At 38.3% G+C, this 144,179-nt stretch overlaps 1 protein-coding gene and 1 long non-coding RNA gene across 8 annotated transcripts; both read right to left on the bottom strand.

Annotated features, from left to right (window-relative positions):
• Positions 1 to 65,512: 65,512 nt before the first annotated feature.
• Positions 65,513 to 114,088, bottom strand: HNMT (histamine N-methyltransferase). Of its 7 annotated transcripts, none has more exons than XM_015431912.4 (8): positions 113,926 to 114,088; positions 110,964 to 111,418; positions 109,658 to 109,744; positions 108,292 to 108,344; positions 78,728 to 78,835; positions 77,572 to 77,702; positions 74,834 to 74,927; positions 65,513 to 66,391 (listed from the first exon to the last, which is right to left on the bottom strand). In XM_015431912.4, exons 3-8 carry the CDS (start codon positions 109,672 to 109,674, stop codon positions 66,036 to 66,038), a joined length of 759 nt encoding a protein of 252 aa, XP_015287398.3. In that variant the 5' UTR covers positions 109,675 to 109,744; positions 110,964 to 111,418; positions 113,926 to 114,088; the 3' UTR covers positions 65,513 to 66,035. The 7 variants fall into 7 exon arrangements, with proteins under 7 accessions (XP_015287398.3, XP_065381506.1, XP_073864688.1 ...); XM_065525434.2 differs by having other exon boundaries at positions 111,381 to 111,418; XM_074008587.1 differs by lacking the exon at positions 109,658 to 109,744.
• Positions 114,089 to 126,903: 12,815 nt separating this feature from the next.
• On the bottom strand, positions 126,904 to 131,907 carry LOC135966526 (uncharacterized). Its single transcript, XR_010579859.1, has 3 exons — positions 131,756 to 131,907; positions 130,500 to 131,168; positions 126,904 to 128,348 (listed from the first exon to the last, which is right to left on the bottom strand). It is a non-coding gene; the product is annotated as an uncharacterized lncRNA (long non-coding RNA).
• Positions 131,908 to 144,179: the final 12,272 nt, after the last annotated feature.

Genomic DNA, 144,179 nt, shown 5'->3' with positions numbered 1-144,179 from the left:
GACAATTAGGAGACTATTACGACTATATTAACAATGAAGCTAACACTCTTTTGGCATGATTTCTGGGTCACTGAAACAGCCTAGACCTATGGAGCTAAAAGCTGTCCTAGGTGGTGTTTCAAAAAAACCAACAAAAAACAGAACAACAACAACAACAACAAAAAACCCTAATAGTATTTAAGACTACTACCCACCTTAATTCTTTCATATTGCTGAGTTTGAAGACTGCCATATGAATATAAAAGCATAGCCCAACTAAGGATACAGTCTTTTACTTAGAAATTGATATGTTAGACACTGCTAGAGTATCACTGGAAATGGAAAGAGAGAAAATTAAATTTACCAAAATTTCTCTTAGAATGAGTATTATTTGTAGTTAAAAGCAATAATGTTATAGTCTGCTTCTGGGTTAGGATAGAGAAGCCATGGAGAACATAGCTGAGTAACAGTAGATGATCACTAGACCAGATTCTTTAGAAAGTAGAAGTTAAATGCAAAGATTTATTTAAATAAGCACACGTCCAAACTTGACTATTGTCTTCAGCATTCTTTTTTTCTTGTTTTCTCCCCTCAAATGTCTTCATTTCTTCTCTTAAAAAACAAAGAACAAATACTTTTAAAATATGGGTTTAATGATGTGCCAGGTATGAGCACCTCTGGACTGGCCACATTATTATCTCTATTACCACCTCAAATCTTGCCTTACTGAAGGGTATTGATTACTCCGGAAGGGTCCTTTAACCCCATCCAGGATTTTGTCTTCTATACTAATTGTGGTGGACATATTCTAAGGTGAACTCCACCCTCATACACCCTGCCTCCTGGCATGAGTGGGACCTGGGACTTGCTTCTAACCAATAGCATATGGAATATTAATGGATATTACTCCATGATTACTTACTATTAGAGTTGCTCTAGAGATGCACCTTGCTAACTCAAAGTTAGCACCCTTTTTGGAAATATCCATAAGGTGAGGAACTGCAGGCAGCCTAAGGTATCAGTTTGTTACCGTAGTACTAAAATCAGTAGGAGAAAGGATGAAAATTCCAATGTGTAAGCCAGACAAATTCATGTCTTTTGAAGGCAATTTTAGTATAGATTGACCACCTTACAAAAAGAAAGATGCCAGTTGATAAACTCAAAACAGAATACACATATACACACTGATTAATCCCATTTCAATTCTATTATCCTTTACCTATAATAAAGGACCAAGAGAGTCCCTGTATATGCAGTTTTTAAAACGATGTCATTTTGGGTACAGCTGCATTTATTTCTTTTGTAAGAACTTAATTTTTCTAATGGCAGTCAAGAAAATCTTCACAAAATTACTCTCATTTTTTAAAGCTTTTTTGAAACTTTTACAAATTAGGACAGAGTGTGAAAACCCTGCCATTTTTCTGAGTAAAGTATGGGTGTGGAAAAGAGAACTTTCAGAAAACTCCCCAAATGCAAAAAGACATGATTCCTTTACCCCGTATTTGCCAAATAAAGCCCTCTAAGAGCATTAACTTTTCTTCAATTACTGCTTTCTAGGAAAATACAGAGTTGAATGTAGTTTACAGTCAAGGAAGATTGGAGACACTGACTTAAAAGTATGTCTGCAAGAATGATTACATAGTTAACAGTAATAACTTATGTTTGTATGTTGTTTCACAAGGGCATTAATGGTTTTATGAAATTCAAGGCTGAGACTACATTTGACATTTGGAGAAAGGGAGAGAGAGAAGGAGATAGAGTGAGTAAGCGAGGGAAATAGAGAAGGCCAAGACAAAAGTGGAGGTTTTATACTGTCTACTTTAAGGCATTACCATCATCCCACCTCACTTTATTAGCATCTGTTCATATGTGGACACTGGACTTTTATCCATCTACCACTCATTCAAGGACACCAAAGAGAGGGAGGAGATTTATCAACTTGTCCAGAAAATCCTGATTCTTTACATCAGTCCTCCTTCCCAAAGTGTAAGCACTGAGTTCTGAATCTTTGAGCACTAGAACTGATTCTTTGAGAAAGAAATTGGGGCCCAAAGAGGTTGCATACCTTGTCCAATAAGAATAAGAGTAGCACATAAAAGAACGTGCTCACCATTTATTGAGGTCTTACTTTGTATTGGCCACTTCATATACATCACTGTTAATGCTTTCAGGAAGCCTTATATATAAGAGGAAAGTGAGACTCAAACTTTAAGGTACTTGCTTATTAACACAACTAATAAATAACGTATGGGGGATTTAAATCAAGGTCTGTTTAATTCAATAGCCTATGCCCCTTTCATTAACTAGGCACTACTTAAGAATCCAGATCTCTTTATTCCCAGCTATGGCTTCTATTTTAGCAATGAGTCTGACCCAGGTTCTAAGTCCAAGTCAGTCTTGTAAGGATTTACCCAGAGATTGCTTTTCTCATGCAAATAGCTAGAAGTTGAGCTCGTGAGAAGGTAGAAGGGTAGCTATTGGGAAAGGGTCCTTGTGTGTAGGGTGTATGCGTGTTGCACTTAGGCAGGAGCACACATGGCTCTGCTATAAGAAGTGCAGCAAATGATGGATATTGCCTCTAACATTTATGCACAGAGCTATGTTTTTATTTTTATTTTTTGCCATTTATTTGAAGTACAGCTTTTCATTGTCTCCACATGAAGGCTTTTAACAACATGTATCTTCAGATACCTGTTTGAAAGTCCATGGTGACTCAGCCAGTGTAAGCCATTTCAATTCTGGTTAGATCATCATTCCTAAGACCATCAGTTTGATGTCATGGGCCCTAAGTCTCCTTGCTGTTTCCTTTAGGAAAGGCAGTGGAAATTTACAGGCACTGAAGGACCCTGTCAAAGGCACCAGGCTTTGGATGGAGCCCTGAATGCAATGTGGCACAGTGAGTATTTACACACCAAATGGAAGGCTTTTCAAGAACAGAAGGTGTAGACAGACACAATAGTCTCTTACTCATGCTTTAATGAGCCAGGGTTCTTGGCTGAATGGATGCTCAGTAACAGGACGTCTGTGCAATGAGAAAACAAGCAGAGGATGCTTGGGATTGCTTGGGCAGGTGTCTCCAAAGGGAGGGAAACATGACTCATGACACTTGAGCCTTGAGCTAAATCGGCACCACTGCCATCACCCTTGGAATGCAATTTGTGGGCAGAGATCTAGGCTGTTTATAAAAATGACATGAACAGCAGCTTCAGCCTCAGGAGGCTTCATAGGAATAGATAAAGAAGAGGATTACAGAAACTAAAGCTTTTGTTTAAAGAGAGATTACAAAGCATTTATTTTGGATCAAGTCAGCCTGAAGCTTAACAGCTAAAATTTGCCCTTTTTTCTGCTCTGTGATGAGTTTTGCTCTTAAATTGAGTGCTCAAATGGTAAGATGAAGATGAGGCTTTATTCGGAATGACCTCAAATTAGGCCATTGGTTTTTCACTCTTTTGTTAATATGAATTCAGAAAACATGAAGATTAGTAAAGTTTCTAATCAATTGCCCAACATTAGTTTTTCTAGTAACAAGGGCAAATGTGCTTTTTAAGTACTTGAAGGTGAAAAGGAAATCATACAGCAAGAAAGGGGATGCAACAAGGTTAATGCCTGCAGAGCTTTTGATAAATTGTGGTTTCTGTGTTGGAAATTGTTCAAAGTAAAGACTGCCCATGTTGGGAAAGTTAAAAAAAAAAAAAAAGGTTTTAAAACATTCAATCCCTACCCCTTCTGAGACTAAACTGAATTGACTGCATGGCTGATCCAGTGACTGCAAAAACCTACACATTCAGGGGGTGACTTTTACAAAATGAATTGACAGTGTGGCAGGCAGGATGGCAGAACAGGAACAGCTCCAGTCTGCAGCTCCCAGAGAGATCAATGCAGAAGGCAGGTGACTTCTGCATTTCCAACTGAAGTACCCGGTTCATCTCACTGGGACTTGTTAGACAGTGGGTGCAGCCCACGGAGGGTGAGCCAAAGCAGGGTGGGGCGTCGCTTCACCCAGGGAAGTGCAAGGGGTTGGGAACTCCCTGCCTTAGCCAAGGGAAGCCCTGAGGGACTGTGCCGTGAGGAATGGTGCACTCTGGCCCAGATACTACACATTTCCCATGGTCTTCACAACTCACAGACCAGGAGATTCCCTCGGGTGCCTATACCACCAGGGCCCGGGGTTTCAAGCACAAAACTGGGCGGCCATTTGGGCAGACACCCAATTAGCTGCAGGACGTTTTTCTCATACCCTAGTGGCACCTGGAATGGCAGCTAGACAGAACAATTCACTCCCTGGAAAGGGAGCTGAAATCAGCAAGCCAAGTGGTCTTGCCCAGTGGATCCCACCCCCATGGAGCCCAGCAAGCTAAGATCCACTAGCTTGGAATTGTTGTTGCCAGCAGACAGTCTGATGTCTATCTGGGACCATCAAACTTGTTGTGGGGAGGGGCATCAGCCATTACTGAGGCTTGAGTAGGCGGTTTTCCACTCACAGTGTAAACAAAGCCACCAGGAAGTCTGGACAGGGTGAAGGCCACCACAGCACCACAAAGTTGCTATAGCCAGACTGCCTCTCTAGATTCCTTCTCTCTGGGCAGGGCATCTCTGAAAGAAAGGCAGCAGCCCTAGTCAGGAGCTTACAGATAAAACACCCATCTCTCTGAGACACAGCACCTGAGGGAAGAGGAGGCTGTGGGTGCAGCTTCAGCAGACTTACACGTTCCTGCCTACCAGCTCTGAAGAGAGCAGAGGATCTCCCAGCACAGCACTCAAGCTTTGCTAAGGGACAGACTGCCTCCTCAAGTGGGCCCCTGACCCCCATGCCTCCTGACTGGGAGACACCTCCCAGCAGAGGTCAAGACATACCTCATACAGGAGAGGTCTGGCTGGCATCTGGCAGGTGCCCCTCTGGGACGAAGCTTCCAGAGGAAGGAACAGGTAGCAATCTTTGCTGTTCTGCAGCCTCTGCTGGTGACACCCAGGCAAATAGGGTCTAGAGTTGACCTCCAGAAAAATTTCAGCAGACCTGCAGCAGAGGGGCCTGTTAGGAGGGAAACTAGCAAACGGAAAGGAAGAGCATCAACATCAACCAAAATGATGTCCATACCAAAACCTTATTCGAAGGTCACCAAAATCAAAGACCAAAGGTAGATAAATCGAAGAAGACAAGGCAAAAAAATAGCGTCAAAAGGCTGAAAATTCCAAAAACCAGGACACCTATTCTCCTCCAAAGGATCACAACTCCTTGCCAGCAGGGGAACACATCTGGACAGCAAATGAGTTTGACGAATTGACAGAAGTAGGCTTCAGAAGGTGGGTAATAATAACAAACTACTCCAAGCAAAAGGAACATGTTCTAACCCAATGCAAAGAAGCTAAGAACCTTGAGAAAAGGTTAGAGGAATTGTTAACTAGTATAACTACTTTAGAGAAGAACATAGATGACCTGATGGTGCTAAAAAACACAGCATAAAAGCTTCGTAAAGCACACACGGGTATCAGTAGTCAAATCAATCAAGTGGAAGAAAGGATATCAAAGATTGAAGATCAACTTAATGAAATAAAGCATGCAGACAAGAGAAACAAGAATGAAAAGGAAAGAACAAAGCCTCCAAGAAACTTGGGACTGTGTGAAAAGACCAAACCTACGTTTGATTGGTGTACCTAAAAGTGACAGGGAGAATGGAACCAAGTTGGAAAACACTCTTCAGGATATTATCCAGGAGATCTTCCCCAACCTAGCAAGACAGGCCAAGATTGAAATTCAGGAAATACAGAGAACACTAGAGAGATACTCCTTGAGAAGAGCAACCCCAACACACATAATCATCAGATTCACCAAGGTTGAAATGAACGAAAAAATATTAAGGGCAGACAGAAAGAAAGGTCGGGTTACCTACAAAGGGAAACCCATCAGACTAACAGAGGATCTCTCAGCAGAAACCCTACAAGCCAGAAAAGAGTGGGTGCCAATATTCAACCTTCTTAAAGAAAAGAATTTTCAACCAATTTCAACATTCTTAAAGAAAAGAATTTTCAACTAATACCCAACATTCTTAAGAATTTTCAACCTGGAATTCCATATCCAGTCAAATTTAGCTTCATAAGCTAAGAGGAAATGAAATCCTTTACAGACAAGCAAATGCTGAGGGATTTTGTCACCATCAGGCCTGCCTTACAAGAGTTCCTGAAGGAAGCACTAAATATGGAAAGGAAAAACTGGTACCAGCCATGACAAAAACATACCAAATTGTAAAGACAGTCGACACTATGAAGAATCCGCATCAACTAACAGGCAAAATAAACAGCTAGCATCATAATGACAGGACCAAATTCACACATAAGAATATTAACCTTAAATGTAAACAGGCTAAATTTTCCAATTAAAAGACACAGACTGGCAAATTGGATAAAGAGTCAAGACCCATCTGTGTCCTGTATTTAGGAGACCCATCTCACATGCAAAGACACACATAGGCTCAAAATAAAGGGATGGAGGACTATTTACCAAGCAAATGGAAAGAAAAAAAAAAGAGCAGGGGTTGCAATCCTTGTCTCTGATAAAACAGACTTTAAACCAACAAAGATCAAAAAAGACAAAGAAGGGCATTACATAATGGTAAAGGGATTAACACAACAGGAAGAGCTAACTATCATGAATATATATGCACCCAATACAGGAGCACCCAGATTCATAAAGAAAATTATTAGAGACCTACAAAGAGACTTAGACTTCCACAAAATAATAGTGGGAGACTTTAACACTCCACTGGTCACAGGGAGGACAACATCACACACTGGGGCCTGTAGGGGGTAGGGGAATAGGGAAGAGATAGCATTAGGAGAAATACCTAATGTAGATGACGGGTTGACAGGTGCAGCAAACCACCGTGGCACGTGTATACCTATGTAACAAACCTGCACATTCTGCACATGTACCCCAAAACATAAAGTATAATTTAAAAAAAAATGAATTGACCAAAACCCAGACAATTTGTCAACTATTTGTAGACTTGGTTTCTGCTCAGATAGGGATGATTCGTGATCTTTTCTATATCAGAGAGATTTTTTGCTTCATTGAATCTTTCCCTTTCTTTGGGAATTAAAATCTGAAGAAAAATGATACAATTTTAAAAGTACTATATGCAAAGTTAGATGTATGGTTGTAATACAACAGAGAGGCATGGAACACATACTAGATTCCAGGTTCTGTTCAGAGCACTAGAAATCCAGGGACAAACAAAACAACTCCTTATATTTAAATTACTGTAGGGAAGAAAAAAACTGAATAGTTAGGCAAAGAAGGATATGCAAAAATATAATTTGGGACTGGGTATTGTGGCTTATGCCTGTAATCCCAGGACTTTGTGAGGCCAATGCCGGCAGATCACTTGAGGTCAGAGGTTCAAGGGCAGCCTGGCCAACATGGCAAAACTCCATCTCTAATAAAAATACAAAAATTGGCTGGATGTGGTGGCACACACCTGTAATCCTAGCTACTTAGTAGGCTGAGGGATGAGAATCACTTGAACCCAGGAGATGGAGGTTGCAGTGAGTCGAGATTGCACCACTGCACTCAAGCTTGGGCAACAGAGTGAAACTCTGTCTCAAAAAAAACACCAAAATATACTTTCATATTATGATGTTACCAAGAAATTAAAGGAGGTGCAGTGTAGGAAGTGGTAAGACTACTTTAGATGTCAGGAGAGGCTCTGAGAGGCACCTGAGGAGGTGATATTGGAGCAGAGACCTGAAGATATGAAAGACCAAGCTATATAAAGTTCTGACAAAGTAGTATTCAAAAGGGAGGGGATGGCAGATGTAAGGGTCTGGGAGCAGAAAATGAGCTCATGGTATTGCAAAAACTTTAAGGAGCTAGTGTGGTTGAAGTGGAGGGGGTAAGGATAAGCAAAGCAGGAGTTAGGTTGGAGAGCCACAGAGACCAAGGCAGCCCATGGCAATGAGCTGGGCTGTCCTCCCCCGTGTAATGAGAAGCTGTGGTAGAGTGTTGCAGGAGAAGGGATAGAACCCAGCTCTATCTGGTGACTGTGTGGAGAATAGACTATCAAATGGCAAGAGTAGAAGCAACACAGTTTTGAGATAATATCTAAAGTCTGTGAAGGAGATGGTATCTCAGAGAAGTGTGATATTTGAAGAAGTGAACAAAAGTAATGGGACTTGGATATATTTTGAGAGTAAATCCAATAGGGCTTTCTGGCGGCCTGGATGTGGGGCTGTTGAGGTGAGAGAAAGATTTGAGATTATGGGATGAATCATTTCAATATCTAGGCATCTAGAATGGAGCAATGTACTACCTTCCTTTAAGCACAGGCTGTGATTGAACTTCAGCAAGTAGAAGAATGTTGGTAGCTGAGATGAAGAAGACAGTGAGGGAGGGGACCTTTTGGGGATTTGAGGTGGAAAAAAAATGTGGATATGAACAAGTGAGATTTCAAGCACCTGTGAACTACTGCTAGTACTAGTAACAGTAAGTTAGAGATGAGTCTGGAGTCTGGAAGAGGTCTGGATGGGGAATACAAATTGGGACATTATCAACATGTAGATTCTATATAAGATCACGGAAATGGCAGATTGCTGAGGGACTCAGAGAGAGAACAGGGTGAAGGACCAAGAATGGGGGCAGGACAACATTCAAAGAAGGATATAGAAAAAGAAACCAGCAAACAGAACTGAAGAGGAGCCATCTGTGAAAAAAATAAACTTCATTGAGAATAAAGTAAAGAGAGTATTCTGAGCTTCTGAATGTTTGAGTAATACAAGGACATAGAACTGACTGATGAATTTATGGCAATAAAAGCATTGGCAACACTAGTAAGAGTGATGAGTGAGGATAAAAGCGTGATTATAGAGTTAAAAGAAAACGGAAGGTGAGGAAGTGAAGAGTGACTATAGAAAATGCACTCATTGCTTTTTTTTCTAAACATAGCAGAAAAAATTGAAGATAGCTAGAAGGAGATGTAGGATCAAGACTTTTTTTCACAATGTGTTTACATGCTTCAGTGGTCAGGATAGGCTAAATTATGCTGCAGTAACAAATTGGACCCTAAATCTCAGTGATCTACAAAAAACGTTTATTTTTCACTTATGCTATATGTTCAAGGAGGGTTGGCTGAAGGCTATGCTCCCTAGTTTCTCAGGGTCACAGTCTGATTGAGGCTCTGTTGTTTTATACCTGTTGTATATCTGCTCCATATCTGAAATATGGAGCCACCTCATTGCTGCACCAGGAGATAAACACTAGAAAAGAATGAATGGGATTTTCACTCTCAGTCTGCAAGTGATGCGCATCTGATTGGTCAAAACTAATCACATGACCTGCCTACCTGCAAAGGCCCATGGTAAATATAAGATAGCAAAGGAAATCTTTTGTGGCATCACTGCCTCTACTACATAAGTTGATGGGGATTATCCAATAGAAAGTATAAATTTGATGTAAGAGCCAAATTCCAGAGCAGGCAAGAGGAAATGGAAATCAGTACACTTTGGAAGAACAGTTTCCAGCAGCCTTGACTGAATAAAGATGTTTTACCCTACCCACTGTGTCAGGAAACAGAATGGGGTAAATGGACAGAAATTCATGGAACCTGGGAGATGGAAAGATGAATGTGTCCTTTTCTGAATAATTTATTTTCTCAGAGAAATAAAACGGTGGTCATCAATTAAGAATGAAGAAAAGGGAATGATTCTTGTAGGTTTTAAGAGAAAGTATGTGTGTAAATATTGGTCTCTAACAGTGGAGAACCAAGTTTACTAGAAACATGAGAGAAGATGGCAGAGGCAGTATAGTGGGCTGGTTACTAGTCATGGACTGTGGAGTCAGACTGTGATCCAGTCTGGCTGGTTCACTTATGATCATGGCCTCAAGTAACATACTTACCAGCTAAGTGCCTTAGTTTTCTGATCTGTAAAACTGACATAATAATAGTAGTTATGCCACAGAGTTGCTTGGGAGTTCAAAACAGAGCCTGGCACTTTGAAGTGTCAGCTGGTATCATGAGGATAGCCTAACAATGGACAATTTCACATTTACAGTCCTAGAGATGAAATGATGCCAGTTAATACAGCTGTGTGTTTTTCCTCTAGCCATGTTCAACTGCTTAGGAAGTTCTTGCTAAGAAGCAAGAACTTCTTGCTGGGAAGCAGGTGTAGAGTAGGTAGAGATTTCAATGTAACCAGGGTTAGACCAGATGTGCATGAGATAGGGTATTTTGTCCAATGCTCTACTTCTAGGTTTCTCCCTCTCCCAAGTATAAAGATGTTACATTTCTTATCTGAAATCCAAAGTTGTTTTTTTTTTTTTTTTTTTTTTTTTTTTTTTTTTTTTTACTTTTCTGTGAGCTATTTCAGATTTTACAATGTCAAACTTTATAAGAGCCCAAAGGAATATTAAGAGGTTTAGAATTCCATTTCTGATTAAATTAGTCCTCTTCTCCAAGGAAAGCACTATTTATGATTCCATAAAAGTGGCACATTTGGCAGAGACCAACTGACAAGTCTCTCCATGAGAAACCACCACCAAGAGCTACAGAAGTCAGGTAAATTATATTCAAAGCTTTCCTCTTGGAGGTGAAGGAAATGATTTCTATACCAAATAATATTACATTATTGGCATAAAGTTCACATCATATTTGCCATAGGTGCCTGCTTTTTTGTCTGTTTTACATCCCTGAGTATCTGAACCTTGATCTTTAGTAGGAAACAATACACCAGAGTGTCCATTTCAATTTTTTTGCCACCTTATATACTGCTGTCTTGGTTGCTAATGATCTGAGGCAAATGTCACCAAGGAGAAAAGAGGAATGATTCCAATGAGACTAAATGGGCAAGTCAACTCTACCACATCTTTTCACATAGGAATCTGCGAGGTGGCCAACAGAGGAATCTGTTGTTGTATAATGATTATAGGACAATTTTCTCCATGTTTTTCTTTGCCTTTAGAAATTTTTTACTTTGGCTTTTTCTGCCAGAAATTGCATCTAACATCCTTAACAACCCATACTTTATGGAAACCCTTATACTGTTTGGCAGTAGATCTTACTATCAATTCATTGGTATTCCCCATCCTAAAAATAATAGATTTCTGATTTAAAGGGGTGGGTAACCTCTTCCAACTATCATTAAAATACAATTGTTAGTATATGCAAGTGAAAATATGGAAATAGCAAAATATGTAAATTTAGGATAAAGAAAAATTGGAAAATAATGTGATCAAAGAAAAATTATAATATTTATATTGCCAATGGAGCCAGATGGGAAGACACTCCCCATTCCATCACTCTATTCACAGACGCAAAGACCTAACACCTGGACAGCCAAAGCAATAAGCAATTCTTCTATGGCATTATATTTATAATGTTTACTTCATTTGCACAGAGAAATTGTGAGTGATTTTGATACTTTTTCTAATTTTTATTCTTTACTTTGTAATTTTTTAGTCTAAATTTAGCTTTTAAAAGAGAACATATATTTTATATATGTTATATATAGTATATTTTATATTTCCAAATATTTTTACTGTATTCATGTATTACCATATAATTAGGGAACAAGATATAGCCTTTAAAAGACAGTGCTTTAGAGGACTTAGATGAAATTGGTTTTATTACCTCTTATTTTAAGTCAAATTTGCAGTAAAATATTTTCTTCCCTACTTGGTGTGTTTTATCACCGACGTGAAGATTATCCCTTTTTTAATGAAGAAGATTAATTTATATAGTGAAGTTTGTTTGGCAAGCAGAGAAACAAAATAGCTATCTGAGTTCTTGTCCAAAATGGAGGGTATGTTTGGGTCTGTTTTGAACTGTAACCTGGTTAGTATGAAGAACAGCCATGAAATAGCTAGATTGCCTTAATGCCACAACTGTGGATGAGTTTTTAATACAAATAACTCTAATAATGTGGAGAGAATTATTGAGATAGTCTGTGTCATTGGTGAACTTTCTTTGGGTGCAGGAGGAGCTCTGGCATACCCTAGGATATAGGAGTCACCATCAAAAACTACAACTGAAATGTGATAACAGACCCTTGTACTGCCAATTTGGAAGCACCTGTTTTAAAATGTATTTTTTAATATTGTTGACATTATTATTATTACTGTTATTGTTAAACCATCATTTATATACATTGAAACACACAGATCTTAACTGTTTAGATGTAACTGGCATCCATATGAAGATATGGAACATTTTCATCACCCCAGAAAATTCATTCAGGCTTCTTCCCAGCTAATTTGGTTTCTTTCCAGTTTAACACTTATATGCATAAAGAGGCTGTTCTTGTATATTATGGTGAACATAAGCACTCATTTCTGTTGGGCATATGTCTAGGAGTGCAATTGCTAGGTTGCAGGATATGTGTATGTTAAGATTTAGTAAATACTTTAAAATATTTTTTCAATATAATTGGACCAATTTCCACTCCTCCAGCTAGGCAAGAGAGTCACAGTTGCTTCATAAACTTGCCAACACTTTGTATTGTTCGTATCTTTAATTTTACCCAACGTACAACCATGATGAGTTCCTATACATATGTAAAGATGATTCATGATTTGAGTCATTTTTCATGTTCATTGGGTATTTTGCTACCCTCTATAATAAAAAGCCTGTTTATCACTGTGTGTTTTAAATGTTCGTTTTCTTATCTACAATTATGTCCTAAAAATTGGTCTCTGATTTCCTAAAGGTGAGGGATGCTTTGAATATATTTTTCTATTCCTAATGCTTAGCACGTTGCTCTAGCACATTGCATATTCTTAAAAATATTGATTTGAATGAAATGAGAATAATTATTAAATAGTTCCTCCTATGTTCCAGATGCTTTTCATGTATTTCTCAGTAATCCCCATACCAACTTCATTTACAGATGAATAACTTGAGGTTTAGAGAGTTTTAGGTACCTGCCATGGTCACAGAGCTTCTAATTGGCTTGCATTGCTATAGTCTGAAACCAAGACTTTTAGATTCAAAAACTATTTTCTTTGTTCCTCCATTCACCACAATGACTTCAGATTAAAAAGAGCCTTCCATTGTACTCATTCTGCACCCATTTACTCAGCAGAATGGCAGAGGATGCTGTCCCTTCAAATATCCATGTTTCTCTTCTGTTCTCTGGGCACGCAGCTAAACTATATTTCCCAGAATGCTTTAAGTTAGATAGCATCTATTATGGCACTGGAATGTGATATAAAATTGTATGCCATTTCCAGGTCTCACCTATAAAAATCTCCCACATGCAACCTTCCACTTACTGCTCCTGTGGAACATTTGGACTCTACATATTGAACATAGAGTTGTCATAATACATAATAAGCCTGGGTCCCTGAGTGACTTTGTGGAACAGAAAATCTCACCCCACCCCCACACACACCCCCTGCTATCACAATGGTCTTTCACGAGTAAACATTAAGTTCTCATTGTGATAGACAACAGAGGTTTCAGGGTTTGTTAGAGCACCTCAGCCTACTACAATTTTTCTCTAGGTGTTGGTGCAGAGATGAACAGCTATTAGCCTTAGGGAACTTCAGTTTGATAAACAAATGCAGTTGATCCTTGAACGAGAGGCTTTGTGGTGCTGACTCCCTGCACAGTCAAAAATCTGAGTATAACTCTTGACTCCCCAAAAACTTAACTAGCAGCAGCCTAATGTTGGCCAGAACCTTTACCAATAACATAAACAGTCAGTTAATACATAATTTGTATGCTATCTGTAATATATACTATATTGTTACAATAATGTATGCTAGAAAAAAGATAGTTTTATTAAGAAAATTACAAGGAAGATAAAATATTTTTAATATTTTTTTTTTTTTTTTTTTTTTTTGAGACGGAGTCTCGCTGTGTCGCCCAGGCTGGAGTGCAGTGGCGCCATCTCAGCTCACTGCAAGCTCCGCCTCCCGGGTTCACGCCATTCTCCTGCCTCAGCCTCCGAGTAGCTGGGACTACAGGCGCCCGCCACCACGCCCAGCTAGTTTTTTGTATTTTTAGTAGAGACAGGGTTTCACCGTGTTAGCCAGGATGGTCTCGATCTCCTGACCTCGTGATCCACCCGCCTCGGCCTCCCAAAGTGCTGGGATTACAGGCTTGAGCCACCGCTCCCGGCTTTACTATTTATTAAGTGGAAGTAGATCTTCATAAAGATCTTCATACTCATCATCTTCATGTTGAGTGGACTGAGGAGGGAAAGAGGAAGGATTGCTCTTGCTGATTCAGGGGTAGCAGAGGCAGAAGTGATCGAGGAGGTAGAAGGTGAGGCAGAAAAGGCAGGAACACTGAGTGTACATTCTATTGAAAAAAAATCGACATATAAGTGACCTGTGCTGTCCAAATCTGTGCTGTTCAAGGATAAACTGTAACTCTAACACAGTATGACAAATGTTATAAAGCTACAAATGGAGTTCTATGGCAAATGATGGAGGCAGAATAATTCTGTCTTATAAACTTACAGAATACCTCATTGAGAGGACAATATTTTTATGTGGATCCTGAAAGATCAAATCAAATGGATGGGCCTTTCAAGTTATAGAAACACTATGAAGAAATGCATGGAATAATAAAGAGCATGGTGCACTTTCTCTGGAGATTTGTGAAGTTCTAGGTAGCTGCAGTGCAGCTCTCAGAGCATGGTAACAGAGAAGCCCAATAAAATAGACTGGTAGTTGAAATTGAATATGCTATTAAAAGAAATTAGAACTTGGTCTTATGATCAATGGGGAATCATCTCTTATGAACTGTAGGGAGAAGAAATTAGAAGCTGGAAAATCATTTGAAGGTATTACAATTATCCAGGTGAAAAATAATGAAGATCAGAACTAAGACACCGTAAATAGGAATTAAGAGGTGGTAGAATCTTAAAATTAGTACTGTTGTGGATGCAAAAAGAATAACATTTAGACTATTCCTTTTGTTGAATGTCTCCCACTATTAAAAAAGTATGACATAAATCACGTTTGAATGAATCTTTGGTATTTGCAGGTCTCATTCTAGAATCCATGTTTCCAACTTCTCAGAACATCTAGAAGCTTGTCTGTACACAAAATGTGCTTATCAATAACATTTTATCAATGAAAAAGCTGAGCTTTGATTCTGGAATTATTAATTTTTTACATGCCTTTCCGCAATTTATCATTTCTTTATCTACACGGAAGACAAATAGTTTAATTCCACAAACAGTTATTGAGCCACTATTATGTTTTCATACAGCAACAAATGCTAACGATAAAGAGGAGTATAATCTTTTATCTCAGTCTTTATGAAATTCCTGGCCTAGTAAGAGAAAAGTAGGTCAAGAAGGACAAGATCGCAGCACCAAATGCAGTCTAAAGGAACTGTCAAAATCAGGTGGTATGAGGGTTCAAAGTGCTAAGAGGGTTCAAAAGAGTGATGTTAAAGGATTAGGCATGGTTGGTATTAGTCATGGTTCTGTGCAGACCACAGACAACGTGGTATAGGTTTTCATGATGAAGACAGTGATGATGACTGTGATAATGATGATGATGATGACGATGGTGATGGAAAAGGAGGACAAGTTCCTTTTAGCATTTACAGTTTTATCAGCTACTGCTAATGTCTGTGGGCACATGGCCAGGCAGGCCATTCATCCACATTCATGCCTAGTTTCCTGCATTAATGACTCAAACCACTGATTATGCAATAATAATGATAATAACTGTTAGGCAAAGAGTCAATTTCCACTGTTTGTTTTGTATCTTCAGGGGATTAAAGGCAGTTTTACAAAACCTCCCTTAAATTTACAGAATAAAGCAAATACACAGGAGGAACTATACCACCAAGGATTAAAGAAGCTCATGTCAGGACCAGGGCAGGAAATACCCAGAAGCTTAGCAAAATGAATGAATGAGTAGTTTATTTAGTTTTATTCCTGAATATATATGTACAAACAGAATCACAAGTGGAGGAAAAAAGAGTAGACCATTGTATAAGGAGGGAAGGTAGGGAAAAAAAGTAGAAAACAAGATTTTGACTTGTTTTTAGATTAAATAGGGCTGATTCCACACACATCGTAAATTTCCCAAAGGGGGAAAATTTTGGCAGAAAATCAGAATCACAGTTTTAGAATGGAACATTATTCTTCTAACTGTAACCAAAAAACTCTAAATTCTTCAGCTGGAAAATGAATTTTGGAAATAATATTATAGATGCATTCATTTATTCTCTAAGCACATACTGGTAGTCTCTTATAGACCAGATCCCATGCTAGGTATTGGTAGAAAAAATGCTAAGACAATGTTGTCTCCCTCAAGGAGTTTACAGTCACACAGAGTGACTCCCAGGGTAATAAAAACAACCAGTAACCACGGTGGCGAGTATTGTGGAGCTATGTGAGAAGATGCTAAGAAAGTATGGAAAGATGAAATCTTGGTCTGCCTGGGACTGTGTGAAAAGGTTTCTCAGAGAAGAAACAATCTTCAGCTGGGATAAGCCATATAAGGAGTAATTGGATAGAAGAAAAAAAATGGAACTAGGCATTTAAGGCAAAGAGGAAAAAAAAGAGAAACTGATCATGCATCAGTAATAATTATTGCAAGTAAAATTCACTGATGAGTCTTAAATTTATTGGGTAAAAGCTTAAGAAAAAACAAAATTTACATATCCTCAAAGCATCTCCTCCAGAGTATGATTGACTACAAAAGCAAAGATAACTTTACAGAAGTAAAATCTGGCAGAAACAACCTTCTAATGGATAGAAAATAGCTTTGCCAATAATAAGACGTATCAACATTATGAGCTCCGTGATATGATGCACTGAGAAAAACACAATATCATTTTGTGGTGTTCTTGCCAAAAAAAAAATTAAATAAATAAAGTAACGTAACTTTACTCTGATCCCAAGAAAACACATGAGACACACCACACCTGAGGTACATTTAGCAAAACAACTGATCATTGCTCTTCAAGAGTGTCAATGTCAGGGAAGAGAAGGAAAGATTAAGGAACTATTACAGACTGTCAGAGACTAGGAGGAAATAACAACTAAAATGTAAGTTGGGATCCTGAATATGGTATGGACTCAGAAAAAAGTTAGTGGAAAAAAGGGTTGAATTTGAATAAGGTCTTTAGTTAATAGTATTCCCTCATGTCAATTCCTTTTACTTGATAAATGAAGTATTGTTATGCAAGATGGAAGGGGAAGAGGAGTGAGGAATATACAAAAAGTCTCTGTAATATTTTTTGAACTTTTCTGTAAGCTTAAAATTGGTTCAAAATTTAAGAGTTGAAAAAAAAAGGAAATGCAAATTTAAGATACTGAAGTGTACATTTGGCAGATAAGTATATTGATAGAGTCTAAGTGTTGGATATTTCTAGGAAATGGGTAAGCCAAGCCCTTCCCAAGGACTTTGGGCTTAATCTTCTAGATAATAACAGGCTATTGAGGCAATTCAGCAGCAGAGCACCATAATGACATTTGTGGTTTATGAACAACCTTTGTTGACAGGGTGGACAAGAAGATAGAAACAGTGGAGTTGTGAACACTCAAGTAGCTATAGGCTCAGGGAGAGATGTTAAAGGTTTGTACCAGGATAGTCACAAAGTGGGTGACATAGAATGACAGAGTTTCACAACAGTCTTTTGAAAGATTAATCATCATTCCCATGCAATATAATTAAAATTAAATATGAGTGTTTCCTAGGCCTATATTATATGTGAATGTTTCCAAAGCTATTTTTCATATCCACCACCTATATACCCATGTGTGTGGTCTACATTGTTGTCCATTTTACCCTGATTATGAATTTACTCATTCTCTGTCTTTTATGCACTCCTTCCTGACTTTTAGCTTGAAATTTGGTGTTATTACCTGGAGAGCAACTATGCCTCACAAGAACAAGTCAAATTTCTTTCAGTGGATCATACGACTAGACAACACATTTTTTTCCTTCCCCAAAACATGCTCCATGTAGGCATCAAGAAACAGAGACAAAGAATTTTTACTCTTTTTCTGTGCCAAAGTTGTCAATCCATCTAGCTTATCAAGACAGCTAGGGCTGAGAATCAAGTAAGTTTTTAGTCAAGGGTAAAATTGAAAGAGATAAAGAAAGAGAGAGACAGAAAAGGAGAGCAAGAGAAAGAAAGAGAGAGAAGAGGCCGGGTGTAGTGGCTCACTCCTGTAATCCTGTCACTTTGGGAGGCCGAGGTAGGTGGATCACCTGAGGTCAGGAGTTCAAGACCAGCCTGGCCAACATGGTGAAGCCCTGTCTCTATTAAAAATAAAAAAAAAAAAATTAGCCAGGCATGGTGGCACGTGCCTGTAATCCCAGCTAGCTGGGAGGCTGAAGCAGGAGAATCACTGGAACCTGGGAGGCAGAGGCTGCAGCGAGCTGTGATCACACCACTGTACTCCAGCAGGGGCCATAGAGGGTGACATTTTCTCAAAATAAAATAAAGAGAGAAAGAAAAGAAAGGAAGGAGAGAAGAGAAGGGAGAAAGAAAGAGAGAAGGAAGGAAGGAAAGAAACAAAGGAAAAAAGGAAAGAAGAAGAAAGAGAAAGAAAAGAGAGGTAGAGAAGAAAGGAAGAAAGGAAAGGTAGAGAAGGAAGGAAGGAAGGAAAAAGGGACGAGAAGAGAAGGGAAGGAAAGGAAAGGAGAAAGAAAGAAAGAAAGAGAGAGAGAGAGAAAGAGTGAAAGAAAGAAAGAAAAGAAAGAAAGAAAGAAAGAAAGAAAGAAAGAAAGAAAGAAAGAAAGAAAGAAAGAAAGAAAGAAAGAAAGAAAGAAAGAAGGGAGGGAGGGAGGGAGGGAGGGAGGGAGGGAAGGAAGGTAGGAAGGAAGGAAGGAAGGAAAGAAGGAAGGAAGGAAGGAAGGAAGGAAGGAAGGAAGGAAGGAAGGAAGGAAGGAAGGAAGGAAGGAAGGAAGGAAGGAAGGAAAAGAAAGAAAGAAAAGGAAGGAGGGAAGGAAGGAGAAAGAGAAGGAAGGAAGGAAAGATAGAGAAAGAAAGAAAGGGAAGAAAAAAATCGTCAAAAAAATTTCTTGAACCTCAAAAAAGAAAAATATCTCACATCCTCAATCAGTTCACTTCTTTGGATTTGCCACTACTTTGATGTTTTATTACTCACTGCAAAATTCAACAACTTGTGCTTCCACTTGAGGTTGCTTAGTTTTCTTGTGTTGTGATTTACTCTGGAGCTTCTATTTTAAAAGACACAGAAGTGGAAAGGCCTTCAGTTACAATAAGAAGGCTGGCAAATGTATCTTTCTCCATCCTGCACTCTCTACTACTTTCTCAAATGCCTCCCTAAAAACGGAGCCCAGGTGACCATCAGGTGGCTTCATAGTAAATTGTTTTGGTTTTATAAGCAGAGGAAATAAGAAGTTGCCTTCCCCAGTGACTTTCCATCTGGATTTTTATGCTAGGGACTTATGCCATGCCTTTTAATTAAGCATATCTCCCTGTTCTTCCTAAACATTGTTCTTCCTTTTTTTTGGGTGGGGGGAGGGGGACAGAGTCTCCCTCTGTTGCCCAGGTGGAGTGCAATGGTGCAATCTTGGCTCACTGAAATCTCCACCTCCTGGATTCAAGTAATTGCCCTGCTCAGCCTCCCGAGTAGCTGGGATTAGGTGTGCACCACCATGCCCGACTAATTTTTGTATTTTTGGTAGACACAGGGTTTTACCATGTTGGCCGGGCTGGACTCAAACTCCTGACCTCAAGTGATCCTCCTGCCTCAGCCTCCCAAAGTGCTGGAATTACAGGCGTGAGCCACTGTGCCTGGCCCCACAACATCTTTTCTAATAAAGCAAAGACTCCTGATAGGAAGGCTACATTAGGCCACCACCGTGTCTGTGTGTTCAATGTTATTAGATCCATTTTCCTTGAGTAAATAGGTGGAAAGTCTGAATATGTTGGACACCTTCAGTGGAATTGTGGCATAGGAACCAGTGCAAAAAATATATGTAGTGGAGATCCTTGCCTTCCAAGATTCCGGGCCTCCAGGTATTAGCAGAGTACTTGATTCATTCCAATGTTTCCTGCCCTACTTCATCATATCATGCATAAGATTGCCAGACCCATCAGGTACAGCGCTATCCATTGCCTTAAACATTAGAGTAGGTAAGGAGTAATCTTGGTCTTGGGTGACAAAGAGTAGGAAAGGATCCTTGAAAAAGATCTTGAAGGGAGTAAAAAAGAGATTTTTCAACCAAAAAAAAAAAAAAGAAATTTATTTTTTTTTAAATGAAGATATGCCAAAAATAAATAAATAAATAAGTCTAATGCCTAAGTTGAGATGGGGAACGGAAAAAGTGAGGGAGTGGAATTTGTAACCAGAGTACTGGGCATAGCCTGGTGACAGGAAAAGATGCATTGAGGAGAGGGATGTATAGTGCTTGAATCTAGCTACCTGGAATGTAGCTTTGCTCCCATCAACTGGTGTAAAAGAATATGATCAATGTGGTAAATTCTGGCAAGTTTGGTGTTCAGGATGTTGAAACTCTTGGCCTATTGTGTGACCCTGACATGGGAGTGGCGGGATGATGGGAGATAAGTCCAACAACACCACCCCTCCCCGCCGAGAGAACTAGGGCATATGTATTTATTTTAGGGGAGTTATCAAAATATTTTGGAAGATTCACACTCTCTGTCAGAGTTTAAATTTATTCATTCATTTTATAAAACATTGAGGATGATTCAGAAAATTTAAGAGACATTTTAGACAGGTTTTCATCAAAGTCCTTTTATTTCCTACTCAAAATGACATTAATAATCAGACATTACCCACATTGATTTCTCAGTTTGCTCTGAATGAGTCTTTTAGGCCTTACTTATTTATTTTTTTTATTGGAGTATAGATTCAAGATCTGTTCTTTTTTAGAAGAAGGAAACAAAAAAAATTTCTGTTGTTAAACTGTTGCTTATGCTTCTTCCTTCTTGAGGGGACTCATTCTCTGTTATACTCAAGACTATTAGCAGGAATAATAACTATACATCATTTCATTTCTCATTTGAGAGTAACAGGTAGGCTCTCTCCTTTCCGTTACACAGGTTTTACAAAGTAAAAAGCAGGTGAAGTTTACAGGACACACTATAAGATATAAAACCCAAAGAACATGCTACATTTGCGTTCCTGTTCCTTGCTATAAATCGTGCACTGGCATGTGCCATGCTGTTGTAGGGACAGTACTCTCAGTCCCTTATACTGACACAGAGACAGTGGTCAAGTAGAATTGTTCATGGGACATGTGACATGGTTCCCAAGATAAAACCTCATCTATTTCACAGTTTTGCCCTGAGTCAGCCCTGAGTCTAAGGAAAAGTCCTAACGACAGTGTGGTGGTGGCTCTGTTGCCATCACAGCTCCACTAGTCAGCACTATAGAAGCATAGCACCATCATCACCCGATTCATGGACTCACCACCAGCGGAGTGAATGGCTACTGGCAGGACGCAGAGGTTCTCTATGGGCATAAGCAGGATTTCATAACAATGACAAAAAAATTAGTTTTCAGTCAACCTCCATGAAGTATGATGTGCTATATATTAAAAATATTACTTACCACTGAATAATTTATCCATGACCTTTTGAAATATGAAGAATTATCTTGTCATATATTATCATACTAAATCATCTCTCTCTTTTGTTTAATGGCAGACATTTTTAATATGCCTGTGAGGATCTACTTTAAATATTCAACCTAATATAGAATGTCTGTATACACATATCTTTTGCAGATGAAGTGAGCTGCCTTTCTTTTGCCTTGGACGTTCTGGGCTTTAGATTGAGAGATGGCTGGGCAATGTGAAATGTTGAAAGCTTTTTTTATAATTTGACCTCTTCATGTTGAAGAAGAAAGCTAAGGTTAAAAGATGAGTTGGTTGTCTTAAATTCTTGGGCAAATCAGAGGCAAAACTTAGACTCAAACTGAATTTTCTTGATTCTCTGTCCGGTACTCTATGCTGCACATTGACTAAGAGCAGGGTTTAGAAGCAGCTGTTCTTCAGCAAACCAAGATAGGAAAAGGAATTGAGGAAGAAATTCATGACATATATAGTGAATGATGTTGTCTAATACTGTGCTGCCAGGAAATTAATTATTTGATTCTGTGGAGAATAAGGAGTTCTACCTGAAATCCTAACATAGACCAAGTTACATGTGTACTAGCTTTGGGACATTTATTCTTTAGGAAAATATTTATTAAACACTTATCACATGCTAGACATTATCATCAATGTTGTCTAGGAATATAGGAAACTGGGGTGGGGACCTCCCTTCCCTGGCTCACTGTTCCTACAAGAAGGAGAACATCAGCAAATATATCACACTTGGCATCTCTAAACCTCCACACTCACAGTTTCCCAGGCTGGGAGTTGAGGTGAGAGTGACTTACCACGAGGAAGTTTCAAATAGAAATTTGGCATAACTCTTCCCCTTATTCTTTTCCTTCTTTTTGAAACCTGCCTGCACAGCTCTTGGTCATGTGTTAAGCTGAGCAGTAAAGTTTCCATTCTAATGGGAGTTAGTGTGTGGTTTCCCCTCACTGTTTGTGACCAGAACTGTCAATCTGTCTATTATGAAGGCTCCACATCGTGAAACCAAATTTGTCTCACATCTATGTGAAGTTTCCTATCAGTTATATTGGTAATGAAGTGGGCTGAAGTTAGACAAAGGGTTGCTAAGTCTACAAACAACCTATAGGTCATCACAGTGCAGGCCCTTGTCATGGGTGTAGGGGCAGTGCAGTCACACAGGGCCTCTGACTTGAAGGAGCCCACATTTCCATTTTGCACTAATCCCCACAAATTATGTCATGGATCTTGCCAAAGATTTAGCCCAATGGAGGGTACTTACTTATGGTACCAGCTGCATGGCTAAATCTTAAACTACTCAAGTTCAACTAGAACAGGTATTGGAAGATCATTTTAGATATAATATGTGGAATATTTGCCACTTTTAAGCCCTAAGGTGGCTGAGATCTATACACAAAGCTCTGGTAAGGTTCTAGTATTAAAATATGCTGGATTGTATTGGATCTGTTACTCCAAATTCAATTCAATATTGGGAATGTGGAGAAAACTCCACAGCCCTGGGGCTTATTAGGTGCCCCAAGAATCACCCTTCTCTTACACACACACACACACACACACACACACACACACACACACACACACAAATTGACCTCACATTTGTCCTGGATTAATTACTAAACTTTTTTTTGTATTTTATTGTATTTGAAGAGCACATGTTAGAAATTTTGGTCATCAGGGCCCCTCATTACAAGTTTCAGAAGCAGCAAAAACCATTTCAGTTTCCAGATATTGGTTCGACTGAAAGTCAGATACGACAAGGGAGAAACTTCCTCTAGGAGGCAGGTGTTTTAGGCCTCATCAATTCCCTGTCAAGGAGTTTTGTTAATAGACATCGGAGAATAAGAATACCTGCTGGCATGGGAGAGAGCAAATATGCTTCTAGAAAAACCCATGCTCCGTAGGGGACAAGGATGCCAGGGACACAGGGATCAAAGGAAACATGGAAATTAGGGAGGTTTAAATGCACTTAATGGGAAATAATGTTACTTCAAGAAAGGCTTGATGATTGGACCGCCACCACTGCATATTTGTAAACTCTAGAAGACACAATGTGATGTCAAATAGCCCTTTCTGCAATGGGAGACAGAATCCCTGAGTGAAATTCCATCTCAGATAAGATAAATGTACAGTGCCCAAGTTAACTATTGTTCAAAAAGATCTCCTAATTGAGTTTAAATTTACAGTTGATCATCTTCTTAAACAAGAAAGGCCTGATTGGTACATTTGGAGCTGAAATTAGAATTTTCTTTATCTACTCACTTTTTTTCAGATACCATCAAATCCTTGCTATAGTCTTTGGAAGCCCTAAATTCTGGGTTTCTTTATCTAAAATGAGGTCTTGAGGAGTAGGAATTCCCTTTGTTTCTACATGTTTAAGGTTTGCAGCAGTACTGGGATAAACTCTTGTGTTTTAAATTATCTTTGGACTCATTAAAAAATGAGGTACATGACAGACTTGATGTGGAACTAATTCAGTTCCTGAGGTTCAGAGAAATGGCCTGTATTCTAGCGATGGATAACACTGGCTGTGGCTTCTAAAGGAAGCCAGGCATTGAAAATCTCTTGAGCTAAGACCGAGTAGAACACAAAAAGGGCTTCACTTTCTTTGGCTTTACATGGCCAAGGATAATAATACTCGATTTTGGACTTCAATTACTTTGAATTTTGTTGTATCTAAATTTGAATTTTCAAGGGGATCTAATCTATGGACCTTATTTTCTCTCAAGGAATTTGATCCTGGAAAGAAGTTTATATTCAGCTATTTGGAATTTTATTATTGTGTTGATTTTACATTTCCTGTTGATTTATATTTGGCAATGTGCTGAGAAAATAGGTAGGTATTACAGGTACCTACTTTTACAAGATTGTTATAGACTAAATGAATTAATGGAAAATGCTTAGAAAAATACTATATCAGTGTTTTCTATTAATATTTTATCTTATCTATCAATTTGTTCAAAATTTGTGGGGTGGTGATGAGAGAAGCTGTTGAGTCTTCCATGAAGTCCAACAATCAGTACTAGTTACAGACACACAAGAGTATTACGGTTCTGGCTTCAGTCTAATGGTAGAGGCAGATGAATAAACTAATAATTGTAGCAGATTATGTGATACAACCAAGCTGTGATATGCTGTGGAAACTTAGAGATGGGAGCAACTGACAATTAAAATGTTACTACAGTTGTACACAAGGCTAGTCCAAGATAAATTGTGAATCTGAGCCTAATATTTTTCAGCCCTACAGCTAAGCCTTCCTGTTACTGCTCCCCACCATTTTTCTGCCACATAATGACCCATGTCCTTTCACTGGCTGCCCTCCTAGAGTTGCTCCATCCAATAATTAGTTCCAGATTCAATAACAGGTTGGTACAACAGCTACCTGAAGCACCCATCCATATGAGCTGCCAAACCATCAGTTGAGGATTGAAAACATCACTGGATATGGAATAAGGTAGAGAAAATTAAGATTCTCAGAAAAGAAAGGACATTGTGTACTAGATGAGATTTGCAGATCCAGGCAACAGTAGCTAGCTTAGGACAACTAAACAGAAAAGGAATGTATTACATTTATTTAACAAGTCACAGAATTATTAAAAGAAAATTGGAGGCTAAGTTTTCAGGGAAATGCCTTTAAACCACACTGTGAAATGGGTCTGGTAAGACAACTGCACACTCACTAGATAATACAATTTGTACCAACACCGCTTGTGCATCAAGAACTCACTGCTTCTGAAAGCACTATTGATTCCTTCACAATGCCCCTTTGACGTGAGAAAAGCACCTTTGCAACTTCTGCAGCCACTGCAAACTTCAGATGCTGGATACTTCACTAATCTTGGCAACAAAAACAAAATTGATTATGTGCAATTCTTTCTTCCTCACACTGCTTGCTTTCTATCATATTTTGCAAAGTGCATTCACTTGATGTTTTCTAGGTAACATGCCTGAATTCAAGCTGCAATGAAGCTGGCAAAGCCATTTCTATGGCTTCTTTGTTGGAGTGGTGTTGGGAAAGTCTTAGTCAATCAGAAAACATGGCAAATGTCTATATACTAATGATAACTTTGGAGGAGGAGTGAAACTCTTTAAAAAACTTGATTAAATAACGATTGATATCACAAAATATCTTATAAGGCGTTTCTGTTTCAAATTAATGGAGAGGTTTTGCTATAGTCTGAATGCTAGTGTTCCCCCTAAATTCATACACTGAAATCTGATCACCAATATGGTATATTAGGAGGTAAAGCCCTTGGGAGATTAGGTGATGGGCTTAATGCTTTTATAAAAGAGGTTCCAGAGAGCATCCTTGCCCCTTTCACAACGTGAGAATACAGCAAGAAGGTGCCATCTATGAACCAGAAAGCAAACCCTCACCAGACACTGCATCTGCTGTCTCCTTGATCTTGGACTTCCTGGTCTCCAGAACTGTGAAAAATAATATTTTTGTTTTTCATAAGACACCCAGTTTATGGCTTTTTTTAAATAGCATTTCAAATGAACTAAGACATAAAACAGTTTTTCTTTTTTATTTTACATGAAAGTTTGGAGCCAGAACTCAGAAAAAATATATGCAAGTCCAAGTATTTCCACTATAAGCTTCTTTTTTTCAACATTCCCCAAACAGTGCTCTGCTTCTCTTTTCAATGCTGAGTATACATGAAAAGCAATTTGTTTTTTGTTTGTTTGTTTTCTTGAGATGGAGTCTTGCTTTGTCACCCAGAATGGAGTGCAGTGGCACCATCTTGGCTCAACGCAACCTCTGCCTCCTGGGTTCAAGCAATTTCCCTTCCTCAGCCTCCCTAGTAGCTGGGACTATAGGCGCATGCCAACATGCTTGGCTAATTTTTGTATTTTAGTAGAGGTGGAGTTTCACCATGTTGGCCGAGCTGGTCTCCAACTCCTGACCCCAAGTGATCTGCCTGCCTTGGCCTCTCAAAGTGCTGGGATTACAGGTGTGAGCCTCCATGCCCAGCCCAAAAAGTAAATTATTTTGAAGATGCACCTAGTTATTAGCCTACCTGGGGGGCACCTGTGGTATTAACATTTAACTACGTGTCATAGTAAAGGTTCCCTCCTTTCCTGGAATGGACAGTATCAGGGACTCTTGTTCAATAAATGGTGTCAGATATTGTCTGATAGTCAAAGCCTTCTAAAATCTGGACTAAATTACCATTTCATCTTCTGCTACATTTTCTCCCTCACCAGATGCCACAACCACACTGGACACTACAGGCTTTGCACAAATATATTATTCTATTTGTCCTTCTCAGTTTTATAAATTCAGGCCCTGACGCCAAATATGCTTTCAAGTTCTGGCTGTGCAATGTCACAGATAAGATATATTGGTCAAGATTTCCTCCCTAAAATAAAAATCAGTAATATTATCAAGCAATTACGCAGAAAATATTCACCATTATTATTATCTTTGTTTTTTCCTTTACTTCTCTCACTGTTGAAGTTCTACTTAACCTCCAAGTCAAAATGAAATACGAATGCTCCCAACAAATGAATTCCCCACTATCACCTTCCACCCTCAACACCATGATGCTTTGTTTTCCGCTTATTGCACCAATAACAGTTTCACACTGTTGTCATCTCCATTGTAGTCTTCTTTCTCTATAGAAGTCAGATTTGGTTTCATCTTTGTGTTACCCACATAAAAATAAGTTGCTTATATGGAGAAGAATTTCAGCAAATATTTGTTGGCTTGAGCTAAACAGTGATTATTATTTTGTCTCATATTCCTACCCTTTGTTAATTAAGCATAGAGAGTTAAAGGATTTTAATGGAATATGGAGTTATTTCATCATATAACTTATTTATTTTTATAAAGGGTTTCTGGAACCACATTGGAAACTTCTTAGGTGTAGGCTACACTTGAGTTGAATGCAGCACCAAAAAGCACTTTCAATTTCTTCTTCTCTTGAAAGATCACTGATGGATGCTGGTGGTATTAGTCTGTTCTCACACTGCTAATAAAGACATACCTGAGACTGGGTAATTTAAAAAGGAAAGAGGTTTAATTGACTCACAGTTCCTCATGGCTGGCGTGGCCTCACAATCATAGCTGAAGACAAACGAGGAGCAAAGTCACTTGTTACTTGGTGGCAGGCAAGAAGGCTTGTGTAGGGGAACTCCCCTTTATAAAACCATCAGATCTCATGAGACTTACTATCACAAGAACAGCATGAGAAAAACCTGCCCCCATGATTCAATTACCTCCCACCAAGTCCTTCCCAGGACATGTAGGGATTATGGGAATTACAATTCAAGGTGAGATTTGGGTGAGGACAAAGCCAAACCATATTATTGGTCTAGTAAAAAACTGCAGTGCTGGACATTATCAGCCAGATTCTTCAGTGACACTTTTTGCTAATAAAGACCCATTGGCTAAAGAAACTGAAACAGAAGGATTAGAAAGGCAGCTTCTCCATCTTTTACATGGAAATCAAAGAGGAAGAGATGGCTAACACTTTTCTAAACTTCCTGTAAGGGATTGATCTAGTTTTAATTTAATTTGGAGAAATAGAGTATGTTATCAAACTTGCAACTTGAACTTTTACATTTCTGACCATGTTTTTACTGTTAAGGCAGTTATGCGTGTGTACCTATATACACAGATAAGGTCTGGGGAAAACTGTGAAGATGCAATGGGAAAATATATAACAGTATACAATATAAGCATAGTGATTTAACCTGTTTGCAGACAATGTCGGCCTTACTTCAAAGCAAGTTCTAGTTGCTATTTAGTCTTCCATTGTCTTGAAGGATCTTTTGGAGGGAAGAGTAACAGAATGTTTGACTTAGAAGGAACTTGGAAATTGTACAGTACTTTCATATGATGTAGAAGTACCCTAAAGCCAGTGCAGAAGTGAGACATGATAATGGTCACATGGAGTAAATAGCACCAATGAGACTGGAATCGGATGTTTCTATGCCACTTCCTTCTGATCAAAAGCTACCTAAGTAACTACTCAAAGATAGCATTCTTTGCTTTCTCCTAAGCATCAGGCATGCTTTATTTCAAGCCGTTTCCTTTGCAAAATTATTACTTTGCAAATATTAACAGCTATGTTGGAAAACAACACAATTTCAGTGTTCATTATGATATGAAAGAAAGAAAGCTTTGAAATATTTTTCTAAATATAAGTAATCCTAACTATGGGGCTAATCATTTTACTGTTACCTTCATCCTCAATCTTAGTCTAAAAGTATATGCTGTTGAAAAACTTGTTCTGACCAGTCCTGTTTTGTTGTTTTGTTTTGTTTTTGTTTTCGTTTTTGTTTTTGTTTTTTTAAGATAGCAACACTTTTCTTTGCATCTCTTTAACTTTGGGCATCTGCAGGTCCTGCTTTGGCTTTATTCCTAACTACTATTTTATTAGCTGATTTTCATCTGTTCTTGGCCATTTAGACTACGTGGACTTGTTTCTCTGCCCTACTAATTAGGAGTTGAGCAGTGGGGCAGCCAAAACAAGTCTGCCCAGATTCAAGAGATAACCTCATTCAGTATCAATTTTCTCATTTCAACAAACTAGGGCTTCTTACATTTGGATGCCTTCCCTTTCAATCCTAATCCACTATTTAATAAAGTTCCCAAATTAACAACCCTGGGTCCATGCAGCTTATCCAAGAGAGCCCTGTGAGCTCCTGTTAATCCAATCTCAGTGGCAGAGCCTGAGCTTGGGCTGCTTCCTGAGAAGCTATATCTAGTTTTAAGCTGCTGTGTTTGGCAGCTTCACTTGGAGAGAATTTACTAATAACTCAGAATGTAGTTCCCTCTGGGTGCCTCTGAGTGTGTGTAGGTTTTACATACCATAAGAGAATGAAACTATTGATAAAAGTTGAGCTTTACTGAACTAAATAGGAAACTCACACTGGATGGAAAAGAAACTTAGACTCTTTGAATTGTTCCCATTTAATCTGAAAAGTCCTAATTAATTCTCTTCAGTGGTCTGCATTTCCAACCATTTATGGATTACAGTGGAACAGGGAGAACAGGGCCTATGAAGAGCCCCCACATGGTTGAACACTCTTCTGTTGCTGTCTTGAAACTCTAAAAGCTGTAATCTTTGAAGGTATGTTTTGAATGTGCAACCTTGAAGCATGGGGTTGAACAAAGGATGTCTATGGAAAAAAAGTTAAATGTTTTCCCCTATAATGACACTGTTGTCCAGTTTTTTTGAACAATGCTCTCCCTTTTTTATCACTGCCCCGAGTAAGAATGAGGTATATATCACAGAGTCCCTACTTCAGTATGGCCATTTTTACCCACATATGGCCCTGTAACCTTCTGTCCTGGCTTGCATCCTACTCACACATCACAAAACTGCACTTTCATTCACTTTTTATTATTTTAATTTCCTGATCTCATTTTCTGTCTCTCTTTCTCAATCTGAGACTAGGTTTAGAAAAATGTGTGTGGTACAGGTGGCAAGTTCAAAATCTGTAGGTTTCAATTTCTAGAACCTGATTCCATAAAAGGACATGTGGCTTCCATAACAATCCTGCAAATATTTCCAAAAACTCTTCTTTATATAATTCACCCTTTATGTCCAAGAACAATCCAAAAGCCTTGCTGCAAGACACTCTCTCCCTTGACTACCACGTGGGTCATTGCAAATACTGATCTTAGATGATATTTCAGTCTGAAAAGGAGAGCAGTACACTTTCATGTGATTCCTCTTCTTCTATGGCTACTAAGTCAAAATCACAAAGATACGCATTTTATAGTGTTTTCCCCAAAATCCATGTATTAAAGCTCTAACCCACAGTAAGTCAGAATGTGACCACATTTGGATATAGGGCCTTTAAAAAGGTAATTATGTTAAAATGACAGCATTAGGTTGTGCCTTATTCCAATAGGACTGGTGTTTTTAGAAGAAGAGGAGATTCAGCACACAGACACACCAGGGATGTGCGTGCACAGAGGGCGACCGTGTGAAAAGACAGTAAAGGGATAGCCATCTGGATGCCAAGGAGAGAGGCCTCAGAGGAGACCTACCCTGCTGCCATCTTGGTCTTGAACGTGCAGCCTCCAGAACTGTTAGAAAATAAATTTCTTTTTTTTTTTTTTTTTTTGAGACGGAGTCTCACTCTGTCACCCAGGCTGGAGTACGGTGGTACTGTCAGCTCACTGCAACCTCTGCCCCCTGTGTTCAAGTAATTCTCCTGCCTCAGCCACCCGAGTAACTGGGATTACAGGCACCTGCCACCGCACCTGGCTAATTTTTGTGTTTTTAGTAGAGATGGGGTTTCATCACCTTGGCCAGGCTGGTCTTGAACTCCTGACCTTGTGATCCACTTACCTTGGCCTCCCAAAGTGCTGGAACTACAGGCGTGAGCCCCAACACCAGGCCAAATTTCTGTTCTTAAACCACCCTGTCTGTGGTATTATGTTACAGCAGTCTTAGCTGAGGTAATACAGGTTTCTTCTCATTTTCAGGCAATCATATTCTTAAACTGCTCACCTTTTTCCCTGTCCCTTCCAGCCATTGTCTAATATTTTGAACCCTACACTTTAAGTTCTAGGGTAAATGTGCACAACATGCAGGTTTGTTATAGACATATACATGTGCCATGTTGGTTTGCTGCATGGGTAACCAACAGGTTTACATTAGGTATTTCTGCCAATGCCATCCCTCCCCCGTGCTCCCACCCCCCAACAGGCCCCAGTGTGTGATGTTCCCTGCCCTGTGTGAAATGTTCTCATTGTTCAATTCCGACCTAAGAGTGAGAACATGCAGTGTTTGGTTTTCTGTCTTTGCGATAGTTTGCTCAGAATGATTGTTTCCAGCTTCATCCATGTCCCTACAAAGGACATTAACTCATCCTTTTTTATGGCTGCATAGTATTCCATGGTGTACATGTGCCACATTTTCTTTTCTTTTTATTATTATTATTATTATTATACTTTAAGTTCTAGGGTACATGTGCATAACGTGCAAGTTTGTTACATATGTATACTTCTGCCATGTTGGTGTGCTGCACCCATTAACTCATCAGCACCCATCAACTCGTCATTTACATCAGGTATAACTCCCAATGCAATCCCTCCCCACTCCCCCCTCCCCATGATAGGCCCCGGTGTGTGATGTTCCCCTTCCCGAGTCCAAGTGATCTCATTGTTCAGTTCCCACCTATGAGTGAGAACATGTGGTGTTTGGTTTTCTGTTCTTGTGATAGTTTGCTGAGAGTGATGGTTTCCAGCTGCATCCATGTCCCTACAAAGGACACAAACTCATCATTTTTTATGGCTGCATAGTATTCCATGGTGTATATGTGCCACATTTTCTTAATCCAATCTATCACTGATGGACATTTGGGTTGATTCCAAGTCTTTGCTATTGTGAATAGTGCCGCAATGAACATACGTGTGCATGTGTCTTTATAGCAGCATGATTTATAATCCTTTGGGTATATACCCAGTAATGGGATGGCTGGGTCATATGGTACATCTAGTTCTAGATCCTTGAGGAATCGCCATACTGTTTTCCATAATGGTTGAACTAGTTTACAATCCCACCAACAGTGTAAAAGTGTTCCTATTTCTCCACAGCCTCTCCAGCACCTGTTGTTTCCTGATTTTTTAATGATTGCCATTCTAGCTGGTGTGAGATGGTATCTCATTGTGATTTTGATTTGCATTTCTCTGATGGCCAGTGATGATGAGCATTTTTTCATGTGTCTGTTGGCTGTATGAATGTCTTCTTTTGAGAAATGTCTGTTCATATCCTTTGCCCACTTTTTGATGGGGTTGTTTGTTTTTTTCTTGTAAATTTGTTTCAGTTCTTTGTAGGTTCTGGATATTAGCCCTTTGTCAGATGAGTAGATTGCAAAAATTTTCTCCCATTCTGTAGGTTGCCTGTTCACTGTGATGGTAGTTTCTTTTGCTGTGCAGAAGCTCTTTAGTTTAATTAGACCCCACTTGTCAATTTTGGATTTTGTTGCCATTGCTTTTGGTGTTTTAGACATGAAGTCCTTGCCCATGCCTATGTCCTGAATGGTATTACCTAGGTTTTCTTCTAGGGTTTTTATGGTATTAGGTCTAACATTTAAGTCTCTAATCCATCTTGAATTAATTTTCATATAAGGAGTAAGGAAAGGATCCAGTTTCAGCTTTCTACTTATGCCTAGCCAATTTTCCCAGCACCATTTATTAAATAAGGAATCCTTTCCCCATTTCTTCTTTTTGCCAGGTTTGTCAAAGATCAGATGGCTGTAGATGTGTGGTATTATTTCTGAGGACTCTGTTCTGTTCCATTGGTCTGTATCTCTGTTTTGCTACCAGTACCATGCTGTTTTGGTTACTGTAGCCTTGTAGTATAGTTTGAAGTCAGGTAGTGTGATGCCTCCAGCTTTGTTCTTTTGGCTTAGGATTGTCTTGGCAATGCGGGCTCTTTTTTGGTTCCATATGAACTTTAAAGCAGTTTTTTCCAATTCTGTGAAGAAACTCATTGGTAGCTTAATGGGGATGGCATTGAATCTATAAATTACCTTGGGCAGTATGGCCATTTTCACAATATTGATTCTTCCTATCCGTGAGCATGGTATGTTCTTCCATTTGTTTGTGTCCTCTTTTATTTCACTGAGCAGTGGTTTGTAGTTCTCCTTGTAGAGGTCCTTTACATCCCTTGTAAGTTGGATCCCTAGGTATTTCATTCTCTTTGAGGCAATTGTGAATGGAAGTTCATTCATGATTTGGCTCTCTGTTTGTCTGTTACTGATGTATAAGAATGCTTGTGATTTTTGCACATTAATTTTGTATCCTGAGACTTTGCTGAAGTTGCTTATCAGCTTAAGGAGATTTTTGGCTGGGACAATGGGGTTTTCTAAATATACAATCATGTCATCTGCAAACAGGGACAATTTGACTTCTTCTTTTCCTAACTGAATAACCTTTATTTCTTTCTCTTGCCTGATGGCTTTAGCCAGAACTTCCAACACTATGTTGAATAGGAGTGGTGACAGAGGGCATCCTTGTCTTCTGCCAGGTTTCAAAGGGAATTTTTCCAGTTTGTGACCATTCAGTATGATATTGGCTGTGGGTTTGTCATAAATAGCTCTTATGATTTTGAGATACGTTCCATCAATACCGAATTTATTGAGCATTTTTAGCATGAAGGGCTGTTGAATTTTGTCAAAGGCCTTTTCTGCATCTATTGAGATAATCATGTGGTTTTCGTCTTTGGTTCTATTTATACGCTGGATTATGTTTATTGATTTGCGTATGTTGAACCAGCCTTGCATCCCAGGGATGAAGCCCACTTGATCATGGTGGATAAGCTTTTTGATGTGCTGCTGGATCCGGGTTGCCAGTATTTTATTAAGGATATTTGCATCGATGTTCATCAGGGATATTGGTCTAAAATTCTCTTTTTTTGTTGTTCTACCAGGCTTTGGTATCAGTATGATGTTGGCCTCATAAAATGAGTTAGGGAGGATTCCCTCTTTTTCTATTGATTGGAATAGTTTCAGCAGGAATGGTGCCAGCTCCTCCTTGTACCTCTGGTAGAATTCAGCTGTGAATCCATCTGGTCCTGGACTTTTTTTGGTTGGTAGGCTATTAATTATTGCCTCAATTTCAGAGCCTGCTATTGATCTATTCAGGGATTCAGCTTCTTCCTGGTTTAGTCTTGGGAGAGTGTAAGTGTCCAGGAAATTATCCATTTCTTCTAGATTTTCTAGTTTTTTTGCATAGAGGTGTTTATAGTATTCTCTGATGGTAGTTTGTATTTCTGTGGGGTTGGTGGTGATATCCCCTTTATCATTTTTTATTGCATCTATTTGATTCTTCTCTCTTTTCTTCTTTATTAATCTTGCTAGCGGTCTATCAGTTTTGTTGATCTTTTCAAAAAACCAAGTCCTGGATTCATTGATTTTTTGGAGGGTTTTTTGTGTCTCTATCTCCTTCAGTTCTGCTCTGATCTTAGTTATTTATTGCCTTCTGCTAGCTTTTAAATGTGTTTGCTCTTGCTTCTCTAGTTCTTTTAATTGTGATGTTAGGGTGTCAATTTTAGATCTTTCCAGCTTTCTCTTGTGGGCATTTAGTGCTATAAATTTCCCTCTACACACTGCTTTAAATGTGTCCCAGAGATTCTGGTATGTTGTATCTTTGTTCTCATTGGTTTCAAAGAACATCTTTATTCCTGCCTTCATTTCGTTATATACCCAGTAGTCATTCAGGAGCAGGTTGTTCAGTTTCCATGTAGTTGAGCAGTTCTGATTGAGTTTCTTAGTCCTGAGTTCTAGTTTGATTGCACTGTGGTCTGAGAGACAGTTTGTTATAATTTCTGTTCTTGTACATTTGCTGAGGAGTGCTTTACTTCCAATTATGTGGTCAATTTTGGAATAAGTGTGATGTGGTGCTGAGAAGAATGTATATTCTGTTGATTTGGGGTGGAGAGTTCTGTATATGTCTATTAGGTCTGCTTGCTGCAGAGATGAGTTCAATTCCTGGATATCCTTGTTAACTTTCTGTCTCGTTGATCTGTCTAATGTTGACAGTGGAGTGTTGAAATCTCCCATTATTATTGTATGGGAGTCTAAATCTCTTTGTAAGTCTCTAAGGACTTGCTTTATGAATCTGGGTGCTCCTGTTATTGGGTGCATATATATTTAGGATAGTTAGCTCTTCCTGTTGAATTGATTCCTTTACCATTATGTAATGGCCTTCTTTTTCTCTTTTGATCTTTGATGGTTTAAAGTCTGTTTTATCAGAGACTAGTATTGCAACCCCTGCTTTCTTTTGTTCTCCATTTGCTTGGTAGATCTTCCTCCATCCCTTTATTTTGAGCCTATGTATGTCTCTGCGTGTGAGATGGGTCTCCTGAATACAGCAGACTGATGGGTCTTGACTCTTTATCCAGTTTGCCAGTCTGTCTTTTAATTGGACCATTTAGTCCATTTACATCTAAGGTTAATATTGTTATGTGTGAACTTGATCCTGCCATTATGATATTAACTGGTTATTTTGCTCGTTAGTTGATGCAGTTTCTTCCTAGCCTCGATGGTCTTTACATTTTGGCATGTTTTTGCAATGGCTGGTACCGGTTGTTCCTTTCCATGTTGAGTGCTTCCTTCAGGGTCTCTTGTAAGGCAGGCCTGGTGGTGACAAAATCTCTAAGTATTTGCTTATCTGTAAAGGATTTTATTTCTCCTTCACTTATGAAACTTAGTTTGGCTGGATATGAAATTCTGGGTTGAAAATTCTTTTCTTTAAGAATGTTGAATATTGGCCCCCACTCTGTTCTGGCTTGGAGAGTTTCTGCCGAGAGGTCTGCTGTTAGTCTGCTGGGCTTCCCTTTGTGGGTAATCCGACCTTTTTCTATGGCTGCCCTTAAGATTTTTCCCTTCATTTCAACTTTGGTGAATCTGGCAATTACGTGTCTTGGAGTTGCTCTTCTCGAGGAGTATCTTTGTAGCGTTCTCTGTATTTCCTGAATTTGAATGTTGGCCTGCCCTACTAGGTTGGGGAAGTTCTCCTGGATGATATCCTGAAGAGTGTTTTCCAACTTGGTTCCATTTTCCCCCTCACTTTCAGGCACCCCAATCAGACGTAGATTTGGTCTTTTTACATAATCCCATACTTCTTGCAGGCTTTGTTCATTTCTTTTTCTTCTTTGTTCTTTTGGTTTCTCTTCTCACTTCATTTCATTCATTTGATCCTCAATCGCTGATACTCTTTCTTCCAGTTGATCGAGTCGGTTACTGAAGCTTGTGCATTTGTCACGTATTTCTCGTGTCATGGTTTTCATCTCTGTCAGTTCATTTATGGCCTTCTCTGCATTAATTATTCTAGTTATCAATTTTTCCACTCTTTTTTCAAGGTTTCTAGTTTCTTTGTGCTGGATACGTAATTCCTCCTTTAGCTCTGAGAAGTTTGATGGACTGAAGCCTTCTCTCATCTCATCAAAGTCATTCTCCGTCCAGCTTTGATCCGTTACTGGCGATGAGCTGCATTCCTTTGCAGGGGGAGATGTGCTCTTATTTTTTGAATTTCCAGCTTTTCTGCCTGCTTTTTCCCCATCTTTGTGGTTTTATCTGCCTCTGGTCTTTGAAGATGGTGACGTACTGATGGGATTTTGGTGTGGGTGTCCTTCCTGTTTGTTAGTTTTCCCTCTAACAGTCAGGACCCTCAGCTGTAGGTCTGTTGGAGATTGCTTGAGGTCCATTCCAGACCCTGTTTGCCTGGGTATCAGCAGCAGAGGCTGCAGAAGATAGAATATTGCTGAAAAATTCTTGTTTTGCATGCTGTTGAAGAAGGACACAATATAAAGAAATGAAGGAAGGGGGCCCCAACCAATCAACATGATCAACTAAGTCAACCAATGGAGTAACACACTGTAGACAGTCTCTGACATACAATGTAAAAGCCCCTAGAACTTAGCCCTGAGCACGTAACCAACAGGAGTGTGTCAAATCTGAGCTTACCAAATTGTACCTAACGAATGAGGTCTCCGCTGACAATATGTCCACCCCACTCCTACAATTGCCCACTCCATTAACCTCCATGGTTAATGTATTCTCTTTCTTCTCACCACCTGAGATGTATTCTTTTTCTTCTCTTTCTTCTCACCACCTGACACCATCTAATTTTCTGCTTGTCATCTGCTTGTTGTGTCTCTGGTCTGTAGCAGGGGCTAGCACTTGGCAGTTGCTGCAGAAATAATGTGTTACTTGCGTGAATCATGAAGCGCTAGATTGAACTGAATCCAGTCCTTAACTGAGGGACTCAGATTAGGATGGTCACTGTAACAATTATGTATTCTACTGTTACCCCTTCTTGACTGCAAAATACTGCCTAATTTTCTGCTCTCAGTTTTCAGGATGGGTTTCCCTTCCCTCTTAGCACATCTTATAATAGGGAAAGCTGCGGCCTCATCCACCCATTGTCCCCAGAGAGTATGACCAGAGGCACAGGCCAGGCCCTCTTTAAAGACACTCTGAGAGCTCCCCTGGGTAACTGTCTGGTGTCTCAGTTGCCTCACTTCCTTTGCTGCTGGCTCCAACCCAGAAGATCACCGACTCATCTTCAAATGTGCTATTTATGACGATTCATCCAGATACAGCCCTCCAGAACCCGAGGCCCCACACCAGCTCCATTCAGCTGTGACAATGTGCCCAAAAGCTACTGCAGGTTTCACTAAACTATGGAGCAAATGTCAGACTTCCCTCGCATTATCACACACACATCTTACATGGCCTCTTTATTGGGTTTTTATATCTTGAGGGGGTCTTAATAGGATGAAAGGGAGGCTTGCTAGGTGCAAATGAGTGCCGTTTGACTATTTAAAGGCACATTTAATTAAAGTGGATTCATTGCCTGCAGGGGGCAAGTTAAATGAAAACTAAATAGATGGAGTATGATTACATATTATTAAGAAGAGAGACAGCTCTGGAGACCAAATTCTTTTAACACAACATTAAACTGAGCTCATTTCATATGCACAGTTTAGCACCAGCCTATAAGGAGAACATGTTTTGAGAAAATCAGCAGAATGGTTATGAGCTCTAAACAGCTTTTAATAAAATGCAATGTTTCAGGGAAGGAGCAGCTTCTAAGCTTCACTTAAATATGCTAATTAAAGAAAATGAAGTTTCCCATTGATTCCAGGTTCCCTTTGTGTTCCCTCTATTTTTTATGTTCATCGCACCCAGGCTACTTTCTACCTTATTTTGTAAACTCCCAGAAATGCTCCAGATTCCTTATTAAAAAGATATCAGTGCTCACTGTGAGTTGGGAAGAGAAGAAAATAACCCAAGTCTGCCAAATTGGTGATTTTATTCAAATTGGCTCTCTGGGTCTCGGTGTCCACAGACTGAAATAATCCTTAGCTTCTAGCTGGAATCAAGACTATTTTGACAAATGGACCTCACTGAGTTTAGCAATAATAATAAAAGTAGTTTCCATCTGTTGAGTATTTGTATGGGACAGGTGCTTTATAGACATCACCTAATTTGATTCCCACCATCACCCAGGAAGATAGGTATTGATATCCCATTCCACAGAAACTGAAAGGACAAGGCTATTTGCTCAGGGTTACACAGACAGCCAATGGTGTTACTGGGACTTAAACTCAGGTCTGACAAGCTCCCTGCTCCCTCACTGGCAACGATATCTGCCCTGAGCCCATCCAGGGAGTCACATCCCCCAGGAGGGGGTGGTATTTTAAAAACATAAAATAGTCGACATAATTTTGTATCACAAAAGAGGAGAAAAAAACGTACACTGACTTTCAAAGCAGGAACTCTTTTAAAGTAATCTTCTTGGCTGCTGGTCCGCAGGGTAAAAAAAACAAGTTGATAAACAAGTTGAAACATCTGGTTTATCCATCCCCAAGTTACAATCTTCTGCTGTGGCCCCTCTATTTCCCTTTCTTCTGAGGGCAACATCTTGGTGTTACTGTGGAGTCAGCTCTCCCCTACTTTTGGTCCATGTGGCCTAAACTGTATTTACCTTACCCTTTAGTTTCATGAGTTCGCACATGCCCCTGGCCTGGGCAACATGTCCCAAATTGGTTCACAAGTCCCACTCCAAGAAATGAATGCCAGCTCCAGTACTTTTGTCTGAAGCTACTGAGAGAGAGAGATCCTCACTATAGCAGCTAAGCAGATAGGCTACACTCTCTTAGTGGCCCTCTTGGCACCACTCTCAGGCAAGGTGAGAACAGCTGAGAGACAGAAAGGTACAGAAGCCCAGTGACATTGTTTGAGAGCTGAACCCAGGCACATGTGAAGTCAAATATCTGCACATGGCCTTTTCTAGTTCATGACCCAATCAGCTCCATTTTGTTTTTAAGCTAATAGGAATCAGTTTTCTGTCACAAGCATCTGGAAAAGTATGGCTCCCAATCTCACCAATTTTACAGTTGTAGAGTCTGAAACCCAGAGAGGAAGAGCAGAATTTCTTAAAATTTTTACTACGAATTCGTGACATATTTAAGCTAAGAATCTAGAACCCCCTTCTCTCCATCCAGTTTTGTTTCCTTTACTATAACCTGCTAGGCCATTGATTAAGTCCAATCACCAGACCAGCAGCAGCAGCGTCATTTGCAACCTGCTAGAAATGCAAACTCTCACAGCCCCATCCAAAACCTACTGAATCAGAATCTCTGGGAGTAGGACTAGCAATCTGTGTTCTAATAAGTTCTTCAGTTGACTCTAATGCCTGCTGAAGTTTGAGAACCTCTGTTCTAGATCAATGTTTTTCCAAGATTTGAATCCTCATCACAGGAAGACATTTTCCCTCCACCATTTCTGCTCAAATTTTCTATAATTCCTGAAGCTCGATTTTAGGGTGAGATGTTCACTGATCTCCACATAAAAAGGGGACTTTTGAATATTTGCAGAATCAGAAGTGGGTAGTGGGGTTGGGGAATGCACACGAATGGAGATCTGCCTTGGGAAATCTCAGGGCCTGTCCCAGCCCTCCTCCAAATCCAAATGTGGATGTAGACAGGGAAGAGGCAGCAACTTTTTAAGGGAGCTCAAGATCTGAAGCTTAGATGTCTAGGAACGGTGTAGGAAGCTAGTTATTAACATATTCCCCTCAAACACAGGGAATTCCACAGGGCTACTTCATGGCAAATGTATGAAAAACTGCACGTGTTACGTAACCTGGCACTCTCTTTGCTGCATGCTCAGCTACCCTTACCTGGGGAAACTCGGTCTTTTCCAAAGAGAATTGCGTCTATTATACCTGTGTCCTCTGAGGCCTCAGAGCTTTGGTGTTCTAACTTCCTAGGATGGTTTTCAGGGGACAAAACTGTGTTCAACAGAAAAGGGATTATCTGCAGGAGAAAGATGATCCTGCATCTTGGGGGCAAGCTGCCAGCCATTCTAGGAACACTAGGAACTGCTTCTGCATCTTTGCAATGCTTAGTCATAGTTATAATTCCTGAATGCTCCGCAATCTTAACTCAGGTTTTTTTCACGTGTGATAAATGTAATATTTATCACATTAATATTAAGAATAATTCAACACTAAGAATAATTTGTATAATAATAGATAATACATTTTATACTTATTATTATCTATTTTGGGGCACATCTCTCCACTAGGTAGAGTAGGGACCTTCTGTGTATTTCAAGAGACAGATGCAGCAGCTGTCACATCAGAGGTGCTCAAAAATATCTTTTCAACAACAAAAAAAATTCTTTCTAAGCGTACTCTTCCAAGGTCCGTCAGGGAGCTCACCATCTTGAGAAGTTAATAACAGCTGCCATGAATCCAATACCTGACATAAACCAGGCACAGTGCCTGGTGAGTTACAGACATTATCCTAGGTGAGGAAATTGAGGCACAGAGTTTTCTCTTGTCCAAGTGGTGGAGCCGGGACCGAACCCCAGGACTGAATCCCAGTCTTAACCCCGGTAGTTTGTCATATAATGAGAAAATTATTCTTGCCATTATATCTGTCTCCCTCTCTTATTCATTCATTCATTCATTTAACCTACACATAAGTCACTTAAGGAGAGCCTTGTCCTTACTGCTTCCACAGTGTGGCTAAGCATGTGGACGTCCTGAGGGAATACCCTTCAGGGATTTCTGACTTCCACAAGCTCACAGAAAGGTAAAGAGAAAGGCTCCAGTACTGCAAAAAATAAACAGGCAAATACAATCCAGTAATGATAAGGGACTCTTGTCTTCGATCTGAATTCATAGCACTGTTCTTTTACAGACTGCAAAGCTCTCAGTATATCGCAGTGAAATCATAAAAAGATTGTTATTGTTTTGTTTTGTTTTTTCATGCAGAAATAACACTAATTACTTTGCAACATCTTCAGGCTCTGAGGAAGATCAAATTAAGGAGGTTATCTTGGTACTGTCCATTACCCCAGGCCTGCTTGCCTATCCCGGCTCTAATTGCCAGCTTTCCTGGGCAGAAATAATTCCAAGCTGCATGCTCTGCACTTTCTCCTCTTTTTTCATATCATCAAATTTGAAATAGACATACGCAGCAGCAGAGTTGCTGGAAGTATTATAGAAGCCCAGTAGGAGATAGTTGCGTATTTATGAAAATAGTTTACCTTCTGCTATGACAATAACAAATGTTCACAGTCTCAGCAATTTGCCCACTTTGAGGAAAACCAGGAGTGAATTAACAATTTAGGAAGGGCTTTTGAGGGGTGGTTACACCATTATCTTATTTTCCTTAAAGTTATCATTTCAAGAGGGTATTTTTCGGTGCAATTTCTAGTGCAAGGAACGTCCATCTTCTGACAATGATAAACAGGGAAACTTTTTCAATCCTCCCCAAAACGCGCCGAGCGTTTAGGTCAGACTTTGACAAACTTAGTCTAACAGGTTATACAAGGAATTCATACCCAACAAATATAACTTTTGCCTATTTTTTTTGATAACTACTTATGATTGACTTGTCAGTCTCAGGACTTGTTTTCAGCTTTCTAAAAATCTTTCTGACAATGTTAAGCAAGGAAGGTTGCAAGTCTGACTCGGCAATAGTTGACGTGTAACCTTTCTCTACAAAGAGAATGAAGATGTCAGAAAAAAAATGTTTTCAGGCAGAAAGATGACTACAGTGCCTTTAATGACACTAAATCTCTGTCTGGCAGCCAATATTTGCATAAGACTAATCTAGCTATGAGAACAGTTTACTGTAATTTTAAAGTGGTCTAAAATAAATGAGCCCCAGGTGGAAGAAGCTAAATGGTATATTAGAAAGAGCAAAGGTTTTGAGGTTAGACAGACTTGGACACAAATCCCCACTGTCTCACTTACTTGTCGTGGCCTTCTGGAAAATATTTTAACCTTTTCGAGCCCCCATTTCATGAGTGTAAAATGGGGATAATCTTGCCTAGGGTTTCATAAGCTTGAGCTGACAAAAAGAACCTGTAGTTCTGAGTACATAGTGCTGGTAGAACGTGCGTAGGTGCTCAGTAACCTCTCTCACAGAGTACATGTTCCATGTTTTACTATTATTTGTGTTATAGTTATCATACAGTTTAAATGCTGTTACTTATATTTGTTTTCTGTGGCTGCTGTGACAAATCACCACACACTTGGTGGCTTACAGTAACAAAAGTTTTTTCTCTTAGAGCTCTGGAGGCCAGATATCTGAGATTAAGATGTTGGCAGGTCTGTGCTCCCTCTGAAGGCTCTAGTGGAGAGCCTTTTCTGGCTCTTCCAGCTTCTGGTCACTCCATATGTTCCTCAGCTTGTGGCTGTAAAACTCTAATCTCTGTCTTTGTCTTCATGTGGCTTTCTTCTGTTTGTCTTCTCCTGTTTTGCCTGTTACAGGAACACTGGTCACTGAATTTAAGGCACACCCAGATAACCCAGGCTGATATCATCTTGAAATTCTTTACTTAATGGCATCCTCAAAGATTCTTTTTCCAAATAAGGGCACATTCACAAGTTCTGGAGATTAAGACATGGACATATTTTTTTGAGAAACACCATTTAGTCCACCACACTAGTATATTGGTAACTACCATGAGCCAACTTTCGCAAGATGATTTATTCCAGTTGCTTTGCTTTTTTTAAAAAAATCATTTGCACCGTTATTAAGCTGAAAAAAATACCATCTAACTCAAAATATTGCAGAGACTAAACAAGAATTGAGAGCTTTGGGTTTTGTAGTAATAAAAGCCTTATATCTTGGTATTATATAAACTTACATAATTTATAGCCTCACTGTCCATAGTGTCTTGAACTCACGGGATCTTGATACTCGCCTCACACCTTTGGTTTGTTGCCTCTTCATCTTGGGATTCTCAGGCCTGTCATGAACTTTGCTCCCTGATAAGTAGCTGGATGGGTGCTGGGATTTAGACAAAAGTACAGCCATTTTCAAACCTCACTTTAAATAAATACATCAAATCCATATTTTAACCTTTCCTTTGCCTTTAAAAATAAACCAATATAGATAGAACTTTCTGACACCCTTAAAAGCTAGTTTGAGATCACTCAACTCATTTGCATGGATGACCTCTACTTGAACTCATTTCTCTGGAAATAAAAGTTTAGTGTACTACTAATTCAACTTAGAAAGTAATTGGAAGACTTCAGCAAATGAGGAAAGTTCTCATTTTATAGGGACTGGGGACTTAATTCAAATGAAAAAACCTTCATTGATGACATAAGTTAATTGTGCAGTTAACATAAAATAACCCTACCTAGAATTATAAAGACTCTGAAAGTATCAGTTTGCAGGTATCAATGATTAAAAGATTCTTCAACAGAACATCACATTTCTTGAATTTTCTGCATATTGTATATTAAAGAAGACAGTCAGTGACCACTAGTTAGTCTAATACTTTATATAATTTCATTTGATAGAACCCTATTACAACCTCAAAATCTAGACATAGAGTTTCTTCAGTTTCCAAGACACGACACTCTCTCTTTTGCTGAATCCTTAACTTCTACCTCTAAATGTCAGAGATCTCATGGCTCAGCCCTAAACCCTCCTATCTAGTTACATACCTCCTTGGAAATTCCATCCATTCCTCTGGCTGCTAATATTATTCACATGCTACTAATGCCAAAATACTCTATCTCTCTAAGGTTGAGTCCTATATCAATCTACTTATTTAATGTCATTACTTGGATACCTCATAGTCATGTCAAAAGTAATCTGCTGAAAATTAATTCTCTTTTAGGTTGGGTTCCCTAAAAGCAGAAGTTCAGACAAGAATTCTCAAGTAACTTATAATATTGAAATTGATTTAGTGATAGTCAAGTGATTTATTTAATTAGTCCTCTCAGAAGGGAAGCGAGAAAAACAGGAGAGGGCTGGGCAAAAAATGTGAGTGAGTCTAGATTCAACATGATCCCATAAGGAAGCTCTGGAATGCAAATTGTGCACTCAGCTGATCCCACCTTGAGGCAAGGAGACTGACCTTTTGTTACCACATGTCAGGTTTCCAGCTTCCTCAGGAGTGAGAGGTTGTAGGACCTAACCCCCCCAACACTGCAGCTAGTGTCTTGCTGGGGAAAAGCTCCAGAGAAGGTGGCAGCTATGAGCAACTAGCATCCAGCACTCACAGCAGCTGGAAAAAGGGGAAATCTGCCAAGAGAGAAGGCAAGAACAGGGCATCAATAACATCCACTATAGCTTCTTAATTAATCCGACACTACGTGGTCAAAGTTCTACCTACCAATTCTCCCTGATATCCACCATCTCTCTATTTCTTCTCCCAATAACCTAGTGTGCAGGATTTTTCTCAGTCACTTTACCAGCCAGGGACCTCCACAGTCAGTGATGTCCCCACCTGGGCCTTGCTCAGTCCTGGGCCTGACACAGGAGGTACCCCATTCACTGCTGGGCCACACCTGGCTTACACACCAGCCTGGATCCTGCACTCACCGCAGGTTCCATGCTTAGCCTGCGGCTGGGCTGGGCATGCCCCAGCCCGCCTGTGTTACGGCTCGTACCCGTGTTTGGTGGTTCTCATGTCCTTGTCCTGCATCCAAGAAGAATAAGGTTATGTTGACAATCAAAGGGTGAGGAGGGCAGAGAAGAATTCTACTGAGTGACAGAACAGCTCTCAGTTCCTCACAAGCTGAGGAATGTATGGAGTGACCAGAAGCTGGAAGAGCAAGAAAAGACTCTCCATTGGAGCCTTCAGAGGGAGCACAGACCTGCCAATGTCTGCAAGGGTATAGCTTCTTAATTAATCCCACACTACGTGGTCAAAGTTCTACCTACCAATTCTCCCTGATATCCACCATCCCTGAAACCCCACCCTAAGTTGGGTGGTCTCCCTCCCAGTGTAGCTGGGTCCACGGCTTTTATGAGCTCAGAATGGGTAGTACATGCTAACTGGTTTGTGCATATGTGTATGCAAAAAAGGTTAAAACAAAGGCACCACTCAAAGGTGGGCATGACAGTGTAGAAAACCAGTTAGGGAAGGGTAGGTATATGTAAAATAGGTAAAGGGTGAGGATCAATCAGAAGAAAGCCACCAAATGGGAAAGGAGACTCTCAATCCAGTCCATGGATTTGACTTGTAGCTTGGCTTCCAGGCTTTAAACTGTCTCAGCTTGAAGGGAAGGTCTCACAGGGGACCCTCTCCTGTCTGCCTTCTGCCACTATCACTAGGCCAAGCTACTACCACGTCTTATTTCAACTAGTAAAATGCTTCCAACACATGCCTCTATGTCCACCTTACTCATCGGCAATACACTGACCTCAGAAAATCCAGGATTATTATTTTTTTTAAACACAAATCTGGTGGCTCCAAATGCTTTAATGTCTTCTTATTTCCTTTATAACTAATTTCAAAATCAAGGCCCAGTTCTCAGTGCCACTGTGGCATTAGGCCCCTGACTCCAATGCACTCTCCAATGACCTCTCCCTCTGATGTACTATGCATCTGATGCTTCTAGTACTTTGGTCCATACCTATATCACTAGAAGGTTCTGCCTTGTGACTTTCACTCATGTTATTTCCACTAATGAAATGAGAATACTATATATATATATATTTTTGAGATAGAGTCTTACTCTGTCACCCAGACTGGAGTGCAGTGGTGTGACCTCAGCTCATTGCAACCTTTGCCTCCTGGGTTTAAGTGATTCTCCTGCCTCAGCCTCTCAAGTAGCTGGAATCACAAGTGCATGCCACCACACCCAGCTGATTTTGGTATTTTTAGTGGAGATAAGGTTTCATATGTTGCCCAGGCTGGTCTCAAACTGCTGACCTCAAGTGATCCACCCACCTTGGCCTCCCAAAGCACTGAGATTACAGGCATGAGCCACTGTGTTCCGCTAAGAACGTTTTTTTCTAGGTCTCCGTTTATTTTGTTTGTTCTCATCACTCAGGTCTCAGGTTCAAAGACAATTGCCTGAAAGAGACCTCTTTTGATCTCACCTTGTTCACAGCAGTAACCACAATCTACAAGATTATTTGTTCTCTGAAAAACCTAACTATTGAATGAGCTAGATTTGGTGTATGAAAGCAGAAAACAGTTTTCTATTAACCTTGATCTTTTGACTCATTATCCTCCCCACTGGATAATCCCATTGCTTCTTCAGCTTCTCTCAGATATTAAAAATTCCAATCCAGTGAAACATCCACACTTTTAATATCTTTGACTTATACTGTTTAAAGCTTTTTATCTCCGCCAGCTTGGATCTGCCTTGGGCTGGGAACACAGCATTGAACAGGTAGGGAATGATCAACTTCTTTAGGATTCCTCTAAGCTTGTGTTTCTCTCCTGGCCGCACCCAGCTGTCAATGCTGAGATTTAACTAAATAAAAAGTAGCTATAAAATAATCTGTTATTAGGTGGGAGATGTAATAAACATACATGCTATTTTTGCAGGTAGATGAAAATATATGTACAGTTCCATCCAGAAAGTCATGTGATTCTCCTCAGTTTGCAATTCAGTTTGTCATTCTACTCAGATAGTAAGTCAAGAGATAAAGGTTAATCAGAGAACTAATCAAAATTAGTTATTTCCCATCATTTAACTTTTTGTAAAAGAAAGTTTCATATTTACTTTTCTATTTGGGACCTACTGTAGGCAATTATAGCTTTCACAATATGATCCTTTAGAACTATAGTTAATAGCTTAATAGTCCTTTTGAGAATTTCTGGATTCTTGAAAATCAGAGCCCCACTAATGCAAAGGAAGTTTGCCAACAACTGTGAACATGGGAAGTGAGTGGGAAACTGAGTGTTGGTGCCCAAGTCCCAGACATGACCTCCCACAGAATGGGCTCCTTAGTGAGAGAGGGATGACCCTAGTGGGAACTGAAACAGCCTCAGAGCTGGAGGCCCCCCTCTCCTTCCCTTCTGCACTATCCTAAGTTTCTGTCAGCACCCCACAACAAAACCTCACCACCTTACCCCAAGCTGTTAAGAGTAAGCTTGGTTGTACTTCATATCTTGAAGATTCTTATAGGCATCTTCAGATCGTCTGGGGCAATTAACTTCTGACTGCTAGAAATGACCAAAATCCCAACTTGCGTGCCTGTTCATGGAGCTGTTTACCTTAAGATCTGTTTCTCGAATTTCCTCCTGCTCTGCTGTTTCACAAAGGGTGGGGAAGCAGCGAAGGGAGAAGACTAGCTGACCTCTGCAGACTGTGTTTTCCAGTATCCTATGCCAAGAAAGGTACTAATGGAAGATTGGAGGTTCCATTAGTGGGAAGGAGGGAGAAATTCCCACTTCTACGTTTATGGTATGATTCCCAGAAGCCACTGTTTCTCTTCTTGGTCTCCAGAAAACCCTGTGATGAGCAGCCCTGATTCCATTTTTTCACCAGGTGACTGTCCCCCTAGTGCTCCAGTAACAACACTCCCCTCTGGTCCCTTCAGACTTAGGGTAGGAGCTTCCTACCATCATTCATTTCTGGTTTGCCTCCCTCTGTACTGGATGCTTTCTCAGCATCCTCCCTGCATTCTATATAGCTGTGGAAACAATTCTCTGTGTTTGTGTTAACTCCTCAGAGTGGGTTCTGTACTTCTAGTGGGACCCTGGCTGATCAAGGCTGACTTTAGAAAAGGTGAGTGGGATGGGGCGGGGCAGTGCAGAGATGAACAAAAACCTTTGACTGTGGTATGCAGAAAAATGAGCATGCTGTTAGAAATGAACAGGTCATCAGAAATGATTCAGACTGAAAATAAGATGTCGTTATCTACCAAAATGCTGCATTGCAGGGAAGAAGAGAATTATTCACCACCACTTTAATGCTAGCGAACCATCATACCTAAGCCCTTAACACATCAAAACCACAGACTTTCTTTCATGCAAGAGTACATTACTGGGCTTCCCGTTCCAGAACTGCTTCACTCTCAGCAGGAAAGCAAAGGGATCCTGTCACTCAGGGAGTAGACAAGAGACCTTGTGATATTCAGGATGGGTGATGGGGATGCAAACTTCAAAATGGTTACTTGAAAGTGGTATTCCTAACATATTCTATAACTATTAGTGAGTTCCTACCATGTGTTGTGTTGTTTTAGGTACTGGGGATAGAGCAGTGAGCAAATAAAACAATGCCCTATCTTCAAAGAGTGTATAATATGACAGTGGAAGGATGGGAGAGACAAACAGACAATAAACAAAATAAATAAATAACATTTTTAAAAATGGTGATATATGCTACAGAGAAAAATAATGCAGGGAAGTGGATAGTAAGTGTTGAGAATAGGGTGTTGATGTTTTAAATACAAGGTCAGGGAGGGCCTCAGAGTGGCATTTAAGTAAAGAGCCAATGGAGGTAAAGAAGAGAGTCATGAGTTTTCTGGGTAAAGGACATTCAGGAAAAGAGGTGGAAAAGATTTAGCATCATTTTGGGATAGGATGTGACAAATAGAAAGGACTCCAAGAAGAATTCAAGGTTTCTGGCCAGAGCTTCTGGAAGAATGGCATTAGTTGAAATGGGGCAAAGATGAGATAGAGGATATTTGCTTGGGGTTGGGGTCAGGAAGATTAGAAGCTTAATATTTAGACACATTAAACTTGGTAAGCCTATTAGACATTTAACAGGGGGTGTGACATAGGTAGCTGCTTCTATGAATCTAGAATTCATAGAGAGAGAGAGAGAGATCCTAGAGTTGTCAGCATATCACGAGTACTTAAGCAGTATGTAAAGCCCCAAGAGAATGAAAGTGAGCATAAACAGGAAAATAAAAATTCCAAAATGAAGTCCTTGGTACTCCAATATTAAGAGGTTAGGAAGATGAGGAGAAACTCGAAAAGAAGCTTTAGAGATAGTGGCAAATGAGGTGTGAGGCAAAACATTGAGTAGGGGGTGTCCGGAAAGTCAATTGAAGAATGTGTTTCAAGATAGACCATGTAACATACTGCTAGTAGATGGAATAAGGTGAGCACCAAGGACTTACCACTGGATCTGAGGTAGTTGATGGGGCTGCCAAGAGCAACATTAATGGAGTGGTGTAGAGAAAACAGGGGGTGGAATCAAGGAAGAATTAAGAAAGAAAATGAATCCTATCAAAGACAGAAAACACTTTCCAGGAAAGTTTCTGTAAAGGGAAAGGCAGAAATAAATAGTGGCTCAAGAATGAAGTAGAGGTAAAAAGAAGGTAGAAGAATAAAAAGCAAGTTATTATGTTGGAGAGAAAGACTTAATAGAGAAAAGAAAAACATGGTTTGGAAAAAGAGGGTATAATTGCTGCCATGATGTCTTCAGACAGTGCAGAGGAGTTGGGACTTGGTGCACAAGTGGAGACACTCATATCAGCTAGAAGCATGGATAGTGCATCTATGGTACTGTTATAGGAGTTATTAAGAAGTTATTTTTGGCAGATAGAGAGGAAAAGGGTTCCTTGGGAAGCTTTTGTTTCTTTTATAGCAACTCCAGAAATGTTTCTTGTCTAGCAGGAAAAACCCAGCTCTTAGATGGGCCATGCTAGCCATTAGAAACTGGGTCCACCCAAACAAGGCGATTTCTGCAGTCTTCTTGGGCCCTTGGCCCAACATGTGCCTGACAACATGCCTCCCCCACATATCCCCAGGTGTATAGAACATCATGGTGGCCTGCATTTGCATATCAAAAGGCTAGAGTGGGAGGGCCATACCTAGTCAAACCAATACCCTGAGTCCTACACAAATCAGACACTGCCTCCTCCAGCCTCCTTATATAAGCAGTCACTTTTCCACAGCACACAGGGTTTCCTCATGCAGCTTTGGAGTTCCCCTCCCTCTGTCTCTGTATGGGGGAGCTTCTTCTTTCCTTCTTATTAAACTCTCTGCTCCATAAAACCACTCCACAGGATCTGTGTCGCTATCAAAATCGGTGCCAGACTAAGAACCCGGGTGTTCCTCCAGTTATTGGAATCATATCAGCACCAGAAGGAAAAGTAGAGTATAACAGGCACAGGTGCAGGCAAGCGAGTAGATGTGGTTGGAATTTACAGAAGTTCTTTCCTGGTTACTTTTATTTTATCAGTAAAATATGTTGCTGAGAAGAAGGAGCCAAGTCACCAACTAATAAGGATGGGGGAAGAGGTATTGAAGGTTTAAGGAAAGAACTAAAAATATGACATACTCCACTGGTAGAGTGAGAGAGAAATGGATATGGAAATATATTTTCCAGTTAACATTAAGAGCCCACTTGAGATTAGTGGTCATGAATTTAAAGTGAGGCCATTCACCATGGTTTTACGCTTTTCTTCAGTCGTGTTCAGTTGCACAGTTGCAGGCATGGAGTAGACAAAGAGTTAGATTTAAGTAGGGCTGTGTTTTTGCCTATGATGAAGTGAGAGAGTGACCAAAAATTTGTGGATACATGCAAGGGAGGGATTATAATTATTGGTCACCAGAATTTAAGCTGGATTACAAAAGGATTGAATTGAAGGCAAGCCAGGAAAAGTGTAAATTGATATCACTGAAAAATTGTAGATTCTTATGGGGTCAAAGGGAGGTTGGAGAGGAGTTCCTGGAGGGAGTGGGCTGGAAACATAGCAGAATGTGATGCTGGAAATGGAAAATATGGAGGGCACGTGGTTAGGGTAAGACAAGAGAGCAAATGTGAGCGAATGGCTGAGAAATATAGATGAGAGGAACACAGGAAGAGAAGAGGTCAGTGACTTAGAAGCCAGGATATTAGCAGGATAACATTAGGTTGGAGGGAAATTGAAATCACCAAAAAGCAGGAGTGGTATGAAAAAGAGGGACAATGAGCCAGGATCAAAAATCCTCAAAAATTAAGAGAAAATGGTCTCCAAGTATGAGTTAATAACAGAAACAAGGAGGACTGGTATTTGGAATAGGCTGATGACCTGAGATTCAAAGTCGATTGTTTTCATGGAGAAAGAAGAGAAGATAGGAAGGAAGTGACAATGAGGGGATAAGAGGACACCATCCTTCCTTCAAGCGAGGCTTACAACAATGCAATGGGATAAGAGCTATCATTTGAAAGGGCTATGGGGAAAATGGTATCCTCAAGACAGGACCAGGTTCTGGAACACAGGGGATCGAGAATACCAATTCTGTTAATGATAAGAGACAGGAACTTCTAAAATTCACAGTGGAAGAGTTTTAGGAAGTGAGGATAGTTAGAAGATGTGATCTGAAAAGGACTTTAGAAGGTTTAGTGTACCCCAGCAGTTCTGCCCTCTTGGGCTGCATCTCCTCATCATAAACATAAGATTCATTGAGGAACCTCTCAGACCTTTCACAGCACCCATTTGGGTGGCAGTAGGTACAGTGGGAGGAATCTTTGGAATGCTGTCTCAGACACATTTGAGCCTGTAGAAATACACACCTTGGAGTGTAGTGTCCTCTGTGGCCCCTCCCTTCCCCTTCAGGCTTGGCTATGCCATATTAGAAGTGACAGTTTTACTCTACAGTAGCTGCCCGTGATGACAGAAAAATTTCTTCGTGAAGTTTGCTATCTTCCTGGGCTTCACCCAGCATGGAAGCCAGATATGCTGTGCTATCATATCTCTAAATTTAAAATGGACTTTTGTGTTACTGCACATATTTGGCATAAAGTTTTTTTTATGTTAAACTTTTATTATTATTATTATACTTTAAGTTCTAGGGTACATGTGCATAACGTGCAGGTTTGTTACATATGTATACATGTGCCATGTTGGTGTGCTGCACCCATTAACTCGTCATTTACATTAGGTATATCTCCTAATGCTATCCCTCCCTCCTACCCCCTCCTCCTACCCCCTCCCTCCTACCCCCTCCCCACAATGGGACCCGGTGTGTGATGCTCCCCTTCCTGTGTCCAAGTGATCTCATTGTTCAATTGCCACCTATGAGTGAGAATATGCGGTATTTGGTTTTCTGTTCTTGCGATAGTTTGCTGAGAGTGATGGTTTCCAGCTGCATCCATGTCCCTACAAAGGACACAAACTCATCCTTTTTTATGGCTGCATAGTATTCCATGGTGTATATGTGCCACATTTTCTTAATCCAGTCTGTCACTGATGGACATTTGGGTTGATTCCAAGTCTTTGCTATTGTGAATAGTGCCGCAATGAATATATGTGTACATGTGTCTTTATAGCAGCATGACTTATAATCCTTTGGGTATATCCCTAGTAATGGGATGGCTGGGTCAAAAGGTGTTCCTAGCTCTAGATCCTTGAAGAATTGCCACACTGTTTTCTACAATGGTTGTTTACAGTCCCACCAACAGTGTAAAAGTGTTCTTATTTCTCCACATCCTCTCCAGCACCTGTTGTTTCCTGATTTTTTAATGATTGCCGTTCTAACTGGTGTGAGATAGTATCTCATTGTGGTTTTGATTTGCATTTCTCTGATGGCCAGTGATGATGAGCATTTTTTCATGTGTCTGTTGGCTGTATGAATGTCTTCTTTTGAGAAGTGTCTGTTCATATACTTTGCCCACTTTTTGATGGGGTTGTTTGTTTTTTTCTTGTAAATTTGTTTGAGTTCTTTATAGGTTCTTGATATTAGCCCTTTGTCAGATGAGTAGATTGCAAAAATTTTCTCCCATTCTGTAGGCTGCCTGTTCACTCTGATGGTAGTTTCTTTTGCTGTGCAGAAGCTCTTTAGTTTAATTAGATCCCAATTGTCAATTTTGGCTTTTGTTGCCGTTGCTTTTGGTGTTTTAGACATGAAGGCATAAAGTTGAGCATATGTTCTCTCCCAACCCTCAACAACAAGCAATTGTTCTCTCTTGTATCTAACATTCTTGTTTTTCCAATTCCTCTCTTCCCTATTCTGAGTTTGAACCATCTTTGGCTCATGAGGGCATAGGAACTTGGCCAGGCAGGGAGAGCAAAACATTATTTACTGAAGTCATGTGCTTTATCCCTGAGGGGTATTTGATGCCCCTGTTCTTTGGTTCTCCACGAAAGAAAGAAAAAAAAAAAAACTGATGATATCACTGGATAAGAGAAATGTTAGATTTTCACTTTCCCCTGAATTATCTATTTTTATTTTAGCGGAAAGCTTAAGTTGACAAATGAAATTATATGCACAGGAATTGGTAAATGCTTTGAAAGTAAAAAGCTCTATGAATGGAAATAATTGTTTTAAATTCTTGAAAACAAGAAAGGAAGAATGAGCAGATGGCCCATCATGCTTTTGCTGGCTTTTGGGTTGGTTCCAAATGGCAAACTATTGCCTGGGCAAACATTTGGAATCAAAATGACCATACTCTGTTTGCTGAGAATCTTTCAGTGCATTGTATACTCTGCAAGTCATGTTCACCACTCTGAAAGGACATTAAACTTGATAGAAAAAAATATGTAATGTATTAGAGCACTAGGAAGGAGTTTGAATTTAAAGTGGCGGAACTTTTATCTAGATGTGAGCAAATTTTATATGCATGATTGTCCCAAAGACCAGAGCTATTTTCAAAAGAGAATTGGATTCTGAATTATGAATTTTGTTCTAAATAAGTCAGAGAATATTACATTATTTTGATATAATCAATAACCTTTATGAGAAAATAACATTTTACTTATTTGGCCTTTTTTTTTTTTTTTTTTTTTGAGATGCAGTCTTGCTGTGTCGCCTAGGCTGGAGTGCAGTGGTGCGATCTCAGTTCACTGCAACCTCTGCCTCCTGAGTTCATGTGATTCTCCTGCCTCAGCCTCCTGAGTAGCTGTGATTACAGTCACGTGCCACCATGCCTGGCTGATGTTTGTATTTTTAGGTGAGTCAACGTTTTATCATGTTGGTCAGGCTGGTCTCGAACTCCTGACGTCGTGATCTGCCCACCTCGGCCTCCCAAAGTGCTCGGATTACAGGCATGAGCCACCACGCCCGGCCTATTTTGCTTTTATATTGACATGAAATCACTGTTTTGAAATAGCTCTTGAGGACAAAATTGAAGCAGAATGGTACATATCTGAAGAGCATCAGTCAAATTATTTCATAAAGAAAAGAAAAACCTTGAAAGATATTTAATTGGTAATAGGAACTAAGTTTTGGAGGGCGAGAACTAACATTCTTAATGCTCTCTCCTATTTATTATTTGAGACTAAAAGACAACAGTGGAAGTGTATGGAGGCTAGAGGTCATGGTCTGACTGCCCATGCAGTCAGGAAGCCAAAGCTTGAATTTCTGTGGTACCTTCAAATAGCTCTTTAGTATTAGGCAAATCTTAACCTGTCTCAGAACTTATCATTTGCCTAAGTTTCAGTTTCCTATTCTATAAAATGGAAATATTAAAACCTACTTCATGATTTGCAATCATTTAGCATAGTGTCTGGGACACAGATTTGGGATTTTGTATGTAGTCTCAGTTAATTATCTACCCAAAGCACTGATTTGATATTGTCTGAACTATTTGATTTTTCTTTAACACATTTGAGAATAAATTCAATATAACGAATATGTGCTGTGTTTTCTCTCACTTAATGACTGAGTAAAACTGAAGGCCCAGTGTCTCGTTAAAAGGGATCTAGAAGGACCCAGACATTAGGATTTCCCTAAAATAAAAGAAGGTTTATTCTAGCTGGCTACGCTTTGGTTGTTCCCAATCACTCTAAGCAATTGGTATACTCTGAAAATTATTTTGTATTTGTAATTGTTAGAAGTTGGGCAAATATCTGCTAGTCCACCCCATCCAAGCTAGTCTAGGTCATTCCTATAGTAGGAATGTCTTATTCTCTTCACATTGTAACGCATCCCAGGAAAGGGCATTGTGTTACATGGTGGAGTGAGGGGTGGAAGCGGGGAGTATGGTGGTCTCTAAAATGATGACACTCTTGAAGATACTGCTTAAATGTGTCCTGTCCATGAAGTCTGTTTCTTTAGGCCTCTAGTAAAAATTAATCGCTTTACCTTTCCTCAAGTAATTTTTACAGCTCAATTTTCCATTTACATCTCACTCTGTCTTGTATAATATTTGTGTTCTTACTTGTCAGTCTTCCTTAGGAATTAGCAACCTTTCTGAGAGCTGAAGCCAGTCTTTTTCTTCACTTTTCCCTTTCATGTGGTACCCAGCATCCAGGCTTGTATGCAACTGGTGTCCTAATACTCAGATCAGTTAATCACCCTCTATAGAACCTTAAGACTCGAGAGTTTTAGTTGCTGTCAGTGTATCCATAGAAGTGAATGCCCTTAATATGGGAATTGGGAAAATTTTTCAAGTAATTGTAATTGTCTACCAGCCCAGTTTGAGGCAAGAAAGATTGCAGGTTGTGGAACCAGTCCTTCATGTAATGCAGAAAGCATTTTCTGGTTCTGCGGGCTTCCAGCTCCTTGGCTGAGAAATGTCACAGACTGGTAAAGCTCACCTCCAAGCCAAAGGCACATCTATTTACACAATCATTACTATTTCTGTTTCAAATATACATCTGCTTCTCAAATGTTCCCCTCCCTTGACAGCAATGTGTCTCACTGCTCCATGTAAATTCTTCTATTTTTCAAATTATTAATCTGAAAGGGATGGAAATGGAGGCTCTTGCATGAAAGGAAAAATCCCCTGACATATGTAGTTACCTTGAAAGTCTGACATTTGCTTTTAGTTGTTACCCTTCTAAAAAATAAATAATGTCCTTTTAAGGCATAAAAAAGGGACCATTACAAACTCTGATTTTAAATATCCATAGGTATTCTGGACCAGATCTAAACATATATATATATATATTTTTGGCCAGAAGTGAGTATGTTTTGCAGATCTCTTTGATACTATTGTGCTCAAGCCAGCAGACCTCTGTTCTTCCTGATAGGAAAATGTAAGTCATATTTAAGAATTGTTTCAAAAAAGTCACGAGCTGGGTCCTTGGATGTAAAGTTGCAGCTCACTGCAGATTCCGATAGTTGAGTTACAACTCACTGAAAATCAAGGGTTTAAAATGGAAACACTGACAAACCTTCAAGCCAGGGCAGCACAATGGCGCCTTGATAATTTATAGTCTACAGACAGCTCTCAGGTTTATTATCACAATGACAAATGCACTGTCATTGTTAATAGGATATTTCCCAGCAAGGACTTCTTGTTATGCAAGCCAGGTCCGGTATGTCATGCCGCATGATAGCAATAAAGTCTACAAGAATTTGTAATGAACTTCAATTACTAATAGATTATGGTTAATGGAAAATATGTGCAGTAAAGATATGGGTTTTTATATGCGCCTTCTGGTATTCTATGAGGCAATGATTTATGCTACAATTTATGTTAACATTTTCTACTATGAAAAGGCCCAATATGGTAGAAAGCCACTTCATCCATAACAAATATTTAAGATAATTTTGCACATAAAATAAATGAAGATATAATATTAGATACTAATCTATTTAATTCTAGCATTTTTATTTTTATTGAAAGTGAAGACTTTTTTCCTCTACCTGGTAGTACGGTTGGTTAAAAATTCTTACTATAAAACAAAAGCATAAAATACATTGAGGTCTTTGAGTTAAATGTAACATCTTTTATGTTAATTTCTTTGTTTAACTTCCTTCTGTAATTAAGAATCCCATTAAAATTTGATGTATACTGGTGTCCTTATGCAAGTATTATTTTAAATTAAGAAAATACACAAGTATTCATCTTAAATTAAAATGGATTTGTAATCCACGTCATGCTTTCTGTCACTATAGAGATCAACAGCTGGGATACAAATGTGGAAGTGCATATATAAATGATTTGTGTGTGTCCTTATGTCTGGATGTGTATGACACACACCCACAGATATTACATGTAGGCCAGGTGTGGTGGCTCACATCTGTAATCCCAGTACTTTGGGTGGCTGAGGCCGGCTGATCACTGGAGGTCAAGATTTTGAGACTGGCCTGGCCAACATGGTAAAACCTCATCTCCACAAAAAATACAAAATATTTACTGGGAGTGGTGGTGTGCACCTGTAGTCCCAGATACTAGGGAGGCTGAAGCACGAGAATCCCTTGAACCCAGGAGGCAAAGGTTGCAGTGAGCTGAGATAGTACCACTGTATTCCAGCCTGGGAGACAGAGCAAGACTTCATCTTTAAAAAAAAAAAAAAAAAAAATTGAAAAATGTGACCATAACTTAGCCAAACGCAGACAAAAAAATCAATAAAATTAAACTATAAATTTGAAACTATTCACAAGATTTTGTTAAATCCTTATGAATTTAAAATTCTGAAACTAGAGTTGTCACAATCTTGGGAACCCACTGTAAGTATTTTTACATCTCTAAAGTCTGTGTGTGTGTGTGTGTGCGTGTGCACGTGTGTGTGTGTGTGTTTAAAATCGCTAAAATGATTTATACAAAGCTTGGCCTTTTAACTCAGAAAATGTGTTTTTATGTTCTCTCTTTTATTCTAATCCCTGAACTCACGTCTTTTCACAAATCCTATATGATATCTTGCAAATGGCAGGTACAGACATGCTGAACACCTATGTGCTCACTACTGCTTACTTGAATAACCTTTGAGCCATGATTTTTCTCTCTGAATGATGATGGCTCCAAGATTCCGTGAAAGACCTTCCTGTCTAAGAGTCAAACCCCTGGACTGTGAAGGGAGAAAAATCCATAAATGGCCCCATGCTATCACTTTTTAACTTAGCCTGTGAGCAAGTCTATCTAAACCTATTAAACCTCAGAGTCTTCATCTGAAAAATGATAATTTTAAAGACTGACTTTTTATTGTGAAAACAAAATGAAATAATAAGTCAAGAATTTTATATAGTCCCCAGAAAATATAAATACTCCATTCACTGTAGATAATATTATTATTAATTGCAGCGATTCGATAAATACTTGTCGAGATAGGTAAGCGTATGATTTTAATGTTTCTATAATTATTACTATTTTTAATTGTTATAATATTCTTTGCAAACCTCAATATATTGCAGGTTTAGGTGTTTTGGTGAGCCGGAAAATCACCTGGTTAGTTCACAAAGACAGATTCCTGAACTGCACACATGGTTCAGATTTGGGATGGAACCAAGAAATTTACGTATCTAAAAAGCCTCCCAGGTCTTTCTTCAGTCCACAGAAATTTTAAAAGCAGTGCATGGGCACCATGCATAGAATCTGTTAATGTTCGTATTTTTATGTTTTATTGAAATCTAACTAAATACCGTGATGAATGACTAAGTCATCTGCTCATCTTTTGGGTATTTGACATAATGCAGATTAAATGTCTAGGACTCAGGTGACAGGTAAGACGAGTGCACTTCTCATCTTGATATTTTGGCCCCTTTTGAAAAAACGTTTTTCTTCCAGTGCAGTCATCCACTTTGCTACCCTCAATATAACTTATGTTATATTTTCCAATTTTTTTTTTTACCATTTTCATAATATTTCTTTTGGCTTCCTTTGCGGATTACAAAAAAGATTCTGAAACAGATGGGAAATACGTGGGTCAGATTAAGCTACCTATGGTAGTTTGGGCATGGTTTCAGCTGCTGTAACTCTAAGAAAGTTAACGTCGTACGTACAAGGTAGAATGACCTTTCTCTCTCAGGTAACACTCAGAGGGCAGGCAGTCCACCCCAAAATGGCAACTCTGCTCCGTCAGGTCCAGGGATGTGGCTTCTTGTACCTTGTTCCGCCACATTTCCAAGGGTGTTGCTGTCCTTGTCTGCATGGTCTGACATAGCTGACTACCACAGTAACATTCCAGCCATCCAGTAGGAAAGAAAGTAGAAGAGGAGAAGCTATCTCTTCCTTTGTCATCATGTTCCACAAATTGTGTTATTTCTTCTCACATTCTATTGTCTAGAACTTAGTCATATGGCTATATCAAACTCCAAGGGCGTATAAGAAATGTAGTCTTATCTGGGCAGGCTTGTAGCTAGTTAAAAATTAGACATTCTACTACCATAGAAAGAAGGGAGAGAGGGCTAGTCTCTGCCACCTCACCTCATGACTCTGTCCAGCTGGAGCTACACTGGGCTCAATATTTGCTGTTAAAAAGCCTCTTGCAGCCAGGCGCAGTGGCTCACGCCTGTAATCCCGCATTTTGGGAGGCTGAGGCGGGCGGATCACGAGGTCAGGAGATTGAGACCATCCTGGTTAACAAGGGGAAACTCTGTCTATACTAAAAATACAAAAAAAAATTAGCTAGGCGAGGTGGCGGCCGCCTGTAGTCCCAGCTACTTGAGAGGCTGAGGCAGGAGAATGATGTGAACCTGGGAGGTAGAGCTTGCAGTGAACCGAGATTGCACCACTGCACTCCAGCCTGGCCAACACAGCAAGCTCCGTCTCATAAAATAAAAAATAAATAAAAATAAAATAAAATAAAATAGGCTCTTGTTATCAGATACTCAGTAACTGGGGATACGTTTATACAAGGTCAAAGTAATGGATCGGTTCACTGAGATTGTTCTTTCTTGCCCAAGAGACCAAGCCACAATCATACAGGAGTTGCCTCTTGAAGATAATGTATTTTGCCTCTTGAAGATAATATATTCTGGGCCAAAGCTGATCAAGTTAAACAGGTACTATCTTTATACTAGAGTGACCAGGTGAGAACCATCCTGGGAAATAGAATACAAATTAAGAAGCTAGGAGATAATTCCTATATGAAACTTAAAGAGGAGGAAAAGGGACAGAGAGTCAATGAAGGTCAACATTAAAGGCAGCAAAATGTAGTGGTTATGAACATGGCCCTGGGGTTAATTCCTGTGTATCAGAATTCTGGCTCCTCCAGATGTGAGAATGTGGCACACATTATATAATTTAATATACAATTTAAACCTCAGTTTCCTTCTTTGTGAAACTGGAATAGAAATTGTAACTAACTCACTCATAAGCTTGTTATGAGGATTAGATTGTATAATGCCTATAAACACTTAACATGAGTACGACACATAATAAGCCCTCAATAAATGTTAACTATTATTAAAATGGGGTCTTTCAAATCCCCTATGGTCTGTTTTATTTAGCAAATAATCTTCCTCCATGATTAACTCTTTTTCAAGCTGGAAACTATGAATTAGATTGGCCAAAGAAAACAGAAGGAAGCAGTCAACCTGAAGAGCCAGTTTTTGCTCCACCATTCCTAGGACACACAGATGGGAAACTCAAAAGTTGCCAACCTTGCCCAAACAAATTCATGCCATGAGGCTTCTCCTGGATTAGTAAGCACTGGCTAATTTCCTTGCCTGGGTAACTTATACAATGAGGAATAAGTCCAAACTCTTCTCCCAGTCAGTCCTGGAGAAATAAAAACCCTAATAAAAATAATTATAAACAAACCACGAGGAGGGTAATGCACCTTCCATTAAAGGCTATTGTGGGGTAGATGAAGTCTGTTGGGAAATGTGCAGCATGGCAGCAATATCTTGATAAATAAGCTAAGGCTGCAGTGTGCTCATGCTGATAACAAGCAGCATGGAACAACTGCCTCTTCTACAAAACCCTGGGATTTATGTCCAGTCTGCTTGCATTGAAAACCAGAGAATTAACTCATGAAACTCATATATCAACACATGCAGAAAAATAAATCACAGTATAGAAATGAAATTAGCATGAAATTAGCTGTAGAACATAAATAAAGGTACTGACACTTTTCTGCATCTTCTATAGCAAATGTCTTTGGAGAACTCACCAAACTTGGACTATACCTGATGGCTCCTGTGATTTATGTCAACATTTTCTATCCTAAGCAGGTTGTTTGCAAAGTCCTTCAAGTATCATTAAGACAAATCAGGAAACACAGATAATTCTTCAAGAGAAGAATATGATCATGGAAAGACACTGCTTATACAGAGTATCCCCGTGTGTCAGTGCAGCCTCCAGAACAGTGTCTTGTTGTATTTATTAATCCATTGCCACAGAGATTACTACAGTCTGACTCAGAGTCCTAATTAATTTTTGGCACATTTAGAAATTGTGACTATCATTAGCCAGAGAGCCTCTTAAATCAACCCCCCTTTTACTGCAGTTGCCTTTTTATGGTGTATATCACATTGAGAAATGGATTACAGGATCCTTAGCTTTAACTATCCTGCATTAGTTGATCGCGTACTATGGATGTGTATTGCACAGTTTATGTATCATAGGGGAGTTAGGGTATGGATGACAGATAAATTAAACATGAAATTGGTGATGTCTGGGACCTGGTAGGAGGTGAGGCAGAGAAATACAGGCAAAAGTCAAGGCAATGGGATGGAAAAATCAGACATTTATGACAAGCTTAAAATGAACTTGTTAGTGAAGTGTAGTATTTAGAAAGAGTCCTACCTCGTTATTCAAGGAGGTGATTTTTTTTCATAGTACTCTGATCCTCTAATTGCTTCTTCTTCCCTTTTATGATCAGATCCCCTTCAATGTGCAAATGGGGGCAATGGTAATTTAGTTCTATGAAGTCATACTCTGCATCTAAGATGAATGGTTATCACATATTTAACTTGTCCAATATGTAGACATACAGTGTGAGTCGGTAGATATAGGGTTTGACTAATTTCCGGTTATCAACTTGCTTTGGGAGTTGGGTTAAATTGTTCAATGTATTAGTATCTCAGTTTCCTCACCTATGAAATAGGATAATAATAAATAATCTTTCTAATTCATGAGGTAAGAACCAAATAAGATCTTCTATTTTGCTCTACCTAAGACATTTGGGAGGCAAGAAGCAGACATCCACAAGGACACCTGGAGTAAAATGGTATTTGTTTTCAGGTTAGACACAGACGGGAATAGAAATTGCAAGGACCCTTCCTTGAGACAGCCAAAGCTCATCTCCCATTCCAAGCCCATGTGGTCCTACACTCCTGGCATCTCTCATTCTCTCTGCAAGTTGGTTCCATGCCTCACCTTCAAACCATGGCAACCCAGTGAGGTCCTCCCACATGTGGCCCACAGTGGTGACTCTAGACTTGAATCTATCTTAGGACCCTTCAGCTCAGCTACTATAGAAAGCCAACTCGCCTCCTTATTGTCCTTTAGATATGTCAAGCTCATTTCCACTTCAGGGCCTTTGTATTCGCACTTCTTAAAATGCTCTTCTCCCAACTCTATGCATGGTTTGCTCCTTCACTGCATTTCAATCTCTGTTCAAATCTCATTTGTTTAAAGATAGCTTCCCTGATCACTCCACTTAATATTACACCATCTGGTACTCTGTTCCCCTTATTTACTTTTATTTTCTTAATACCACCTATCATTCTCTGCCATATATTTATTTTTTGTCTATTTCACCCATTAGAAATCAGGTCAATGAGGTCTGGAACTTCGTTGTTGTTGTTGTTGTTGTTTTCCTGTGATATGTCCTTTGCTTCGAAAACTCCCTCACACCTAAGAGGAACTCAATAGATACTGATTAACTGTATATATCACGAATAAGTGAATGAATGTCTCATTGCCCCAGATTTGTAGTTTCAAATTTTTAAGAGAATTTTTAATGGATGCATTTCATAATTTTCAGAAAGACAGTTTCATCAATTTCTGCTTATAGGTTTCTATCCATGTGAGAGCTGGACAGTCTCATTAGGCAGGGTTGAGATGGGGCCATTTCACATAGTACTGAGCACAGGCACTTAGAGCATGGATAGCTAAGGGAGGCAGATCCCTTAAGTTGGGGCTTGGATGGTGCAATCCTGAAGGCATGTTGAGTCTCTCGGACGACCAGCTTAGCTCTGAAAGACACAGAGGGCCATCTTCCTGTGGCTAAGAATCTCAAGGTCAGAAACTAGGCCAGATCCTACAAGTACTAGCTCTCTGGCCTTAGTTGTAATTTTTCTTAACCTTTTTATTTACTCTGCATTTTGTATTGAGTTTCCATGAGTAACTAATAACAGCAGTGGTTAATATTTTTGAGTATTCCTGATGAGTCTAACACTTTATGTGCATATTTATGAAGCTTAACTCCTGGGCTTCTCATAACCATCTTCTGAGGTAGATACTATGATTCACTTCATTTTGCAGATGAAGAAATATGAGAATAGAGAGAAAATAAAGTGCCTAATGTCACTTGGTGAGTAATTAATACAACCAGAATTTGTACCCAGTTAAGTCTGGCTTTTCAGCTTTATTTAACAAGGTTATTTTAATCCACTAACTCCACTGTGGGACTTCGCAAGAAGTTCACATTTTCTTAGAAGTAACATTCTGATGAGGTGAAACATACAAATATGATTTCAATAATAAAGTATTATGTGCAAGCTATTCTCATTAAACAAACATTTAAAATACATTAAATATACATTTGGGTCTGTGCAGTTCCACAGACTTAAGATCTAGTATTCTCTATGGCCTTTGCATCTCTTTTTATGGATGTGCATTAGAAATTACTTAATTTTTATGGCCCAGAATGGCAGGGTTTTTAATTAAGAAAGTCACCAATTTTTATAATAAGCAAATATCAAGCCCTAAAATGCTGTGCTCCATATCATGCTTTCTCTTTGGGTTTTGGCAATATGCCCTAACAATACGTGCAAAAAAGTGTCTGAAAGAGTCCTAAATAAGTTAAGGTTTACACTCATACTAATGGCAACACATAACTTTGTTGGCTTTCTTGAGCTCTGTTTATAATAATAATATGAACACACAAGGTACAAAATAAATGTTTGAGAAGGAAAGAATTCATTGATGCCCCTTTACTTAACATTTACCAAGGCACCATGTTAAACACTGAGAGATCCACGATACATAAAACAACATTCCAAATTCACCCCGAGCACTTTTTTCTGAAACACAAGAACAAACCTGAAAAGTCAGTATGTGACTGCCCCAAATTTTGGTAATATCATACAGTGCAAGAAGAAATCAGGGATAGGTTTATCCCTTGAAATTATATAGCTTCCCATTGCTAACTAGTAGGTTTTCCCCAGAATTTCTGTCTTTAAAAAAGCTGTGTGTTTCAATTGCATTAAAATTAAGCAGGTGAGAATTTATTTATCCTTGTATACTAAAGGTTTAACAAGGACGAGAAAAAGGCCATATTTACAAACACCTATCTATGGACTGCAATTGTTTTGCATCTTTCAATGGGATTGTTAGTTCTATTTTTGTTTGTTTTTGCATGTGTGCTTTATACAAAAGACTCTGTAAAGTCTTGATTTCCATATTTCTGGTGAAGCTCTTCCAGGTCTTCATGGCCCCATACCCATCAATCATATGTGCCTCACAGATTTCCTTTGTCAGTAGCACATATCAGTATGATTAATGATTCAGTGTTCATACTCAGGAATCTGATTGGAGACCTGTGGTTTCATTTGTTGGAACATATAATTCAAAAATCATTGGTGAAGTTGTCCAAAAAAAAGAGAGAGCAATGCAAGTCCATCTTACTTATTATGAACAACAAAGCTTGGTAGCTTATTAGTGTAAATAGGCTCTCTATGCCAGTATATTCCCTGGGGATAAACTAGGTGATTGAGAGGGATCGTTTAAGTTTTTAGAGTGATTATACATCAGCATTACATGGAAGTCCTATTACATGAAAGAGTGAGTATCACACCGTGTTGAAGGCTTCCTCATTGGCAGAATGAGGGCTCATGAGCTGTTTAGTAAAACCTTACTTTTGTTTTGTTTCTGACAGGGAGTACTAATTATTTGTATACTTAAATATTTATTTATTAATTATTAAATTAGCTATTTACTTATCTAAAGATATGTACTGTTTATGTAAAAAATGATAGAGGGTTATTATTAAAAATAAGAAACATCAAATATGTTTTCAACCCCCCCCGAAATCCTACAGTCCAAATGACTCTTGGTCTTACAGGAGGTCTTAAGAGTGACATAAGAAACTATAAAGTATCAAAATGCATTGAAGGTTTTCTAGAATCTTGCATTTATGCAATTCCTAGAAATCTGGTAAAAGGTGCATTTTAAGCTAGAACAGGTTTTAGTTTTGTGTTTTTTTGTTCTTCAATAAATTTTGTTTATACATCTGGCTATTATTTTGAGGGGAAACAGTTTGTTCTCACTGTTATACTTACCTAAATTTCAAACATATTAAAGATTTCATTTTTTGAAAAAAACAAAACTATAATATTTTGATAAAATGTTAGTATTCTAAAACCTTGGTTTTAGAAGCTCTTTTAAAATGTGTCAAAGCCCAGACTTTAAAAAATTTGGCTGAATATAATAGAAAACTCCAGTATATCAAAAATACAAACAAAAAGCTATTAATTCACAGATAAAATTACAAGAGAAACACAATGGGAAGAAATGACAACACATGATAAAGAATTAATTTTTAATATTCTAAAGGTGCTTACTCTTAAAAATTAATAAAAGTGAGATAAAAAGTACAATAGAAGAATGTACAAAGAGAAATATTTCTTCACAAAATGGCCAAATCAGTAACACAGGCTTTGTGTTCAAAGTATTGATAAGTGCATACTTCACTAATAAAGAATCTATAGTATATATTTTATTATTATTCTAGAAAATTTCAGACAATCAGCAAATGGAATGAATTTTATTATCAATATGCCATAGAAATTCAGTCTTCTAATTTTTCTAGCTTATGTTATGTTGAGCCTGCATGTGGTCTCTCTTCCCGGAGGAGGGACAGGATAAGACCAGCAGTATCCCATATGATTCCAAATGGAAGTCCAATAATGTCTTGGAATTCACTACTTCTCATATCCAAACAGTGCTTTATCTACATTAATGTATGTGTTTGTAATTTTAATATGGAAATAAATGAGCAATCAGAGTTGTTCAAAATATAATTTTTGAATATACTTTTGTGATTGATAATTATGCCCCAATCACTATGAAACTCAGATTATTATTAAAAAGAACCTTCCCCTCTTTCTTGGTACTAAATTCAGGCTCTTGTAGATCTTTCACAAGCTCTGCTTTGAGATCAGGTGGTGCTGTGGCATTAAAGTTGCAGGTTTCAGTCAAAAAATCCCAAAGCAGGTCTGCAGTTTCATTACCATCAGTAAAGCAATCAGATATGTCCAACGTGGACAAAAGGTCGTAGCACTCATACTTAAGCCCTAGGTTGTCCAGCATCTGAGTGATGTCATCTGACGTGACATATAGGCACAGGTCATCCTGGGGTAAGCGTGATCTGTACTTTTTCCACAGCTTGTCCCAGCCACTGCTTCCTGTGCAATAAAACACAATTCATGCTTTCATTTATTCTCTCTTTCATTTGCAGTCTGCCAGAAAGTACACTAGATGCTTAGAATAGAACAAAATAATAATCTTGTCCTTTGTGCAGCTCATATTTCAAGGAGTACGGGAGGAGAGAGAAAAATAAGTAAATATATGGTGATAAATGCTAAATGAAAAAGTAATCTGAGTAAGTGCTAAGAGGGTTAAAGACTTTGATGGGTTGCTGTTTTAACTAGGGTGGTCACAGAGTCTCTCTAATAACCTGACATTTGAGCAGAGACCTGACAGCAAGCCATGAAGATATCAGGGGGAAGATGACTCCAGGAGACAGATGAGCAGCTGCAAAGGACCTGAAGCAGGATGATACTTGGCCCGTTAAAGAACTAGCTGGGAAGCCAGTGAAATTGGAGCTGAATGAGTGATGGCAGAGGGGAAGGAGATGAGGTTAGAGAGATTAGCGGTGGGGAGTGGATGAAGGACCCAGATCACTTGGGGCCCAATGGGAAACCACTATAATGCTGTCTGATAGAACTTTCTGAACCAATGGACACAATCTATATCTGCATTGTCCAGCAGGATTGTCACTCACCACTTGTTGCTATGGAGCACTTGAAAGGTGGTTTAGGACTTGAGTTTCAAGTATGACTGAAGACCTGAATTTTAAGTTGCATTCATTTAAATTAATTACAGTTTCAACTTCACTACCAAAACATGGTTTCTGTATGGAACAGCACATTAGGATGACTCAATATACATTTAATAAGGTCACCCTGGCCACACAGATGAGAAGAGAGTACTGGAGCATAAGGGCAGAGGTGGGGAGAACAGTGAGAAGGCTACTATAATCACCTGGGGATAGGTGGGGGCAGGTCCCATAGACCAGAGAGCTGGGAGGTGAAGAGAAGTGGTGGGAGTTTTTATGTATTATACTCCTAGATCCAACAAGTCTTGCCAACAGTTTGGAAGTAGGATATGGGTAAATGGGAAGAATCAGTGATGACCCCAGTGATTTCTGCATAGGAGCCTGAGAAGACAGAATTGCCATTATTGGAGAGGAGAAGAATGAGGGACGAGCAGTTTTGTATCATCAGGCCTCTGGTTTCAGGAATATAGATTTGAGATACTTAGTGGACATTCAGGTGGTGACATGAGAAAGGTAGTTATTAGTCTGGAATTCAGACAAGAATCTTTAACAGTAAAAATTAAAGTGGAAAAAAAGAGCACAGTAATGGTGATTTTTCTCAAATAAATGATTTTTTACTCTCGTCTCTATATAAAAAAAGATGCTGCCTTGGACTGACAATAGGTGGATTTCTATAAATCTTGTCCCCAAGTTCAGAAGACCCTTTAGTAATGTTTGTAGTATTTAACTGAAATTCTAACCCTGCAGAGAAGCTAAGGAATACCTTATCTGAGGGAGACAGACATGAACTGAACTCTTCTTCTGATGCTTTATGAATGAGATGAGGCTTGTGACATGAGCCTCTCAGAACTTAAATTTCCTCATCTGTAAAATGTGGATTATCTTACTTACCTTGAATGCAACTACAAGCGTTACATGAGATAATTTAATTATTGCACAATGGTAAGCAGATGAAAGATGTGTAATAAGTGCTTATAAAATACATGAATTAGTCTGCTAGTGCATTTTCACTGATTGTAATCTTGAGACTAAAAAGCAAACCTGCTATTCAGAAATCTACAATAATAATGAGTTTCTATTTATGGGCCTTCTAATACATGCATATTACATACACAGTCAGTACAGGCAGTAATAAAGAATATGGTCTCTAAAACCCAATTGCCTGAGTATGAAGCCTGGCTTTCCCTCTTACCAACTTTATGAACCTGTCTCAGTTTTATCATCTGTAAAACAGGGGTGATAATATAATCCATTCATAGACTGCTACAAGGATTCACTGAGCTAATAAAGTAAAGGCCCTTAGAACCATGACACATTAGTTAGCATTACTGAAGTGTTAAACTGGATTTGGGAAAAGCAGTATGAGAGACAACTTACACCTTCTTTGTGCTTCTAGGATTAAATGTCTTGAGCTACTTTTGGTTCCCAAGTCCCCTTTATGATTTAGTGAGAGTAACTGACTCTCCAGAAAAATACACAAACAATACATACCCACACAGTTTTGCATATGATTATAGAATGCTCAAAGACCCTTGACTCTCATGCATGGATTAAGCTAAAGTTCCCAGATTTAATTCAACCCAAGAGATGAACCAAGACAAATAATAGGCTAAATAATAAATAGCCTAGGATAATTGATGTTCTACTTATATTTCAGAAGAGGGAGAGGTAACTATAGGATATGCTCTAGGAGAAGGTGGAATTGGAATGAAGTAGAAAGAATAAAACTTCCGTTCAATGAAAATAAATGAGGGTTGTGAGTATTTATTACAAAATATTTTATTCCAAAGACAATGAATCGTCTTCCTAAATAAGAGTTTGCCGGCAAACAAGACATTACAAGAAAATCAGCATTTCGGTGGGTGAAGAGAGGCTCTATTATCATCATTATTATTATTTTTAACCTGGCAGTGAAAAAAGAACCAAACACTAACTGCAGAAAATGTGCTGGTGTCAGTGATGTGACTTGGTGCCATTTCTGAGCTGAGCAATTATGCACTTCCCGACTGATGCATTATCATAATGGCTCTCGGTGGGCACGACATATGGTGTTACTTTTGTTTTCAACATGATGTAAACCAGATTTTTTTTTCACTGCGTTAAAAATAACACACAATGATTTGCCTCCTTCCTTACTCAGGTAAGGAGAGGACAGACAGAAGCTTCAGTCTCTGAATCTTCTTCTTCAGAAGGAGATCTCCTTCTGGCTCATCTCCCTTAACCAGACAGGCTGCCTTTTAAATAGCAACCCTCCCAATTGATGTTTGGCTATAACATTTGCAGAAAAAAACATTTCTTTGATACAATTTTAGTGTGGGATACTCCACATTTTTTTGAGAAATCCAACTCCCTTGTTCTTATGTCTCTTCTTTTTTATCCCCAGATCAAATTTCTTTCATCTCCATTATCAGGAACTTCTACTAGTTATCACTAAATGACTATCTCTTGAGTTGGGGTAATTCTGTAATAGATATTTACAAACACAGAGGAAAGGTTGATTTCCATCAAGCAACATAAATTTCAATAAGCTGACCAGTAAATGTTGTCATTTAATTCTGATTTCAATTTATTTTTCTTTCCCTAATTAGTTTTAGTTGTTCTTCATTGCTTTTGTCTGGCTACTTCCATTTGCAGTGTGTGTGTGTGTGTGTGTGTGTGTGTGTGTGTGTGTGTGTGTGTGTGTCTTTTTTATTGAGTCTTTTATTCCTATTTATTAAACTCCATCTGCAAATATCCAGAAATTCCTGTGTTCTCTGATTTCATCAAGTCAGTTTTAGTTGAAATATACTCTTTTTCTTTGGATGTATGTTCAGAGCTTATTGTAGTTCTGATATCATAGGGCAGAAATAATAAACAATTAGTCAGTTCAATTAAAACATGTTTACTGAGTATTGTCTCTGTGCCAAAGTCTTTACAAAGATCTAGGAACAGAGATGAATCCCCCTATATGCCTCCCTGTATACCATGAGTACTCAGTTTTGTGCATTGCAGAGCAGCTATGGATGACAATATTACCCTGCAACAAATGAACGTACACAGAAGCATCTTCCCTTTTAGGTAATTATGAGGCAAATTCCATTGAGAAAGTGACCCAAAGAATCTTGATAAAAACAGAACCTAGTGTAAACCAATGTGGTATATATATTCCAAGTTCTAGGTCAATATTCAACTTTAGGAAATGTTTCAATCTGTCGAGTGAATGAAAAATGGGGTTTAAATAATTATTTTGTTCACTGACATGGATATGAAAATGTCTGATTAGAAATTTCTTGGGATCAAATTTGTTCCCAATGTTGGAAACTAGATTTTATCTATTTTTCCAAAAGCTAACCAATATATTTGTATTGGGTATGTTAATATAACAAAGCAACTATTACTATTTTTAAAAAATAGGAAACTACAGTCACCTTCATCATATACCTTATCTGAGGGAGATAGACATGAACTGAACTCTTCTTCTGATGCTTTATGAATGAGATGAGGCTCATCTCAGGGAGGGGAGCAAAATAATTTATCTCAGGGAAATGTGTTGTTATTAAGACAAGTTCATGTATGCACAGGTTTATCTAGGTGACAGAAATAGAATAAAAGGGAATTAAACTAGCCTATAAGAGGGTTGCTGGGTCAACTGGTAGTTCTTCTTTTAACTCTCTGAGAAATTGCCATACTACTTTCCACAGTGGTTGAACCACTTTACACTCTCACCAACAATGTATAAGTGTTCCTTTTACTCCACAACTTCATCAGCATCTGTTATTTTTTGTCTTTTTAATACATAGTCATTCTGACTGGTATGAGATGGTATTGCATTGTGGTTTTGATTTTCATTTTGCTAATGATCAGTGATGCTGAGCTTTTTTTCAAATGTTTGTTGGCCACATCTCTGTCTTCTTTTGAGAAGTGTTTATTCATGTCCTTTGCCCACGTTTTAATGGGGTTGTTTTTCTCTTGTAAATTTAAGTTCATTATAGATGATGGATATTAGACCTTTGTCAAACGCATAGTTTGCAAATATTTTCTCCCTTTCTGTAGGTTGTCTGTTTATTCTGTTGATAGTTTCTTTTGCTGTACAGAAGCTCTTAAGTTTAATTAGATGCCATTTGCCAATGTTTTTATTGCTTTAGGTGTCTTTGTCATGGAATCTTTGCCTGTTCCTATGTGCAGGATGGTATTGCCTAGGTTGTCTTCTGGGTTTTTATAGTTTTGGGTAGTCTTTAAGCCATAGTGAGTTGATTTTTGTATAGAGTATAAGGAAGGAGTCCAGCCTCAATCTTCTGCATATGGCTAGCCAGTTATCCCAGCACCATTTATTGAATAGGAAGTCTTTTCCCCATTGCTTGTTTTTGTCAGCTTTGTCAAAGATCAGATGGTCGTAGGTGTGTGGCCTTATTTCTGGTTTCTCTATTCTGTTCCATTGGTCTATGTGCCTGTTTTGGTACCAGTACCATACTGTTTGGTTACTGTACCCCCCTATAGTATAGTTTAGTATCTCATTACTGGGTATATACCCAGAGGAATATTAATCATTCTATCATAAAGACGCATGCACATAAATGTTCATTGCAAGATTATTCACAATAGCAAAGACATGGAATCAACCTAAATACCCATCAGTGACAGACTGGTTAAAGAAAATGTGATACATATACACTATGGAACATTATGCAGTCATAAAAAAAAAATGAGATCATATCTTTTCCGGGGACATGGATGGAGCCAGAAACTATTGGCCTTAGAAAACTAACGCAGAAACAGAAAACCAAATACTGCATGTTCTCAATTATAAGTGACAGCTAAATTATGAGAACTGATGAACACAAAGAAGGAAACAACAGACATTGAGGTCTACTTGAGGAAGGAGGGTGGGAGGAGGAAAAGGAGCAGAAAAGATTACTATTGGGTAGTGGGTTTAATACCTGGGTGATGAAATAATCTGTTTAACTACCGCCCCCCCCCCCCCACCGGACACGTTTACCTATGTGACAAACCTTCAGATGTACCCCCGAACTTAAAATAAAAGTTAAAAAAGAGGGTTGCAATAGAAAGTGAGGAGGTGGCATCTCAGCACTGAACTAAGAGGATATGAGGGAAGACTGAGAGAAGTTATGAGAGCAGGTTCAATGGAAGGGAGTCCAGACTGAGCAAGAGAAAGGTGAGAAAGAGAGTCACGGTGGGACCTTAATGCTGAATTCTGTTCTTTGTTCCTCTTTCTCCCCAACAGGTCTCAACATCTGTCAAAAGCAAGAATGGTGTTTTGGAGAAGGAAGGAGGTAGGACTATGTCCATGTTTAGGGCAATGTGAAACAAGATGAGAAAGGGCAGATGCATCACATGCAAGATTTGGAGAGAAGAAACCAAAAGTTGAACTTGGAGCAGGCAGTGGATGGCAATCACCAGGAACATTTAAGTCTGACCCCAGGAATCCTCAGGAGTAAAGGAATGGTGATGAGGGGATGGATTACCCAAGTTACTTGAAATGAGAGCTCCGTCATTTACTCTGGATGTTTAAGAGTTAAGTATGACATGCCCATAGGACTGGAGAATCTGGGGACATTCCAGTTATACTAAATTGATGACAATGATCAACACAGTTCACAATTCTATTTCTCTTTTCAGGTAGAATTATTTTTCACTGCAAAGTAATCATTAATGTGAAAAGTGGGTTTTTAAAAAATTAACTTATATTTAATTAATTTATTTACTTAGCATTCTGACAAATAGAGGCAAAAAAAGCCAAGACATTCTTAGCCTTAGAAGAAAGAGAAGCAGAAAACACCAAATAAAATATCTAAATCTTTCTTCTACTTTTGCTAAGTGGTTTTTCTTTTAGGAAAAAATGGATGGCTATAGCTGTGTAAATCTCTTCTAAGAAGTGCGTATGGTAAGGAAGGAGATCATCAAAATCTCTTTAATAATCTGTCAAATGTTATTCATTGCATTCTTGTGTCTATTAACAACGTTTTCGTCTTTGGAACAGCTGTCTCCTGTGCTATAAGCAGTAATGAAGAATTGTTAACTGCATATTGAGAAAGTGAATAAAACATTTCCATCATCAAAAACATTTATTAAATAATTTTTGACTCAAAATACTTTTCAAAAAAAGCTAACTGATTTTTGAGTCTTTACTCCCTTTCTTTTGATTTTTTAAATGATGAATGTTTATTTACAGATGGTACTCATGAACCACATATATGAAAAGATGTAATATAATGCAGATATGGTTATCCAGAAATAGCCCTTGAATAAACTGAGATGCAGAGCCCAAATTCACATAGTTAGAAGTGCCTCAGTATTCTTGCTCCGTGTATTAACACACAACACATTTCATTGAGTTTATTTTGGTCTTCAAGCTTCTTGATGCCAATAATCATCAATTAATTCATTCATGATACAGCCAGCAGAATACTGTAGCCATAAGGGCACTTAGTCACTTTTCAGTTACATGTGGACTATTCATGCTCCCTTCTAAACTTCAGGCTGGCTTTGTCTTATTGGTAATATATACTCATAGAAAGCTAACTTCTGGGTGCTCAGATACTTAACTTCTGAAAATATGTTGAAATAAACCAAATATAAATAAGAGATTAGACCTACCATTGAGATGAAACATATTCTAAGATAAAAAATATATGACTTCTCAATGAATTGCTATTTCTGTGTACAATACTTTTTCTGTATGATTGATGAATATCATCAAGAATAGGCTGCCTACAATGTTGATAACTAAGTTTACTTTGCAATTCTAAATGCAGTTCATAGCACTTTATTAGCTCAGAGAGAGGTTAGTAGGATGAATCCAGTTTCCATAAGCCCTTCTAAATGGGAAGTAAGACCTCTCCCACATGAATGAGTATTTTTAATGAATTAGAGATAAAAATAGTGTATCTAAATGTTCCCTTCGGGGAGAGGTTGTGTACAGGAGCTCTCTATTGCCAAACTTTCACATAAGGTCAAGCCCAGGATTACAAGCTATAACCATGTTTGCCATCTTTAAAGCAATTCTTCATATTTAAGAACAAATCAATTTTTTGACATACAGTGTCCAAGTATGGGGTCTGGTATAACCTTAGGGAGACAGAGTCTGCTGTGTAACTAAAATCAACCCATAACTACTGGTGGACAATCCATAAAGATTACTGAATGAAAGAAGTAATAAATATTGTCCTCAACAATGTCAATGTTTCATTATCTAAAAATGTTTACTTGTGTTCTCTGTGTGACACTAGATCCCTGGCAGCAACTGGTCATGCTCACATGCCTCCCTAGAAAATAAAACACCAACACAAAACACAACAAATGAAATGTTTTTGATTTGAAAAAACCTATAGCAAGCAGTGTTGATCATGGCTCTAAGAATGCAAGTTAATTAAATTTGATGATATCTGAAATATTTAAACCTTTATTTATTAATAAACATCACAGAGGGAAAAGAAACATTCAAATGGCACAAAGTAGGTAAAATAAATGTTTACTATTTTTGGTCTCATTTAAAATCTTTTGTCAGTTGAATTTACTCTAAGCTTTACAAAAAGGATTCTTATATAGAAGAGAAAGACATATTTTACCAAAAGAAAGAAGTAAACAAATGTTTAATTCCACTATACCTTCTAAATTGAGAACTGTTGTGAATGACTTCCCTAATACTGTGAAAATTAGTTGGTGATGATTAGAGGCCAAGGCAAGAATTTCATAATGAAGACAAAATATATAGGCTTCTTTCAAACACAGGGATCCATGCATACATGTACTATTGCTGTTTTTAAATTCAGGCTGAATGAAAATAACTTACCTGACACAACAATAATGAGAATCTTAGCATTGGTACCTAAGAGACTATGGAAGAATTTCAGGGTAGCTGGGATGTCTTTTACATAATACAGCATCTAGAAATGAGGAAAAAGAAATGAGATGCTTCTTTATGTTGAAGTCTTTATTGCTTGGGCTAGATACTCCTAGAAAGTTTGATTTTCTAGTTGAGTTAATTTTTATCGAAGAAAACACTTAAGAAATTTAAAAATAAAAGACGTTGCATGAAGACATAGAACAATAATGTGAGAAAATATTTGGGGAAATGGAAAAGTATGGTATTTGTTCGACTAGAGTGAAATGGTTTTAAATTTACCCTTTCTGGCTTCCATAGCACACACATTTATAGCTGGAGACACTTAGTCACCATTCCACATAGGGACATGAATCCTATGCCTATTCTATAATTTCTGAATTGCAGTTCTTCTGGGAGAAAATGGTTTCGGCACCATAAAAACAGATCCCATTTCATGGAACGTTGCTTTACAATTAAGCCCTTTGCACTAGCTTCTCCATATGCTCACAGATGCTTTTTTAAAATCACAGAAAATGTGACAGGCTCTGATGATGACAGATTCTGTCAGAAGTTGGACTAAATAAAGCATGAGGTTATCTGCTTGGCCACAGGGAGTTTAGGGGTCAGGCCACCCATTTTTAATAATTATGGACCAATCTCTAGTGAAATACAGGCCTTTCCATCCAACACAGAGCTTGGACTTAGGTATTGACAATGGGAAATTGTTCCCCATGGCTTGCATCTTTGGATTCCACCCCCATAGACACTTCTTATATCTCATCTTCATCTTTGTTGGACAAGAATTCAATGTTCCATATAGCTTGTCCTTAGAGAATTCATTGCACAAAAGAAAAGTACTTTAGCTATGGCTCTTTCATATGAATGAATGAAATAAAATGGACCTGACCTGTGCATGGCTCATGGTGCCTTAGGGGCCACACTCCACATTTTCCACCACAGGGACCACAGGCAGGTACCCAAATATAGCAAATCAATATGATGACTAATAATCTGCAATATGACCTGGCTAGAAATGCAGAGGTGGCCCATAGAAGATCCCTTAAATTTTTCTCAAAGACAGTGAAATTTTCTGAATTAACAGTGAGGTTGTAAAAGTATCATGACAGTGTGAGGACTATAGTGAGTAATAGAGAGGCAGAGATGCTGCACAGAAAAATGGGGCATAGACAGAGATGGAGAGAGAAGAACAGGATAGAGATGCAGAGGGAAACAGAATTGCTGTAAGAAAAAAGGAACAAACATGGAAGTTTTAAGAGAAATAGGAAAGAGAAGTTGATTCCCGAAATCACAACATTTATAACAGAGAAAAGAATGGGATCCAGGGTTAAGCAGTGGGAGTGTTTTTTGATAAAAGGAGGTTTTTGCAATAAGATGGAAGAAGGAGATGGTGCACAAATGCAGTTATGTTTGCAAAGTTAGCAGGTGAAAAATGAGTTTCTATCTGGTAGTTTCTATTTTCTCTATACATTGTGAAGTGAGGTCATCGGTTCAGAACGAATGATCTGGGAGAGATTGCAGGAGTAGTAAGGAGAGAGGGGAGTTATAAAACAGTTATGTGAGGAAGTGGGACCAAAAGCAAATCTGGTAGAGAAATATCTTGGCATTCTGGACAGTGATAAGTACTACCTGACAGGCAAAAGATTTCATCAGCTAACGAAGCAGAGACATAGAATTGCCTGTATATGACGAAATCGGAGTATTTCTTCCTTTGACTTGTAGTAAGTTTATTCTTTTGGGGTGACTATCATTGTAGACCAGGAAGAAAAATAGTGTTTTGTTGTTAATCAAGTGGTATTGCCAAAATATGTACATTTCCCGATGGTAACCAGCATCCAAAACCCATACATCCCTTATGCTATTCAGAAATATTAGTTATCTCTGGAAATCCAGCCCCATGTTATCTACTCAATAGTCACTCCTTTTCTATAACATGTGTGAGTCAGTTTGTTGGATCTGGATGATAGAAGTACAAATTTATCGAACTGAGGCATCATTTAATCTGCCCCTTCGACGATATGTCCACTATAGAAACACTCTGGGACATTGGTCCACCCAAACCTTTAGAGTCACTAGAGAATATGTTATGATGTTATCATTATCAAATCTCTATATAAACATTCAATGATATAAAAATAAATTAAAGACTGGGTGCAGTGGCTCACACCTGTAATTCCAACACTGTTGGAGGTTGAGGTGGGAAGATCACTTGAGCCTAGGATTTCAAGACCAGTCTGGGCAACATAGTATGGCCGCAGCTCTACAAAAAATAAAAAAATTAGTTGGGTGTGGTGGTGCACACCTGTGGTCTCAACTAACCAGGAAGTTGGAGTGGGAGGATTGCTTAAGCTCAGGAGGTTAAGGCTACAGTGAGCTAAGATCATGCCACCACACTCCAGCCTGGGTGACACAGCGAGACTCCCATCTCAAAAAAAGAAATAAGAATTAAGCCAACATTTTAACAATGGATAACTGTAGAGGTATTTTGATTAGAGAAAACTGGTTTTTTGAATGTTAAAGAGAATCTTAGTATTATAAACATCTTTATCCTTTATTTCAGCAGATCATGGTCACTTGTAAAATTAGAAATCACAAGATTTTCATTTTCCTTTTAAAAGTTAGAATAGTAGGTATTCATTATATTATATATATCGGAAAAGTCTTCTTTTTATAATACATATTCTTACCTGAATCATATGAATAAAGTCCCACTTTTGAACCTCCTTTTTCTCCAACATTCTTCTTTGATATTCAGATGATGTCTCGTTATGCCAAGCAAACTTTACATTCTCAAGGTTTGATGTCTTGGCTACAAGCTCTAAAATACAGAGAAGAGGTGACACACCATCAACTTTAATTGCAAATGTGGAACCCATTTCCATTTAGAATTTTAATGCAATCAATGTTATATACAAACAGATAGAAAGAACATTTTTCTTTCTTATGTCTGGGAGACCAGAGAGTTCATACTGCTTTTTTTCTAGTATTTAACGAAATTAGAGGTGAAAGAAAGAGTCAGTAAGAAATAATTACAAGAACCCTGGGCAGATATAGGTTATATTGTCTTAGTATTAATGAAGAATCAACCGGTGAATTTTATCAATGGAAAGTGAATTGGAAACAGATGATATGTTTGTATAATTCAGGAGTAGGCAAACCACTGTCCAGGGACTATATCTAGCCTGCTACTTATTTTTGTATGAAGTGCAAGCTAAAAATTGTTCTACTTCCTGATTTTGTGTCACTGCCATTCATGTTTCACGTCATTATATTTTTGAATGATTTAAAAAAACAAAAGAAAGATGCTATTTCATATGTGAAAATGATATGAAATTCAAATTTTAGTGTTTACAAATAAAGTTTTATTCAAACACAGCCATGCTCATTAGTTTACCTTTTTTTGGCTGCCTTTGTGGCACATGGCAAGTTGATTAGTTGTGACAGAGACTGGGCTGACCTTCTGAGTCTAAAATATTTCCTATTTGGTCTTTGCCAGGAAAAGTTTGTGAACTTTTACTGTAACCCACTAAACATAAGCTCTTTAAGGTTGGTTTAAATAATTCTGGATCAATGAATGAATCTCTATCTAAGCATAAACATCAAAAGGTAATCATTGACGACAACTGGGGAATGGATTAAGCATCAATAGAAAAGGGAGTTTATTATTCACTGTTCACATTTTGAGATGTTTAGTCATGCCTGCCAAGAACTAATTCAGTTCTTCTCCCACTAAGCTTATGAAAAGCATACCACAGTAACTATATTATTAATCATTCAAGGGAACAATTTGAGTTAAGTCTTTTGGGATAGGATCTGGGGTAGAGGACCAGGAGTTACAGGTACCTTTGTATTTGGCAATTTGTTCAGCACTTGGCTCAACAACTTCATTGTTGATACAAACTCCTGGGTATTGAGCCTGAACTTTGGAGACAATTTGAAGATCAATTTCACCTGGAAGATAAACATATGGGACAGGTCACATCATTCCAGCAAGAAATGATTAAAAACAATTTTAGCTGATTTATTATTTGCCCTACCTTTACTAGGAAAGCCTAGCATAAATAAAGAATAATGTTCAACTGCTGCCCTGCCATGAGGCCTGTGATGCTGAACAGTTAGGTTCTAAGTAGGCATAGTAATGTGACTCAAGGAGGGCTGTGAGTGCCATTCATTCGTTCATATGATCTTTAACATCTATCACTATATTTCATCAAATCAAAGATGCTGTTGATTGTAGAAGGAAATTAACCCTTATTTTTGTTTCACCAAGTTAGAAAAAAGCCACTGTCAATTATAATTTTAAGATTTTATCAGCTGGACAGCATAACAATATCAGAGGTATTAAAATATGAAAAAAAATGCACCTCAGAATTGGTAGAGTAGGCTAGGCCAGAAGAGTACAAGAAAAAAAAGTCAGATTAAAACAGGGTACAAATAAGTCAGGTAAAATAAAGAAGAAAAACATGTCAGATATCTGCCCTCATAAACACTATTATCTGTAACGCAGACACAGAAATAGCCCTGGCTCAGTTGAATCAAGGTAGGAAAGGGGAAGAGAACATGTGGGGAGAGGATGAGAGATGAGGCCAGGGTGATGGTGCTTCATGGGGGAAGATCACTAGTGAACTCTGTCACTCTCAGGGTAAATGGGAGTTAGCCCAGAAACTGTGGGGAAGTGAGGGATTGCAGATACAGGGGACAAGATGACAGACACACACACAGAAAATAGAAGAGTGTATTTGGAACTACCAGCAGTCCGGATTTCTTAGAATATGGAGCAAGGCAGGGCCTCCAAGCAAGAGGTGATTCCAGAAAGGTATGGTGAGGTGACTATGAGCAAGGCAGATATTTATTCATACTTATATTATTCATATTATTATATGAATATAATATAATAATTATATTATTCACATATATTATTCATATTATACCATGTTTCAGGCACTGCACTAGGCTCTACAGAATGATTATAAGGGTCAGTAGATACTTGCCCTGGTGACAATTCAGCCTGTAAGGGATAGTGTAAGAGAGATGACAATAATCAGATGGATTTGAGTTTTAAACCTGTCTTCTTCACTTACTCGGTATATACAACTTTGGGCAATTTGCTTTACCTCTCCAAGCTTCATTTTTTTAATTAGAAAAATAAAAATAATAATAGTACCTAATTTATTAGTTGTGAGGGTTAAATGAAGTAATGCATATAATGCACAGTGCAAAATAAAGTTGGCACCGAATAAATGTTAGCTGTTCATTATTTTTATTGTTATCTTGAGTCCATCTCTTGAAAAAATCTCTCCTCTCCCTATTGCTGATACCTCCAACTTATGCTTTGCACTTTTATTCAATTAGGTTATGATGTTGACCTTCATTAAAATGGAAATACCTCCTGGCAAGATTAGCATAGGAAAATGATGTTAGTCTTTAACAGTTGGCATAAATGACATTAACAGAACCTTTCCAAGGTTGCACATGGCAGGAAGCAAAAGCAGAGGTCATAAGACTGGGAGGTCTAGAAGGAAAGAGATGAGGAAGATAAACCAGGAATAGAAGATGCTAGACTAGGAAAAGACAGTGGTCCAGAAGCATATGAGAGTCCCAAATACTGGCAATAGGAGATGGCATACATGGTGTGTGTGGAGGGAAGGAGGGAGAGTGGGAAGGAAGCTGAAATAGAGTATGAAGTCACTTATGTGACCATTTTCTTCACAGCCAGCCCTACCTACTTAAAATCGTGTATTTCTTCATTGATAACTATGGCTGCCATTTATTATTGGCCGCCTACTAATTGCCAAACACTGTGCTAGGCTCTTTACCTGGAATATCTCATTAATCCTGACAGCAAGTTCCATGATATTATTAATATTCCCAACTGGATTAGGTGATTTGATTATGTTGACATTCAAGGGATATTGATATACCTGAAGTTTAAGTCACATTTGTCTAAATCTACAATATTTGTTCTTCTAACTACTTCATATAAGAAGTAGAAAGATAACAAACACTAAAAAGACATGAAAAGCCTTTTATTCTTCTGTTCAGCGACCATTTTGAAGGGAAAAAAAGATAACTAAGACAAAAGCCTGATAAGAATAGCTGTGGGCTAATGGGAAATAGATTCTAGTTTGCTCCCAAAAGACTAGAGACCAAAATTTTCTATTCTTGCCTCATATTAACCTAGCTACACATTTTAAATGAAAAATTTGAGGATCTCAAATTTGACATTTTGAAAAAGATAACTGAAATGCAATTATATTCCCTCAGGACTTGATGAGCTCTCCTCCAAAGATGGACCTAGACATTTCAGGTTGGCCTGGTTGGCAAAATATATCTAGCACAATCTGGAACATGTTCACAGCCAGGCAGTCCCTCTTCCTGGGGCACTGATAGAGGACACAATGCTAGAATCACAACTGACATACGGAAACCATTGGTTTGCATAACACCCTCTAGAGTGTAAGCCCATGTGTGCTGGATTCCTAGCAAAAATAAATTAAGTTTAAGAAGAGGCGATAATGCAACTATTTCCTTAAGAGTCAATTAGAACATAAAATCTATTTCTGACCTCATAAGTAGGGTGACCATACTTGTTTGTCAGGGACATTTCCATTTTATACCTGTTGTTTTAGTGTCCATCTGCTTTTGTTTTTTGGTCCTAACTTGTTCATATGTTTGTTGGCTGCATAAATGTCTTCTTTTGAGAAGTGTCTGTTCATATCCTTTGCCCCCTTTTTGATGGGGTGTTTTTTTTTTTTTTCTTATAAATTCATTTAAGTTCCTTGTTAATTCTGGATATTAGACCTTCGTCAGACGGGTAGAGTGCAGAAATTTTATCCCATTCTGTAGGTTGCCTGTTCACTCTGATGATAGTTTCTTTTGCCGTGCAGAAGCTTTTTAGTTTAATTATATCCCATTTGTAAATTTTGGCTTTTGTTGCAATTGCTTTCTGCATTTTTGTCATGAAGTCTTTGTCCATGCCTATGTCCTGAATGGTATTGCCTAGGTTTTCTTCTAGGTTTTTATGGTTTTAGGTTTTACATTTAAGTCTTTAATCTATCTTGAGTTGGTTTTTGTGTAAGGTGTAAGGAAGGGGTCCAGTTTCAGTTTTCTGCATATGGCTAGCCAGTTTTCCCAGCACCATTTACTGGATAGGAGTTCCTTTCCCTGTTGCTTGTTTTTGTCAGGTTTGTTGAAGATCAGATGGTTGTAGATGTGTGGTGTTATTTCTGAGGTCTCTGTTCTGTTTCATTGGTCTCTATGTCTGTTTTGGTACCAGTACCATGCTGTTTTGGTTACTGTAGACTTGTAGTTTGAAGTCAGGTACAATGATGCCTCCAGCTTTGTTCCTTTTGCTTAGGATTGTCCTGGCTATATGTGATCTTCTTTGATTAGATATGAAACTTAAAATAGCTTTTTCTAATTCTGTGAAGAATGTCAATGGTATTTTGATGGGAATAGCATTGAATCTATAAATCAATTTGGGCAGTATGGCCATTTTCATAAAATTGATTCTTCTTATCCAGGAGGATGGAATGTTTTTCCATTCGATTGCATCCTCTCTTACATCCTTGAACAATGCTTTGTAGTTCTCCTTGAAGAGGTTCTTCACATCACTTTTAGCTGTATTCCTAGGTATTTTATTCTCTTTGTAGCAATTGTGATTGGGAGTTTATTCATGATTTGGCTCTGTATTTGTCTATTGTTGGTGTAAAGGAATGCTTGTGATTTTTGCACATTGATTTTGTATCCTGAGACTTTGCTGAAGCTGCTTATCAGTTTCAGAAGTTTTTAGGCCGAGATGATGGGGTTTTCTAAATATACAATCATGTTGTCTGCAAACAGAGACGATTTGACTTCCTCTCCTCCTATTTGAATACCTTTTATTTCTTTCTATTGCCTGATTGCCCTGGCAACAACTTCCAATACTATGTTAAATAGGAGTGGTGAGAGACGACATCCTTGTCTTGTACCAGTGTTCAACAAGAATGCTTCCAGCTTTTGCCCAGTCAATATGATATTGGTTGGGTAAATTCATCATAAATAGTTTTTATTATTTTGAGATATGTTCCATTAATACCTAGTTTATTGAGAGTTTTTAACAAGAAAAGATGTTTAATTTTATCAAAGGCCTTTTCTGCATCTATTGAGATAATCATGTGGTTTTTGTCTCTCATTCTGCTTATGTGATAGATTATGTTTTTTGATTTGTGTATGTTGAACCAGCCTTGCATCCCAGGGATGAAGCCGACTTGATCCTGGTGGATAAGTTTTTTGATGTGCTGCTGAATTCCATTTGCCAGTATTTTATTGAGGATTTTCCCATCGATACTGATCAGAGATACTGGCCTGAAGTGTCCTTTTTTTTGTTGTGTCTCTTCCTGATTTTGTTATCAGGATGATGCTGGCTTCATAAAATGAGTTAGGGAGGCATCCCTCCTTTTCAATCGCTTGTAATAGTATCTGAAGAAATGGTACCAGCTCCTCTTTGTATTTCTGGTAGGACTCAGCTGTGAATCCATCTGGTCCTGGACTTTCTTTGGTTGGTAGGCTATTAATTACTGCCTCAATTTCAGAACTTGTTGTTGGTCTATTCAGGGATTCCACTTCTTCTTGGTCTAGTCTTAATGGGGGAGGGGGGAAGTGCCCAGGAATTTAACCATTTCTTCTAGAGTTTCTAGTTCATAATGTAGAGGTGTTTATAGTATTCTCTGATGGTAGTTTGTATTTCTGTGGGGTCAGTAGGGATATCCCCTTTACCATTTTTTATTGTGTCTATTTGATTCTTCTCTCTTTTCTTCTTTATTAGTCTAGCTAGCAGTCTGTCTATTTTGTTAATTTTTTCAAAAAACCAGCTCCTGAACTCATTGATTTTTTTTTTGAGGTTTTTTTGGGTCTCTACCTCCTTTAATTCTTCTCTGATCTTAGTTATTTCTAGTCTTCTGCCAGCTTTTGGATTAGTTTGTTCTTGCCTCTGTAACTCTTTTAATTGTGATGTTAGGGTGTCAACTTGAGATCTTCAAGCTTTCTCATAGGGCCATTTAGTGCTATAAATTTCCCTCTTAACACTGCTTTAGTTGTGTCCCAGAGATTCTGGTACGTTGTCTCTTTGTTCTTGTTGGTTTCAAAGAACTTCTTGATTTCTGCTTTAATTTCATTATTTACCCAGGAGTTATTCAGGAGCAGGTTGTTTAATTTCCATGTAATTGTGTGGTTTTGAGTGAGTTTCTTAATCCTGAGTTCTAATTTGATTGCACTGTGGTCTGAGAGGCTGTTATGATTCCAGTTATTTTGCTTTTGCTAAGGAGTGTTTTATTTCCAATTATGTGGTCGATTTTAGAATAAGTGCCAAGTGGCATTGCAAAGAATGTATATTCTGTTGATTTTGCAGATGTCTACTAGGTCCACTTGATCCAGAGCTGAGTTTAGGTCCTGAATATCCTTATTAATTTTCTGTCTCATTGATCTACTGATAACACCCACTGACAGTGGGGTGTTAAAGTCTTCCACTATTATTGTCTGGGAGTACACCTCTCTTTGTAGGTCTCTAAAAACTTGTTTTATGAATCTGGGTGCTCTTGTATTGGGTGCATATATATTTAGAATAGTTAGCTCTTCTTGTTGAATTGTTCCCTTTACCATTATGTAATGCCCCTGTCTTTTTTGATCTTTGTTGGTTTAAAGTCTGTTTTGTCAGAGACTAGGATTGCAACCCCTGCTTATTTTTTGCTTTCCATTTGCTTGGTAAATTTTCCTCCATCCCTTTATTTTGAGCCTATGTGTGTCTTTGCATATGAGATGGGTCTCCTGAGTACAGCACACTGATGGGTCTTGACTCTTTATCCAATTTGCCAGTCTGTGTCTTTTAATTGGGACATTTAGCTCATTTACATTTAAGGTTAGTATCATAATGTGTGAATTTGACCCTATCATCATGCTGCTGTTTGGTTATTTTGTACACTAGTTGTTGCAGTTTCTTCATAGTGTCATTGGTCTTTATATTTTGATGTGTTTTTGCAGTGGCTGCTACTGGCTTTTTCTTTCCATATTTAGTGCTTCCTTCAGGAGCTCTTGCAGGGCAGGCCTGGTGACAACAAAATTCCTCAGCATTTGCTTGTCTGGAAAGGATTTTATTTCTCCTTCACTTATGAAGCGAGTTTGGCTGGATATGAAGTTCTAGGTTGAGTTTTTTTTTCTTTAAGAATGTTGAGTATTGGCCCCCAAACTTTTCTGACATGTAGAGTTTCTGCTGAGAGGTCTGCTGTTAGTCTGAGGGGTTTCCTTTTGTAGGTGACCTGGCCTTTCTCTCTGGCTGCCCTCAACAATTTTCCTTCATTTTAATCTTCAATCTGATGATTATGTGTCTTGGGGAGTATCTTATTATGATTTTCTTGTGGAGTATCTTAATGATGTTGCCTGTATTTCCTGAATTTGCATGTTGGCAGTCTTGCTAGGTTGAGGAAATTCTCCTGGATAATATCCTGAAGTGTGTTTTCCAGCTTGTTTCCATTCTCTCCATCTGCTTCTTGTACTCCAATCAATTGTAGGTTTGGTCTTCTTATGAAGTCCCATATTTCTTGGAAGCTTTGTTCACTCCTCTTCATTCTTTTTTCTCTAATCTTATCTGCATGCCTTATTCCAGGAAGGTGGTCTTCAGACTCTGACATCCTTTCTTCCACTTGGTTGATTCAGTGATTGATATATGTGTACGCTTCAGGAAGTTCTTGGGCTGTGTTTTTCAGCTCCCTCACATTGTTTATGCTCCTCTCTAAACTGGTTATTCTAGTTAGCAATTCCTCTAACATTTTATCAAGGTTCTTAGCTTCTTTGTATTGGGTTAGAACATGCTCCTTTAGATCTGTATAGTTTTTTATTACCCATCTTTTGAAACCTATTTCTGTCAATTTGTCCATCTGATCCTCCCTCCAGTTCTGTGACCTTGATGGAGAAACATTGAAATCATTTGGAGGAGTAAAGACAGTCTGACTTTTTGGGTTTTTAGCATTGTTTCATTGATATTTTCTCAACTTCTTGAGTTTGACTAGTTTTGGTCTTTGAGGCTGCTAACCTTTGGACAGGGTTTTTGTGGAGACTTGTTGTTGTTGTTGTTGATGCTGCTGTTGTTGCTTTCTGCTTGTTTGTTTTTCTTTCAATGTTTAGGTCCCTCTTCTGTAGGGCTGCTGCCATTTGCTGGGGGTTCACTTCAGGACCTATTTTTCTGATTCGCTCTTGTCCCTGGAGATGTTACTCAAAGAGGCTAGAGAACAGCAAAGTTGAGTGCCTGTTTCTTCTTCTGGGACTTCTGACCTTGAGGGGCATCAGCCTGATGCCAGTAGTAACACTCCTGTATAAGGTGTCTGACAACCTCTATTGAAGAGTCTCACCCAGTTGGGTGGCATAGGGAACAGGACCTGTTGAACACAGTGCCTCACTTGGGGGGAACCCACTTGTCTGGGCTGCCTGGATTCCTCAGAACTACCAAGAGGAAAGGCTAAGTCTGCTGGTCCACAGAGACTGCAGCCATCCCTCCCCAAAGTGAACTAAGGCCCAGGGAGATCCAGGTTCTGTCCCTGAGCCTCTGGCTGGTGTTACTGGAGTTCAGGTGGTGAAGACTCACCCAGTGAGGAAGGATGGGTCAGGGTCAGGCCTGAAGAGGCACTCTGGCCACAGACTGCCACAGCCAGTGTGTTGGACTGGGACGGACAAGTCTTGGGACCAAGCTGTCCAGCCTCCCTTTCTCCAGCAGGGGAAAAGCAAAGCGTGGGGCTATAGAGATGGATGCCGCCCTTCCGCTGCCCAGGGAGCTTTGTGTCAGGCAGATGCGAATTCCAGTGCTGTCTGCTGCTCCTCCCCCAGGGAGCTCAAATAGCTTTGACAGCAGGCAGCCACAGCCAGTGCTGGTCACCCCTCCCCCCAGGAGTTCGGTAGGCTTAAACAGATTCCTTCCAACTGAGAGACTAAGAGTCTGTGCATTCTTGGGTTGGGACGCTAGTCCCTGGTGGTGTGGGTTCACGAGTGGGATCTTCCAATCTGTGGGTTGCACAGTTCTGTGGAAAAAGCACGCTCACCCAATGCCTCGCTTGGCTGGTGGGAGGGGACTCCCCCATCCCATGGGGCTCTTGTGTGGGCCGCCACACCACACCGTTCTTCTTTCTCTTCGTGGTTCACGCCAGCCTCCTAGTCAGTTCTGATGAGAAAATCTGGATGCCTTGGTTGCTGGTGAAGTATTCACAAGCTTATTACGGTTTTTTTCGATGAGAGCCTCCAAACGCTGCTGTTTCTAGTTGGCCATCTTGGCCCCGCCCTATGTTATTTTTATAATAGGTATTAGTATTTCTTACTGTGATATATATGCAAGAAATAATACAATCATCTATATCTATAGCTAGCTATATAAATATCTACTTCTATTTACATACATATATGTGTCTTTATAGAAATGCATATATCAATATGTGTGATATTGTTTATATCTATATATATTAGTTTTTATCTATGGCTCCTGGCTTATGATTCCCATAGCCCTTACTAATAGTCTTTTATTATAATGTTATGGTGCTTTTGGCATCAGGAGCAGATCTTAGAAAACCTTTCACCTACACAAGACAGGACTAAAACATTTTTCCACCTTTCTGATTGAGGGTCATAAAACCTCATTTCAGAGGAGGTCCTGTCCCATATTCTAGAGGAATTAATGCTGCACAGAGAGGCCAAGAAGAATCTGAACATATAGGCCTCACTAGGTTTCCCCACTCAGTCTATCAGCATTAGATTACAACCTTTTTGTCCAATCACATTACTACACGGTTGTCCATGCTTCAGTCATGCCTCTCCAATGAAGTTTTCATAAAAGGCCCAAGAGAACAGGATTTGAAGAGCTTCCAGATAATGAACATGTGTAGGCTCCTGAAGGGTGGCATATCCAGGTAGAGCATGAAAGCTCTGTGTACCTTCTCTCATACCTTACCCTATGCATCTCTTCATCTGTAGCCTTTGTAACATCCTGTATAATAAACAAGCAAATGTAAGCCAGTTTCCCTGAGTCCTGTGAGCCACTTTAGTAAACTAATCAAACCCAAAGAGGAGTTGTGGAAACCTCAACTTGAAGCTGGCTGCTCAGAAGTTCTGGAGGCCCAAACTTGCAACTGGTGTCTGAAAAGGGGACAGTCTTTGTGGAACTGAGCCCTCAACCTGTGGGATCTGACATTATTTTCAGGAAGACGGCATCAGAATTGAATTGAATTGGAAGACACCTAATGGTATCTGCTGCTTGGTGTTGGGAGAAAAAAACTTCATGCATTTGGTCACAGAAGTCTTCAGTGTTGATTGTTGTGGTGAGAGAGCAGAGGAAAAAGTTTGAGTTTTTCCCTCAGAATATATACATATGTATGTACATATAAATACATGTGTGTATATATACATATCCATAAGATATAAAATCATAAAATAAAATATTCCTTGACATTGTATTCTATATGATTTGCTTTTCAGTATCCCTCAGAAATAGGAGACATATATTTTTAAAAACTAATTTATACCCATAATCTCCAACATAATATTGAAAGAGAAGAACAAAGTTGGAGAATTGACACTACCTGACTTCAAGACTTACCATAAAGCCATATTAATCAAAACAGCCTGGTATTGGCAAAAGAATAGACAAATAGATCAGTGGAACAGAATAGAGGGACCAGAAATAGACCCACATAAATATAGTCAACTAATCTTTGACAAAGGAGCAAAGGCAATACAATGGAGCAAAGATAGTCTTTTCAACAAATGGTGCTGCAACAACTGGATACCCACCTGCAAAAAAATGAATCTAGACAACAGACCTTAAGTCCTTCACAAAAATTAACTCAAAATGAATCATAGAACTATGTGTAAAACATAAAACTGTAAAATTCCTAAAATATAACATACAGGAAAACCTAGATGACCTTGGGTATGGCGATGACTTTTTAGATAGAAACCAAAGGCATCATCTACGAAATAAGTAATTAATAAGCTGAACTTTATTAAAATTAAAAACTTCTGCTCTACAAAAGAAAATGTCAAGAGAACGAGATGACAACCATGAAAGAAAATAATTGAAAAGAGCACAACTGAAAAAGGACTATTATCCAAAGTATACAAAGAACTCTTAAATCTCAACAATAAGAAAACAACCAGCACAATTAACAATTGGGTCAAAGACCTAAACACCTCACCAAAGAAGATATATAAATGACAAATAAATATATAAAAAGATATTTCGTATCATATGACATCAATGAAATGCAAATTAAAACATTAACGAAATACCATTACACACCTGGAAGGGCCAAAATCCAGAGCACTAATGACAACAAATGCTGGGGAAGATGTGGAGCAACAGGAACCCTCATTCGCTGCTGGTGGGAAAGGTAAATCTGGGGCCACTTTGGAATACAATTTGGCAGTTTCTTAAAAAACTAAACATAATCTTACCATAGGATTCAGTAATCAAGCTCTTTGGTTTCTACCCAAAGGAGTTGAAAACTTATAGTCACACAAAAATCTGCACATAGATGTTTATTAGCTTTATTCATAATTGCCAAAGCTTGGAAGTAACCAAGATGTGTCGTTCAGCATATAAACTGATAAGTAAAAGAACAAACAAACAAAAAATCAGTGGTACATGCAGAAAATAGAACATCATTCAGCACAAGAAAGAAATGAGTTACTAAGCCATGAAAAGACATGGAAGAAACTTAAATGCATATTATTAACTGGAGGGAGCCAATCTGAAAAGCTTACATGCTGTATGATTTCAACTAGATGACACTGTGAAAAGACAACATTATGGAAACAGTGAAAAGATCAGTGGTTGCCAGGGGGTGAGGGGTGGAGGTGAAGGGATGGAGCATAGATGATTTTGGGGGCAGTAAAACTACTCTGTATAATACTATAATGGTGGATACATGCCATTATACATTTGTTTAAACTCATGGAATACAACACCAAAAGTAAACCCTAAAGTAAACTATGAGCTTCTAGTAATTATGTGTCAATGAATGTTTATCAATTGTAGCAGACTGTAATTCTGGGAGGGAATATATATATAATGGGGAGACTATCCATGCTTGAGAGCAGGAGTTGTATGGGAAATCTCTGTACCTTGCTGTCAATTTATCTGCAAACCCTAAACTTCTCTTTAAAAAACCTTTCTTTAAAATAAAACAACAAGGACAAAAATATTTATTTTTATTTTTTTGAGACAGCCTTGCCCTGTTGCCCAGACTAGAGTGCAGTGGTGCGATCTCATCTCACTACAACCTCTGCCTCCCAGGTTTAAGTGATTCTCCTGCCTCAGCCTCCCAAGTAGCTGGGATTACAGACACATACCACCATGCCAGGCTAATTTTCATATTTTTAGTAGAGACGGGGTTTCACCATAATGCCAGGCTGGTCTCGAACTCTTGACCTCTGGTGATCTGCCTACGTTGGCGTCCCAAAGTGCTGGGATTACAGGCGTGAGTAATCATGCCTCGCCAACCAAAAGATTTATATAATCCTCTTGCCTATAAAAAGGAAAGGGGGGGGGGTCAATAGTTCAGATCTGTCATATTATAGTCTTGTTTAACCATTTAACATTTAGTTCATTTAGTTTTAAGTATTATCTTTTCTTGAAACATTCACCCATGCTGTTTGCTATCCATCATCACTCAAAGTTTCTTCTTCCTTTATCTTCCTTTCCTGGCCATCAAGAAGTTTACTTTGTCTCTTCTGTCCCTACTGGCAATGCCCTTATGCAGGCCAAGATTATTCATCTTTGGACTGCAATAATATTCTAAAAGGTCAGCCTACCTCTGGTCTTGTATTCCTCAAAGCCCTTACCATGACAACCATTTTAAACACTGCTAAGCAAACCCATCACTTCCCTGCTTAAAATCTTCTAGTGACTATAAAATGCATGAAGGTCAAGCTGCTCCACTAAACATAGACTATCTGCCTGGCCCTTATTCTCATCTTTCACAGTTTTATATTCTGAAATTTGTGGCTCCAGAAGCCCTGAATTGCTTGCATTCTACCCTCTTTCCTTTATGTACCATCCTCTCCCATGCTTTCTCCTCTGCCTAAAAAGTTCTCCCTCACTTATTCACTTCAACTGGCTAACTCCTACACATCTAAAACTCTACCACTCATAGCTGATAATCTTAGTGGTCTTTCCCACAGAGCCCAGAAGCAGCATGAGAATCCTCCAGACACTACCCATCAATTGGCTGGAGCTGGCAACACAGATAAAACACACTTGTCTTTACTGATCCAAATTACTGCTTTTCTTCATTTATATGATATACTAGCAAAGGCTTGGTTTCAATAAGTTTGTTAAAAATAACTAAGGATACTTAAATGCTGGATTGAATAACTGAGCTGGTTTGATCATTAATCACTGCACGCATATGAGAGGTTATTATACCCTATAGAACCATGAGCCATCAGAATAAGAGATTCAAAGTAAAAACAAAAAAACAAAAACCAAAAAAAACAAAAAACAGTGGCCATTTGTCCTTTCTAACTGAATCCTTCAGAGCAGGACCCACAAGGTTATGAATATGTTCCAGTATCAGGTATGAAGTGCTCTACAAATGCTTTCAGAGAGAACACAAGCCAAACTAATGTTTCAAAATAATGGCAGAAAGTAAACTAGACTTGAGTCAAATAATTCAGAAATTCTCAACACATTCAGGGGTAAGTGAAAAAAATGTGGAAGGCAACAATCTACTTTTATTGTACATTGCAAAACTTTCTAGGAATCTTAAACTTGAGATCCAGAAAATGGCATTTAAGGAGAGTAGGGCAATACATGCTCAGTTTATAGTCAGTCTCTTCCGACATGTGACCTCTCATGGTCATTGCTTGGTCATAACTCTGATGATTGAGGACTACTTAGTTTTGACCTCCTAAGGCCTTTAGATACAAACACACCAACAGCTGTTCGGGTTAACAAAAGCCCTATTAAGAAGTGACATTAAATGTTTCTCCCTAAAGAAACAAAGTCTACAGAATTTTCTGTGACAAATAAAGAAATAATTTTGATGATTAAACAAACTCTATTCAAACATAGCATAGTATTTTCTTTCTTTTTTTCTTTTCTCCCCTTTTGTGAATAGCAAGGCAAATTAATGATTTTTCAGTCTGTGCTTGTGATGATGATGCAACTGATTTTCTCAGTTGATCCCATGTGTGTAATTTTAGCAAAGTTGGGCAAATCCAAATATGTATCAGCATAAATCAATGGGATACAGAGCACTTAATTTCAATAAGCAATGTTTAGAAAGATATGCACCAAATTAAAATCAAGAGTTATCTAATGGTGACAGAATTGTAGGTTATTTTTAATTCTTTTTTGTTTATAATTTGAAATGTTTCTATAAAAATTTATTCAAATTAATTATTCTCGAAGTGTTCATCTCCCAGTTAGAAAACCTTTCTGTGATGCTTACTTTTATGTGTCATCTCTGCTGGGCCATGGGGTGCTCAGATATTTGGTTAAACATGATTCTGGATGTGTCCGTGAGGGTGTTTTTGGATGAGATTAATGTTTGAATTGGTAGACTGAGTAAAGCAGACTGCCTTTCCTCATGCAATCAATCCAAGAGCAGAAGAGAACAGCTTGAGCTGGAACTGGTCATTTCTGGCCTTCAAACTCAGACTGAAATATCCACCCTTGTTGAGTCTCAAGCCTTCAGGCCTGCTGGCTTTGAGACTAGAACTTACACCATGGGCTCTCCTGGGTCTCCAGCCTAATGATTGCAGATCTTGGGACTTGTCAGCCTTCATCATCACATGAGCTAATTCCTTATTTTACATATTAAGGGGTGGGTGTGTGTGTGTGTGTGTGTGTATATGTGTGTGTGTATATATATGTGTGTGTGTATATATGTGTGTGTATATATATCTATGTATATATATTATATATAATATATTTTATAAATATATACTATATATAGGATATATATATATATATAATCTTGTTGGTTCTGCTTCTCCAGAGAACCCTGACTAATTACTACAGGTCTAAATTTATTCTGTTATTATTTTACATGCAAATGACTATCCCAAGGCATTTATCAACATATATGAAACAACTCACATTAGCAACAATTTGGCCTTTAGCTTACTGTAATCATTTAACCTCTCTACACTAATTACCATATTTACCACTAACACTAGTACCACATTTACCACTAAGTATCTAATTAAACAATTTTATTTTATTTTAATTAATTTTTTTTTTTTTTTTTTTTTTTGAGATGGAGTCTCGCTCTCTCACCCAGGCTGGAGTAGAGTGGCGTGATCTTGGCTCACTGCAAGCTCCACCTCCTGGGTTCAAGGATACGTTGCAATGAGAGTTGTTCTCTCACATCCTGGAGGCTTACATTTGGTTTTATAAAATCACATGTATTTGATTTTAAAAGGCATGGCTGTATTATAGTAAACGTTAGTATACTGATGATGTGACTATACCTTATATCATATATGAACTTTATCTGGTGACTCCAAGAACTGGTCTTCTGAGTGGAAGACTTTCTGTTCTGGGTAAGTGCACTAGTAAAAGAGGCTACAAAATGAAATTTTTATTGCTTAAAATAGATGGATAAGTAGGTAGACAGCTGATTAGATGGATGCATGAATGCACAGACAGACTCACAGACTGCTACTAGTAAGATAGTAATTGGGATGACTAGAAGAATAAACGTATGTAGGAAAGAGAGAAGTCATAACTTGGAAAAATAGGTTTTCTAGGTGCTCTGCTGTGACATTTAAAAAAGCATGTTTAAAGGGTAGGATGTGAAGATAGGCTGGAAGGAAATCCCTAACAAAAGCTCTACCAATCCTCTACTCTTTAGCTAGCACATTATGTGAAATCCTACTCTTAGGACACGGCTTCAAATTGAACATACACTTCCACTTACATTTTGATGGACATGCATTTCTGCTATTTGAGATCCCAAGGCAGTCAAGGGATAGAGTTAGAGCGGTTTTATACATTCTTAATTCTTTTTATTCTTTTAGTTTCGGTTCCTGTGGCACTGCCTTTAGCACACACCAATTTTGTCCATGCACATTTTAGGCAGATAGTGAGAAGTTGAGAGTCTTATGTGTCATGTCTCTTCTGTCTTAAACTGGTCTGTCATTATAAAATTATAATCCTAGTTTACTACTATTCAAAGGCAGAGAATAGAACTTCATGACATGATTGGTGTTATATCGTTTTATTAATCACATAATGATTATTATTAACTCATGCCAGCCCTAGCTAAATGGCCCAATCTTTTTTCTTTATCCTTATAGTGCTACCAGAATTCTGCATGCTTTTCATAGGGTATTTAAATCTCTCCTGAACTCATTTGCTCATCTACAAAATGGGAAAATATAACTCACAGTCACTCCTTACATCATATGGTAACTTTTAAAAAATGCTATTTTTATAAATTTTTTAAGTTTAATTTCTCTATGCCAAACTTATCGACAGTCTTCTATTGTAAAATCAGGACAACTGATTAATATAGTTAATTACCTCAAAAATTTAATTCCAATATTTACTTATTGTTCAGATTTTGAGATAACCAACAAGAACCAAAAATCAAAGCCTGAGACTAATTTGGGAATTTTGTGTGCTATACTGTCTTTCTTTCAATCATACACTAAGGATCCATTATATGCCAGGAAATGCCCACTGTTGGGCTTACAGAGATAATTTCTTTAAAAGTTAATAGGCACATTGACATTGCTCAAACTCACTAATAATCAGAGATGAAAATTAAAATGGCAATACAATATCATCTGATGCTCGTTGGACTTGTGAAACATCGGAAAGCTAAAGAATGCTAAGTAATGACAGGGATATTCAGATAGAGAAATTTCATCGAGGCCACTGAGAATATAGACTGGAGCAGCCACGATGGGGACTAATTTGGTAATACTTATTCAAATTAAATATATGCATAACCTATGACCCAGGAGTTCTGAATTGAGAATGTAATAAAAATGCATAAGCCAAAGAAATTCTCACATAGGTGGATAAGGAGATATCGAACCACGTTTACTACAGCATTGCTTGGGATAGAAGGGGGTTAGATGGAAAGTTATAAGGCAGAAAAATTGTGGTGGATGCACAACATTCAATATTCTGTAACAGTCAGAATGCATAGATCAGATCAATACTTAGCAATACAGGTAATCTTCAGGGTATAGTACTTAGTGACAATGCAAGAAAGAGTAATCTATTGAGGGAAACCAGAATAGGTGACCTCGACATCTGCCTCTTTGACAAGAAAATTATTTTTGAGCTAAAGGCAATGAAGAAGCAGCAAATGGAGGGAAAATTTTCCCTATCCTCCTGCTTTTCTGCCTAAGGGCAGGATATAAATTCTCCTTTACTGGAGACAACTCTAAACTCTTACCAGCCCAGAGACAGCACCAGAGGAATCCGCAAACAAACTTACTCATATTTTCCACTCATATATTTACCTTCCCACAGTTTCCCAGCCTTGGAAGCCTAAAATAATTTTCCTTTGTCCTGTCATTTCCCCACAAATTTATTTTTTCTTGAAGGTGCTCTACAAGCCAGAGTTCCAAACCACCACTTCGAGTTACACTTCCATGGGGTTTATCCCATATGATGAGCACTGAACGTTAATAAACATGTTTGTTTCCGTCTTATTAATCTATCTTTTGTTATAGGGATCCATCCCAACTAAGAATTCATGAGGGTTGAGGGGGAAATTTTTTTGTTCCCTACAATACATATTGTATATGTATATTGTATACACTATATGTATATTGTATAAAAATATACAATAGGAGAATAAAAATGTACAAATTGGTAATGGGAAACATAAAACACATTAAGTGCAATAAATTATAACAATGGTATAACGGAATTCTTCAGGGCAAAGAGTGAAAATACAAAGCCAGAGTTAGTGACTGTAGTGAGGACAAGGGAGGCTGAGTCCAAGGAGAAGAGCAGGAAATACTTTGTGGAGGATATGGAGGATATACCCCTTGGGCAAGTCTGTGTATTCTACTGTTAGCTCTCTTCCTGGTTTTGGGTGACTTACTTTAGACTACTTTAGGCTCTAGAACTTTCTCTATAATAATCATGAGCAACTACATAGGTTCTGCATGATATTTATGGATGAGGTTTTGGGATAATAGGAAAAAATCATGTGCGTCAGGAAAAATCCGACCTGGGCTTGGAGATCGGCTCCACCATCTATTACATGATGAAATGCATCTTAAACCATCTGAGCCTCAAAATATCTGAACTTCAACCCTTTCATTTTTAAAGGAAGTCCCCACAGAGTCTCCATGAGAATAAAATGCGATCACATATGTCAAGTGACTAGCAAAGTGTCTGGAAAATAATAAGCCTTCAGTAACTCTTAGCCCCTCTGTGATTCCGCTTCCAAAATAGATAGCACGTAGGCAGTTTATGTTATTATAGCATATAAAGGGAAAGAAAACTTTTTACTAAGCAATATTGAGGAGCAAATTTTTGGAAGCTAGCTGGTTATAAATTTCTTAAAAATTTAATAAATTTTAGTTTAATGAAAACTTGTTTTCTAATCAGCTGAATTGTGGATTTTTTTTTTTTTTCACTCCTGTGTAATTTCCTACCAAACAGAATATGCTGGCTTTTTTATTTGGGAAGTTAATGAAAACTGAATTCTTAAAAATCTCCTTCCCTGTAAATCTCAATTTTTGGTACCACCCTGTCCCTCAAATCTGCCACAGCCATAGAATTAATTCCCGTGTCTCCATTCTGGGCTATGTTGAGTATTTTACTTAATTTTAAAGTCAGATATTTTTGTGGTTATAATATCCTGCTTTCACACAAGCCGTATTTTAAATGCATCATACTTACATTCAGTGAAGGGCGGATAATTGAGATCTCTGAATGTGGAACTTGTAAGTTCAAAAACAAAGAAAAGGAAGTGTCTCATTTTCCAGACAACTATTCTCCACTCCCTGAAGTTCAAGGATACATTTAATAAGATAGAAGAGAAATGCTGCATTTTTTAAAATCCAAAGACATTTAATTTAAAATGGAAAAAAAATTGTGAAAAGAAAAAATTAAGGCTGGGTGCAGTGGCTCCTGCCTGTAATCCCAGCACTTTGGGAGGGAGGCCTAGGCTGGTGGATCACTTGAGGCCAGGAGTTCATGACCAGCCTGGCCAACATGGTGAACTCTCTACTAAAAATACAAAAATTATCTGGGCGTGGTGGCGTGAGCCTGTAATCTCAACTACTCAGGTGACTGAGGCACGAGAATCACTTGAGCCTGCGAGACAGAGGTTGCAGTGAGCCTAGATCGCGCCACTCCACTCCAACCTGGGTGACCCAGAAAGACTCCATTTCAAAATAGTAATAATAATAATAATAATAAGCCTATAGAAAGACAAAACAACTCAAATTTCTTATTCACCAGAATTATCCTATGCAAATGTGTGGGCCTCTCTGTCCTTTAAATTGCATATGTGTAAAATGGATATAAAATGGTTTATGTTATAGAGTTAGAGGCATTGTAAATATTACAGGCATTATATGGAGATAATTTACCACACAGTTCATGATATATAGTAATTACTCAAGAAAGTGAAGCTATTATACATTAATTCAACCAATTTTTTGAGCACCTACTAAATGTCAGGTTCTAACCACTGGAGATGTAGCAGTGAATAAAACCGGCAAAAAAAACCCCTATTTTTTATGGATGGTGAGAAGTCCCACAGAGAAAACCAAAGCAACAAAGAAAAGGGAAGCTGCAGTGTGAAGGCTTTGCAATTTTCAACTGTGTGGTCAAGTAGGCTTCAAGGAAAAGGTGACACTTAAAAGAGGCTAAAGGAAACTAGGAATGAGGGAAAGGAAGATGTGCCTTATTAAACGGGCAGCTCCAAATGGCAACCTGGAAGAGTGCTCATCATGTATCCTCATGCCTGGCTTGTCTTTCTGACAGGTCCTACACAAAATGAAACACGAATTCTGCTTGAGAGCCCTGGAGCTTCCCCAGATGAGAAAATCTGCAGGTCAAGAAAATAGGGGATTAAAGACTGTGGCCATATCTCCTGCCATTCTATTTCAGCCTATCCCTACTTCATTTCTCATATCAAAATATATATTATCAGCAGGAAAAAATTAATTCTATTACATGTTGCATTAAGATTATTATCATTTTTGTTCCCTCTACTAGAATATCAGGCAGTAAAAAAAATGGTTTCTAGGAAGAGCGATTGCTCATGTAACTCCGTGCTTGGAGATGAAAGATAATTTCAGCTGTGGGTTTGCAGCCAGCGCAAGAATAATCTGGTTGTGAACTGCAATGTGAAAGATAGAAGATTCCTGACAAGATCCTTTCTTTTCTTTACTTCTCTCTTTCTCTCTCTCTCTCTCCCTCCAATCCCCTGGTACCTCAGTGTTGAAGCAGTCTGTCTGTAGGAAAATATGAGTATAAAATATTAAAATAACTATAGAGTTTCAAGAAGGAGATTATAAATATAAATTCTTCGTCAAAAGGCTGTTGCCATTTGTTTTCACGTGTCTTCTGGCCCTTGGCCCAGGAAATCTACTGCCTAAGGGTTTTGCAACTGCAGGAAAAAATGTTCTACAAAACACACACTTAGAGAAAATGCTTCAAAGGGTGCTGAAGATTGAAATGTACAGATATTTGATGGAAAACTCAGAAAAGATACATCAGATACCTCAAGAAACAGAGGATAACCACCATTCTCTTGATCAGCATCATCCTCACCATCCTCAGAGCTGAAGAATACTCGGTTCTAGGCACTGACAATCTACCTGCTCTGAAGAAAAGCTCTGCTAATCTACAACATAGCTGAGATAGCTCTTTAAGTATTCGCACAGGTATAAAACCTTTACAGGGCCGGGCGCGGTGGCTCACGCCTGTAAACTCAGCACTTTGGGAGGCCGAGGTGGGAGGATCATGAGGTCAGGAGATCGAGACCATCCTGGCTAACACGGTGAAACCCCGTCTCTACCAAAAAATATTTAAAATTAGCCGGGCCTGGTGGCGGGCGCCTGTAGTCCCAGCTACTGGGGAGGCTGAGGCAGGAGAATGGCGTGAACCTGGGAGGCGGAGCTTGCCGTAAGCCCAGATCGCGCCACCGCACTCCAACCTGGGTGACAGAGGTAGACTACGTCACAAAACAAAAACAAAAACAAAAAAAAAACAAAAAAAACCCGTTACAGGTGAATCAAAATCTTCTGAAGAAAAGCTGTCAGGAAAACACACTTATTGGAGCAGTGCTTTGGGCTTCAGCTAATTAGCTGAAGATGAAGGGGAGGTCAGGGGGTCTAGTCCCTACCATCATCTCTCGTATATAAAACTATAGTTTTGTTTTTTTCTCTCTCTGGCTAAAAATTAATAATGCAGAAAACTCGGGACATAAAAAAAGGTAAAAAAGTAGAAAAGAAACATCTCATTGCTCCCTAAACTTTTATTTTTCTCCATTGATCAAATCAAGGTTTTTCTTAGTCTATCTAGGTGAGATTATTATGATGTATATAAATTATTTTGCCTCTCTCTTGAGTGTTAAACTATGAATATATCAAAATTTATTTTAATGTGTTATTTGTAGTGGCTATACTAAGGCCTTAAATGGACATGTGAAATAATTCATTTAATCATTAACCTTTCATATATAATATAAATAAAAGTATACATTTATGTAAAATACATTTATATTTGTATTTATATATACTTTATACATGGAAATATATATGGATATATGTTTATATGTGAAAATATAATTTTACATTTAATTTGTCTTATATATACATAAACTATACTTTATATATTATATACTATATATAACACATAATATATACTAACTATACTACATAACATATATAAACTATACTATATATTATACAATATACTATATTATATAATATAGTATGCTTATGCAGTATACGATATAAGTATATTATATAATGTATTACCAATTATATAATATATTACTTATATATAATATAATAGATCACCTATTTTGTGTATATTACCTATTATGTAATATGGAGTATACTTTATACTATATATTATATAAGACTATATTATATATTATATAATTATATTACATAATCATAAAGTATTATATAATACTATTATATATTATATACTATATTATATAATAGTATGTATAATACAATATAGTATAGTATATAATACTATATTATATAATATATAGTATTATATATAATATTATATACTATATAGTATAATATTATATACTATATAGTATATATTATATATACTATTTATTATATATGGTATTATGTATAATATATACTATATACTATAGTTATAACTATAGTATATATTATATACTATATATACTATATTATATATAATATAGTTATACTATATAAAATAGTATGTATAGTATTATATGTAATATATACTATATATGCTATATAATATAATTATACTATAAAATACTATATTATATATTATATAATAATTATATAATGCTATTTATATTTATATAAATATAATGACATTATATAATTATAATTATATAATGCTATATTATATAATTATATTATAAATAGTATAGTATAGGTAATATAGACACATATAACTATAGTATAGTTAATATAAACACATGTAAATATACTTAAAATTGACTGTCGTCAGTCTCATATATACTTTTAGATGTTTTGCTATTGTGAGGAGACTGAAAATCAGCCATAAATTTTTTTGCAAAAATATTAATTTTTTAAAGTTAATCCGCATAATGGAAATTAATGATTGGAATAAGACTCTTGATCTGTGATGATATTTTTAAAAACAGTGATAAACAACAACAACAACAACAACAACAAAAAGCCCAAGTACAACGGTGGCAGGTGCTCAGAAAGGATGCAGGCTGAAAAACTGTAGCACAGTCCTAGCAGCCCTCCTGGACTGGCAAAGTCAGGCCAGTTGCTGGAGCTCTGGAGATGGGGGGTGGGGAGGCAAGTCAGGATGTCCAGGAGAAAGCACTGAAGCAATATCTGGGACTGCGGTAATATGGAAGAAAAGTAGCTGTTTATCAAGAATTTCAATATTTTTAACAACCAGCAGGGCCAGGCCAGGACATATTAGATGAAAATCAGAACTGTTCTTGCCATAGAATGCCAAATTACTTTCAGGGAAATTTTAATTTCATACCCTTACCTTTTGCACATGAAAGCTTCCATATCATTGTAACCTCATCAGTATTATATATTATTGATTTTTAAGTCTTCTTGAATTATTCTTAGTAAACATTTGAACTTTCCTTTTTTAATATTTTGAATAAATATATTATTAGCTAATTAACCAAATATTTTTTCATTATTTTACTTAGATTGTTATTGTTAAAAGAGATCAAGCTGAAGGAGACCCAGGGAATTGATCTCAAGCCCTGTAACCTCCCCAATTCCCTTCAGGCATATATTATTAGGTTCACCATCTATAAAATGAAGATAACAACAGGTCGCCTATACCAGAGTTACATGACTGTGTATATTAAATTGCAAAGTTTTATTCAGTGTGACTGTCAAGAGGAAACTTACTCACTAATTAAGACACCGCAGACCAAAATTGCACAAAAACTGGCAAGATACAAATTTGTCCTTCAGCAAAATTACAGATAAACACATGCCATGGACTTTTATGTAGATTGTAAATAATCAAAATTGGGAATGGAAAACACTCTAACATTAACAAAAACAAAACAAAATGAGAACCTACCATATTGCTTTTTTTCTTTGTCACCTGTATAAGCCCATTGCTGCATTCTTATTAATTCTAAGGCTTTAGAACTAAGTTTATTTGCTTTTGTAAGTATACAGTCATTTAATCTGCAATGATAGTTTTGTCCTCACTTGGTTCATTATCCCTTGTTATGCTGTTTCAAACCTTATTGAATTAGCCAAAACAATCTTGTTTGCTCTACTTCTAATGACAATCACTCTGGTGTTCTAACACTATGTTCCATTCTCTCAAATCTGTAACTCATCTGTCTTTAACAATACCTCAATGTTCACTGAAAGTTTAAATACAATACAATGGGGTAAACAATTTTGGTAAAATTGTTTATGAAGAATATTTTATTTTTAATTATATATTTAATAAATGCCTTTAATAAAATGATGCCCCAAACTATAACTGCATTTATCTAAAGTAGTTCTAAATCTTGTAGATTAGTTTATGATTATAATATATAACCTTCTGATAAAGGAGTAACTGCTATGATGCTGTGTATAAGTACATTAGTTTTTACTTATTTTTCATTATAAGCAATTAAAATCCATTCCCAAAGTTGTCTGCAGGTCTAGAAACCCCACTAGAATACCACTTCCTCAATACAACAAACATGGTAATAGCCACACTACTCTGAAAAAAATTCCTACCTCTTCTCTAGAAGGTGACTCATAAAGAAGATTTCAAGACTCAAAGCACATTTAATGGCCCAAACACACAAGAAATCAGCGCCTGAGTCCCTTCCATAACATATCTGTAAAGTATTTCTCCAACCTATGCTGACACCACTAGAATGACAGATAACTTTTTATCTCCCAAGGAGTGGAAGTTATTTTCTATTTATGGACAGGTTTCATCATTAACATGCTCTTTTTCTTTCCTTTTTTTTTTTTAGATGGAGTCTTGCTCTGTCGCCCATGCTGGAGGGCAATGGCCTGATCTCGGCTCACTGCAACCTCCTCCTCCCGGGTTCAAGCAATTCTCCTGCCTCAGCCTCCCAAGTAGCTGGGATTACAGGGGTGTGCCGCCACGCCCAACTGATTTTTGTATTTATAGAAGAGCCGGGGTTTCACTATATTGGCCAGGCTAGTCTCGAACTCCTGACCTAGCAGGTGATCCGCCTACCTCGGCCTCCCAAAGTGCTGGGATTAAAGGCGTGAGCCACCAGGCCCGGCCAACATGCTCTTACACTGAGCCAAGAAATCAGTCTCTGAAGCTTTCAACCATTGGCCCTTTGAGGGCAAATAATTCTATTGTTTGCCCATCAGAAAATATACAAAAATGGCAATAAGCACAATCAAATTCTTTTTTCCAAGCAAAAAATACCTCAGTTCCCTACATTTTCTCACACATTTTAAATTTGTTGATCTGTACTGTTGGCTTACTATGGATCACTGGTAAGTATTAACCTTTGCTTCCTGCCACCTCCTAGTTTCTAAACCTGACGCACTGGATCTTCCAGTTCCTACTTGAATTACATTCATTCTATTGTTGTCCAATCAGCTTAAAGTATTAAGCTTCTGTGTTACCTTACATGTCATTTATGAAAGGAGACAAGATTAATAATCTGATAAGGTTAGATTGTCAAATAGCTAGTCATTGCTAAATACCTAATTTCTCTTGTGAAAGGAAAATAAAATCTTGGGACTCCAAACTCACTATGTTAAAAGGAAGAGTTACACTTGAGAACTGGGTCACACAAAATCTGCCTTCCCTTTTGTATGTAAACAGATAGGTGCAATGATAGAAGGCCACTGTTTCTCCAGGTGGCCCCCCTCCTTTTACATATAATTTGTGGATTCAGTGAGTACTAATCAAACCCTCACAAGAAAGTGACCACTTACCTCACTACCTACCCTCCCTATTACTTTCTTTCCTCCTTTTCTCCTGCTTCTTTTCCCCCTTTAAATACTGAAGCCCTCAAACACCTCTTTGGAAAAAGCACAGATCACAGATGCTACTGCAACCTGTGTCTCTTTTTCTCAGTTGCATCCTCAATCTTGGTAAAATAAACCTCTAAATTGATAGAGAGCTGTCTCAGACACTTTCTCCCTTAGCAAGTTAAGAATTAATTATTAAATCTGTTTAGTGCAATTTGTTGGACTGCACTAAAGTCAAGAGATCTGGGTTTTGTTCTGCCTTGTTGGTCCCCAGGTTTCTTATTTGTGAAGTGAGAGTGTTGATGGTGTCTTAAGTTTCTTTTAGGTTTTAACGTCTGTAGAAATGCTGGTGTCTATATGCTGCAGAACAAGAGAACCATCAAACTGCTCTCAACATATGTCAGAAAAATTATGACAAAAAATATTATGAGGGTTGATAACACCTGTATTTCATATGTGAGTTGCTTGGGTGGATTAAAAAATTATAAATGTAAATACAATTATTGGTATAGCAATGATATAGTGGCTGAGTTAGTATACAATAGGTTAATGAAAATAGAAGCAGGAAGCTGGATTAAATGTGATTATTTGAGTTGTAGTTCTTTCTCTTAAAAAATTTTCTGGCATTTGAACATAAGAACCAAATAGTGAGAAAGATAAAACGATTATCCTTTCAGCAGAGCCCAGAGCAAGGAGAACACATTGGCCATGACTGCTTTCCGGAACATTGTTTCAGGTATAAATATATGCACTGTAAATTAATGCTAAAGAATGCTAATTCTCTCTTACCAAAAAGAATATGAGTTTTTTTTTTTTCCCATGTACCATCTAGCATGAAGGCAACACTCATTACAAGTTGAATATAATGAACACCCATTGAGTGGTTTTATTTATGGGACCACCAATGCTGATGGACCCAAAAGTATGTTCTATGAGATTTAGAATATATGCATTACTCTCAAAACCTAAAAACAATTGCAGAAATTAACAACATGAATACTTCAAGACCCTGAATAAAGCAATTCTGGCCACTCATTGTGTCTCATTAAAGCACACAAGCTCATATACATGAACATACATGCATAACTTTACACTTCCCAGTTTGTTCTCTGTAAAAGTTACATGGTCTGTTTTTCTGTTCATGGTTTGTTTTCCTCTCTTTATTCCTATTGGGTTCATATAATATTTATTTCATACATTTTCCTAACATTAGAATGCAAAATCTATGGATAACAGTGTTATTTATCAGTTATATTTTATTGATATGGAAGATGACTCAAAGAGTTTGCCATTTATTTCCTTTCTTTTGAATTTCTCAGAGCCCTAATAATTGCTTGGCTTCTAAACTGAAGTGCCAAGCAGCTTTTGCAAAAACCTTACATTCTCTCTTAAACTATGAAAACTCTTTCCACACAAACACCAGACTCAAGAGAAGTTAATCGATAGGGCATATGTGCATCCCTCCCTGTTCATGTTTCTGAAAAAAATCAAATAGACCCCCTCACCTCAAAACATGATAATTAAGTGGTATAAAAGTAGCAATTTCATCTAGGAAGGCTTTTAGCTGGTTTGCTTTTGTGTGTTTTTGAAGCACGGTGGGAGAAGTGGTAGCACCATTATGAATGCTTAGAGAATATTTGCACCAAAGCCATGTGCCTACCTATCTGTGCAAACAAGGAAAGAAAATTGAGGTAGTAAAACCTGTAAACTAAGACAGAAATGGGACCCTATGAGATGCATTACAGGAGCTGAGCACAAAGGACTGAACAGGATCAACGGCTTCATTTGCTAGGCACTGGAGTTTAATGAATGATTTGGAAGGATACTCAAGCCATGGGACAATACAAAACTTTCAGGCACCCTGTAGATCATAAAGTATGTGGGGAGATCATTTCTCTAAGGCAAGGATACAATGTTCCTTGCTGTATAGTAACGCATTGTTCTGCCTGATGCTTGCAGTCAGGCCAATAATAGGTGATTAGATAACCATCTCTCAGTTGCTACATGAGCACTCAAACTAACTGAAGTAGAGTGTCCTCTCCTCTCAAAACACTGGTTTTTCAAGCAACAGACACCTAGACCTAGGGATTTTAAATGCATTGCTTTTGATTTCATATAACTTAGTTGGGTAGTGAAAGCTAAGTATATATAACTTGAATTTTTCTTGGAGTTTTTCTTACATTTCTGATTGATTTCTTATGAAAAGTGACCTTAAAGGGCACCCACATTCTCCCCAAGGCAGAGCTTGTTATTAATACGTTAGTAGGGCTCAGTCAGAAGAACTCCAAAAGTTGCTCCCTTTATTTTGTTAAGTTCTCTCTATCAGCTTCTATGTGCACCTTTATGTAAGGACTCACCGTGCAGGCCAAATGTTCTTTTCTCTAGATAGCTTATAAGCATCTGGATAAATTTGCATTAGAAATTCAATTAACTTTATATTAAAAGGTCAATTAACTTGGCCATGATAGAGATTGTTTTTAATTACTTTTTCTTGTAGGGCTTCTCTTCTTGTCCAAGCACAAGTGACACTATGAAATGATAGTCTCATTGCCTGTTGGTTACCTGAAACTCATATCCAAAACACACAGGAAATAACTGTCTTGGTTAAGTGAATTAATAAGACATTCTTTAGACAATTCATAAGTATTATAATTTTGGGGACTTAAAGTATCCATAACCAATAACAAAGTATTTAAGCTTAAATACCCTCCATGGTATTGTTCATGACAATCCCCTTCATTGTCTGTCTTTGTTGGTTTCTATTTTCTTGGTGAAAGATGATAATAAAGTAAAATGATTTGAAGGATTAGTTCTTATTACACTATATCACAGTGTATTTCAAGAAAAATTAACAAATAATGACATTACAAATCTGTGATCTCTGTCAGGCATGGTGGCTTATGCCTGCAATCTCAGCACTTTGGGAGGCCGAGGCAGGCAAATCACTCAAGGTCAGGAGTTCAAGACCAGCCTGGCCAACATGGTGAAACCCCATCTCTACTAAAAAATACAAAAATTAGCCTGGTGTGGTGGCAGGTTCCTATAATCCCAGCTACTTGGGAGGCTGAGGCAGGGAGAATTGCTTGAACCCGGGAGTCAGAGGTTGCAGTGAGCCAAGATCATGCCACTGCACTCTAGCCTGGGCAACAGAGTGAGATTCCATCTCAAAAAACAAACAAACAAAAAAACAAAAAATCAGTGATCTCATTTCATTAGAGAGCTCTTAGTTATCTTTGTGTTAATATGAGCCACAATTCAACTCATTCATGGGGCACTAGAACACTTATACTTAAGAGGTTCAAGGGATTACCACTTGGCATTAAGTTACAAGTGGCAATAGGGTCCACTTGATATTAAATTGTAACCATTATTGAACTATCACTCAGGCAAAATAAAATAACTAAAGATAAATATATCAATAATATATCTATATATTTGATACATTAATGCATTAACCCAAACTTCCAGATGAGTAGCAACTTAAAAATGAAGCAAACACTGTTCAGGAGTTGATATGAGGAAAAGTCTTGAGATGAAACTTATTTCACTTTTGCAGAAGAGAATAGCCTTCACCCTCCAGAAGCAATAAGATGTCCTAAGCACTTTGTAAATGCTACCTATATCACTCTCACTACAACCTTATAAGATAAAATTCATTGTTCTCATTTTACTGATGTTTCAGCCAAGATCATACAGTTCATTGGAGGCTGAGTTACCTGTGTTCATCTACCTTTCCAGACTTTCAATTTTCCCCTAGAATGAAAACGCTGGATCTAAAAGTAATGAGACTATAAAATGCCTGTAAAAGGGTGCTTAGGGCTGGGTGTGGTGGCTCACGCCTATAATCCCAGCACTTTGGGAGGCCAAAGTGAGTGGATTATGAGGTCAGGAGTTCAAGACCAGCCTGGCCAAGATTGTGAAACCCCGTCTCTATTAAAAATACAAAATTTAGCCAGGTGCGGTGGTTGGCGCCTATAATCCCAGCTACTCAGGATGCTGAGACAAGACAATTGCTTGAACCCGGGAGGTGGAGGTTGCAGTGAGCCAAGATTGCACAACTGCACACTCCAGGCTGGGCGACAGAGTGAGACTCCGTTAAAAAAAAAACCGGCGGGTGCTTAGGAGTGTTCTGAATGCTAGAGGTAATTCTAAGCATTCAGTTTTAGAACTAAGAGGAAGGGAACAGATTAGGCCCATGGCACTCAAAGAATGTGTCCACAAGAGTATAAATTAACTCTGTCGTTGAGCACAATTTTTCCCCTTGGTGAGACTTTCTCAATGAAAAAAGCTATGCATCAGTTTATATTCCAGTTTATATTCCAGTGCATATTTCTAATCTTCACATGGACAAATAACAGTTTGAAAAGCAGTAACCAGTCCATGAACAAGGCTTTAAGTGGCAGAAGCTTAAGAAGCTTCTTATGAGATTTTCCTTTCCTGCGAGTATTTTAATCATTTTGGATAAGAGTTATCCTTAAAGTTATCCTATTTGATTTTTCATTTATCAAAAGAATAAGTCACATCCCTTTTTCACAATAGAGATAGTAATGAAGGCTAGTATCCTATACCCTATAAATCTCTGGGGGCATTAATGTTAGTTGAAGTAATATTGCTAGTTTTAATAAGCTGATTTCTTCCAACAGCAAAAAGAAAAAAAAAGAAAAAGAAACCTTCCTTAAAAAATGAACAATATTGTCATCACACAGCATAATGTTTGAAGTGAAATATAAACTTTAAAAATATATTATTCATACCTGCACCTCCGCCTATGCTTAGAATCTTAATTTCTGATTTTGTGTCTCCAATCCTGAAAGAAAAAATTATGTAGTTTTAGAAAAATGTGTTAGGTGCTTTGTGAAATCTGATTATCTAGTCTAGTGTTGAAGAGAACAGGCTAAAAATACAATGAATGAAAACTAGGCCAACATGAAAGTTCCCAATTATACCAGTTACATTGCCATCTTTAGAGTATATTTCAAAATACAGGTTATATTCATTAACAATCTTGAACTGGGAGACTTGGAAATGGCAGTAATTACATCTCAGAGGTAGAAAATGCCATTTGTTTGAATATTGTTTGGAGAACAAGAATAGAAAAAGTGGAGTTTTGAGTCTGGTAATATAATAAGCCACCCATCGTAGATAGCGAAAAGGCTCAGGTGGTTCCCACTATCTATAATGTCTGCCTTCTTTCCTCCCCCACCCCCTTTTTTTTAACCTTCCTTTTAATGAACAAATGTTTATTAAACATGTATTATGTGTATTCTATCCTAGGCATTAAAAAAACAGATATCACTTTGCTCTCAAAATGAAATGTGAGATAATAAAGCCCTGAATTATGACTCAGATACTAGAAATAGAATGAAGTAGATAGATTGGGAAATAAGCCAGTAGAACTTGCTGTTAGATTGATGTGAAGACGTAAGAAAAAAAAAATATGAGCGTGCAATGACTTCCCTGTTTCAGGCTTGGATGACTGGGCAGAGGGTGATGCCAAAAAGGAAGCTGAGAAATATAGTTTGGCAGCAAACTTATGTTTTGTCAGGGCTTTTTAAAAAAATAAATACGAATTCGGCAAACATTTGAATTTGCAAGATTTAAGCTGGGAGAAGAGAAATCAGGGTCAGTGATGTATTCTGGAGAATCATCATCATAAAGTAATGGTCAATGCTAGAAGAGTAGATTCCATCACCCAAAGATATTGCAGAGTTAGAGTAGTAGTGGATGGTGATGCAATACCAACTTCTAAAGATAACTGGATTGTGAAGAATACACAAAGAAGACAGAGAAGAAAAGAAAGCACAGAGAAGTACTAGAGTAACTGGAGGCAGAGAAAGCCCTTAGTCGTGGCAAAAGCAGCAGAGTGTACTACTTAAAAAAGGAAAAATCTATACCAAATTTGGCAATATAAGTGTCTTTAATAATAGCAGTTTTAAAAGAAGACTGAAGACTGCAGTCAGATGGCAATGGGATTAAAAGTGAGCTCAAAAATGAGGAAGCAGATCTGGAGTCTGTTGAAAAAGGATGAAAGAGAGAAGGAAAAGAGATGACTGCTACAGGGGAACCATGAAGGGAAAAGGATGGTGTTTGTTTCTTTGGACTGTGGGGTGGTAAACAAACCTGTGTTTTCTCTTCATTGCAAAAGCTTGCACAGTCACAGGATGGGAACAAAGGTTGAAGTAAGGTTCTAAAGGAATCTTGCAAAGTCTAGGATCAAGAACACCTATAAATGAGTTGCCTTTTTCAGTTCTAATTATCCTCCAGTTCATAATCCTGCATCCTAACACATCCATTTCTATCTTAACCTTTTGTTCATTCTTTAAAATGCTTACATCTATGACAGCATAGGGAGGCTATGAAGCAGAGGACCCAAGTTGAAATCCCAGGTTACTGATATGTTACCTTGAGCAAGTTATTTGACATCTCTGTGAAATAAGATAATAATATCACCTCTCTTGTAGGATTATTAGTAACTGTTTCTAATTCATGGAGAAATTGTGAGGATTCAATTATTTAATTCATGTAAAGTTCTTAGAAATGTAACTGCACATGACAAGCACTCCACATATATTAGAAATTATTATGATTCTAGGCACATGTAAGTGACTTATGTGAATCACCTCTTTGAATCCTTAAAATTCCTCTATGAGTTAGATACTATTATTCATCCCATTTCACATATTATAATGACATCAAATAATTATTGAAAACTTACTATTTTCTAGCCAAGGATTTAAAAGTTTTATATGCAGCACCAATAACCAAGTTTACTATTTATAGTTATATACTATAATTTTTCCTGCCCTCAAGCTCTGCCCCACCATCTACCCCCAAATAGGGGATTGAAGAATTCCTCTATAGGGAAACAAATCATCTCAGTAATAAAGTTAACATGATTTTATATCTGAGGATCACCCAGGAAAGAGCTGAGTCCACAATTACTCAGTGAGCTACTCACTCAACAAACCCTGCCCTGACTTACACAAAGAGAATATGACTACCTTTTAGTGCGTCATTATTTGATTGAACAGAAAACCAAGGCTCATTAGGCAGTTGGGGAGCTGTCAAACATAAGAAACAGAGACTGAAAGAGGCAGAGAGAGCAGAGGAACATTTTGTAATGAATAAGAAGGTATTACGTCTGAGAATGATGAAAAGAATGCTATAGAAAACATTCTTGGAAATTAAAAATATAATAGTAAAAAATTAATAGATGGGCTGAAAGAGAAAGTCATAGCAAACTGGAAATACAAGAAAATTAGGTAATCAATCCAGGAGGTATTTGATGAGTAAAAGTTTCAGAAAAAGAAAACAGAGGGGAGGAATGATTACCAAAGTTCCTCATAACTGAAGGTTCTGAATCTCAACCGAAATAGCCCAGGGAGTACCCACAAAATGGGTGAAAAGGAACCATTTCACAACTCACTATTTTAAAATTTCAGAGTACTAGAGATAAGATTCTAAAAAGTTCAAAATAGGGAAAACAAAACACATAATGTGAAGTTATTCCACAACCCAAGGATGAGAATTTTGAGTAGCATTTGATTTCTTTTTTTCTCTTGTGTGAGACAGGGTCTCACTCTGTCATCTCGACTGAGTGCAGTGTCGCAATCATGTCTCACTGAAGCCTTGATCTCCCAGATTTAAGCAATCTTCCCACTTCAGCTTCTGGAGTAGCCAGTGCTACAGGTGCACGCCACCTTGTTCAGCTAATTTTTTTTACTTTTTCTGTAGAGATGGGATCTTGCTGTGTTGCCCAGGCTTGTCTCAAACTCCTGGGCTCAAGTAATCTTCCTGCCTCAGTCTCCCAAAGTGCTGAGATTACAGGCACGAACCAACACACCTGGCCAGTATTTTATTTGTTAACAGTAATTCTGGTATCTAAAAGACAATGTAAAAGTACCTTTAGATGTATGATACAAAACCATTTTCAGTATACAGTTCTATATTCAGTCAAACTGTCTAACTCCGATGAACATAGAACCAAGGGATTTTTAAACATCCAAAATCTCAAAAAGTTTACCTCTCATTCACTCTTAAAGCTTTTAAAGAATTAGTTCAGGAAACAAAGGACTGAGGAAACAAAGAAAAGAAAGGCATGAGATACAGAATCAGGAAACCAAATACTTCAGAAAGAAAATGATTCTCAGAAAGTGAAATAACCCCCCTCCTTAATAGTTGTATAGCAGGCCAAAGCAGATCTTCCTAAACCGAAAAAAAGAACAGAAGGCTTCAGAAAAGTTGTTCCCTTGGGGTAAAATAAACAGATTCCTTGATATATTTGCATATATTGAGATGAGATTAGTATATCTGCTTCGGAATCAAGGTAGTAATAGGTACATAGAGAACTAAGAAAAGAAACCAAAATTAAGGCAATAGTCAACTCTAGGGAAAACAAAAAGTTGTACATAAAAGGAAATGTAAGCATAGTATAATATATTGCTTAATTATTAATAATATGTACATAGGCAAAATAACATAAACACTCAAATAATTTAACCAAAATTTTGACTAAATATAGTGACATGAAAGGGTGGGAAATACGCATGCTAATTAGCTAGTTTAGTACAGCAAAATGAAGAAATAGAAAAATAACATGTTATTTTGAATTATGAAAGAAAATTCCATAAATAACTAAAAGATTTCAAAGTGCTGAAAGTGGTTGCTTCTGGAGAGTGAGAATCAAGAATGGAGTGGGTGGGATTTGTTATAGGCCCCACCCACTTTAGAACCATTTGATTGTTTTTAGAACCATTTGATGTTTTAAAATATGAGCACGTCTTGCTTTAATAAAAATTTAATAGGCTCACTCCATACTCAATTAGCACAGTGAGCCACCAACTCAACAAACCCTGCCCTAACATACACAAAGCGTATCCTAATCACGTTTTGGTACTTCATAACTCATAGACAACTTTAAGCAACAATTTTAAAGGTTCTTCAGCTAAATCTTATTTCAAACACTACCTTCAGGAAAAAATTACTTTTTAAATAAATGACACTGAGTCTGATCATTCCTAACTATATACTATTGTTAAAAGACAGTGTGCCCTTAAAAATTCTTTAGTCTTTCACAGATTTTATAATATTTCCAGTTAGATTTAAACTTTGAAGATAAGGAAGGGGTCATTCATCATTTATTACGTTATCTCCATCCACAGCACCTCTTCAAACCAAACTCTGTATGGCTGAAGAAAACCAAGGATCTGGTAAGCTACAGACATGAGCAATACTTTTGGTACTGGAAAAGAATTGAGAAATTAGCTCATTACCTTTAACTTTAGAAGTGAGCAAGGAAACCCAAAGAGGTTAACTATAATTAGTTCCTAGATAAGAAGTTATCTGTATTTGCCATCTGCTTTGATGTTTGGCATCCTTATCCTATTATATATTAATTTTTAATATATAGTATCCTATTTTTTTAAAGCTAACATTTAAAATCTGAATCATGTTAAATAGAAAGGGAAATAAAATTTTATATACATCTAATAATGCCTGCTCTGGTCAGACGTAGGTACTGCCCTGGTGAAAGAATTTCAGGCCTATAATAGAGAAATTTAGCAAAAGATAAAATACCACTTTCCTTTGCTGTTTGCAAATTGGATCCATAGTCATTTCTTCCCAGTTTTCCATTATTATTTCCTGAAGCAGAGTGAGTTACAGCAAATCACCCCTAGATAGGTGATTTGATTATCTTTAGCATGTGGAATCTGTTACTCTCATAATGCTTATCAGCTCTGACACAAATTGAATACATTAATCACCCCAAAAAAGAACTCTGCAAGAAGGATAGGAACCAGTGAGTTTCACTGATAATGGGAAAATGGTTCTTTTTTTAAGGAACACGTTGCTAATATTAAGTTGAAAGAAAAAGACAATTTTGGGGAAGAGAGTGATAACTATAACAATGGATAAGGAAAATGAATTTAAATGGATATTATGAGAACTGAGGGACTCAGTCCTCAGGGCAAATCTTACTTTGGCAATTATTTATATTTGATTCTAATGAAAAGTATACCAGACTCCCTTTGGGCCTTTTCGGGGATGTAAAATTTGGAGGAGGGCTGAAAAGTCTGAGTTCGAAGATTAGCATCTTATCTTTTTCCAAATGAACATGGATTTGTGCCTTCAAATGGTTAACGCTTATCTGTATGCAGCTGGAAATACAGCACAAAAGGGAGGCTTTAAGTGTTTAAAGCAAACGTAGAACCAAAGCACTGCAGGAGAAAGGCAGGGCAGGGCAGCGAGGAGGGGGACGAGGGGGAGTTGCTATCAGTAACTCGCCCTTATCCCCGTGCCCAGCCTGCGAGGCTGAGCTAGACCCATCTATCACTGACGCACAGCGAGTCTCAGGCTTGTCCCTTTGACAACAACGTCCCTTTTGTTACCTTGCTATTATGCCTGGCAGCTTCTTGTCCATGAATTCCTGCATGCACTGGTGTTCCGTGGAATGGCTGAGAAACCTCCGGAAAGATTCAACATATCTCCCGTGGTCAGAAAACAAGCTCCTCATGGAAGATGCCATGTTTGGTTTTCTGAGAAAGACAGAGTGGGAAGCAAGGTTTAACTTCCCCTCCTTCTCTTCCCAGTTCCCTCATTCTTTCCCCACCCCCACCAGTTTCTATCCAAAAAAAAAAAAAAAAAAAAAAAAAAAAAAAAAAAACAAAAACGCTAAGCTTGTTTTGAATTTAACATGCACCAAAGGCTGGCGTGCAGAGCTCATTACTGACTCAATATTTGAACAGCACTTTGCACTGATACTTTAACCCCTACACGGTTGTTTTATAAGAAATAGAAGTACTAAAGCAAGGCTGTAAATACACTGCTAAAACTTTTCAAACTCCTGATGTTGAAAGGTCATAAAAACAGACTGTATTTAAATCACTTCCTGTTTTGCCAGCAGAGCCACAAGTAAGTTCCAAGTGGGAAAGTGACTGTTCAAAGTGGCAAATGCAGGATGAAAAGGACAGCTACACAGCACTCTCAGAAATCTACAGCAGTGAAATCTTTGATGAAAGACTGTCATCTGCCTCTGGGCTTTCTACAGGATTGTTTTGGCCTTTACATCCCTCAGCACTTGAATTTTCAACTTATCTGTTGCATTTCTTCAAATGCTGATTTGTGGTAACTCAAATTATCTTAAGAAGAAGTCACCAAGGAGGAGCCCAAGAACTCGTAGCTAGAAGCTGTCAGAAGCTGCATTTAGGGGATTGAGAGTGGTGAGAGAAGTCTTGGAGCAAGAATGCAGGACACCAGGGTAAAAGCCCAGTCCGTAGAATCCTTCCCTAAGCACTTTGAACACGACGAGGTCAAAGACAGTTCGCTTGGCTGGTTGAGCCTTTGGAAACCCAGTGGTGTCACCCACCAGAAGACCCAAAGCTTCAGAGTACTCACACACAGTCTTTCTCCTGGGAAGTGGTCTTTAAGAAGGTATCTAATTCTTTATCTAATACTGAGTTTTTAATAATAGCATCCAACTCATGGAGGAGTTGTGAGGATCAAATGAGTTAACTCATTATAAGTCTCTTAGAAATATGTCTGCTTAAACCGTCCCCTTCTAATTGAGTTCCCAAACTGCCCTCTAAGCATTCAAAACACTCCCCAACCCCCTTTGTTTTTTGTTTGTTTGTTTTTGTTTTTTGAGACAGAGTCTCGCTCTGTCGCCCAACCTGGAGTGCCATGGTGCGATCTCCGCTGACTGCAACCTCTGCCTCCTGGGCTGAAGTGATTCTCCTGTCTCAGCCTCCCGAATAACTGGGATTACAGGCACCCGCCACCACGCCTGGCTAATTTTTATATTTTTAGTAGAGATGGGGTTTCACCATGTTGGTCAGGCTGGGGTTGAACTCTTGACCTCAAGTGATCCACCCACCTTGGCCTCCCAAAGTGCTGGGATTACAGGCATGAGCCACCATGCCCAGCCCCCAACCCCCTCCCCCAACTCTCTTTTATAAGTATGTTTTGTTCTCACTATTCTTAGAGCCAGTGCTTTTACCCTAGGGGAAAATGGAACATCTGGATAGGCAGATTGCCAGGGATGACTCTGTCCTTAATGAACTATGTGACTTTGGCTGAAATATAAGCTGCAGTTTGCTCATTAGTAAAATGGGAACAACGAATTTTATCTCATAGGGTTGTAGTGAGAATAACATAACTAATGTTTAAAAAGTGCAAGCCAGTCCCTTCCGCAGAAAAAAATAATAATAATAATAAAATAACAAAAACAATCGTCACTTTATTCATGGACGTTGAAATTTGAGTTTCATATCATTTTCACATGTCATGAAATACTATCCTTCTTTGAATTTACTTTAACCATTTAAAAACATAAAAGTTATTGGTAGCTCATGGGCTGCACAAAACAGGTGGGTAGGGCTGGGTTCGGCCACAGGCCCTATTTGGTCAGGCCCTGATTTAGCTCCTCTGCCCTTCACTCATCCTTGGATAAGGTCTTTGCTAGTTCTCTACTCACATCTCTATCCAACCAGCCTTCCATTTCCTCAGATTGGCTCTGACAAACTTTTGCTTGTATTACCATCTTCCATTTTTCTCTTTAGAGCTCAACCCAAATCATTCATTCATTCATTCATGTGTACATCTATCTGTTTTTGTTTCATTTTAACCCAAACCAAAAATGGCCAATAATGTATTCATCTATTGAATAAATGTTCAGTAAGAGTTGCTGTTGGCTATTCTGCTGAGGAATACACCTGACATGACTTTCTCTTGGAAAGCTGCTGCTAAGACCTCCCTTAACTGAAACTTGGTCTTCTGAGACTATCACCTCCCTTGTCTGCTGTCAGATATTCTCCAACAAAGCCTGTTCTTCATGTGGATCCCATTGAGGACTTCCTTTCCATTCCCACTGTTTCCACCCTACTTGAGATTTTCTTTATTTTTCACTTATTGTGCTATTTAAAAACAAAACAAAACAAAACAAAAAAAAACTTTTAAGTTCAAGGGTACCTGTGCAGATTTGTTACATAGGTAAACATGTTTCATGGGGGCTTGTTTTACAGATCATTTCACCACTCAGGTATTAAGCCTAGTACCCACTAGTTATTTTTCCTGATTCTCTCCTTCTTCCCACACTCCACCTCCAATAGGCCCAGTATGTGTTTTTCCCATCTAATGTTTCCATATTTTCTCATTATTTAGCTCCCACTTATAAGTGAGAATATGCAGTATTTGGGTTTCTGTTCCTGCATTAGTTCGCTAAGGATAATGGCCTCCAGTTCCATCCATGTCCCCACAAAGGACATGATCTCATCCTTTTTTATGGCTGCTTAGTATTCCATGGTATACATATATCACATTTTCTTTGTCCAGTCTGTCATTGATGAGCATTTAGGTTGTTTCCATGTATTTGTTATTGCATATAGTGTTGCAATAAACCTTCACATACTTGTGTCTTTATAACAGAACAATTTATATTCCTTTGAGTATATACCCAGTAATGGGATTGCTGGGTTGAATGGGATTTCTGTCTTTAGGTCTTTGAGGAATCGCCACACTGTCTTCCACAATGGTTGAACTAATTTACACTCCTACCAATGGGGTATAAGTGTTTCCTTTTCTCCACAACCTTGCCAGCACCTGTTATTTTTTAACTTTTTCATAATAGCCACTGTGACCGGTGTGAGGTGGTATCTTATTGTAGTTTTTATTTGCATTTCTCTAATGATAAGTGATGTTGAACTTTCTATTCATATGATTGTTGGCTGCATACATGTCTTCTTTTGAAAAGTATCTATTCATGTCCTCTATCCACTTTTTAATGTTTTTTTTTTCTTGTAAATTTATATAAGTTCCTTATAGATGATGGATACTAGACCTTTGTTAAGTGCATAGTTTGCAAAATTTTTCTCCCATTCTGTAGGTTGTTTATTCTGTTTATAGTTTTCTTTTGCTATAGAGAAGATCCTTAGTGTAATTAGTTCTCATTTGTGAACTTTTGCTTTTGATGTCTTCGTCATGAAATCTTTGTCCATGTGTATGTCCTGCATGGTATTGCCTAGGTTGTCTTCCAGGGTTTCTATAGTTTTGCGTTTTATATTTAAGTCTTTAATCCATCTTGAGTTAATTTTTATATATGGTGTAAAGAAGGGGTGCAGTTTCAACCTTCTGCATTTGTCTGGCCAGTTATCCTATACTGTGCTGTTTTGTTAATTGGGTTTCCTGCTTTAGGAATCACACAGATCCTAACCAATTTTATTGCCATGTCAACTTCATGTTTCTTTTTTTTTTTAAGTAAGTTTAGATAGACACTCTTTTCTTTCTCTTATAATATTTAGTCTCCCCACTGACCCCCAAGTCAAGTACAAGATCCACTCTGCAGCTCCCCCAATAATTATCCAGAATTGTGTCTCATTTATCTCTAATTTTGCATTTATATCCCCTTCAAATTGTGCTGCTTCTCTGGATACGTTCCTATGCTTTTTTGCCTACAGCCTCTCCTCACAATAGTTCCTTCTGTAACATGCTGCTTCCTTTCTTACCACATCCATTGAAAAATTTTCTATTCTTCATATGCTACCACTTTCATATATCCTTCCATATTTCCCTCAAAAAATTCAGCACTCATGCTCATAATTTCTGATATTCTTGCAAGCATTCATCCTTGTGTTATTGTTGTTTAATATATTCGCCTTAACTCCCCTGCTTGTCCCCATGTGACTTAGCTCATAAAGACAGGAACTGAGTCACAGCTACTTCCCTGATGTGTTGCCCAAAGTAGACTTTCAGTTCTTTTTTAAATAATTAAGAATGTGCTTGAGCATTTACACTCTTGAGATGTTGTCTGCTATCAGATGTCCTCCATCCTTTTCATTATTGAGTAGCTCTATATGTTACCAATAACACCAGACTTCCATTTCTTGAGCACTTACTATGTGCCAGAAATTGTATGGACCTTATAAAATTTAATGTAAAATCCTACATTTACTTGGAGTATATCCAAGGATTTACTCTTTGTAGTACCTCCATCAACTTCCCCCTATTACAAATGAGAAAACCAAGTTTCTGAGAGATTAAGCTACCTAGCCAAAAACTGCAGGACTGGTGTTGAATTGTAGGTCTGTCAAATCCCAGGACTAGCGCTCTCACAAAAATCTTTATATTCAGCCAAAACTTGCTGCCCTGTAATTCTTAGATAGTACTCCTATTTCTGGTTGCTTAAACTAAACAGAAGTAATTCAGTTCTTTCTCCATATAACAACCATTAAAAAACTTGAAATCAACCATCAGGACAACCTTACTCCCCAAAGTGTCTCTTTCATAGCTCCTAATTATTTCTTCTGCAATATAGCGTTATGTAATTCATTACTCTGGCCCCTCCTTTGGAAATACTCTAGTTTGTCTGGGTTCCTTTAAATGGTGATGTTTGAAAATAAACACAATATCCCCAAAGCTACCTAAAAAGTGGAGATGTATTTTCCAGGCTTACACTAGTGTTTCCCAAAGTTCCACCCAACCCAACTTCTTTCAGATTTTACTCTGCAAAAAAAAAGGGTTCCACAGTCAAATAATTTAAAAAGTGCTGAATTGAGTAGCTTCCTCTGGATATTTATAGTGCACATTAGTATATTAAAGATTCATAAAACCTTTGTCACATGTCCTCTTCAGATGCAAATATATCATGGCTACGACATTTCTCTGATTAATCTTGCAGTCCCTCAAAAGACCAAAAAAAAGAGGAAATCTTGTTGCTTTCAGCATGATTTGTGTTTGATTAAGTGCTGGTTTCAGCAATCAAAACTTCCTTTTAAAATTGCATATAGAATATCTGTTTCATAATCCATACTGCATCTGGAATTTCCTTCTAGCTGGCTGGTTGGAATTACCGAATCTTGAAAATCTTTTTTTCCCTTTTTTTTTTTTTTGGAAAATTGAAGCAACAATCTAGCACATCTATCATTTGCCATGACTTTTCAAAAGTTACCAGCAATGACATCAGTATTGCTTTTACGAGTTCTTTCAGCACACTGAAATGTAATTTTTTTAGACTTTAAATTATCACCTAATTTAAAATTCTTGTTTATTTTCTTACCTATTTTGGACATCCATCCCCTATTACATATCAATTATTAAGCTGTTACTGTGTCAAAGTGCCTTATATACTTCTAACACTCTGGGGGATGGAACTATTGATACCATCAAGTGAGACTCAGAGCAGATAAATAGTATAAGACCTCATAAGTCCTAAGAGAAGAGCCTGGGTTCAAATTAATGTTTGATTCCAAGGCTCATTTAAAAAAATTATACCATATTACCTCTCACCTTTCTGTGTCTTTCCAACATGAAGATTATTTTCCATGTTACAGCAGATAGGAGCAAAGAAAAAGTGGAATAATTCTGTGTTCTTTCTATCACCTTTTAATGGAACACCATCTTTGCTAGGTCAAAAAACAAAGGCTTTCCCTTGTTCATTCTTCTTCCTCTGTATGTGGTATACCAAAAAATAAACAAATGAACAAAAGAGAAGAAAAAACAATAGCAAAGGCTTCAGGACCCTTTTTCTTCTGCACAGCATTGTTCCAATATTTCTGTTCATCCTGGTCTTTAGTCTTCCGAACACCGTACTCATTGGTCTAGCTTCTTATTCTTATGTCCGATCATCTAAATAGCATAATACATAGTAGGTATATGTTAACAGCAATATTGCTAAAATATCTTAGTCAAATAGGTTAAAGAATCCCATTTTCTTTTCACTTGACAAGAATGGAGGAAGACAGTATTTTATACAAATTGATTGATTTACTTGATCTGCTAGCTTATTTGAAATTTATCAGGAAGACTGATCCAACTGTGGTCTCAAAGGAAGGATTGGAATTACAGCACATAAAATTTTAGAGCTTGATTAGACTGGTAATTTCAGTAAAATATAATAGGCATCAGGAATCTTACATTCCGCAAGAGACTTAGGTAAGTTTCTCATAAACATGGAAATAAGAAGCAAAAAAATTGAATGCTATACAAGCCTTGCCTCTTACTAGGTAAATCTGCTCTAAACTTTTTTTTCCATATATAAAAAATATGTGGAAAGATGAGAGGTGAGATGATCTTTAAGCTTTCTTGAAGTTCTCGTTAAATGCCTTCCATCTTTTAAAAAGATAAGTTTTTGTGAGCTTGTGAAACTAAAAGTAGTTGTATATATATTCATAGCTAGTAGAGCCACTGTATCTAAAGATTGTCAATAAATCATAAATGGTAACCTAAAGATGGTCTCTGGGTAAGAAGCCCCTTGACTTTATGGTATTAGGCAAATTTACCAATGTGAGTTGCTTAAGGTCACACAGCTGGTAATAATGCCATATATCTTGTTACTATTAATAACTTAGTTGTTTCAATTACACTTTATTAATGTGGAGTTTATGATAGTTTCATTTTAATTAACTTAAAACAAGAAAGGCCCAAAATACCCAATCAGGGACAAACCAAACCATCTTGTGATGCAGATGAAATACTTGGATGATAATTAATTGAGAAGGAAGAGAGAAGATGGACAGACAAATCCTGTTAAAAGACATAAAGAGTAATCAGTGAAATTCTAGAGATATAAAGCTTATATGAAATATTTAGGATGTGAACAAAGAATAAGGCACAACAAAAAAGAGTCTGTGAACTAACTTTCCATTTAATAATAAAAAAATTTTTAAGTCACCTTGAAAGTACCAGATCTCCTCTCAAAGGTAAAGGTCAGTAAGTATTTAGAACCTGAAAAATTAGCAAGAACTGGACAGCTATCAAAACAAAAAAACAAACAAAACTACAATAATACAATTCGTGAACTGAGATTTTGCCTCACTGTCGTTGTTACAGATGATGCAAACTTCAGTGACTACTGTAAGGGGTAGCAGTAGTGTGGAGGTGGGGATCTGGTGAAGGGAAAATCTTCATGTAAAAGGAATTTTATAAATAGAGGGATTGTGGTAAGCAAACTTCTCTGGCATCTGGTGAAGAAGTATGTGCTCAATATACCAAAAAATATAGTCTATGAAACCTCAGGACTAGAACATTCTCCTGGGCTAGAACATTCTTATCTGAGATGCCTTGTAATATGATTTGGCTGAGTTCCCACCCAAATCTCATCTTTGATTATAACTCCCACTATCCACATGTCATGGGAGGAACCCAGTGGGAGGTGACTGAATTATAGGGGCAGGTCTTTCCCATGCTCTTATCATGATAGTGAATGGATCTCTCTAGATCTGATGGTTTTAAAACTGGGAGTTGCCCTACACAAGTTCTCTCTCTGCCTACTGTCATCCACGTAAAATGTAATTTGTTCCTCTTTGCCTTCTGCCATGATTGTGAGGCCTCCCCAGCCACATGGAACCACGAGTCAAATTAAACCTCTTTCTTTTGTAAATTTCCCAGTCTTGGGTATGTCTTCATCAGCAGCGTGAAAACAGATTAATACACCTTGCTTGGGCATGATCTGAGAACATATGCCTGCGGGGCCCAAAGACTACTTTTTAAAACTTTTAAGCATAATTTTCATATGATAAACTATACAAATCTCAAGGGTACAGGTGGAGGAAATTTCATATATGTATATATCTATATAACCATTGCCCAGATCAAGTCTCCTTTCTATAATATTTACATTTCTAGTCTCCTAGAGGATTAACTCATGTCTGCAATCAACAATACTCTCTCCACCCCAAGACAAACACCATTTGGACTTTAACTTTCCCAGATACGTTTTGCTTGTCTTGACCATCATATGAAAAGGTCATACAGAGTACTATGCATACTATAGTCTTTTGTGTCTGCCTTCTTTAGCTCTACATAATATGTTTGAAATACACCCACATTTTGTGCATCGGCAGTTCATTCATGTCAATACACATTCCATTATATAAATATTCCATAATTTTTAAAACCATTTTCTTTTACTTAATTGGGCATTGGCACTCTTTCTTCCAGTTTGGGCTATTAGGAGCAATGCTGGCAGAAACATTTCTGCACCTGTCTTTTGTGGATATATGCACTCATTTCTATTATCATGAGTGAAATTGCTGTGTCATAGGACATTTTTTGGATTGCCAGTCACATTTGCTTTACCCTTCTGGGAGTATGTAGCAGTGTCTATATTTTAGTCAACAAATACTGACTGCCTTTTAGATCTTTAACCAATGGTATGGTGGAGCTGATTGTTAGAATTTCAGGAACTTTGTGAGCTGGTTGATATCACATGAGTAGCTTGAAATGAGCCATGGTGGGAGTATTTATGTAACTGAACACAGTTCTGGATGCTCACTGCTTGCAGAGTCCAAGTAACAAGAGCAATATCTGGTAGAAAGAAATAGAGACTTTGTTAACCAATACGAGCAAAGTGGAAGTGGCCAGATCCCCATATAAAGCAACCACTTTGATTTTTTGTGGGAAGGCAGGAATTTAAAGAAGGAAAACTTACTAAGGAATGCAGGCAAGAATTGGCCTGAGTACAGTGTCTGTGTGTCTTGTTCTAGTGGCTATCTTGAGTCCTGGTCCACCTTGATCTCTGGCAGATGTGTTCTCAACAATGGCCAGTTGTTAACTAGCGGCCTTGACATGTCTCTAGAATTTTGCAACTGGGTCTTCAGACTTGGTCTATCTCATGACTAACCCCTGGGACTTCTAAGAAGGCACATACTTGGATACTAGTGTCCAGTTTAGATAAATGTGAAGGGGAGTATATGGTGAGAAAAAAAGGGACATGAAGTATATTTTAAGACTAAGGAAAAAGGCTTCTGCAGTTTGCTGCAAGGTTATATCTTAAAACCCAAGAGAAAGGAAAAAAAAAAAAAGTTTAAAATGCATTTTGAAGTTAAGCTGCCCAGTTACATTTACACCATGAAGACTGGAAAACTCTATGAATCAGATCTTTTTAAAAAAATCTCCTTGGAGAGCAGATTGTTAAACAATTAGCAGTGCACTATCGTTTTTAGCCCTGTGGTTATTTGCAAAGTGGCTTTGGAGAACCTGAACCTTCTTTTAAACTGGCTGAGTTGTGGTAATGCCATACAGGCTACCTTTCTCCAGTCTCTAGCATGAACTTCCTGAAGCGTGTGGCTAATGACTGTATGTGGGAACCACCGGAAGGGGAGGTGCCATCTTCCAGCATCTCTTAATTAATTGGTTGTACCCTTGCTATGATCTAGAGACAGAGATATCATTGTTCCTATGTCTACCAGTTACTAGTATGGCATTGAGCAGGTTATTAATGTTCCCTGAGCTTTATTTTCTTACCTGTGAAATAGAGATAATAATTCCTACCTCATAAAAATTTGCGAGGATTAAAAGAAATAATACGTATCAAGTTTCAGCCTAATGCCTGGCATATAATAAACTCTCTGGTTGAGGTTGACTTCTTTAACTTTCAGTTCCTTCATTTATGGGATGAACACAGTAATGCTGTATTAGTCAGGTTTCAATGCAAATGGCAAAATCTCTGTCCAGGGTTCCAGAGATAATTTTTAATGTGGGTAGCTCATGATAAAGGTGTTGGAACTGAAAAGCAAACAAGGAAAGTGAGCAAGCCCTCAGGACAGCATGCCCTTGCCACCTGTACCACCTGTAGGAGCAGGTGTTATCTGGAGCTCAAGCTGCCTAGTGGGAAGTAGAACAATGGAGGGGACACAAGCACTCTTGAGGATGCTGCCTGGAACACCAGGACATGGGCAGAAGTACCCAGTGTCTCCTCTTCCTGACCCCTCATCTCTACCAATTTTTCCACTTTTCTAAAACTAGCTGAAACCCAATTGGCAAAAAAGCATGGGTGATATAACTTGCAGGATTCAACTTTTTGAAGTACTTAGTAGAGGATGGGAAGGACCAGAATGGTATCTAGCATCAGGCAATAATCAGAACAACTGCCTACTATAGTAAATTAATTTGTTGTGAGAGTGGAAAAAGAAAAAGGAAAAAAAAAAGCATAAAGCAAAATACCAAGAATGTATTAAGTACTCACTGAATGCCAGATAAAATAGTGAAAACAAAAGGTGACTATTATGATAGCTACAGGTCATTGAGGACTAGTACTCATGAACTCTTTAAGAAGACTGCCTTTATTTGATGAGGGTATTTGACTGAAAACTATTTCTTGGGAATCTATCAGGGTTTTGGGAAACTCATCAGTGGGCACCCGATAATGGGAGGTCATTAGGAGTCCCATGATGATGGGATTCCTTTTCAGATGTGAGAATTTCAGAGCTGTCTGTCCCTTTCTCCTCCTGTGCTCCCAGGGGATCAGGAGATAGATTAATGGGCGACTCCCACTCCTGTTTCTCCATGTTACTCTGCTTACTAACTTCCTGTGTGACTTTGAGCAAGCACTTAATTCAGTTGCCTTGAATTTCTTCAATTGTAGAGAACTCGATGCCATCATTCACTTCCAGTTCTAAAATTCTAAGATTACTTGAGTTTACAGCTGTTAATCAGAGACACGGCTCATATTTCAGGCTGGAATTATGGATGCCATTTGTAAGACATTTGGCATTCGATGTGTCTCATTCTCTGACTCTTTGGTGCTCCTCCTTCCCTAATACAAATTCAAAGCTACTTTGCATTTCTAAGCATAGATTATACGATTGTGATGCACTAACAATTTGGAAAACATAAGGGGATCAAAGTAATTACCCATATGTTCTCAGGCAGTAGAAAATAATTAAAGTCTGTTTATCAATATGGCTAAAAACAAAAGGCATATGTATTCAATGTTTATTTTATTATTTCCTACATAGGACTCTAAGAGCTGTTGTTGTTATTGTTGTTGTCTTTAGAGACAGGGTCTCCAGGCTGGAGTACAGTGACACAGTCATCACATACTGCAGCCTTGAACTCCTGGGCTCAAGCAATCCCCTTGCCTAAGCCTCCTAAGTAGCTAGGACTACAGGCACAAGCCACCATGCCTGGCTATGGTTTTTTTTTTTTTTTTTTTGTAGAGTTGGGAAGTCTCACTGTATTGCCCAGTCTGGTCTTGAACTCCTGGCCTCAAGCAATCCTGCTGCATTGGCCTCCCAAAGCAGTTGTTTTTAAATGTAGTCAATGCCAATAGAAGTAGTAGCTCTTCTACCAGGATGCATGGGGTGTCAGTCTCTTCAAGTAGCTCAAAGATCATCTCTGGCAAAATACATTTCAGAGTTATCAATTTGGCACACATTTTGTGCCATCGAGTGAAATTTGCAGTTAATAAACACAAATTTATGGTTAAAAACAGAGGCGTAATGTTCCCAAAAGTGTATTTAAAGCCTTTCTGCTCTACTACTCCAAATTAATACTTCCACTGGTGCAGTTCTAGCAGTAGTGAAACGCAGATTGGGTCAGAGATGGTGAAAGTTTATGGAGATTAACTCAATAATTTTTGAAAATTTGCTTTTCGATAATTCTGAATTGATTTGTGGATTATCTTGTCTCCAAAACTCCATACTACTAAAACAGAAAAAAAAAAAAAAAAAAAAAAAAAAAAAGGAAGAAAAGACAATTGCTTAAAGTACAGTGATTTTTGTCTCTCACAAATGTATGCTCTGTTTTATACTGTGTTTCTAGTTATGGTGCCTAATGAAATTAGTTGAAATATTGGCTGGCCAGGCCTCACTAATGCAGGCCTCCATAGCAACTGTTTCAGTACTGGCTGAGTGGTTAAGTTAAATATTAGAAGCCGGTACCCTTACATAACTGCTGGAATGTAACAAACACCCACCAGGAGTTTTGCTTAGGCCTTTCCTGGGCCTTAAAACATGACAAAATAACAAAGGAACTCTTAACAGAATCTATTCAGGATTAAACAAGTTTTATTGTGGGTCTGAAGCAACTCCCCAGACCTCCACAAACAAGTTTATTGGAGGTCTGTGGGAACTCCGGGAACCTACATGATTTAGCAGGAGACAAGATAAGGGTAATCACACCGGTACCTGAACCCATTTACATAAAGTAAATTTACCGAGGCTCCAGAGAAAGGTCTTCAGGACTCAGGCCTTAGGTACAGATTAAAAGAAGGTAATCACTTACATCATTAGATGAATGCACACTTACATGTAGACATACAGCTTAGAAGGTATATAAGCTTTGGAAAACTTTGTCATTTTGAGTTGGTCTGGTGATCCAGGCCTTCTCCCTGTAACTGGTTACGGAAATAAAAACTCTTTTCATTTTCTCCCCAATTCATCTGCATCTTGTTATTGGCCCACAAGAAATAGCTGCCCTACCCTGAGTTTGGACCAGAAACAAAATGTCAAAGTTAATTAAAACTTTTCACAGTACATATTTGGTCTTTTACTAGTCAGATAAACAGTGAAAAGCTCATGTTTTTCATAATATTGCTGCTAGAATCATTTTTCTAAGTTTCATTTTTATCACCATTTTATCTCTAGTCAGGATAGGAAATTAATGCATATTGGAATTTAATTTGTTTGGGGAATTCATTTCGTTTAATTTGTTTTAAAATACTAACTGCAATCTGGTATTGAAAGGCGATACAGCTCAAACTTCTTAATAGCCATATCCAGGGAGACTTCCATAGTGAAAATGTGAGCCGAAAGTAGATATTGATGATATTCAAGAAAATAATTTCAGTAAATTTCAAATGAGCCAAAATCATGTATGAAAATTCAACTTGGAATTAGAATTCAAAGCAAGATCTCCATGAATACAGGGTGTTGCACCTGCTGCTAGGTGGCAGACAGAGGGAAGAATAAATGAGCTCCAGCTTTTGAGAAATTTAATTAAAAATTATATCAAACCTGGGATTCTCCTGAAAGAATTTGTTCTTACTTTAATAAAGGTTGTTTCTCATGGAGAAGCAATTTTAATTTTTGACCAGGGTTGCAATTCTGTGCTGAAAATGACCTTTCTATGAGATCTTGTTCGTTTTTGCAAACACAATATATCCTCCCTGCCCTCAGGACCTTCCTTTAGCACCCAGACAGGACAGCATTTGCCAAAATAATGATAGGAATGCTCTGAAGACAATAGCTCGTCTCTAAATTTTATTACTATAAGTACAGTACGACAAAAATCCAGACCACAGGCAATACTGAGGTAAGAGGCAAATCACATCTGCTGCTCAGATAAAACATTTTCGTTTCCAACTTTTAAATTCCGAGAGAGAACCAGAGCAGATCAGTGACTTTCCGGGGTTAAAGGCTGTGGGAGGGTGAGCTACAAAAGAACAGCAAGAGGGAGTCTGTATGGAGAGATGGCACCATTCTGCATTCTGAACATGATGGTGGTGAGGGACTAATTGGCTAAGTTGGCTGGACTTCCTGGGTCAATAGGGACCTCCCTAAGGGGACTTTCCTCTAAACCAAAATGAGTCATAGCTGCGAGCTAAGGGATTGAAACTTCAACCAATCAAAGAAGACTTTCCCCTAAGCCAAAATGAGTCACAGCTGCAAGCTAGGTGATACTTCAACCAATCATATAGGGAGTTTAAGCTCTGGGCTGCAGCCTGATGTTTTTAACCAATCAGGCCCGCCAATCCACGAGTGGATAGAAAATAAGCTAATTCTATAGGACAAAAAAAGGAAAAAAGGAGGGGTCCTAAGGGGATATAAGCATAAGACACCTAACCCAGAAAGGGCTAGCCTTCCAGGGCACACAAGGAAACTGCTTTCGCTTTCGTTTTACCTTCGTTTTCACTTTGATAAATCTTGTCGCCCTGCACACTCTTTGGATCCGCGCGTTTCTCTCATGGAGCTATAACATTCGCTGCTGCAGTCGGCTTCATTCCTTGAAGCTGGTGAGACCACGAACCCTTGGATCGAGAAAAGACCTTCAATCGGGAGAAGACTTCTCGTCTCACTGGCATTTGTCAAAACTCCTAGAACTGTACACCAAAAACGATTTTACTGTATGTAAATTTTAAAAAATAAACAAATTAGCATTGTCAACTTGGAAACTTTGAAAAAGTGTGTCAGTTTTGCTTTAGGTTAGACAGGCTCATCAGGAGGCTTGACGTTTAACCTGTCCCCTCCACCTCCCTAATTCCTTCTTCCCACCTCTCCTCAGTTTCTCACTTCCTTAAATTTTTCTAGGATTTCCTGACTTCTCTTCCTTTGCACACACACCAAAAACAAACAAACAAAACAAACAGAAAAACACCAACTTTGAGAGCCAAGGCCTCAGATTAATCATGGTGATTAAAGAATTCACGCCTGAGAAGGAATGTTCCAAAAGTCAGGAGAATGTGCTGATGGAAAAAGATCATAGGGAAAGTGTGTGTGGGTGGGAGAGGGGCATACTTTCACTCTTTTATTTTTATTATTTTTTTATTTTCTGCAAGAACCCTGTGAGTCTAAACAGAGGGAAGAAGAGGAGGATATTATAATAATCATACCTTATATTTGTAAACTGTGTTATAGTTTATAGTCATCTTCAATTAACTTCTTTAATACTCCATCAACCTGCATTGCCGCATTTTCCAGATGAAAACACCATGGCCCAGAACAGTGAATTGCCAATGGTCACGGGACTAGGATGTGAAAGTTTGGCTTGAGGTATGAATTATGTTTTTCACCATGGGTAACCTCTGAGCTAAGAGTTTCTGAAAGAAATGTGTAGGTGGCAGGGTCGAATTTCCAAGCAGCAGGAGGCATTAAGAAAGGCATCAAGAGACACCATCTTACTCCTGCACAGACGTTAGTGTGGATGTGGTGAAAAACGAACGCTAATACACTGCTGGTGGGAATGTAATTTACTACAACCTATATGGAAAACAGTGTGGAGATTTCTTAAAGAACTAAAAGAAGGCGTACCATGTGATCCAGCAATCCCACTACTGGGCATCTACTCAAAGGAAAAGAAGTCATTATAGCAAAAAGACACCTGCACACATACGTTTTTAAAGCACAATTCACAATTGCAAAGTTATGGAACCAACCTAGGTGCCTATCTCCCAATGATTGGATAAAGAAAATGTGGTATATATACACTGTGGAATACTACTCAGCCATAAAAAAGAACAAAGTAACATCTTGCAGCAACTTGGATGGAGCTGGAGGTCATTATCCTAAGTGAAGTAACTCAGGAATGGAAAACCAAATACTACGTGTTCTCACTTATAAGCGGGAGCTGAGCTATAGGTACACAAAGGCATGACGTTGGAGACTCAGAAGTAGGAGGGTCGGGGTGGGGCGAGAGATTAAAAAACTACATACTGTGTACAGTGCACACTACTCAGGCGACAGGCACACTACAATCTCAGACTTCACCACTATACAATTCATCCATGTAACCAAAGCCCTCTTGTATCCCAAAAGCTATTGAAATTTTAAAAACATTTAAAAAATAAAGACATCAAGAAATTTTAGGCCGGGTGCAGTGGCTCATGCCTGTAATCTCAACAGTTTGGGAGGCCAAGTTGTAATCTCAACAGTTTGGGAGGCCAGGTGGATCACTTGTGGTCAGGAGTTGAAGACCAGCCTGGCCAATATGGTGAAACCGCATCTCTCCTGAAAATACAACAATTAGCCGGGTGTGGTGGCATGCACCTGTAATCCCAGCTACTTGTGAGGCAGAGGCAGGAGAATCGCTTGAACCCAGGAGGTGGAGGTTGCAGCAAGCCAAGATTGCTCCACTGCACTCCAGCCCCGGCAACAGAGCAAGAGTCTGTCAAAAAAAAAAAAAAAAAAAGGCCTGTTGCTCTTGGGAAATGATAAGAAGTTATAGATGATGGAATGTTGACTGTGAGAGGAAACGTTCATTCTCAGAATCAAAGTCAGTAGCCACTGGGTATCTATGTCACTATGTTGCTTCAGAAAAATACAATTTTTAAAGTTATTCCTTGAAATATTTCAGGCTGCTCATTTTTCCTATCTTTCTTATAGTGACTCTGCCTACCTATTACTTCCTCTTTTCTTAGCTACTGTGCTTACCATGTCTTCTATTACTCAGTAACTCAGGGGAGAGATATGAATGGGCTCAAAGCACTAAAGCCCAATAGAGAACAAGACATGAAGCAGAGGTCTCCTCACCACACCTATTCCAGGTGCTGTTTCAGGCTTCTGTTCGGCAAGCAGCTACCAGGTCCACTTCTCCAGGTCGACCCCTGATGCTGAGAGTGAAACAAAATCATTCAGAGGATTCAGATAAATGCCTTCTCTGCCTAGGTGGGCTAATGTCTGTTTCTATAGCTTATAAAGGGGGATCCTGAATACCACAGTGTTTTTAAACAATTTTTTTCTGACCGTATTTCTTGGGACCTTTCCATTCTGCAGGTCTCTCAGGAGCCATGTGGAGAGGGTAGAGTTAACCCAAGCCAGCAGCTTCCTGGGTTCTCCTTCAACCAGAGCAGATCAACTTAGTTTTCTTGTGAAAAAGAATTTCTGCTACACCAAAAAAAAAAAAAAAAAAAAAGTCTGGAAACTACATGCGGATGACAGGAAAGAAGTTATTTTATCTTTCTTGACTTTTTCTAGACTTTCTCTGGATACCAACACAGAGCCTTTCAGACCCAAGTCCTCCAGGTTCCCATGGAAGATCTAGTAGTAAAGAGTCCAAGCAGCTGCCTGCTATCTCCTCAGCAGCCAGAGCTGGTCCTGCTTCTCTTTGTTACCTGGGTCTTGGAGACTGGGTCTGATTTCTGCCACTTCTTAGCCGTCTCATTTTGGACAAATACCTTACTTCTGCTGAACTTAAATTCTTCTCTCTGTAAAATAGAACATGAATAATACTATTCTGTCAACCTCATATGATACCTGTGAGGCTCAAATGATCTAATAAGTATCACCTTATGCATTTATAAATTATTCTATACATACAAGATGAAACTATTATAACTATTACAGTATAAAATCTTAAATCAGTTGGTGAGCTTGTTTCCTGGATGTGAATGAATTAAGCTAGTCTATTCTATGTAAAAACAGCTAGCTCTTTTCACAGGAGGATGCATTGACTTATACTACAGCTCTGTGGTTAAATTCTGATATGACACTGATGTTTTATTTTGTTTTGTTTTATTTTCTTAGACACGGGATCTTTCAATGTTGCCCAGGCTAGTCTTGAACTCCTCGCCTCCCACCATCCTTCCACCACAGCCTCCCAAAGCTATGGGATTACAGACGTGAGCCAGTGTACCCTGCTGAAATTTTATAATGTGTAATCTTTAAACCTCAAGGGCCTACAGGCTTTGTCAGAAAAAAAAAAAAAAAGAAAATTTTGACAGTGGCTGCAATGGTTGCAGTCAGGCATATGGGTAATAAATCCTAGGCCTATAAAGTAAATTTGACCTCTTACCTGTGTAACTGGAGTTTGTTCAGTATTTCACTGACAGGTACAGGTTATAAACATGTGTATCGGAGGTAGAACAAAGACAAAATGGAATCAGTCACCCTGTCAGGTGACTAACCTTAGTCCTACCTGCTCAACTGCATGTACACCTCATATATATATATATATATATATATATCTCTTCTATGGATAGTGTTGTAGCAGGATGAGCCATGGACAAAACCTCTCAGACACTGAGATAGTGAAGGGAGTGGCTTTAATCAGCTGGGAGCATCATCAGCAGGCTAGCATCTGAAAATCCGAGCTCATCAGGCGCTCAACTTCTGTCCCTTTTAAGGGCTCACAACTCTAAGGGGGTCCACGTGAGAGGGTCGTGATTGATTGAGCAAGCCAGGGGGTACGTGACAGGGACCGTAAGCACTGGTGGTCAGAGTGAAACAGAACAGATCGGGAGATTTCACAATGTCCTTCCATACAATGTCTGGAATCTACAGATAACATCAGTTGCTAGGTCAGGGGTCAAATTTTAACTACCAGGCTTAGGTCAGGTAGGCCCAGGCCTGGTTCTTTGGTTTGGGGTCTGGTTCCTAGGCACTGGGCTACCTGCCTATAGTTTCACTTCTCTTTCCTTTTCTGAGTATAAAACAATATAAAACAATATGAGAAGGTCTCTGTCTTCCCTCAGTGTCGCTGAGCACCAGTCAGAATCACAGGAATGTAACTGCTGCTTCTTGGCCCTGCTTCTCCCACCTTCTGTATCACCTGCATCCTTCTATTAGGAAATTATATACTGTGCCTCATGGAACCTACTTTGGAGACTCATTCTCACTCTGCACTGAGTCTGTGTTTCCAGGCTTAAGACCTCAAACGTGGCTCAAAATATACCTAACCATAATTTTTCTGAGTTTTAGTGCCTGTTATTTCACTTTTCAGTTGACAGCTTTAAGTGACTTACTTGTGATAAAAGATGTAAGTGCCAAAACCCTTATATTTTCATTTGTATACATGTGTATATTTATAATTATATACAAATATCAATTATATGCCGTTTCAATGGTTGGTATTTTAAATACATATTTTGATAGACTTGAATAACATTTATATATTTTTTATGTGTAGTGATTATTTTACTAATTTGTACATTTATAATTTCTATGAATTTTATTAAGTACTTTCAATGTACAACACTGTGTGATTCTATGCTTATTTTATGTAAAGGTGGATTGGTCTAGGTTGTATGAGTTTTGGTTATTAGCCTGAAGAGCTTGAAAACTACTTAACTACAAAGCAATTGCTAACAACTTCACAGCAACTTCCCAAGAACAAAGTAGTTGCTAAGAAGCCATTGCAAGTTGAGAAAATTCATGTGATGAAAAACAATGTGTTAGTAAGAAGCAGAGTAATTGCATTAAAAAATAAGTAATTAGAAAGGTAAAAAATACATGAACTTGAGAAACTGAAAGAATGGCTTTGCCCATAGAAAAGTAGGATCCAGCTGGAGACACTCAGTGAAATTTTAGAACATGAAAAACCTTTCCAATACAGACAGAATGAAAAGAGGAAGGAGTACAGAATATTCTTGTCCAGTAACTTGTATCCACTTTTAACGACCACTGCCACCTGGTGGCTTGTGACCCTGTTTCCACTGAAGGAAGAAACCCTGTTTGGTCTTGATTTTGCAGACCTAAGCAGGGATAAAACAGGATAAAAAGAACACTGGCCTGGAACACCAGGGATCTAAGTTTCTGGAGCACAGAGGTTAAAGACCATAATACATCTTGTCCATCGAGATCCATTAACTAAAAATACCTATCCTTTAATGATTTCTTATGAAATTTGCAGCCAAAGCTGGAATCCAGAAAGAATTCTGACATGAATTAAAATCTTCAAATCCCATCATGTATGTTGAATTACTCCTTTTTTTTTTTTTTTGATTCAACAAGCCTCATGTCTCCCATCCTGTTAGACCTTGGTAGTTTAAGCCCATATCTCTCTCCTGAGTTACTGAGTAATAGAAGATATGGCAAGCACAGTAGCTAAGGAAAGAGGAAGTGATAGGTGGAGAGACAGTCACAGTGAGAAAGCCAGGAAAAATGAGCAGCCTGCAATATTTCAAGGAATAAGTTTACAATTGTGTTTTTCTGAAGCAACATTGTGGGATGAGTACACATAGCTGCTACTGATTTTGATTCTGAGAACGAAACTCCCTCTCACGACCAACATTTCCTCACCTATAACTTTATATCATTTGCCAACAACAAGCTATTTTACAGCTTCTTGATGCTTTTCTTAATGCGTTCTGCGGCCTGGAAATTCTTTTCTGTACACATTTATTTCAGAAATCCCTAGTTCAAAGTTACCCCTGCTATAAAGGCTTCCAACACTCTCTCCAAGCAGAGGCAACATTTCTCCCTTGTGTTCCACAATTGATTGCATTTTGTTTTCACCTTACTGTATTCTTACTAAACCCTCATTATACTCCTATCTAAACAACATGCACTGTCTTAGTCTGTTTGAGTCCCTATAATAAAATGCTATAAACTAGGTATCTTATAAACAATAGAAATTTATTTCTTATAGTTCTAAAGGCTAGGGAGTCCAAGATCAAGGCATTGGCAGGTTCCATGTCCAGTGACAGTTTGCTTTTTCATAGACGGAGCCTTTTAAATATGTATTCTCATTGTGGAAGTCGCAAGGGAAGTCTCTTTTATAAAAACACTAATTTCATTCATGAGGTTTCTCCCATGTGATCTAATCATCTCTTAAAGGCCACCACCTCCTAATAATATCACCTTGGGGCTAGGGTTTCAACATGTGAATTTTGGGGTGACACAAACATTTGAATCATAGCATGTACAACATCTGCTTAAATGTGTATCAGTATCACTGCACTTTAGCTTCTCAGGATCAAACACTGTGTCTTTCAAATCTGTATTCCAGATATTCTTTAGGTTGATGGCTACTAGAATAGACAATGCCTCTATCCCACCCTCCAGGATGACAATTCTAGGGAGAAATTGAATAAGCATTTGACAGACCTTGAGAACATATAATTTTATGAGGGGTAGGAGGTAAATGCAGAATTTCTGTAAGAGTTTGCATACTTGTAACATTCATGAACCCTGAACTTTTAATCAGTTTCTCAGGGCTCAGAAAACATAGGTGGTATTAGAGCTCAGAAACCTAACAAGTGAGTGTCATCATGAAGGATAACAAAGGGCTTGGCTCTTTTATTGAGGATCCATTCATTAACAACATGTAGACATAGTTTCTGGGGCTCCTCCATTTCTTTATAGAGAACGCCTCCATCTTTACCAGAGGTTTAGCTCCCAACCACCTATCCACGTTCTGGTTACAAGGTAAAAGAGGATGTCCGAGAAGCCTGAAGTTAAGTATTCAGAACATGGAGGAAACAGAGGCAGTCCAAGAAATAAAGATTGAAAAGCAAAATACTACCAAGAGCAATCTCAAATTGATAAGAAAAGGTTTATATCCAGAGGACAAGAGTGCTATGAAAAAGAAAATTTAAAATTTGAATTACAATAGCCAAGATAGATTCAGTAAAAGGGTTAGGAGATAAAATTAAGGATATCTCTTAAAAATATAGCAAAAAAAGAAAAAAGAAAAAAAAAGTAGAAGAGGGATTCAGAAGGAGTACAACCAGAAAGATGGCATTATGAGAAAAACTTGATGAAAGAGCCATGCTGAAAGATGTGGGCAGCCTCTAGAAAACAGAAAAAAAACAGAAAATCAGTTCTCTTCTAGAGCCTCCAGAAAGAAATGCAGCCCTGCCAACACCTTGATGTGAGCCTAGTGAGATGCATTTTAGACTTCTGATTCTAGCACTATAAGATTATAAAGTTAGGTTGTTTTAAGCTCCTAAGTTTGTAGTAATTTATTACAGCAGCCATAGAAAACTAAAAAGGATCATATTGCATTTGCCACTCATTATCTTCAGTGGTGGTTTCATCACATTTACTCTAGTCCTGTGCCCTTCATCCTTAATCCTTGATCCCCAGGAGTTTATCCTTCCCATAGTCTCTGTTCCGCATCCAGCCACCTCTGCTCACTGCAGTCCTAACTCCTTGTTGGCTCCTGATTCTCTGGATGCCAGAGTGTCATAGAGTTATCCCAGACACAGGCTGCCCTAAAGGTGGGAGTTGTCCCGCCCTTAGCCCCTAATAAAGACAGCATTGACAAAAACACTAACAGTCCGCGCTGACCCCCAAGAGCTTCTTTGGCATTATTATACAGACAAAGAGGACCTGTACTATGTCTCCCTCCCACTCTGCCCCCTTGGGGCTCAATGCACTTCTGTGACTTTTTAACACATGAATCTTAATTATCTTGATTCAATTCTTTATGCACAGTTTTTAAACAATAACAATAAACAACAAAAATGCTGTCAATTAGCCAGCTCATCTCTGGCTAAATCCTTGATGTCAGTCACAAAGACACCACTGGTGTTCAGTTCCCACCAATGCACAAATAATTATTGAGTAAGGATCCTTTCTTTCAGAGTTGCAAAGGATTGTAAAGACTGCTGAAAACTGCGATCTTCAGCGAGATATTTAAGGGGAAAAGCGTAAGTGGATTTATCAAGAAGTACATAATGACTAAGGGATCCCAGACTGGGCTCCTGAGTGCCCAGAGCCATTAGTAATGGGGGAGACAACACGAGTGATAGGAGAGATCTAGAAGAGATGGGGAATCTGTGGGCAAGGTCAAGTTCACCTGAGTTCAGAATCTAAGTCATATAACAAAGTCCCTGGATCAATACCAATTTGCCCCAATCACCCATTTTCCTCTGACCTAAGACTAAAATCAAATTATGCTCAGATCAGCATGAAAGGAGGCTTGGTGGGAGTTTAATGTCCATAACCTCTATCTGATCTCTTTTACGGAGCACTGGGAGGTGGCCTGTAAATGTAAAACAAAACTTGCAACAAGGATTTTGCATCAGGCTGGCAAAACCTCATTTTAGGAGACAACCATACTGTCGGGGATAAAGAACAGATTCTCCTGTCTCCAGTGATCCTCCAAGGTTGTTTTTATTATAATGGAAATTTCCAAGGCTTTATGCAGAGCTCACATGTGGATGAAAGAGCTGCTGCACCAGCAGAGGTATAATTGTCTTCTGCTGTTCCTGAAGTCAGCACATGGCTGTTCATTAATTGACGTTGCACCCCATGAGCATAGCATTTCCAAACTGTGGGTTACTAAATAAGACCTCAGTGAACACAGTACTGCTGCTCCTTTCTGGTATGTACTTCCAATTATAATTTTATTCATTTTTCATTTGGCATATCCATAGTGAGCTTCTAGTGCAATAAGCTGCATTATTAGATGCTGTGGCATACATATAGATAAATAAGATAGAGTCTATGCCTCAAGGTACTGGAAGCTGGCAGCTAGGGTGACCTCTAGAGGAATGTAATGTGTGCAGTCACCATCATGGAGTTAAGAATACAAACTCCAAATTACTTTGCTTCACTCTGAGCCTTATATTTTTACTATCAACAGAAGTTTTTCCTTAATAATTTTAGTTGCAAAATAGAAGATTCAAATAATGTACAAACAAAATCGTTAGCCTCTGTTGGATACTGTGGTTGCTGGTTAATCCTCATAATAACCTTATGAGGGAAATTACATTACCTCCCAGTTGTATGTAACCTGCATTTCCCAAATGACCGTCACCAGTGAGTTGAAATAATTGATTGACTATCACTTACATTCTACTTGTTATTGCCTTCTCTCACCACCAGTAAAGGTCCTACCAGCATTTCTATTCAAACAAGCCATTGTTCATGCAAAATGACTTAAGGCTGTTCACTCCAGCTGGGCTCACTCCACTGGCCCAACAAAGCCTGTGCTACAGTTAGGATCCCTTCTCTGCTAACATGAGGAAACTCGGGTTTTGTGAATTGGTGAGTTGCTCAAGGGTGGACACTTAGATCATCAATTTATACTTCAGACTTCAAGGGCACTACCTTCCCTCTGTAATTCAAACTGATTAACTTCTCATCTAAATACAAAATCATCACACCTTATCCCACTTGTTTATATTACTTCATATTACTTCTTACTTTCATAATCACACAGATTAGTTTCCTTTGGCAAATAAACTAGAATTGCGGCAATTAAGTGAGAAGGTTAGGGCAGAAGGGTTGTGGTCTGAAAGTTTTCACAAGACCAAAGGGCAGTGGCTCCTGAGGACGGGGAGCTCAGGGACTCATTGTAAAGGCCCAAGGTTGAGTCAGCTGGAAGACCAGCCCTCATTGTCTGTCTGGGCAGAGCACAGTTTAGTCAACATTATGTACTTAAGGCTAGTAAATACACCATAGACTTCATTAGCTAAGCAGCAATCTATATAGATATTAACCAGTTGCTCACTCTATGCCAAGCACATATGCCATTGTTTGGTGACTTTCACCTATTTATACAATCTTCTCAACAAGTCTGTAAGGTACTTCGGGACAAAGAAAGTCTCCTGCATCTTGTGCTCCCTTACCACTATTTGCTTAATAGATTCTGTTGTTTCAAATTCTAAAAGGAAGGAAATTAAACAATTCTTAACCAAATGATCTTTCTCAAACAGGGTCAGTGCCCTCTCTTGGGATGCAAATCCTATGTATCTTATTCCATTGAATAACTCTGTAGTTAGTCATTGATATAGCAGGTTCAGGCTTTTGCTCTTCCTCTTTGAACATCAGTGAGTGCATTTTATTTCTCTCCCTCTATGTCTCTTTTTAATTTTTTTAATTTTTTTAATTTTTTAAGCAGGATTAAAAAAGTTAACACTCAGCCTCATGTGGAAAGAGCTCATTTATTGAAACTAAAATATCTCTTCTTGGAAGGCCATGACCTCAGAAAGGTGAGCACTTTACTTTTTCTAAGGTAGTGAATATTTCATCTCTCTTACTTCGGACAAGTATTGAACCATATATTATTCCTGCTTGATCCCCTAGTTTATTCACTCCTGGCTCCTTGTACCTCTCTCATTTTCAAGTGAGAGCTTCAAATTGCACAGGAATTCCAACTGCCCCATTCCTTTTACTCTTGACATTTCTATGAGCTTCAAGTACTCCATGAGAATTCTGTTTCTGTGTGTTTACCAACTGAATTGGCATGGACAGAAGGGTGCATACCCCACACCATTTGCAGGAGCTATTTCTTATGATCGGTAATTTTAAAGCAATGCACCTCCTTGGGCTCATAAATATGTCATCCCAGGAGCTGCTGCTCCTTTTGTCCCATCTCCTTCATCATCCATGTGTCAGACATGCCTCAGGCCTGCTGGACATCTGCTGTTTATCAGTGGGCCCCTCTCCGCCCCCAGCCCCCTGGGAAAGCCCTCTGAGGAGTGAATTATTGGAAACACAAGCATCCACAGAAAATACAATGCAAATCTTTTAGTTCCCAGCTTGGCAGAAACAGGTAGCGAACTAACTGAAGGTTTACTCACTGAAGGCTCGTTCATAGCCAAAAATAAAAACAAAAAATAAGTAACTTCCCTGCATCTATGGTTACTAAAGTGCTCTGGGAGCTTAAAAAGGTAATTTTTGTATGTTTTATTTGATCTTTTTTTGAGAAATAACTAGGGACCACATATTTTCTATAATTCTAGTGATATTTTGATGAATAAAATAACTGCAAGGCAAGGCCACAGACTTACTGGGGGAGACAAATATGTAAGAAGACAATTATAGCAAGTGTCTTCGGCCATAAAATACAGCCATAAAAATGTTTTTTACCAATAGGAGTGCAGAGGAGGGTGCCTTAGCACAGCCTATAATGGAGTGTGGAAAGGAGAAACCAAGAAATTCTCTGGAAAGAAATGGCATCAAAATTGAGGCTTAAAGATCTAATAGTTGCTATCTTTTTAAAAAGGAAGATATTGGTAGAAAAGAGAAAAAACTTCTTTATTTCTGTTGTCCTTTAACTGGTATTTATTATTAGCGTGCCCTGGGAAATCTGTAACTACTGCTTCTTCAGAATTCATTACACCTGGTGAGTCCCATGGGCCAAGACCCCCATATAATTTCTATGCCTTTGCTTAATTAAGACACTGTGATAGACTGGGCAGACATTTCCTGGCAATTTATGATCAGCTGGAGGAGCTTAAGTCTTAAAGCAAAGCTGTGAAAATATGCAGTTATGTTTATATAAAAAGTAGTGAAATAATAACCTTTTCATGTCTTGATCAGCCAAAAGTTGAAAAGGTACATTGTTGTGGTTGACAGGCTGCATTTATAGTTTTTGTTATTTTCCTAATCACTAAAAGTTATTCACAAATAAACAGGAAGAGAGAGACACATACTCCGAGTTTGATACTTGCTCTTTTTCATTAGGTATTTGGATTCCAGGTCAATGTGAAGAACTTCCCTAAGACACATTGCTGGCTAACACTGGGATTAGTTACTCAAAGAGCTTTGTAGTGTGACCATCATTAAGACTTTTACGGATGTCTTTATTTAATCAGCTAGGTTTAGCAGAGTTCAGCCTATAGACTGTGGAATGGATAGAATGAGCCCAATGTTCGTCTTATAAAATGTTTTGAATTTGTCAGTTCTAAGTGTAACACTTCGATCTTTCACATATATCACCATGTAGTACAGTGTTATTCACCTATCCAAGTTCGTAGAAGATTACAGGCTCTGCACCAGGTATTTTGCATCTATAACAGAGATAAAGTTTTAGAAGTATTTTCTCACTAAGTTTTCTTATGGTTGGACTGATTTCTTTCCTTGCACCCTGTTAGGGTCTGACTGTTTCTGCCTCCTAAGAATTTTTTATGTTGAAATTTTAACTCCTAAGGTGATGGTATCAGAAGGTGAAGACTTAGGGAGCTGATTAGGTCATGGGTGCAGATCCACATGAATGGGATTAGTGCCCTTATAAGTCACTCAAGAGAAAGCCCTCACCTCTTCTGCCATGTGAGGACACAGTGAGAAGGCACCAACTATGAACCAGAAAACAGGCCCTCAGCAGACATGGAATTTGCTGGTGCCTTCATCTTGGACTTCCCAGACTTCAGAACGGTGAGAAATAAATTTTTGTTTTTTATAAGCTACCCATTCTATGGTATTTTGTTCTAGTAGCTGGAATAAACTAAGATATAGCCAATTTCATCATTTGGGCTGAACTTTGAGACTGAAATCTTAAACGAAATGAGGAGAAAATGATATAGGACAGTTGCATTCAGACAGGAAGGGAAACTAACAGAAAAGCTTACCCCTTCCCATCCTGTCAGATAATGGAGGCAGAAAAAAAAAAAGTAGAACAAAAAGGTTCTTATTCCCGCTGCCCCACATAAGAATCATACATCAAATGCAAAAATGTCTTTTACAAACATAGAAGTAAGTACGGAGCAATACACAAATATCAGAGGAGTAGATTATTTTCCAAGGCAGAGCCTGCAGGCACCTAGAACAACTTGTGCCTTCAGCCAGGTGCCAGATCCATTCTGGCTCCAGAGCAATTCTGCAGGAAGACTGCAGAATAGGTTCAGGTGATGAGTCCACAATGAAGCTCTGGCTCTCCGTTGTCTGCAGTTGTTATGACAGGGATTTAAGATTTCCCAAATGCTCCAGAAGGGATGCGGAAATGTCGAGAAAGGAGTAGGCAACCTGTCAGAGGCCTGGAGTCAGAGTGGATAGGATAAAGTGAGGGTGGACTTGAATACACACAAATGTCTGAAACCTTGGATTCCAGGAAGCCAAAGCTTCACTCCAAAAGGATAGGCAGAGCCAGGCAGAGCTCAGCAGTCCTCAGACAAGGAGAGGTCGACCGGTCTGTCCACAGCTGGGCATAGAGGGCATCTGAGAACACCGCTTAATCTGATTTTTTTTCTCTCCACTATCACAAGGACAGAGCAAACCCCTCATACACCTTGGTGTCATTCCAGGGAAGTTCAGGGGTAGGAGAGAGAATCTGAAAGTCTGAAAAGCATCTAAAACAGATTCTGTTAACTAAATGACATGTCAATTACTAGATCAAACCAAGATCACACGACTGCCTCCACTATCAATGGGGGTGCAAGTTTACAAAGACTAGTCTACATATAGAACTCTAAAAGGCCCCTGTTTCTCCCGCATTTGACTCTAACATGAGTACATTTGCAGCTCCACTGCACGTGTGTCATTTCATTGAATTCCCAGATCAAACCTGCAAGGTAAGTATTCCTATAACTCCAATGAAAAAAACAGATCCAAAGAGGTCATATACTTTACTCCCAGTTTTACAGCTGGACATGTAATGTGAAATTAGTTTCACATTTGCATATAGATCAGTCTGAATCTAAATATCATGTTCTTCCCATGATGACTTATGAGTTTCTTTGTTTCTTGAATGTGGAAACTTATGACGCTTTGTGTATGAAGGAAGATAAATGTAATCGATGTTGGGTATGCAATGTGCCTTTTGTCTTCAGGGACTCTTATTGGGACCTGTAAGGAGACAAAAAGGAAGGACAAAGGATTGTCATCTAGTAGGTCTAAATGTCACTGTGGCATAACAGAGAGATGGGTGCAGAGCCTCTAGAAGCAACAGGGTTAATGTTAGAGCTGAACGTTACATCTTTGGAGCTGTTTGTTGGAGAAATGAAGAAACAAAAATAATGATTCTTCAGGAGGTAGCAAGTGGCATGTGGTGTTGGTTTAATTAGGAGAGGTGAGAGCAGAGCTGAACTATTCAATGAAACAGACATTTATTTAGCTCTTAATATATACATGACACAATGAGAGAATACAGTGATACCTAAACCACAACAGGGTACAATAGGATGTAATATTACACAAGATGGTGTACTGAAACTGATTTTTTTCTTCTTGTTTTAAAAGCAGCTTCTTTCTTGCTCTAATCTTTGTCAAACTAAATGCAAAATCTGCACCTGTGTGGAGGAGATATGGTGCAGAGCTCTCAGGAAGGGCTGAGCCAGTTAATAAATTTGCAGCCCCTTCTCACCTTGTCACCATCTCGCTCTCTACGGCAGTATCTGTGGCCTCTATCACACATTTTGCTTCTCTTATTTTCTTTTTACTCTTATCCAGTTCAGCTTTGTTTGTCGGCTCTTATGCAACCTACACAAGTGGAATTCTCCTTGGACTCTTTCGTCTCGAACATAAATTGAAAAACCACAACTTTGGCAATGGCCTGTTGGACACATTTCAGTGCACTCATATCTCAACCAACTGAGTCAAAGGGGCCAACTTGTTTTTACTAACAACCTAAAGACAAAGGCTCTTCAGGGCTATGAGAAAAGCTTACTTTGAAAGTGCAGTAAAGGGGATTTTAAAGAAGAAAACAAATGGCAATTGAATTTTACTGTTTCCAGGAAACAAAAAATTAGAGTTTGTAGACTCTTAAACTCAGAATGCTGGAAAAATAATTGGGCCTTTATTTGTTCCCTTTAGAGAAGAGAGAGAAAAAAAAAATCCCTTAATTCTCCTGGTAGAATTAACTGCAGATGGAGAGTAGGTTCTTAGGAATTTCTCATAAGGGAATCAATGGCACATACTGCACACCCTGTCTCCAAACTAGATTAGCTGCTTCCTGGCCAGGAGCCCACAATTATCCCATGACGTCAGTGGCACTGGCAGCTCCCCTACATACCTGACCCAACCAATAGCTCATGCTGAGAATGGTGCCTGAGAGGCCCCAGTGAACTGGCAGGGTGGCATGGGGATTTCTCACTAGAGAAAGAAACCTTCCAAACCATGACTTTGCAGTGTGCTCAAGGTTTACATGGGATTTTCTGGAAAGATAGTGGCAGGGGTGAGAGGCACATATCTGTCCTTTGCCATTGCCTTTTCCTAGGGCCTTCGCTCTCTTGCTCTTCATTTTTACCATGACAGAAAATATGGAGCAATCAAAGGAACTCTTTTCTTGTATGTGCAGAGATATCATGCACAAATCTGGTAACTCTGAATGTGCAGTGGGAGGGTCTCAAGAGCGCTCATGCGTTCAAGGTGGAAAACGCCCCTCATGGTTCCTGTACATCCATCCTCAAACTGACACATGTTGGCTCTTCCTTCATCCTCTAGAGCTAAAACATAAACCAAAAGTGGCCCTACACTCCTTCATAGGAACACATTGCCATGAACTTTCAAGTCACATAGCCCCATAGGCAAACAGGTGAGAAAATCTTGGGGAAAGAACTTGAAAGTAGCATGAACTAGAGAACACTCTGGAAGAGTTAAGAAAAGGTGCGCTTTTTTCCCCCTTATATCTAGAAGGTCCATGGACTGTGAGGAAGATTCAATAGGACTATTCAATAGCTAGTTATTCACAAAATTTATTTCCTTCCACACTGTAGATAGCATTTCCCAATCTCCCTTGCAGTTAGGTGGCATACAACTGCATTCAGCCAGTGGGAAGTGGGCAGAAGTGATTACTCACCTTGGCCACTTACCCTCCTGTGTACAATTCT

Source organism: Macaca fascicularis, chromosome 12, assembly GCF_037993035.2.
Source record: "Macaca fascicularis isolate 582-1 chromosome 12, T2T-MFA8v1.1".
Lineage (NCBI taxonomy): Eukaryota > Metazoa > Chordata > Mammalia > Primates > Cercopithecidae > Macaca > Macaca fascicularis.
This window is presented reverse-complemented; position numbering and strand designations above follow the sequence as displayed.

What these genes read in the sequence shown, in the direction of transcription:
- HNMT (XM_045367018.3), bottom strand. Translation starts at nt 114,062, where the DNA reads ATGGCATCTTCCATGAGGAGCTTGTTTTCTGACCACGGGAGATATGTT. An exon ending in AAGCATAGGCGGAGGTGCAG is followed by an intron (nt 78,836 to 108,291) that starts GTATGAATAATA and finishes TTTATCTTCCAG; the next exon opens with GTGAAATTGATCTTCAAATT. An exon ending in TCTCATTATTGTTGTGTCAG is followed by an intron (nt 66,392 to 74,833) that starts GTAAGTTATTTT and finishes TTTATTGCACAG; the next exon opens with GAAGCAGTGGCTGGGACAAG.